A 144,179-nucleotide genomic window follows, 5' to 3' on the forward strand; every position below is an offset into this window, starting at 1 on the left:
GCACGAGGTCCATCCCCCGCATGGCGTCCTGCTGCGCCTCGTCGAACGCCAGGACCCGTGCAGAGTGATGTCTGACCTCGTGAGGGAGGACCGCTTTGGCTCCGTAGACCAGGAAGAACGGGGTCTCTCCAGTCGGCTTGGTCGCGGTTGTGCGGATGGACCACAACACGGGCTGAAGCTCATCGTACCAACCTCTGCCGCAGGCCTCCAGCTTCTTCTTGAACGTCCTGGTCTTGAGGCCCCTCAGGACCTCTACGTTGGCTCGCTCGGCCTGGCCGTTGCTTCGGGGGTGCGCCACCGAAGCGTAGCATATCTGCGTTCCAAGGTTAGCACAGTATGTTTTGAAAAGGTTACTGGTGAACTGCGAACCATTGTCCGTGATGATGCGGTTCGGCACCCCGAACCGGCTCACGATGCCCCTGATGAACTTGACCGCGGAACCCGCGGGGATGGTGCGGACGGCCTCTACTTCAGCCCACTTGGTGAACTTGTCCACAGCGACCTAGAGGTAGCGGTAGCCCCCTGGCGCTCGAGGAAACGGGCCCAGGATGTCCAGCCCCCAGACTGCGAATGGCCATGAAAGGGGTATAGTCTGCAGGCCTCCTGCTGGCTGATGGATCTGCTTGGCGCGGAACTGGCAGGCATCACAAGCTTTCACTAGTTCGACGGTGTCATTGAGCGCGGTGGGCCAATAAAACCCACTGCGGAACGCCTTGCCGACGAGGGTCCGTGATGATGAATGATGTCCACAGTCTCCGCCGTGTATATCTTCCAGCAGTTCCTTTCCTTGCTCCCTGGAGATGCAGCACAGGGATACACCGTTTGGTCGCTTCCGGTAGAGCTCTCCATCCTTGATGCAGTATGCCGTGGCCTGCCGTGCCACACGCTCCGCTTCCTCCTCCTTCTCTGGCAGGGTCCCTTGTGTTAAGTAACTCCGGAGCTCCATGATCCAGCACCCCTCCTGAGGTTCCATCGTCAGGAGCAGGCGTGCTCCTGAGGCCAGGCCACAGGCCGGGGCTCCTGAGGCAGGTGGCTGGGGGAGCTCCTCCCGAGGCTGAGCCGTGTTTGACAATGACGGCAGGGCTGAGGGCTTGAAGAGCCGCTCCTCGAAAACACCAGGCTCCTGAGGTAAACCTGGATGCCCGTTTGGCGATGTCGTCGGCCTCCTGATTGGTGCCACGGGGCACATGCTGCAACTCCATCCCCCAGAACTGCTTCTCCATCCCGCGGACCTCCGCAAGGTAGGCTTCCATGTGCTCATCTTTCGGCTCGTACACCTTGTTGGAGAAATTGACAAGGAGCTGCGAATCGCCCTTGATGGTGAGGTGTTTCACCCCCAGGGCAGCTGCGGCCTTCAAACCCGCTATTAAACCTTCATACTCCGCTATGTTTTTGGAGACCTTTTCACCTTGCTGGAAACAGAGCTGCACAACATAGTAGAGCTTGTCCTGAGTGGGTGATATAAGCACCGCCCCAGCCCCAGCGCCATGCCAGGAGAACGCCCCATCGAAGTACATGACCCAGCCTTCTGGCGCCTTGTTTCCCGGGGAGAGAGACCGATCCTCGTCGGCCTTGAGGCCTGGTGCCTCCGTCCATTCTGCCACAAAATCCGCCAATGCTGCTCCCTTGATGACTCCGGTCGTGCTGAATTCGAGCTGAAACGCTTGCAGTTCTATGTTCCACTCAGCGACCCTTCCAGCTGAGTTAGGACTCCTGAGCACTCTCTCTAGGGGGTATGACGAGACGACCTTGATGGGGTGACCCTGAAAATAGTGCCGCAGCTTGCGCGAGGCCACCAGTAGCGCGAGGAGGAGCTTTTGAGGCATGGGGTACCGTGCCCTCGTGTCCTGCAACACCGTGCTGACGAAGTACACTGGGTGCTCAACGAGGTTGGGTGCGTTAGTGCTGGTGGCTCCCTTCGGAGACCATGGCGCCTCCTAAGGCGATGAGGCCTCGTGAGGCTGGCCATCTGGGAGAGGGGCCTCTCCCGCCTCCGGTGCACTCCTCTGCGGCGGCTGATCCTCCTCAGCTACGGTGGCGGTTTCTGTGGGCCTTCCTTGTTCCTGTTTTGCCTTGTCCCGGGCTGCTGCAGTGGTTTTGATGCGACGCTCCTCTCTAACCGCCACCAGGGCTGCGCTGGCGGAATAGGGAGTGGCGGCGAGGTAAAGCACCAGGGGCTCTTGAGAGCGCGGAGCCACCATGACCGGTGGGGCGTCTGGTATCTCTTGAGATCCTGGAACGCCTTGTCGGCCTCTTCAGTCCACTCAAAGGGCCCCTTTTTCTTCATTAGCTAAAAGAAAGGCAGCGCTCACTCCCCCAACTTGGAGATGAAGCGCCCTAGTGCGGTCACGTGCCAGTGAGCTTCTGCATTTTGGAAGCACCTTCCTCACCAACAGCCGCCTCGCAGATGTTGCCCAAGGCTGTGTTGGCTCTCTCCCGGAGCGTGGAGAGCATGGGGCCGTGCTCATGCTCCAGGATCCGCCGCTGACGTATCTCGTCCGCATTCTGGCACGCAATGACCTCAGCCTCCTCCACCCGTTGGCGAAGAAGGAGCACCTCGGCCTAGGAGGTGGTTGACTCCCCTTGCGCCACCTCAAGGGCAGCCTGAAAAGCATCGGCCAGCCGCATCGCTTCCTCCAGCTTGGCCCTCAAGGCAGCGGTCCTACCTTCAGCCTCGGCTCAGATCAACTCCAGCCTCTCCTCGAGCTCGTGCTCGAGGTTCAAGCGTGCCATCGCCACCTGACGTCCGACCTCCTCCAGGACACAGGCTTCCCGCGCAGCGACATCATCCTCCGCCTGCGTCACCAAGTGCTCCCTCGTCTCCAGACGCTCATACTCGCGGGTACGTTCGGCGGCTTCCAGCGTCAGCGCCTCCTCACGCTTCTGGAGCTTTGCTGGGTCGCCAGAGGCCACCTTCATCGACGCGAGGGCTGCCTCGTGCAGCTCCACTTGCTCCTCCAGTGAGTGGCACCAGGCCAGGAGGTCCCGAGCCCGCTCCTCCGCCGCCTTTCGCCGCCGGTCAGTTTCCCGGGCCTCCTCAGCGGCCCAAGATCGGGCCTCCCGAGAGGCCACCAGCGACGCCTTGGCCCATGCGTCGTCAAGATCGCGCTGACGGCGCGCAAGGGCGATGGCGCCCTCCAGCTCGCGCCTCTCTGCAGCCAGGCGCAGGCCCTCGGCCTCAAGGCGCGCGTCTTCATCAGCAAGCTCCTCACCAAGCAGGCTCACCGCGTCAGCCGCCCTTCGAAGGAATCCTTGGCGGAGAGCGCGACGCTCCCGGGCGTGCTCGAGCACGTCTTCCACACCATCATCTGCCCCAAGCAAGCGCCGGGGGCCACGAATCAGCACTCCTTCTCCGGGCAGGGGGCTGGGGGCTGGCACCCTCGCAACGGCCGGGCACGTCACGCCAGAAGCCCGGCCTGGAGCCAGCCCATCCCCAGATGAAGAGCACAGGGAGCGCCTCAGCCAATCGCAGTCCACGACCAGGCGAGAAGCCCACGGCAGGCTGGCTATGCCACGAGAAGGCCCGCGAAGGAGGATCGCGAGGTGCGCAGGGCCACGATGCGCCTCGGGATGGTTCACCTCTCCGATCGCCCTCACCACAAGGGCTCTGCTGCTCGGAGCGCTTGAGGACGGTGGAGGGGGCGAAGCCAAGGGGGATGACACCTTAGTCGTCTCCGCGAGCTCGGCTGGAAGGGGCCTGCGGAGCAAGGGTCAGTAAAAGCAACAGAAGGTTCGGGAGCTGGGGAAGGAGAAGGCTTACTCATCAGTGGCGAAGTACTTCCTACGCTTCAGTAGGCGACAAGGGTAATCGTCGCCCAGGGCCTCCCTTCTCTTCCGGAGGGCCTCAAAGTCCAAGCGGAAGCGGCCCAAGAGTTGGGCGCAGGGATCAATCTGCGACGAAGACGGAGCATCAAGGCGATCTGTGTCAGGGGCGCCTGCCTGATGCGCGCTGCCAATCGCCTCGCCAAGAGAAGCAGCTGGAGCCTCAGGGGCCTCAGTCGCAGGCGCTGAGGGCAGCTGCTTGTCACCCTCAGCCTCAGTGGCATGGGCCCCAAGAGCTGCTCCCTCATGAGCATCGCCCGGCGCTGTCACCCCGCCGGGATCCCCCTCGGCCTCAGGCGCCTCATGCCTCCCTGCTCCGCCGCTTGAGGAAGAGTCGCCTTGGCCGACTGGAAGGGCAGTCACCATCACTGGGTTCTCGCGAGGCCCCTGGAGGCCGGTGGGGCACGACCCCCACTCATCAAAGATAGGCATCTGCTTCACAAAATCGCGCCTGCTTTGGCAGAGGTACAGCAAGGCCCCTCCCTGCTGGATGCTGCCAGGGTTGGGGTCATCTGTCAGGGTCAAGAGCGCTGTCCTCCGCACTTCAGGCGTTAGGTCCTCTTCCTGGAGCCTCATACGATCATCGCGCCCGCTGAAGGCCCACATCCGGCGGGAGTGGCGTTGGAGAGGAGCAACGCGGCGTAGCAGGAACTCCTTCACCACCTTGGGCGCAGTCACGCCAAGCGACCTCAAGAACGCGAAGCGGTGCCAGACGAAGATGAGCCGGGGGCTCTCAAGCGTCTCCTGGCCCTAGCCCGAATTGGGGACAGCAGGCAAAGTTGGCTCCGATAGCAGGGGGCTGGGCACCCCTGCATCCACATACAGCCACCGCTCGCGGAACCCAGCCGCGGGCAGAGGGAGCCTGAAGTCAATCCCTGAGGCCGTTGTCTCAGACGCGGCAATGAAGCTCACGCACGGCCAACATTGGGTAGGGTCGACAAGGCGCAGAGAGAAGAAGTGGCGCAGAAAGGCAACCGAAGGAAGGATGCCCATCATTGCCTCGCAAACAAAGGCGAAGACCGAAAGGAGGGTGATGGATTCATGACCCAGATGCATCATGTGGATCTGATAGTGGGAAAGCACGGCATTGAAGAAATCAGAAAAGGGGGGAAGGTTCGAGATTGGATTGAAAACAGAAGCTGGAGTTCGAGCGGAGGAAGGACAGAGGGCGCTCGAGCAACAGAAAGGGGAGCAGTTGTGTACAACTACGAGTACGCCTAGCATGGCGTAAAATAAGGGGGGCGTGGGGGAACAGTGCCGCCCACGTCCAATCAACCGCCAAGCGGCGCCCAAGGCCGCAGGCTGTTAGGGCCCGCGACGCTTCGCTCTTGCCCTTCCGCCTCCCTGCATGGCCAAGTCCGGGCGCGCCTTGGGCCCGGGGGCTACTGTCGGTGTTCTGGGAACGGTGGTCCCCAGATTTGCCTGCCTGCGGCCTGCGGCGTGGCTCAAAGGGGGACCCGGCGTGGCCCATCTTCATCAACACAGACTCAAGACCCTCGAGAGGGGCCAAGCCTCGCGGGGCGGACGACACGGAGCTTCCTCACGCACGGCCTCATCAGGCTGGCTCGCGAGGAGGCGGAGAGATCAAGGCGGGGTACCTCATGTGGTGCCCGTGACGCAAGCCATGACGACCAAAGGCGCCAGGCGGGAGCCAGCCGCGTAGTGTCCTCCTTTCCTCTTTGGTGCAAAGGGAGCAAGCGCAGCCGCGGAGTACCGAGGCATCAGGCAAAGGTTTCCATTTCGGTGCAACGAGACCAAGACCAGGAGGACTGCAAGACGGAGGTCATCGTGGAGCCCAAGACGGCGTCACCACCAGAGCTTTGTGAAGGGCGAAGACTACTTTTGTCAGGATAGCTGGTACTAGCTGTCCCCCTTCAAATTAGCCCGCCATTGTTGGCTCCCTTCCCGCTCGATATTTGGGAAGAGGACCAGGGCCTCTATAAATAGGACTAGCCACCCCCAAGGTAGGGGGATGGAAGGAGGAGTATCGAGGATAGAGAAGAGGGAGGATCGGACCCAGAGATACACACAAGTCCGGGAGCAAAAGAACACCTCAACCTCAGGAGGTTGTTCTTCCCTTGTACTGTCCATCATCAGCCCCAGAGGCAATCAACCACACCACACACTGGAGTAGGGTATTACACCACAACGGTGGCCCGAACCAGTATAAACCCTGTGTCTCTCATGTTGTTCTTTCCATAGCTTAGATCTTAGCGAGGCGGAGGGGTGCAGGTAGGTAGAAGGCAAAATCTCCACGCGCACCCTAGTATTTGAACCTCAAGGGTCTGCGGGAATCCGAAATCCGACATTTGGCGCGCCAGGTAGGGGTGCGCCTGAATCCACCTTCTACCGCTTCGTGCCCCCCCGCGTCGTCATCACCATGTCCGGCGACCAGGCGGGCAACCCAGATCCATGGGAGGCGTGGCCCACCCGCGCAGAGCCGCTCGCCTTGGGCGACCCCGTGCCCCAAATAGCTCGCGGTCCGCAGGGCGCTGCGGGCCACGGGCGACGCGAACAGGCTTCGACGGCTCTCACACCGCGACAGGCGCGGTCGGCAGCGAGGGCCTCCAATCATGCCGCGACGACGACACCATACACCTGCCGGGAGCAGGCGAACTCGAGGGCCGCGCTCACTGTGGCCCGAGAGCTGCTGCAGTGCAGGCTACTGGAGGGCGGCCACGATGTGCTGCTGGAGCGGGTGGCAGAGCTCCTGGGCTTTGCCGCCTCGGGGGCTCACCCCTTCTGCACCCAGCTCTCATCTCAAGCCCAGGGCGGCCCGCGCGGGGGCTCCATGCGCGCCCGCGGGCTCCAAGGCTACTCCAACGCCAGCGAAGCTGTCGGCACCGGACCGGCGGCGGCGCCGCCCCCGCTCCCGGTCCGCGAAGAAGAAGGACTCGACGCGAACCGCGTCCCCAGTGGACAGCCGCGCTACCACCCCATGGTGGGCGCGTCAAGCAGAGCTGCATGGCACGCGAAGCACTACGGCATGGCCTTCGGGATGACGACGCTAGAAGAAAACGTGCCCCTCATGATGGACCAAGGACAGCCTCACGAGGGCGAACAAGGCTCGCTCCTCAGCCCAAGCTGGGGGGACGAGGCGCCAGAAGCTGAGCCCTTCCAGGAGTCCCGGGACGGTCCCACTCGCCACGCTGGAGGCAACGAATATCGGGTACCGCTAATTCCTAGGGAGCAGGCATACGCTAATCATGGATCGCAGGAGGTGCAGGTCGCCACAGCAAGCAGCTGCCCCGCTCCCACAGTCTCCTACCCCTCGGGAGGAGGGCACAGGGGGCTGCAGGAGAGGGGACGAGATCCGATATCACCACCGCGGCGTTCGGAGCAAGGCGTTCTCAAGAGGTAGGTCCTCTGCTGGGGAGGTGCCTCAGGGCCTGCCCCTGGCGGAGGACCCGTGGTCGTCAGGGGAACCGCTGGCGATCGCTCTACCCCATCGGCGGCGTCCTTGTTTCCGGTCGTCGTTGATGGCACTAGAGTGTGGCGCAAGGCGGGGCCCTCGTCTAGCAATATGAAGCAAGGCCAGTACCTGTGAAGAAGGCCCAGTCCCTATGAAGCTCGCTGCCCCATGACACTCTCACGTAATAATGAGTGGGGCTGTACACGCCCCGGAGTCTCAGGGGTGCCGGCCTCAGGCCCTGGGGCTCCCTCCCACGCCCAGTGGCAGCACTTAGCTCCGCGCTGGTGAGAAGACGTCCAAGACTATATTAGGTGCCGGACGCGGCCTTTTGTCTGCTTTCGTTGCTTTTCCCTTTGGTTGTCGTTTTCCCTCGCTGGATTCAAGTTGGATTCGAATTTGAGATTTGCGTGTGTTCGGGGAAGGGGTGCTTAGTCTCGTTCGAGCAATTTCTCGCGTTTTGCTTACCACTTCACCTCAGCTGCCTCCCCTCATGAGCCCCTCGCGAGCCGGGTCAGGCCTAGCTTGCGCGCAGCCTAGACTGCCGCCACCGCGTCCTCTCAGGAGGGTTTTTTTACTACATATCCTACAGATTCGATCAGGGAACACTCGGGACACCACAGCCTCCCACAGGCTACCTCAGGGCCCGCACGGGACAAAAGTAAACTAGCCGACCAGCGCGTCGCTTAAGCCAACCACTTGGCGCGGGTGCATGGGCAATGTAGCGTCTACTAATGCGATGAACTCAAGTTTTACATGAGGGGCTCCCCCTCCAAAATGCTCTCACAGCCATCAGGCCAAAACCTGAGTTCTATTCATGCAGGGTAAGGAAGTAGGAACGACGCACAATCAGTCGGATAAATCCCCCAATGCGTCCTCAGGAGCACCACCCGAACCGCTGCTGGCGTCGCTAAACTCGCCATCACTGTCCGCGTCGCCGCCAGCGGCGTCAGGGCCATTCACCACACTGCCCTCGTCGGCATCCACGATCATGCCGTTGTTGTCTAAAGCGAAGGCCCTGATAAGAGCATCCACATTGTCTTCCACCCAGTGCGCCAGGTCATCTCGGATGGCCTGGGGGACTGGGGCGATGGCGGCGTCGAAATCGAAGTGGGGATCCATGTTCTGGAGATGGCTGAAGACGCGAGAAAAGGCACGCCCGAGCAGGGCGCGGCTCCTCTCCTCCACCAACCTGTCAGCCCTGACCGACCGCGCCTCCAGCTGCGTCACCACGTCAGTGAAGAACTGAAGATTGCCGGCGTAGTTGACTGCGTGCGGCTCGCCAACAGCCGCCTCGCAGATGTTGCCCAAGGCTGCGTTGGCTCTCTCCCGGAGCGTGGTGAGCATGGGGCCGTGCTCATGCTCCAGGATCCGCCGCTGACGTATCTCGTCCGCATTCTGGCACGCAATGACCTCAGGCTCCTCCACCCGCTGGCGAAGAAGGAGCAGCTCGGCCTAGGAGGTGGTTGACTCCCCTTGCGCCACCTCAAGGGCAGCCTGAAAAGCATCGGCCCGCCGCGTCGCTTCCTCCAGCTTGGCCCTCAAGGCAGCGGTCCTACCTTCAGCCTCGGCTCGGATCAACTACAGCCTCTCCTCGAGCTCGTGCTCGAGGTTCAAGCGCGCCATCGCCACCCGACGTCCGACCTCCTCCAGGACACAGGCTTCCCGCACAGCGACATCATCCTCCACCTGCGTCACCAAGCGCTCCCTCGTCTCCAGACGCTCGTATTCGCGGGTACGTTCGGCGGCTTCCAGCGTCAGTGCCTCCTCACGCTTCTGGAGCTCTGCTGGGTCGCCAGAGGCCAACTTCATCAACGCGAGGACTGCCTCGCGCAGCTCCACTTGCTCCTCCAGTGAGTGGCACCAGGCCAGGAGCTCCCGAGCCGGCTCCTCCGCCGCCTTTCGCCGCCGGTCAGCTTCCCGGGCCTCCTCAGCGGCCCAAGATCGGGCCTCCCGAAAGGCCACCAGCGACGCCTTGGCCCATGCGTCGTCAAGATCGTGCTGACGACGCGCAAGGGCGATGGCGCCCTCCAGCTCGTGCCTCTCTACAGTCAGGCGCAAGCCCTTGGCCTCAAGGTGCGCGTCTTCATCAGCAAGCTCCTCACCAAGCAGGCTCACCGCGTCAACCGCCCTTTGAAGGAATCCTTGGAGGAGAGCGCGACGCTCCCGGGCGCGCTCGAGCACGTCTTCCACACCATCACCTGCCCCAAGCAAGCGTTGGGGGCCACGAATCAGCACTCCCTCTCCGGGCAGGGAGCTGGGGGCTGGCATCCTTGCGACGGCCGGGCACGCCACGCCAGAAGCCCGGCCTGGAGCCAGCCCATCCCCAGATGAAGAGCACAGGGAGCGCCTCAGCCAATCGCAGTCCACGACCAGGCGAGAAGCCCACGGCAGGCTGGCTATGCCACGAGAAGGCCCGCGAAGGAGGATCGCGAGGTGCGCAGGGCCACGATGCGCCTCGGGACGGTTCGGCTCTCCTATCGCCCTCACCACAAGGGCTCTGCTGCTCGGAGCGCTTGAGGACGGTGGAGGGGGCGAAGCCAAGGGGGACGGCACCTTAGCCGTCTCCGCGAGCTCGGCTGGAAGGGGCCTGCGGAGCAAGGGTCAGTAAAAGCAACAGAAGGATCGGGAGCTGGGAAAGGAGAAGGCTTACTCATCAATGGCGAAGTACTTCCTACACTTCAGCAGGCGACAAGGGTAATCGTCGTCCAGGGCCTCCCTTCTCTTCCGGAGGGCCTCAAAGTCCACGCGGAAGCGGCCTAAGAGTTGAGCACAGGGAGCAACCTGCGACAAAGACGGAGCGTCAAGGCAATCTACGTCAGGGGCGCCTGCCTGATGCGCGCTGCCAATCACCTCGCCAAGAGAAGCAGCGGGAGCCTCAGGGGCCTCAATCGCAGGCGTTGAGGGCAGCTGCTTGTCACCCTTAGCCTCAGCGGCACGGGCCCCAAGAGCTGCCTGTCACCCCGCCGGGAGCCCCCTCGGCCTCTGGCGCCTCATGCCTCCCTGCTTCACCGCTTGAGGAAGAGTCGCCTTGGCCGAATGGAAGGGAAATCACCATCACTGGGTTCTCGCGAGGCCCCTGGAGGCCGGCGGGGCGTGACCCCCACTCATCAAAGATAGGCATCTGCTTCACAAAATCGCCCCTGCTCTGGCAGAGGTACAGCAAGGTCCCCCCCTGCTGGATGCTGCCAGGGTGGGGTCCCTAGTCAGGGTCAAGAGCGCTGTCCTCAGCACTTCAGGCGTCAGGTCCTCTTCCTGGAGCCTCATACGACCATCGCGCCCCCTGAAGGCCCACATCCGGCGGGAGTGGCGTTGGAGAGGCGCAACGCGGCGTAGCAGGAACTCCTTCACCACCTTGGGCGCTGTCACGCCAAGCGACCTCAAGAACGCGAAGCGGTGCCAGACGAAGACGAGCCGGGGCTGTCAGCGTTCTGGGAACGGGGGTCCCCAGACTTGCCTGCCTGCGGCCTGCGGCGTGGCTCAAAGGGGGGGCCCAGCACGGCCCATCTTCGTCAACACAGACCCAAGACCCTCGCGAGGGGCCAAGCCTCGCGGGGCGGATGACACGGAGCTTCCTCAGGCACGGCCTCATCAGGCTGGCTCGCGAGGAGGCGGAGAGACCAAGGCGGGGTACCTCACGAGGTGCCCGTGACGCAAGCCATGACGACCATGGGCGCCATGCGGGTGCCAGCCCGCGCAGTGTCCTCCTTTCCTCTTTGGTGCAAAGGGGGCAAGCGCAGCCGCGGAGTGCCGAGGAATCAGGCAAAGGTTGCCATTTCAGTGCAACAAGACCAAGACCAGGAAGACTGCAAGACGGAGGTCATCGTGGAGCCCAAGACAGCGTCATCACCAGAGCTTTGCGTAGGTGAAGACTACTTTTGTCCGGGTAGCTAGGACTAGCTGTCCCCCTTCAAATTAGCCCGCCATTGTTGGCTCCCTTCCTGCTCGATATTTGGGAAGAGGACCAGGGCCTCTATAAATAGGACCAGCCACTCGTAGAGAAAGAAGGAGGACCCAGAGAGAAAAAGATCAAGCTCAGTGAGAAGTTAGAGGTTGGAGATCGAAGGATCAAGAGAGAGAGAAGGGTGACTGAACTCCTCCAAGCAGTTCATCCCCCCAACCAAGAACAGACCCTTGCGAGGCTGTTCTTCCTTGTATTGTTCATCATCATCAGCCCAAGAGGCAGTCCACCACACCACACACTGGAGTAGTGTATTACACCACAACGGTGGCCCGAACCAGTATAAACCCTGTGTCTCTTGTGTTGTTCTTTCCATAGCTCAGATCTTAGCGAGGCGGAGGGGCGCAAGTAGGTAGTAGGCGAAATCTCCGCGCGCACCCTAGTGTTCGAACCTCAAGGGTCTGCCGGAACCTGAAATCCGACATTTGGCGCGCCAGGTAGGGGTGCGCCGGGATTCGTCTTCCACCACCACGTTCTCCTTCGACCATCACGCCCATGTCTGATGCTCGTCGAGCCCGCGCCGAGCGCCGGGCTGCTCTCGCTTCCCGCGTCACCTAGACGGCCCCTGTCGGCGGGCGTCCACGCCGTTCCCCGTCACCTGCCGTCAATGCCACCACCGGCCCGGCGGGGGACGAGCAGCAAGCATCATCTCAGCATCCGTCCGTGCGGCAAGACGGCCGCACCGCAACTCCCTCGCTCACCCCAGCTGGTTCTTCGTCACGCGCGCTCCACGCGCCCATGGAGGCTCAGGCTGCACTCATCGCGGCAAACAAGCTCCTGCGCTACCGTCCCGTCGACGACGTCTACAAAGAATGGCTTGACCGCGTCGCCGAGCTCGTCCGCGCCGCAGGGGGCTCTCCTGCGATGTCCGTTCCGCTGCACCGCACTCCGCCCCGCGCGGGCGATGAAGCTCCGGTGGCGCCCCGGCCGCCTCCTCCTCAGGAAGGCGCCATGGCTCCAAAGCGCGTGGCCCCTGGGCAGAACCCGCTCCGTCAGGTGGCAGCGCGGAAAGAGCAGAGTTGTCAAGAAGTCCCTCGCCCGCAAGAAGCTGCCCGAGCGCTCCCTGCTCCAGCACGTCGCGACCATGCTCCTGCTCCCGCGCGTCAAGACCCCGCGCTGCTCCCAGCTGCAGCACGTGGGGACATGCAAGACCAAGCTCCCCGTCACCCAAGGCCTCTCGTGGCCACAGCAGGCTGCCGCGCCTTCACTGCGGAGCTACGCAGCGTCGTGTGGCCCGGCAAGTTCAAGCCAGACCTGCCTCCTCGCTACGACGGCACGGCTGACGCTGCGGAGTTCCTCCAGCTCTACGAGCTGGGCATTGAAGCTGCCAATGGAGAGGAGAAGGTCATGGCGAACTGTTTCCCCATGGCGCTCAAGGACGGGGCCCGCACCTGGCTCCTAAACCTGGCTCCAGGCACAATCTCCTCCTGGGACGAGATGCGCACCCGCTTCATCGCCAACTTCTAAGCCACTCGCGACCGGCCACCCGCCGTGAGCGACATGCGCCGCATCAAGCAACAGCCCGGGAAGATCCTACAGAAGTACATCCAGCGCTTCAACAACGCACGCCTCAAGATTCCCAAGGTGACTCAGGAGGCCACCATCTCAGCCTTCTCCGACGGCGTGCGCGACGTCAAGATGAAGGAGGAGCTGGCGATGCATGAAGACATGTGCACTTCCTTGGAGCTGTTCAACCTGGCAACCAAGTGTGCCAGGGCCGAGGAAGGGCGTCTCTCCCTCCTCGAGCTGCCTGCCGCAGACCCAGAAGAGAAGAAGCCCAAGGCCAAGGATGTGAAGCGCAAGGGGGCTGCCATGCTCGCGGCAGAACCAGACACCAAGCGGCGCAGAGATCAGCCCGAACCTTCCAAGGGCAGCCGGTACTGTGTTCCCCAATCGGAGTCCTCCCGATGCTTTGTTCCCCAATCGTCAACAACGTGGTGGTCACCAAGACTCTCATCGATGGCGGGGTAGGGCTCAACGTCCTGTCCGTGGAAACATTCAACAATCTCCAAGTGCCCTACAGCCAGCTTGAGCCAACCTAGCCTTTCTCCGGTATCACTGACGGCTCCACGATCCCGATTGGGCAGGTCCGCCTCCCTGTCACCTTCGGGGCACGCGACAACTACCGCACCGAGCTCATCGACTTCGACGTCGCTCACATTCGCCTGCCGTACAACGCCATCCTTGGGTACCCAGTGCTGGCCAAGTTCATGGCCGTAACTCACCACGGCTACAACATCCTCAAGATGCTAGGAAGCGGCGGAGTCATCACGTTGCCCTGTGAAGAGAAGGACGCGGTGTGTTCCCTGGAATGAGCCTTTCAGGCCGCGTCACTAGAAGACCCGGATCGCGGAAGCAGAAGGCCTCCCGAGACCGCCCCTAAGAAGAAGAAGACATCGTCTGGCCCGACCACTCAGGAGGCAGGCCCCTCTGGGCCCGCGCCTGCCCAAGGGGAACCTCCTTCCATCGCATAGGAAAGCGCGCCCGGCGCCCTCCTCAGGCAGGGCTCGGAGGCTCTCCCCTGGAGGGCCACCGACCTGGCTAAGGTCACGAGGGAGGCGCTTGGGCACCACATGGAGGCGTGTTTCGAAGCACGTTTCCCTCAAGAAGGAGTAAGGCAAGGAGAGCCAGACCCTCAGGAGTTTGTCAGCAAGGCCATTCAGGAGCTATAGGAGTCAAGAGTCATGAAAGGCGGCCGCCGCCTACCAGTAGTGGCTCCCCATCCAGGCGAGGATGGTGGGCTGCGCGTCTGCATCGACGTACCAAGGCTCAACCGAGTCGCCTCTCTGGAGCGCCTTTGGCCCTCCCGAGTGGGGCGCTGCGAAGGTCCACCCAACAGCTACGTTCGCATGCCTTACGGCTTGCCGAACGCGGCTGCCACGTACCAACGCCCCATGAGGGACATCATGGAGGCTCAAGAGGCCAGGCGTTCCGCAGCCCTGGCGGAGATGGAGATGGTCCGCGAGGAGCCACCAGCGCCTCCGGAGCCTCCCGAGGCCCCTAGGCCTGGGGGCTCGTGAGGATCGGTTTCCGCAGCCCACCGAGTCTGCTACACCAACACTCCTTCATCCTCAACATCATCAGGTGACATCTTTCAAGTTTCATTTCCAGCTGGGAGCGCCCCCCCAGGGCTGCATTATTCCCAGGCCGCGTGGGTCTGTCCCTGCGGCATGTATCCCTTTTATTTCATGTTGTTAGCTTACCTTGTTGGGGGCGCCCCTCGGGCTGCATCATCCCCAAGTCGCTCGGGCCTGACCCAGTGATGTCCGCCTTCCCAGCATGTATTTGAATGAATCCACCCCTTCGCAGCTAATGTGTTTGACCTAGTTGCCCGCTCAACTGACGCCAACTGACGGAACTGCTCCCAAACGGCACGACGCTTGCGCATGGGTCCATCCCTGCAACGCCGACAAACCTGAATGGCTGAGCTCTGGCCGCGGCAGCCCCGCATGGTGCCACCTCGTCAAGCCTTCAGTGCCTCATCGCCCCTCGGAAGCAACCAACGGCTGACTGTCAATTGTCATGGCAACCCCTCGTTCTTTCTATGATGGGTTTACAGGATCTCCTAAAGGAGCCGCGTCAGGCGAGGCCCTTGCGGTGTCTCCTTCACTCTCATCCGCGTGAACCGCTTGCACGTTAAAGGGGGGGTGCCTGAGCATCGCGACTCAGGGCTCCTACTGGCTCTCCAGCCCTCACCCTCTGGCCTTGTCCACGGCATCACGACCTGGCATACCAGCGACGACTGAGACTCGCTCGAGGGCCGGGACCCGAGGATGTAGAGCAGAAAGGGGAGCAAAGGCGAGAGGGGAGGGACACGCGAGGACCTCGCCGAGCAACCTCGCGCCTGCCGATGCACGGACCTGGCGACACACCAGAGAGCAGCCACTGATTCTCGAGATAAGTCACCACCCGGAAGCACCAGCTACCGTGGCACCATCCCCGCACCTAATGCAATCCCGTGTTAGCGACGCCGCTCTCCTTTCTCACCGAACGACGGCTGCTTGAGCGCCAAAGGGGACCTCCTGAGCATCACGACTCAGGGGCTCTTACCAGACCCCGGGTCGCTCACCTCCTGGCCTTGACCACGGCATCGCGACCTAGCATACCAGCGACGGCTGAAGCCGCCTTGGGACTGGGACCTGTCGGTGCAGAGCACCAAGCCCTCGTGAGGTTCGAAAGGGAGAACTGAGCTAAGACGGAATGAGCAACTCGCACAATTGTACGACAAGGGTTATATTAACAAAACAGGATCACAGGCACCTTACAAGCCCCCACAGGACGCATCTTTGATTCCTCGCAGGGAACAGATCCTAAAAGGACGCTAACTGCATGCGCCCCTGCAAAAGACGCCATCATCAACAGTGGGCCGTCAAGCACCGGCGCCAACCCCATCCAGATCAGAGTCGGTGACGGCCTGACGTGCCCGCCCTGCTCCAGGAGTGGCGCCGGCTCGGGGGCTCGTAGCTGTCATCGCTCATCTCCGGAGTCGCGAAGAGCTCGCCGGAGTCGCTGGAACCTCCGACGCCTCCGCCGCCTGAGGAGCCACCAAGCGAGCGGTCGGCGGGCCCAGTCCTCGTCGTAGCAGGGTCCCGACCACCTCTCCCGGGGCAGCACTCCAGCCGGCGCCCGTTCGCGTCGAAGACCTTGAAGAACATCACCGAAGCACCGTCGTACTCCAAGTGGATCGCGAAGGAGCCTCTTGTCCTACAAACCCGGGCGACTTCGCTCCAGCCTCGGGTCATGAAGACCTCGCCCGGGGAAATGACCGCGACCTTTGCCTCGGTCGCGAGGGTGCTGCAGCCGGCGTGCTGCAGCCAAAGCTCCAGGAGTTCTCCCCGCGGGATGATGGAGGCGAAGAAGGGAGGAAGGCGAATCCAAGACTAAGGAGGCATGGCGGCGTGGAAGGCGAACTCTCGGGAGGAGCCCTCGGTGTGGACCCCAGGAGGGACGGCCCACACCTTCGTGACCCATCGGCGCCGACGGCGGCGCCGCCCGTGGCGATCAGCATCAAGTCCTTCATGGCCCTCGATGTGGGCATAAAAGGGAAGCGGGAACCCCGGCGGTGCCCGCTCGCACTAGGGCCTCGACACCACCTGATGGGCCCCCTCGTCCGGGCCGCGGAGGACGAGCTGTTTCTTCGGCGGGAGTGGGTCTGGTCCCTCTCGGGGAGCCTTTCCCTTCTCTGCCGTCAAGAACCGGCGGATCGGAGCCATCGCAGCAAGACGGAGCAAGGTCCGGGAAGAAGGAGAAGCAAGAAGGGATCGACTGGAAGGGCGCGCGCCGTTCTGTACTTATGGCCGGCGAAGGACAACCGCCGAACTCCACGATCGCAGGTAATCATGACCCGCTTTGCATGCAGGGACTTGTCCAATCCATGCAGTTGCCGAGGCGCCATGGGGAAATGGAGACGCCCATGTCCAAACAACCGCCACGCGGCGCCCAATGCCGCAGGCTGTTAGGGCCCGCGGCGCTTCGCTCTTGCCCTTCCGCCTCCCTGCACGGCCAAGTCCGGGCGCGCCTTGGGCCCGGGGGCTACTGTCGGTGTTCTGGGAATGGGGGTCCCCAGACTTGCCTGCCTGCGGCCTGCGGCGTGGCTCAAAGGGGGGCCCGGCGCGGCCCATCTTCATCAACACAGACTCAAGACCCTCGCGCGGGGCCAAGCCTCGCGGGGAGGACGACGTGGAGCTTCCTCAGGCACGGCCTCACCAGGCTGGCTCGCGAGGAGGCGGAGAGATCAAGGCGGGGTACCTCACGAGGTGCCCGTGACGCAAGCCATGAGGACCAAGGGCGCCAGGCGGGCGCCAGCCCGCGCAGTGTCCTCCTTTCCTCTTTGGTGCAAAGGGAGCAAGCGCAGCCGCGGAGTACCGAGGCATCAGGCAAAGGTTGCTATTTCGGTGCAACGAGACCAAGACCAGGAGGACTGCAAGACGGAGGTCATCCTGGAGCCCAAGACGGCGTCACCACCAGAGCTTTGTGCAGGCGAAGACTACTTTTGTTAGGATAGCTGGTACTGGTTGTCCCCCTTCGAATTAGCCCGCCATTGTTGGCTCCCTTCCCACTTGATATTTGGGAAGAGGACTAGGGCCTCTATAAATAGGACTAGACACCCCCAGGGTAGGGGGATGGAAGGAGAGTATCGAGGATAGAGAAGAGAGAGGATCGGATCAAAATCAGAGGATCGGATCGAAATCAGAGAGAGAGAAGGGTGACTGAACTCCTCCTAGAACTTCGTCCCCCCTAGCAAAGAACAGACCCTCGCGAGGCTGTTCTTCCTTGTATTGTTCATCATCACCAGCTCAAGACACAATCCACCACACCACACACTGGAGTAGGGTATTACACCACAACGGTGGCCCGAACCAGTATAAACCCTGTGTCTCTTGTGTTGTTCTTTCCATAGCTTAGATCTTAGGGAGGCGGAGGGGTGCAGGTAGGTAGAAGGCGAAATCTCCACGCGCACCCCAGTGTTCGAACCTCAAGGGTCTGCCGGAACCCGAAATCCGACATTTACTGTCGGCGTTCTGGGAACGGGGGTCCCCAGACTTGCCTGCCTGCGACGTGGCTCAAAGGGGGGCTCAGCACGGCCCATCTTCATCAACACAGACTCAAGACCCTCGTGAGAGGCCAAGCCTCGCGGAGCGGACGATGCGGGGCTTCCTCAAGCACGGCCTCATCAGGCTGGCTCGCGAGGAGGCGGAGAGATCAAGGTGGGGTACCTCACGAGGTGCCTGTGACGCAAGCCATGATGACCCAAGGCGCCAGGCGGGGGCCAGCCGTGAAGTGTCCTCCTTTCCTCTTTGGTGCAAAGGGAGCAAGCGCAGCCGCGGAGTACCGAGGCATCAGGCAAAGGTTTCCATTTCAGTGCAACGAGACCAAGACCAGGAGGACTGCAAGATGGAGGTCATCGTGGAGCCCAAGACGGCATCTCCACCAGAGCTTTGTGCAGGCGAGGACCAACTTTAGTCAGGATAAGTGTACCAGATGTTCCCCTTCAAATTAGCCCGCCATTGTTGGCTCCCTTCCCGCTCGATATTTGGGAAGAGGACCAGGGCCTCTCTAAATAGGACTAGCCACCCCCAGGGTAGGGGGGGAAGGAGAGTATCGGAGAGACAGCAGTCGGTGGAGTAGAAGGAGAAGGCGGCAGCGCGGCCACACCATCCCGAGGCGGAGCCTGCTGCGCCCCAACGGCTGTAGTGGCGGCAGCAGGCAAAGGCACCTCGGGAGTCACTCAGGCCATGGGGGCTGAGCTCGCCCCAGCCGGCTTAGCCGGGCCTCACGAGGACGACCGGGCAGGAGAAGCCCGCGTGCCGTGGTCACCTTCCTTCGCAGGCAGAGGCGCTGCCACAGATGGAACCTCAGGAGTTCCCTTTGGCTTCTTTGCTGCGGGCGCCAGCCTATCCAAGAGATGCGGATGTCAAGCCTCAGAAGCAAAACAAGAAATAAAGACAAGAATCAATCGCTTACGGGTCGTCGCCAGTGAGCTCAAGCGGCCTCCGGCCAAATTTGAAGCCTGAAAGCCGGCTGGAAGGGTCAACCTCGGGAAGCTTGGAAGCGGAAGGCGCGTGTGCGGCCCGCCTCGGGACCGGGGCAGGCCCGCGGGAGATCAGCCCGGTCCTGTCTTTCTTCGGGATCAGGGGCAAGCTCCCGCCATCCTGCTCATCATCATCCTCGTCATCATCGCTCGGAGAGAGGCGGAGAACGCGGGACCTGCGCCGGGGGAGGGGAGCCCTCGATTCTCCGTCAGTCGCCTCGGAGTCAGGCCCTTTTTCCCGCTCCCCTCCTTCCTCCTCTTCGCTGGAGTCGTCGGAGGGCACGTCCACCGGTTCCTCGGGAGTCTCCATGGGCACGGGCCCGTCCCCGTTGAAGACGGGCATGGACTCCACTACCTGCTCCCAGTCGTCGCGGAGGAACAAGGGCGTAGGAGCGCCCTCCAACCTCGCAACATCGCCCCCGACCAGATATTGGAGGACCGCAGCCAGATCCCCGTCGGCCAAGGCCGCGGGGCTCGGATGGGGCCTCCACATCAGAAGTGAGTACTGCCGAAGCAGAGCCAGCTGGTGCTCCAGAAATTCCCTCAGCAGCGACGCGCCGGTCAGCTTTGCCGCCGCCATGTTGGCCGGCCTCAGATCCGCGTCCATCTTCTCCAACACCAGCTTCGCGCGGGGGTCCGCGAGCTCCGCTCGACCCCAATCGCTGGAGCTCGCGGGTTGCTCCGTGGGCAAGAACAGCCGAGGGTGGATGCGCCCAGCATCTGCCAAGACCCGCTTGCTCCTGAAGCCCTCAATCCTTTTCCCGGGGTTCGAAATGGCAATGGCGCCACCGTACGCGACGAAGCTCGCGCATGCAGAAGCAGGACCGCGAGAGGTTCGGAGGTAGAAGTAGTGGCGCAGCAAGGCCACTGAGGGCTGCACCCCTACTCGAGCCTCGCAGTAATAGGCGAAGATTGCCAGGAGAAGGACGGAGTTGGGGTGGAGATGCAGAGCCTGTAGCTTATAATGGCGGAGGACAGAGAAGAAGAACTCGGAGAAGGGAGGCACCAGGCCAGCAGTAATGGCACTTACGAAGAATGGATAGAAGGTGCTCCCCTGACCCTCAGGGGTGGCAGAGCCGGCCTTGAACACCTTCTCCCCATCGATGCCCCACGCCGCCGCCATCCGGCGCAACCAGGCGAGGCTCGCCTCTGACACGTTCGGCGAGTCCAGGGCAGACGAGTACCAAGCTACGGCCGGGGACTGACGAGGCGCCATGGCTTCCTAGGTCACGCGGTCGGAGTAGATCTGCAAATTTTGGAGGAAGGAAGGAGAGGCGCAAGAAAGGGGATCTGAGGAGCAACCGGAGAAAGCCAAAAAGCAAAGCCTAGGCGGATGCCGCTCCTTTATCAACTCGCACGGTTGCTAAGGCGCTCACGTCCAATCAACCGCCACGCGGTGCCCAAGGCCGCAGGCTATTAGGGCCCGCGGCGCTTCGCTCTTGCCCTTCCGCCTCCCTGCACGGCCAAGTCCGGGCGCGCCTTGGGCCCCGGGGCTACTGTCGATGTTCTAGGAACGGGGGTCCCCAGACTTGCCTGTCTGCGGCCTGCGGCATGGCTCAAAGGGGGGCCCAACACGGCCCATCTTCATCAACACAGACCCAAGACCCTCGCGAGGGGCCAAGCCTCGCGGGGCGGACGACGCGGAGCTTCCTCAGGCACGGCCTCACCAGGCTGGCTCGTGAGGAGGCGGAGAGATCAAGGCGGGTTACCTCATGAGGTGCCCGTGATGCAAGCCATGACGACCAAGGGCGCCAGGCGGGCGCCAGCCCGCGCAGTGTCCTCCTTTCCCCTTTGGTGCAAAGGGAGCAAGCGCAGCCGTGGAGTACCGAGGCATCAGGCAAAGGTTGCCATTTCGGTGCAATGAGACCAAGACGAGGAGGACTGCACGACGGAGGTCATCGTGGAGCCCAAGACGGCATCACCACCACAGCTTTGTGCAGGCGAGGACCAAGATAAGTGTACTAGATGTTCCCCTTCAAATTAGCCTGCCATTGTTGGCGCCCTTCCCGCTCAATATTTGGGAAGAGGACCAGGGCCTCTATAAATAGGACTAGCCACCCCCAGGGTAGGGGGATGGAAGGAGGAGTATCGAGGATAGAGAATAGGGGGGATCGGACCCAGAGATACACACAAGTCCGGGAGCACAAGAACACCTCAACCTCAGGAGGTTGTTCTTCCCTTGTATTGTCCATCATCAGCCCCAGAGGCAATCAACCACACCACACACTGGAGTAGGGTATTACACCACAACGGTGGCCCAAACCAGTATAAACCCTGTGTCTCTCGTGTTGTTCTTTCCATAGCTTAGATCTTAGCAAGGCGGAGGGGTGCGGGTAGGTAGAAGGCGAAATCTCCGTGCGCACCCCAGTGTTCAAACCTCAAGGGTCTGCCGGAACCCGAAATCCGACAGCGGTCGATGGCGGGATAGTGGAGGTCGAACTTCAGGCGGCAGCCGCACTAAGCTTTGCTCATCGACCCTGCTTGTCAGCGTTCGGGGAAAGGGGGTCCCCAGACTTGCCTGCCTGTGGCCCGCGGCGTGGTGGAGCTAGCAGGCCGTACGGCCCGTCTTCACCAAAAGAGCATCCAAGACCCTCGTGAGGCGGACGATGCAAGACCTCCTCTGGAGTGGCCTAGCTAGGCAGGCTCACGAGGAGCGGAGATATCAAGGCAAGGCAAACCTCACGAGGCTCTCGTGACATGAGCCATGACGATCGGCACCAGGTGGGCCCCAGCGCGCGCAGCGTCCTTGTTTCCTCTTTGGTGCAAAGGGGGCAAGCACAGCCACGGAGTACCGATGCATCAGGCAAAGGTTGCCATTCCGGTGCAACAAGACCAAGACCACGGACTGCAAGATGGAGGTCATCGTGGAGCCCAAAGCAGCGTCACCACCAGAGCTTTGTGCAGGCGAAGACTACTTTTGTCAAGATAGCTTGTACTAGTTGTCCCCCTTCAAATTAGCCTACCATTGCTGGCTCCCTTTCCGCTCGATATTTGGGAAGAGGACCAGGGCATCTATAAATAGGACTAGCCACCATAGTAGGGGCAGGAGATCCCGGGATATCATCAGAGATCGAGAGACACACCATAAGCTCACACGCGCAAGAACACCTCAACCTCAGCAGGTTTTTCTCCCCTTGTATTGTTCACCATCAGCCCAAGAGGCAATCCACCACCACCACACTGGAGTAGGGCATTACACCACAACGGTGGCCCGAACCAGTATAAACCCCGTGTCTTTCTGTGTTGTGAGTTCGTCGAGTTCGTCCACAAGATCTTAGCGAGCTAGGGCATAGATCGGTAGGAGGGGAAGACTTCGCGTGCACCCCAGTGTTCGAACCTTAAGGGTTTGCCGGAGCCCTACATCCGACATTTGGCGCACCAGGTAGGGGTGCACCGGGGCTTCTCTCCACCAACCAGCACCCCGTATCGCTGCACTGTGCTCCCATGGCAGGTGCCCCACCACTAACCTCCGCGGCCAACACCAGCAGCAGGGAGTCTGGGTACCGAGCCCTGGCCCCCGCCCTGTGGCGATTGCAGTGGCCGGCCAAGTTCAGGCCAGAGATGCCGCCGCATTACGATGGCGCGGCAGACTCAACGCTGTTCCTGCTAGCATACGAGGAGGCCGTCCTCGAAGCCGGAGGCGACGACGAGATCATGGCAAACTTGTTCCCCCTGGCCCTCGCCGGCGAGCCGCGCGCTTGGCTGCTCAACCTCCCGGGATCCACGGTGACGTCCTGGGGGGACTCCGCAGCCTCTTCACTGCGCGCTACGCAGCGCCGGCACATCACACAGTTGCGACACTACTAGGTGGTTCCCAAGCACCACCTTCAGATCGCCACGTCAAGCCTTACTTCCGTTAGATTGGGGCAGCCTGCAAGCGCTCGGGGGCTCTGCCGGGTTGGGCCACGCTGGAGGCCGACCTCACCTTCGACTCGGAGGACCACCCCGGCTCCACCGCCGGCTCAGGGATGCTCCTGATGCTCTGCATGCCCACCATGTGCAACGTGGTCGTCACCAAGACCCTCATCGACGGCAGCGCAGGCCTCAACTTGCTCTCCGCAGAAGCCTTAAGCCTTCTCCATGTGCCGCTCGAACGGCTCGGCCTCAGCAAGCCCTTCACAGGAGTGGGTGGTGGAGCTGCTCACCCTTTGGGGCAGATCCGCCGCCCTGTCACCTTTGGCACGCGAGAGAACTATCGCACCAAGCTGGTGGACTTCGACATCGCCCGCATCGGTCTCCCATACAATGCCATCCTCGGGTACCCGGCTCTCACTCAGTTCATGGCGGCAACTCACCCGACCTACAACCTCATGAAGATTCTAGGAAGCAAGGGAGTCCTCACCATCCAGGGGCACACTAAGGAGGCCGTGACGGCGCTCAGGCTCGCCTTCAAGACCACGGCAGCGGCGCAACCAGTCGGCACCGGTGCGTCAGAGGCCAAGGAGACCGTGCCCACCAAGAAAAATCAACTGTTCACCCAAGACAAGGCAGAGACCAAGCAGGTGCCGGTCAACGAGGACGGTGTAGGATCGAAAGTATGTTTAGAGGGGGGTGATTAGACTACTTGACCAAATAAAAATCTATCCTTTTCCCAATTTTAGTCTTTGGCAGATTTTAGCTCTGTTAGAACTAGTCAAGCAATCTTAACACAATTCAAGCAAGCATGCAAAGAGTCTATGAGCAGTGGAAAATAAAGCATGCAAATTGCAAGAATGTAAAGGGAAGGGTTTGGAGAATTCAAACGCAATTGGAGACACAGACGTTTTTGTCGTGGTTCCGATAGGTGGTGCTATCGTACATCCACGTTGATGGAGACTTCAACCCACGAAGGGTAACGGTTGCGCGAGTCCACGGAGAGCTCCACCCACGAAGGGTCCACGAAGAAGCAACCTTGTCTATCCCATCATGGCCATCACCCACGAAGGACTTTCCTCACTAGCGATAGATCTTCACGAAGTAGGCGATCTCCTTGCCCTTACAAACTCCTTGGTTCAACTCCACAATCTTTGTCGGAGGCTCCCAAGTGACACCTAGCCAATCTAGGAGACACCACTCTCCAAGAAGTAACAAATGGTGTGTTGATGATGAACTCCTTGCTCTTGTGCTTCAAATGATAGTCTCCCCAACACTCAACTCTCTCCCATAGGATATGAATTTGGTGGAAAGAAGATTTGAGTGGAAAGCAACTTGGGGAAGGCTAGAGATCAAGATTCATATGGTAGGAATGGAATATCTTGGCCTCAACACATGAGTAGGTGGTTCTCTCTCAGAAAATGTGTATTGGAAGTGTAGGTATGTTCTGATGGCTCTCTCCACGAATGAGGAGTGGGTGGAGGGGTATATATAGCCTCCACACAAAAACTAACCGTTACACACAATTTACCAATCTCGATGAGATCGAATGGAGAAACTCGGTCAGACCAATTTAGCAAACCTAGTGACCGTTAGGATTTTCGGTGGGACTGAGATGCAACTCGGTAGGACCGATATGGTTAGGGTTAGGGCATAACGTAATCTTGGTGTGACCGATTACACAAACTCGGTGGGACCGATTTTGGTAATAAGCTAACCAGAGAGTTGGTCAGGTAAACTCAGTGGGACCGATCGCTCATTTCGGTGGGACCAAAATGTTACAAAAGGAAAACAGAGAGTTTACATTGCAATCTTGGTGGGACCCATCGCTCATCTCAGTAGGACCGAAACGTTACGAAGGGAAACAAACAGATTACAACCCCATCTCGGTGTGACCGAAATCCCTATCGGTGAGACCGATTTGCCTAGGGTCTGTGGCAGTGGCTATGGCATCTGAACTCGGTGGCGCCGGATAGAAAGAATCAGTGGGGCCGAGTTTGACTTTTAGTTTAGGTCATATGTGGATGTGGGAAGGTAGTTTAGGGTTTTGGAGCATATCACTAAGCACTATGAAGCAAGAACCTCATCAAGCAACACCTCATCCCTCCTTGATAGTATTGGCTTTTCCTATAGACTCAATGTGATCTTGGATCACTAAAATATAAAATGTAGAGTCTTGAGATTTGAGCTTGAGCCAATCTTTTTGTCCTTAGTATTTTGAGGGGTCCACTTTCCTCATCCATGCCATGCCATTCATTGAGCTTTTCCTGAAATATTAATCTTGGAATACCATTAGCTCAATGAGCTATATGTTGTTAGGAATTACCAAAACCACCTAGGGATAGTTGCACTTTCAATCTCCCCCTTTTTGGTAATTGATGACAACATATAGATCAAAGCTTCGACAAATGATAATAAGAGTGAAAAACATTGTCGCTTTGAGAAGTATGTGAAAAGCAAGAGCTCCCCCTAAATTTGTGCATAGTTTATGATTTGCTTTGGACTGCAAATGCACAAAGAGTTAGGCTCATGGGTTACTCTTCCATGTCACATACATCTTGGTGGAGCGCTCAAAATGATAATAATTAAATACATGCACTCATCACCAAGCAAAGTGAATGATCATATAGGGATAAAATGATAATGTCATCCAACAAGCATTAAGGTAGCATATGATCAAACACATGATCATCCAAGTATCACACAGACAAAAAGTATCTCGAACAAGCAAAACAAATAAAGTTCAACCACCAAAGCAAGAGAGAATAAAAAGCAACGCTCTCTCTCGAAGCCTATGATCTATACATTTTTCTCCCCCTTTGGCAACAAGTTACCAAAAAGTTCCTACAAATGCATAGCACTGAATCGTCTCTCGGGCTTGGTATTCAGGTGGTGGTGCCCGGATAACTCCAAGAACGAAGGCTTCAGTCGAAGTAGATGGAGCTGATGGAGTAGGTGCTAGAGCTGGTGGCACTGAAGCTGTAGCTGGTGCAGATGAAGTGGCTCTGGTGTCTGGAACTGGCACTGCAGCTGACCTCTGAGCTCTAGGCACTCTGGCAAATGCATCAGTGGTTGTCTTGCCCTTCCTCTCCTGCATATCATCCTGAAGTTGCTCCACAACAGACTGCATCTCAGTTACCTTCACATCCAAGTCATACAACTTTTGCTCCACGATCCTTTCCAGGCTCTCCTGGTTTTGAGTCAGGGTGGCTAGTCCCTTCTCAATCCTCAGAGTGGATGCAATCAAGTAGCCAAGCTGATCTTGCTTGCTCTTCAGAAGATACTGAGATGCTTCTTCAGTGGTTGGCATCCTTGCAGCCTTTTCAGCCTTTGCCTTCTCCTTCTTGGCTTGTGCGTGCACAGAAGATGGTTCATTTTCATCCATCACCACTTGGTTGTCCTTAAAGTCTGGATATATAGGAATGTGCTCCTTGTCCAGAAGATATGTGCCAGTGCCCATCTTGGAGTTGATCAGCTCCTGGATCTGTGGGGCATACCCACAACTCCTCTTCTGATCTGCAGCTGTCCTCTTGATAGTTTCAACTATAAGACTCATGACCTTGAACTTCTGTGGGACATCAAATATGTGAAGCAAGTTTACTGCATGGCCTCTGATCATCTTGTGATCACCTGACTTGGGCAGAAGAGTGTAACGCCCTCGATGCGGCTATATCTCCTACGTGTCGAAGCATGACTTAGAGGCATAACCGCATTGAAAGCAATGTCACAAGTGAGGTAATCTTCACAACAACCCATGTAAATAAATTAAGGGGAAAAGATACATAGTTGGCTTACACTCGCCACGTCACATAAATACATGAATAACATTACATTCATCCAATACACTCATGGTCCGACTACGGTACCAAAATAAAGATCAACCCCCAAATGTGACAAAATCCCCGATCGCCCCAACTGGGCACCACTACTGATCATCTGGGAAAGACACGTAGTAATGTTGAGAGTCTTCATCGAACTCCCACTTGAGCTCAGTCATGTCATCTGGAACGGTATCATCAGTCCCTGCATCTGGTTTTGGAAGTAAACCGTGAGTCACGGGGACTCAGCAATCTCACACCCTCGCGATCAAGACTATTTAAGCTTATGGGTAAGGTAAAGGTATGATGTGGAGCTGCAGCAAGCGACTAGCATATATGGTGGCTAACATATTCGCAAAAGAGAGCGAGAAGAGAAGGCAAAAGCACGGTCGAACAACTATGATCAAGAAGTGATCCTAGCAACCTATGTCAAGCATTACTCCAACACCGTGTTCACTTCCCGGACTCCGCCGAGAAGAGACCATCACGGTAACACACGCGGTTGGTGCATTTTAATTAAGCTAAGTTTCAAGTTATCTACAACCGGACATTAACAAATTCCCATCTGCCCATAACCGCGGGCACGGCTTTCGAAAGTTCAAATCCCTGCAGGGGAGTCCCAACTTAGCCCATCACAAGCTCTCACGGTCAACGAAGGATATTCCTTCTCCCAAGACCATCCGATCAGACTCGGCATCTCGGTTACAAGACATCCTTGACAATGGTAAAACAAGTCCAGCAACACCGCCCGAATGTGCCGACAAATCCCAATAGGAGTTGCACATATCTCGTTCTCAGGGCACACTCAGATGAGACATCCTACGAGTAAAACCAACCTTCAAGTTGCCCCGAGGTGGCCCCGCAGTCTACTTGGTCGGACCAACACTCAGAGGAGCACTGGCCCAGGGGGGTTTAAATAAGATGACCCTCGGGTTCCGGAAACCCAAGGGAAAAAGAGGCTAGGTGGCAAATGATAAAACCAAGGTTGGGCATTGCTGGAGGAGTTTTATTCAAGGCAAACTATCAAGGGGTTCCCATTATAACCCAACCGTGTAAGGAACGCAAAAATCCAGGAACATAACACCGATATGACGGAAACTAGGGCGGCAAGAGTGGAACAAAACACTAGGCAAAAGGCCGAGCCTTCCACCCTTTACCAAGTATATAGGTGCATTTATATAAACAAGATACTAATGTGATATCCCAACAATAAATATGTTCCAACAAGGAACAATCTCCAATCTTCACCTGCAACTAGCAACGCTATAAGAGGGGCTGAGCAAAGCGGTAACATAGCCAAACAATGGTTTGCTAGGACATGGTGGGTTAGAGGTTTGACATGGCAATTTGGGAGGCATGATAAGCAAGTGGTAGGTATCGTAGCATAGGCATAGCAAAAGAGGGAGCATCTAGCAAGCAAAGATAGAAGTGATTTCGAGGGTATGGTCATCTTGCCTACAAAGTACTCAGAGTTGCCTTGATCCTCGTAAGCAAACTCAACGGGCTCCTTGTTCACGAACTCGTCTCCCGACTCTACCCAAGCAAGAACAATAAGCAAAAGGAACACAATCAACCACGTGCAATGCTCAAGCAACATGATGCAAACATGGTATGATATGCGGGATGCGGTATGTGATGCATATGCATGATTTGCAAAGGAATGATTGACCCTGGCTGTCGGATTTCGGGTTCCGGCAGACCCTTGTGGTTCGAACACTGGGGTGCGCGCGGAGATTTCGCCTTCTACCTACCTGCACCCCTCCGCCTCGCTAAGATCTAAGCTATGGAAAGAACAACACAAGAGACATAGGGTTTACACTGGTTCGGGCCACCGTTGTTGTGTACTACCCTACTCGAGTGTGTGGTGTGGTGGATTGCCTCTTGAGCTGATGATGATGAACAATACAAGGAAGAACAGCCTCGCGAGGGTCTTTTCTTTGCTGGGGGGACGAACTGCTAGGAGGAGTTCAGTCACCCTTCTCTCTCTCTGAGTTCGATCTGATCCCCTCTACCCTGTGGGTGGCTGGTCCTATTTATATGCAAAGGCCCTGGGCCTCTTCCCAAATATTGAGCGGGAAGGGCGCCAACAATTGGCCATTTTGAAGGGGAACATCCGGTACACTTATCCTGACTAAAGTTGGTCCTCGCCTGCACAAAGCTCTGGTGGCGCACCGAAATGGCAACCTTTGCCTGATGCCTCGGTACTCCGCGGCTGCGCTTACCCCTTTTGCACCAAAGGGGAAAGGAGGACACTGCGCGGGCTGGCGCCCGCCTGGCGCCCTTGGTCGTCATGGCTTGCGTCACGGGCACCTCGTAGGGTACTCCGCCTTGATCTCTCCGCCTCCTCGCGAGCCAGCCTGGTGAGGACGTGCTTGAGGAAGCTCCGCGTCGTCCGCCCCGCGAGACTTGGCCCCTCGTGAGGGTCTTGAGTCTGTGTTGATGAAGATGGGCCGTGCTGGGCCCCCCTTTGAGCCACGCCGCAGGCCGCAGGCCGGCAAGTGTGGGGACCCCCATTCCCAGAACACCGACACTGGCCTCAACATGGAAATCCAAGAGTGCCACTGGAAAGGTGAGGTGATTTCGGTTGAAATCGATATAAAGATCACCGGAATCGGATGCACAGGTTGGAAATGGCAAGCAAAACAAATATGGCACCGGTCTGCGACAATCAGCAAGTAGCCAACTAAATGCATCAAGATAAATATTCTACGGCACTCAAACATGAAAACAAAATACATGGAAGGGATCCACGCATGATTCTTGACAAAAGATGAACACTGAGCTACGGCTAATTCATCCAATAACAGGCTCGAACAAGCATGGCAAAAATGCAAATGATAACATGTTTCAGACTTGGTGAAATTAACACAAGTCTGGAATTTATCATCATGAAGCAATCATTAGGGCATGAAAACTACATGCTACAGGAACATATAATGGCAAAGCAAGGCATGGCATGAAGCTACTCAAAGCACTTACAAAAGTCCCTTAGTTACCTTGATCCAAAAGGGATCATAAAATATAATTGCAAGCATGTGAACATAGCAAAAACACAAACAGATTCAGACTTGGTGAAAAACTGGAGCATGCAAAACAGATTAACAAGTAGGCATGTTTACGAGCTCGACGCACTCACTACAGAGCATGGCATGACAAACTAAGAATACACCCATCAAGAAGACATGGCATAGAAGCTAGATATGGCAAGAACAACAATATAGCATGCACGGATCAGTAGCAACATCCTCGGCAAAATCGCTAAACATGTCAACAATCTGCCAGGATCATTTTATAGCAAAAGTAGAGCTCGATTGACTCAAGCTAGGTTGCTCCATAAATGCAAACAAAGACATGGATGGATAGAGCACCACAATGTTAACAAAACATCCTTACTGATCATCCTCAAAAGAGGCACGGATCAATAGGAAACAACATGAACATATGGCATAAAGACAAAACAGGACAATGACTTAGAGAAATTCTAAGTCCCTGAAATCAGCATCAACGATTACGCTACTTTGCATGCTTGTGCTAGTCACCACGAAGATCACAAAAATAGATGGCATACACCCCTGTAAAGATAACATGGCATATAACAAAACACATGTAGAGCTCAAGATCATATCATGCACACATTAATCATGGCAAAAATGACAAAAGGCTATTTGCTGAAACAGATCTGCAACTTTCCTCACATAGCCCTCTTCCAACAGCATTTCGGGCATCAAGATGAGATCAAATGAAAATGATGCAATGAGATGAAATGATGTACGCGTCGAGACGAACATTTTGATGTGCTACACGCACGAATCGGAGCTACGGATGCAGAGTTATGGCATGTCAAAGTATGCAAATTAGCTAGGGTTTCGGGGGAAAAGTCAACCCGTGGGATATTTCCAGATCTGAGATTTGCATGCAAACCGAGGTTCGCCAGAGACCTGTTCGCCGGAGCTGTCGTGGAGCTCGCCGGAGGAAGAAGCCGAGGGGAGGAGAGGCCGGGGCGGCGCCGGCGTTGAGCGGGAGCTCCGGGCGGCGAGGTTGGCGTGGCGGGGCGGTGCGGCGGAGTCCGACGATGGCGCGCGGCGGCGCCGGCCGGCAAAGGGCGGGCGTGCGGCATGGGCGCGAGGGAGAGGCGCCGATCCGCGGCGGTGGAGGGAGTGGGCCGCGGGGGCCGGCTCCGGGCTCCCCGGGCCACGCGGTGAGAGAGGAGGCGGGCGACACGTGGCGCGCGCTGATAGGCTGCGCGTGGCGGCGGGATTCGTCCGGCGGTGGCCAGACGTGTCCGGTGGCGACGGGGTGATTTTTTAGGGTTTTGGAAGGAGGGGATCCAGGAATTTCGGAGGAGGGGCTAGTTTTATAGGTAGAGGGAGCTAGGAAGCTCTAAATGGAGTGCGGTTTTCGGCCACGCGATCGTGATCGAACGCTCTAGACGACGGAGGGGTTTTTGGTGGCTTTTGGGCCAAATTGGAATGGTGTTGGGCTGCAACACACACGAGGCCTTTCCGGTCCCTCGGTTAACCGTTGGAGTATCAAACGAAGTCCAAATGGTACGAAACTTGACAGGCGGTCTACCGGTAGTAAACCAAGGCCGCATGACAAGTGTCGGTCCAATCCGAAAATGTTTAACACCCGCACACGAAAAGAGGTAGAAAGGACCACCGGAGGACATAGGAGCGCCGGCGGACAACGGGGAAAATGCTCGAATGCGTGAGACGAACATGTATGCAAATGCAATGCACATGATGACATGATATGAGATGCACGACAAAGACAACAACACACGGAGACAAAAACCCGACAACGAGGAAATAAAATAACTTAGTGCCGGAAACGGCAAGAGTTGGGATACATATAAGGTAAATTACATCTGGGGTGTTACAAAGAGTGTGCCTGAGGATCCAATTGATAGTGGGCAAGCCTGGCAGAAGGTAATGTACAGATACAAACTTATGTGTCTCAAGAGCAGCATCTGGGATCTCCTTGTACATGTGTGCCATGGAGTTATGATCCTTCTTCTTCTTGGCATAGACATCCAAGTCATCTTCACTCTCTTTTGGAGCATTAATCAACTTCGCCCATTCAGCAATTGTTGACTGGTACCTAGTACCTTCAGACATCCAGACAATCCTTCCATCTGGGTAGAAGTGAGCTGTGGAGTAGAACTACATGATGAGCTCATCATTCCATTTTGTGAGCTTCTGAGCCACAAACTCATCGACTCCACACACCTTAAAACTGTCATACACACCTGGATAATGTTCATCATTCTCCCTGATGTACTCCCAGTCGACGCATCTCATGTCACACACTATGGGCTTCTTGTCAAGCAAGATGGTCTCATAAAAGTCTTGTTGTTCCTTTGTATGGAACCTGTAGTCCACAACAGTCCTTCTCCTGGTGGCATATGGATCAGACTCTCTCCATAGCCTTAGACCTGAGTCCTTCCTGATCTTCATGTTCTCCGCTACTGGATGAGCAACACTGTGATCTGGAATTTTTGTCTTCAACTTCCGCAAGACATGTGACTCATCATCTTCTTCCATTCCAGCTTCAGGCACTGGGGCCTTGTTCTTCTCCTCAGTGGGGATGTTCCTGGTGCTCCTCTTTGGTTTTGGCTTTGGATCTGGAGCAGCAGCCTTAGGAGCAGTCTTAGGCTTAGATGGAACAGCCCCTGCCCTGATGGCATCACCCATAAGCTTCTGAGCTTTGGATGCTGGTGCAGCATCTTCTTCCTCTTCCTCTTCAGAATCTCTCATGATTGAGGATCTCCCAAGCACTCGGGCAGTGGTCTTCTTGACCCTCTCTTTCCTCTTCTTCTCTGCCACAACCTGCTCTTTGGGTGCAGATCCGAAAGTCTCTTGAGTAGATGCTCTGGCCTTAGACATTGGAATTCTCTTGGCAGGAACCTTTTGCTTCATGCCTGGCTTGGTGGCAGCAGTTGTGCCATATTCCTTCTTCAGAACTTTCCTCTTTGAGGTGGTTTCTTCTTCCTCAGCCACATAGTCCTCATCCTCTGACTCTGAGGTTCTTTTCTTGCTGGCCCTGGTAGCAGCTTTGGGTAAGTTGCTTGGGGTGCTCCTGCTACCATCATCTGAGCTGCTAGAGGGACTAGTGCCCTCACTCAAGTGAACCTTCTCCTCTGACTTGTTCTGGCTGTCACTCTAATCAGACATATTGCAAACACTGACAGCTGACCCTGTGAATAGATATAGATGAGATAGAGTGGATGAGCATCACAAAATGCATAGGGTTTTTGCAAAAGAATGAGTTAAAAATTTAGTTTCAGTTTTCCACAGAAAGCATTTCGGATCACCCGATTTGTAAACTCGGTGATACCGAAGCAACTGTTGGAACCTAAACTAGTGAACTCGGTCAGACCGAGTCACAGTTCGGTGGCACCAAGACTGCTAGGGTTTCACAAAGTCCTGAACTCGGTCACACCGATTTGCAATTCTCGGTCAGACCGAGAATCACATGTGCAATGGCCTGAGCCGAATCGGTGGTACCGAGTTCCACAACTCGGTGGGTCCGAGATGGTTTCGACGGAAACCTAACCCTAAATTTTCAATTCACGACTAAACTACGGAGTGTTTTGACTGGATAAGAATGATCTCAATCGTGGCAAGATACATGGCGAACACAATGTTCTAGGAATCAGATAGGGATAGCACAGCGATCGAGTTCATACCCTAGTTCGGTGATGAACTCGCTACGGCGGCAACGGCGGGGTTGATTCCCGTTGACGGCGGCGGAGACCAGCGACAGGAGGCGGCTGGCAACGAGGAGGACAATCCAGAGACCCTGGAGGCAGAGCGGGCTAAGCGCGGGTCAAGGAGGTTCGGAAAGTTTTCCAAAATTTGACCCGTGGATATATATAGCCCGATCCTGTCGGTGTGACCGAGTGGAACAACTCGGTGGCACCAAGATTCATAACTGCAAGCAGTTACTGAAACTCGGTGTGACCGAAAAGTTTGAATCGGTTGCACCGAGGTTGAAAACCTAGATCGACTTAGTGATCTCAGTATGACCGAAATGGGTGAATCGGTCAGACCGAAATGCACAAAGAAGTTTTGGAAGTTTAAGTCTATGACGAATCGGGGACTCCGAGTGCTCCTCACACAGAGTGGTTCGAATCTGACTTGATCAAATTTTGTGATGCAGCATGAATAGAGTTTGAGATGAGAAAAGCATAGATAGCTAGAGAAGGTTCTTAGGCATTCTTGTCCATCCACTTGGCCAAAAGAAAAGGAAACCAATCAATCAAAATAACAAGTGGATGTCCTCGAATGAGTAAATTATGCAACCAACATGCTCACACAATAAAATGGCAAATGAAATATGTCGCAAAGCATGCACAAACAATTCTAGCATATATCAAGCAATTGGCGATGACTAGGTCATCTATATATGAGTATATTGACTTAGGAGTCAAATGAGAACATTTGATCATAGGTCATACTCATCGTTTAAGCACAAGTGGGGTTACCACTTTTACATAAAGCGTTGTTGTGTTCACACCATTAGAGTTGCTTTAACTCAATTGTTAGAGTAAAGCTCCCCCTAGATGTGAGATCCCCCCTAAGAGGGATGAACTAACCTTGGGTTTTGTGGATGATGACTTCATGTAGGTGTTGAAGATGTGGATGCTCTAAGTTGATGTAGATCATTCGGAGCAATCGTTTGGAGTGAGTTGCACTTTCCATACCTACACGGGTTAGTCCCACAAGGAACAAACAAGGATATCCATAGACATAGAGTGATGCACACACAAGATGATGTCTATGAAAGCTTTAGGTTACCTTGTCCCTTGTCTTACCAACAAGAGGGTTTATGACTCCTTGAACTAGTGCAAGATGTGGAAGTTGATTGCACTTGTTCTTGCCAAAATGATAAGAGTGAAGTATGTTGGCGGAGTCACCCTCAAGAACTCTCTAGTTCTTCTTATTCGGGATCCACACCATCTTGATTGGAATCCTCGGAGTTGTAGTTGTACTTGATGAAGTGGAACTTGATGTAGTCTTGGGAACTCACTTGACCAAGGCCTTAGGAGCTTCTTCAAATGCATCAATTTCCTCCTGAAGCTTGTCCTTGCCATTTTGCTTGTGGTCTTGCGGTGGAAGATCAACTTGAGCTTGTGTCCCTTTGGAAGAAGTAGGATCATACTTCTCTTGTTGAGGAACAAACTTCGTCTTGGGTATTGATCTTCTTCCCACTCAACTCCATTGGCATTGAACTTTCGTTCAAAACCAATACCTTGATTCTTCCGGTGCCTTCCTTGCTTGCCTATAATTTCCTCGAATTGCTTACTCCTGGCAAGGCTCTTGTAAACACCTTTCTCTATAATTCCCTTCAATAAGCTATTTTCTTGCTCAAGTGTAACTTGGCTAAGAGAATCATTAGTGGAACCAAGAGAACTACTAGAAGCAACAACATTGGATTTAGCATGATTATTGTTACTACTAGAGGAAGAATCCTTCTTGTTCTTGTTACTAGACTTGACTTGAGGCATGTAAGTGGATAAGAGTAAACACTTGGCAATGTAAGAAGAAATTTCTTGCGAAGATCATCATTGATTGCCTTTAAGAACTCATGCTCTTGCTCAAGATTGAGCTTCTCAAAACGTAATTTCTCATGAGTCCTTAATAGTTCTCGATGATCTCCTAAGATAGTTTCATGAGCTAACTTAAGAGTGTTTCGTTCTTTAGTTAGAGACTCAATCTTCTCCTTATCATTGTCATTCGTTTCATCATAGTATTCATCACTATAGTTGTCAACAAGTAACTCATCATCACCTAACAAGTCATCTTCATCACTATTGAAATCAACATACTCTGGGTGTGATACCTTTGGACCTTTGTCCATGAAGCATCTTCCAATTCCTTCATTTGGTGAATCAAATATGTCGTAGGAGTTGGTTGATACAAGTGCTAGACCGGAAACACCTTCATCTTGAGTATATTCGGAGTCGGAGTGATACCTTCTCTCGGAGTCATTGTCGGAGTCGGAGCCGGATACCCATTCACCAACATGAGCTTGATGTCTTCGTTTTGTGTAGCTCCTTGATGACTTGTCCTTCCTTTCCGAATCCTTGCTTTTCTAAGAGGGTCTTCGTTCATATCGATCATCTCTACTCCTTCTCTCCCTTGATGGTGATTCTTCTCTTCTACTTCATCTTTTGGGAGACTCTTCTCTTCTCTTGTGGGGAGCCGTACACTCATTGGAGTAGTGTCGGGTCTTCCACAATTGTAGCAGTTTCGCTCTCGACTAGAAGATCTTTTGTCATTGTAGGACCTTGATTTGGAACTTCTCTCTTTGCTTCTATTCTTGTAGAATTTGTTGAAGTTCTTCACCATTAGGCTCAATTCTTCATTAAAGGTTTGTTTCTCACTTGATGATGTGGGGGCTTCACATGAGGCTTTGTAAGCACCACTTGGCTTGTTATGGAGCTTCTCCTTATCCTTGAGTGACATCACATGAGCAACAATTCTTCCAATGACTTCCGTTGGCTTGAGATCTTTGTAATTTGGCATCATTTGTATCAATGTGCATATGGTATCGTATTTTCCATCCAAGGCTCTTAGGATCTTCTTGATGATGAATTTGTCGGTCATCTCTTCACTTCCTAAGCCGGCAATCTCATTTGTGATAAGAGCAAGCCTAGAGTACATTTCAGCGACACCTTCACCATCCTTCATTTTGAACTTATCAAGTTGAATTTGAAGCACATCCAACTTGGATTCCTTGATGGAGTCGGTACCTTCGTGCATATCTATCAAAGTATCCCAAATTTCCTCTGCATTCTCAAGACGGCTGATTTTATTGAATTCTTCGGGGCACAATCCGTTGAAGAGGATATCACAAGCTTGAGCATTGTATTGTAGCATCTTCAACTCGTCCGCGGTAGCTTCACAATTTGGTTCTCTCCCATCAAAGAATTCACCTTGCAAGCCAACACACACAATGGCCCAAACGGCGGGGTTATGTCCAAGAATATGCATTTTCATCTTATGCTTCCAACTAGCAAAATTAGTACCATCAAATTAAGGACCTCTATGGTGATAATTTCCCTCGCTAGACGCCATACTCTCCTAGGTTGTGAAACCAAGGCTATGACCACCAAAAGCTATGGAAATCAAAGCAAATGGAGACCAAAGCTCTGATACCACTTGTAGGATCGAAATTATGTTTAGAGGGGGGTGATTAGACTACTTGACCAAATAAAAATCTATCATTTTCCCAATTTTAGTCTTTGGCAGATTTTAGCTATCTTAGCACTAGTCAAGAAATCTTAACACAATTCAAGCAAGCATGCAAAGAGTCTATGAGCAGCAGAAAATAAAGCATGCAACTTGCAAGAATGTAAAGGGAACGGTTTGGAGAATTCAAACGCAATTGGAGACACAGATGTTTTTGTCGTGGTTCCGATAGGTGGTGCTATCGTACATCCACGTTGATGGAGACTTCAACCCACGGAGGGTAACGGTTGCGCGAGTCCACGGAGGGCTCCACCCATGAAGGGTCCACGAAGAAGCAACCTTGTCTATCCCATCATGGCCATCGCCCACGAAGGACTTGCCTCACTAGCGGTAGATCTTCACGAAGTAGGCGATCTCCTTGCCCTTACAAACTCCTTGGTTCAACTCCACAATCTTTGTCGGAGGCTCCCAAGTGACACCTAGCCAATCTTGGAGACACCACTCTCCAAGAAGTAACAAATGGTGTGTTGATGATGAACTCCTTGCTCTTGTGCTTCAAATGATAGTCTCCCCAACACTCAACTCTCTCCCATAGGATATGAATTTGGTGGAAAGAAGATTTGAGTGGAAAGCAACTTGGGGAAGGCTAGAGATCAAGATTCATATGGTAGGAATGGAATATCTTGGCCTCAACACATGAGTAGGTGGTTCTCTCTCAGAAAATGTGTATTGGAAGTGTAGGTATGTTCTGATGGCTCTCTCCATGAATGAAGAGTGGGTGGAGGGGTATATATAGCCTCCACACAAAAACTAACCGTTACACACAATTTACCAATCTCGGTGAGACCCAATGGAGAAACTCGGTCGGACTGATTTAGCAAACCTAGTGACCGTTAGGATTTTTGATGGGACTGAGATGCAACTCGATAGGACCAATATGGTTAGGGTTAGGGCATAACGTAATCTCTGTGTGACCGATTACACAAACTCAGTGGGACCGATTTTGGTAATAAGCTAACCAGAGAGTTGGTCACGTAAACTCGGTGGGACCGATCGCTCATTTTGGTGGGACCGAAATGTGAATCGGTGGGGCCGAGTTTAACTTTTAGTTTAGGCCATATGTGGATGTGGGAAGGTAGTTGAGGGTTTTGGAGCATATCACTAAGCACTATGAAGCAAGAACCTCATCAAGCAACACCTCATCCCTCCTTGATAGTATTGGCTTTTCCTATAGACTCAATGTGATCTTGGATCACTAAAATATAAAATGTAGAGTCTTGAGATTTGAGCTTGAGCCAATCTTTTTGTCCTTAGTATTTTGAGGGGTCAACTTTCCTCATCCATGCCATGCAATTCATTGAGCTTTTCCTGAAATATTAATCTTGGAATAGCATTAGCTCAATGAGCAATATGTTGTTAGGAATTACCAAAACCACCTAGGGATAGTTGCACTTTCAGACGGGTCTTCTGGAGCCACTTTCACCATAGGAACCAGCCTTGACCTGGGGCAAGAAGAAGCTTTGGTGAGGTTTTTGTGCGCGAACAAGGAGATATTCTCATGGGAGCCCAATCAACTGGTAGGGGTCCCGAGAGAGGTAATCCAGCATCATCTAAAGTTGTGCCCCAACGTTCGCCCCGTGAAGCAGCGAGCAAGGCGGCAGTCCACTGAGAAGCAGGCCTTCATCGTCCAAGAGACATGCAAGCTGGAGGCGGCAGGTACCATCCGAGAAGTTCGATACCCCGAATGGCTGGCGAACCCCGTTATAGTACCGAAGAAAGGTGGGAAGGAACGGATGTGCATCGACTTCACCAACCTCAACAAAGTTTGCCCCCAAGATCCGTTCCCCCTTCCGCGCATCAATCAAATCGTCGACTCCACCGCCGAGTGCGATTTGTTGTGTTTCCTGGATGCGTTCTCTGGATACCATCAGATCAAGATGGTGATGGAGGATGTGGAGAAGGCGGCCTTCTTGACACCATGTGGGGTGTACTGCTACACCTGCATGCCTTTCGGCCTTCGCAACGCGAGCGCAACCTTTCAGCGGCTGATGCACATCGCCTTGGGGCGGCAGCTCGGCAGGAACACAAAGGCCTACGTTGATGACATAGTGGTCAAATCTCGCGAGGCGAGGACGTTGATTCAAGACTTGGAGGAGACCTTTGAGAGTTTGCGCCGGGTGGACTTGAGGCTTAACCCAGAGAAGTGTGTGTTTGGCGTTGAGGAGTCCTGGATTAGGGGGTCTCCGGACAGCCGGACTATATCCTTTGGCCGGACTGTTGGACTATGAAGATACGAGATTGAAGACTTCGTCCCGTGTCCGGATGGGACTCTACTTGGCGTGGAAAGCAAGCTAGGCAATACGGATATGCATATCTCCTCCTTTGTAACCGACCTTGTGTAACCCTAGCCCCCTCCGGTGTCTATATAAACCGGAGGGTCTTAGTCCATAGGACAACATACAATCATACCATAGGCTAGCTTCTAGGGTTTAGCCTCTCTGATCTTGTGGTAGATCTACTCTTGTACTACTCATATTATCAAGAATAATCAAGCAGGACGTAGGGTTTTACCTCCATCAAGAGGGCCCGAACCTGGGTAAAACATCGTGTCCCCTGCCTCCTGTTACCATCCGCCTTAGACGCACAGTTCGGGACCCCCTACCCGAGATCCGCCGGTTTTGACACCGACATTGGTGCTTTCATGAAGAGCTCCTCTGTGTTGTCGTCATTAGGCTTGATGGCTCCTTCAATCGTCGATAGCGATGCAGTCCAGGGTGAGACTTCTCTCCCCGGACAGATCTTTGTATTCGGCAGCTTCGCACTGCGGGCCATCTCGCTTGGCCATCTGGAGCAGATCGAGAGTTACGCCCCTGGCCACCAGGTCAGATTTGGAAGCTTAAACTACACGGCCGACATCCGCGGAGACTTGATCTTTGAAGGATTCGAGCCCCTGCCGAGTGCGCCGCATGGTCACGATGAGCATGATTTAGCTCTACCATCGGACAGTGTTCAGGAGACCGCACCAGCAACCGCTTCGACCCTCAATTTGGAGCCAATTGCACCATCCATGGACGGGTGGATAGACCCCGCCACGGAAGCCGTATTCTCAGTGGCGATCGAGCCGAGTATCGACCTTACCCTTCACGGGAGCCGTAACGCCGAACTGCCGGATTCTTCCCCGGCCACGGACTCCAAACCGCCTGTGCCCGTGCCTATCGAATCCGAATGGGCGCCGATCGTGGAGTTCACCTCCGCGGATATCTTTCAGCACTCACCCTTCGACGACATACTGAACTCATTAAGGTCTCTCCCCTTGTTAGGAGAGTTGATACGTCTCCATCGTATCTACTTTTCCAAACACTTTTGCCCTTGTTTTGGACTCTAACTTGTATGATTTGAATGGAACTAACCCGGACTGACGCTGTTTTCAGCAGAATTACCATGGTGTTGTTTTATGTGCAGAAAACAAATATTCTTGGAATGACCTGAAACTCCACGGAACATCTTATAAAAAATAATAAAAAATCCTCGCCAAAGATGAAGACCAGGGGGCCCACACCCTTCTCATGAGGGTGGGGGGAGCCCCCCTACCTCGTGGGCCCCCTGGATGCCCTCTGATGCCAACTCCAACTCTATATATTTGCTTTCGGAGAGAAAAAAGTCAAGGAGAAGAAATCATTGCGTTTTACGATACGGAGCCGCCACCAAGCCCTAAAACCTCTCGGGATGGCTGATCATGAGTCCGTTCGGGGCTCCGGGGAGGGGGATTCATCGCCGTCGTTGTCGGATTTCGGGTTCCGGCAGACCCGGGAAGCGAGTGCGGCCCGGCTCTCGGCGCAGGCCCGACGAGCGTCAGACATGGGCGTGATGGTCGGAGGAGAACGGGGCAGTGGAATACGAATCCCGGCGCACCCCTAGCTGGCGCGTCAAATGTCAGATTTCGGGTTCAGGCAGACCCTTGAGGTTCGAACACTGGGGTGCGCACGGAGATTTCGCCTCCTTCCTACTTGCACCCCTCTGCCTTCCTAGGATCTAAACTATGGCAAGAACAACACAAGAGAAACAGGGTTTATACTGGTTCGGGCCACCGTTGAGGTGTAATACCCTACTCCAGTGTGTGGTGTGGTGGATTGCCTCTTGGGAAGATGATGATGAACAATACAAGGAAGAACAGCCTCGCCAGGGTCTGTTCTTGGCTGGGGTGATGAACTACTGGGAGGATCTCAATCACCTTTCTCTCTCTCTTTATGATCGAAACCCCTCTCTCAAGAGCCTCCTTCTCCGAACTCCTCCGCTCTCTCTCTGTCTCTTTCTATGCCCCCCACTTGCGGGTGGCTGATCCTATTTATAGAGGCCCTGGTCCTCTTCCCAAATATCGAGCGGGAAGGGAGCCAACAATGGCGGGCTAATTTGAAGGGGGACAGCTAGTACTAGCTACCCTGACAAAAGTAGTCTTCGCCTACGCAAAGCTCTGGTGATGACACCGTCTTGGGCTCCATGGTGACCTCCGTCTCGTAGTCCTCCTGGTCTTGGTCTCATTGCACCGAAATGGCAACCTTTGCCTGTTGCCTCGGTACTCCGCGGCTGCGCTTGCCCCCTTTGCACCAAAGTGGAAAGGAGGACACTGCGCGGGCTGGCACCCGCCTGGCGCCCTCGGTCGTCACGGCTTGCGTCAGGGCACCTCGTGAGGTACCCCTCCTTGATCTCTCCGCCTCCTCGTGAGCAAGCCTGATGAGGTCGTGCCTGAGGAAGCTCCGCATCGTCCGCCCCGCGAGGCTTGGCCCCTCGCGAGGGTCTTGGGTTTGTGTTGGTGAAGATGGGACGCGCTGGGCCCCCCTTTTGAGCCACGCCGCAGGCCGCAGGCAGGCAAGTCTGGGGACCCCCGTTCCCAGAACACCGACAGTAGCCCTGGGCCCAAGGCACGCCCGGACTTGGCCGTGCAGGGAGGCGTAAGGGCAAGAGCGAAGTGCCGCGGGCCCTAACAGCCTGCGGCCTTGGGCGCCGCGTGGCGGTTGGCTGGACGTGGGCGTCTCCACTTCCCCATGGCGCCTCGGCAACAGCACGGATTGGACAAGTCCCTGCATGCAAAGTGGGTCGTGATTACCTGCAATCATGGAGGTAGGCGGTTGGCCTTCGCCGGCCATAAGTACGGAACAGCGCGTGCCCTTCCAGTCCATCCCTCCTTGCTTCTCCTTCTTCCCGATCCTTGCTCCGTCTTGCTGCGATGGCTCCGATCCGCCGGTTCTCGACGGCAGAGAAGGGAAAGGCTCCCCGAGAGGAACCAGACCCACTCCCGCCGAAGAAACGGCTCGCCCCACGTGGCCCGGACGAGGGGGCCCTTCAAGTGGTGTCGAGGCCTTGGTGCGAGCGGGCGCCGCCGGGGTTCCCGCTTCCATTGTACGCCCATGTCGAGGGTCCTGAAGGAGCTGATGCTGAGCGCCACGGGCGGCGCCGCCGTCGGCGCCGACGGGTCATGAAGGGGTGGGTCGTCCCCCCTGGGGTCCACACCGAGGGCTCCTCCCGAGAGTTCGTGCTTCACGTCGCCATTCCTCTTCAGTCTTGGATCCGCCTTCCTCCCTTCTTCGCCTCCATCATCCCGCAGGGGGAGCCCCTGGAGCTCTGGCTGCAGCACGCCGGCTGCAGCACCCTCGCGACCGAGGCAGAGGTCACGGTCGTTGCCCCGGGCGAGGTCTTCATGACTCGGGGCTAGAGAGAGATCGCCCGGGTTTGCAGGGTAAGGGCGTCTTCGCGGTCCACTTGGATTACGACGGTGCTTCGGTGATGCTCTTCAAGGTCTTCGATGCGAGAGGGCGCCGGCTAGAGTGCTGCCCCGGGGAAGGTGGCCAGGACCCTGCCGCGACGAGGACAGGGCCCGCCAACCGCTCCCTTGGCGGCTCCTCAGGTGGTGGAGGCGTCGGAGGTTCCAGCGACTCCGGTGAGCTCTTCGCGACTCCGGCGAGCTCTTCACGACTCCGGAGACGAGCGACGATAGCTACGAGCCCCCGAGCCGGCGCCGCTCCTGGAGTAGGGCGGGCTCGTCAGGCCGCCGCCGACTCTGATCTGGATGGGGTCGGTGTCGGTGCTTGACGGCCCACTGTTGATGATGGCATCTTTTGCAGGGACGCGCGTAGTTTGTGTCCCTTTAGGATCTGTTCCCTGCGAGGAATCAAAAACGCGTCCCGTGGGGGCTTGTAAGGTGCCTGTGATCCTATTAATATAACCCTTATCGTAGAATTGTGCGAGTTGCTCATTCCATCTTAGCTCAGTCCTCCCTTTCGAACCTCACGAGGGCTTGGTGCTCTGCGCCAACAGGTCCCAGTCCCAAGGCAGCTTCAGCCGTCGCTGGTATGCCAGGTCGCGATGCCGTGGTCAAGGCCAGGAGGTGAGCGACCCGGAGTCCGGTAAGAGCCCCTGAGTCGCGATGCTCAAGAGGTCCCCTTTGGCGCCCAAGCAGCCGTCGTTTGGTGAGAAAGGAGAGCGGCGTCGCTAACACGGGATAGCATTAGGTGCGGGGATGGTGCCACGATAGCTGGCACTTCCGGGTGATGACTTATCTCGAGGATCAGGGGCCGCTCTCTAGTGTGTCGCTGGGTCCGTGCATCGGCAGGTGCGAGGTTGCTCGGCGAGGTCCTCGTGTGTCTCTCCCCTCTCGCCTTTGTTCCCCTTTCTGCTCTACGTCCTCGGGTCCCGGCCCTCAAGCGAGTCTCAGCCGTCGCTGGTATGCCAGGTCGCGATGCCGTGGTCAAGGCCAGAGGGTGAGGGCTGGAGAACCATTAGGAGCCCTGAGTCGCGATGCTCAGGCACCCCCCCCTTTAACGTGCAAGCGGTTCGCGCGGACGAGAGCGAAGGAGACACCGCAAGGGCCTCACCTGACGCAACTCCTTCGGGAGGTCCTGCAGGTCCATCATAGAAAAAACAAGGGGTTGCCATGACAATTGACAGTCAGCCGTTGGTTGCTTCCGAGGGGTAGTGAGGCACTGAAGGCTTGACGAGGTGACGCTATGCGGGGCTGCCATGGCCAGAGCTCAGCCATCCAGGTTTGTCGGCGTTGCAGGGACGGACCCGTGCGCAAGCGTCGTGCCGTTTGGGAGCAGCTCCGCTAGTCGGCGTCAGCTGAGCAAGCAACTAGGTAAAACACATTAGCCGCGATGGAGTGGATTCGTTCAAATAGATGCTGGGAATGCGGACATTACTGGGTCAGGCCCGAGCGACTTGGGGGGTCATGCAGCCCGAGGGGCGCCCCCAACAAGGTAAGCTAACAACATGGAATAAAAAAGGGATACACGCCGTAGGGACGGACCCATGCGGCCTGGGAATAATGCAGCCCTGGGGGGGCGCTCCCAGCTAGAAATAAAACTCGAAAGATGTCACCTGATGATGTTGAGGACGAAGGAGTGTTGATGTAGCAGGCTCGGTGGGCCGAGGGAGCTGATCCTCACGAGCCCCCAGGTCCAGGGGCCTCGGGAGGCTCCGGAGGCGCTGGCGGCTCCTCGCGGGCCATCTCCATCCCTGCTAGGGCTACGGAACGCCTGGCCTCTCATGCCTCCGTGATGCCCCTCATGAGGCGCTGGTACGTGTCAGTCGCGTTTGGCAAGCCGTAAGGCATGCGAACGTAGCTGTGGGGTGGGCCTCCGCAGCGCCGCACTCGCGAGGGCCAGAGGCGCTCCAGAGAGGTGACTCGGTTGAGCCCTGGTATGTCGATGCAGACGCGCAGCCCACCATCCTCGCCTGGATGGGGAGCCACTGCTGGTAGGCGGCGGCCGCCTTTCATGACTCTTGACTCCTGTAGCTCCTGAATGGCCTTGCTGACGAACTCCTGAGGGTCTGGATCTCCTTGCGTTGCTCCTTCTTGAGGGAAACGTTCTTCGAAACACGCCTCCATGTGGTGCCCAAGCGCCTCCCTCGTGACCCTAGCTAGGTCGGTGGCCCTCCAGGGGAGAGCCCCCAAGCCCTGCCTAAGGAGGGCGCCAGGCGCGCTTTCCTATGCGATGGAAGGAGGTTCCCCCTGGGCAGGCACGGGCCCGGAGGGGCCGGCCTCCTGAGTGGTCGGGCCGGACGATGTCTTCTTCTTCTTAGGGGCGGTCTCGGGAGGCCTCCTGCCTCCACAATCCGGGTCTTCCAATGACGCGGCCTGAAAGGCTCGTTCCAGGGAACACACCGCGTCCTTCTCTTCACAGGGCACCGTGATGACTCCGCCGCTTCCTGGCATCTTGAGGACGTTGTAGCCGTGGAAAGTTACGGCCATGAACTTGGCCAGCGCTGGGTACCCAAGGATGGCGTTGTACGGTAGGCGAATGTGAGCGACGTCGAAGTCGATGAGCTCGGTGCGGTAGTTGTCACGTGCCCCGAAGGTGACAGGGAGGCGGACCTGCCCAATTGGGACCGTGGAGCCGTCGGTGATACCGGAGAAAGGCTTGGTTGGCTGAAGCTGGCTGTAGTGCACTTGGAGGTTGTTGAATGTTTCCACGGATAGGACGTTGAGCCCTACCCCGCCATCGATGAGGGTCTTGGTGACCACCACGTTGTTGATGATTGGGGAACAAAGCATCGGGAGGACTCCGGCTGTAGCCGCACACTTGAGCTGATCTGCTGAGCTGAACGTGATGGCGCACGCCGACCACCTGAGAGGGCGCGTGGCTTCGAGCCTAGGGAGGACTGCGTTCACTTCGCGGGCGAACCGCTTGAAGATGCGCTGAGAGGCTGGGGCTTGTGCCCCGCCTAGGATGCAGGCGATCACGCGCGGCTCCTGGAAGCCCCCAGCCCCCTCGTCCTGGTGGCGGTCCTCGTTTCTCCTTGGCTATGGAGGCAGCGGTGGGAGGCCTGCGTTGCCTTGCGGGCGATCCTCGCGAGGCTGATCCCTCCAGTCTCCCTCGCGAGGCTGATCCCTCCAGCCTCCCTCGCGAGGCGGGTCTTTCCAGCGATCCTCGCGAGGTTGATCGCGCCACCCTTGGCGCGGGCCACGGTCTTCCCAGCGTCCTGCGTTCCTTCCTCCTCCTCGGCCATAGCCCCAGTCACTGCGGTCAGGGCGATGGCCGATCCTTCCTTCTCGCATGGCTCGGAGCTCTTGACATTCGTTGGTGTTGTGGGTGTGGAGGTCGTGGTACACACAGTACCGGCTGCCCTTGGAAGGTTTGGGCTGATCTCTGCCTCGCTTGGTGTCTGGTTCTGCCGCGAGCACGGCAGCCCCCTTGCGCTTCACATCCTTGGCCTTGGGCTTCTTCTCTTCTGGGTCCGCGGTAGGCAGCTCGAGGAGGGAGAGTCACCCTTCCTCGGCCCTGGCGCACTTGGTTGCCATGTTGAACAGCTCCAAGGAAGTGCACAGGTCTTCATGCATCGCCAGCTCCTCCTTCATCTTGATGTCGCGCACGCCGTCGGAGAAGGCCGAGATGATGGCCTCCTCAGTCACCTTGGGAATCTTGAGGCGCGCGTTGTTGAAGCGCTGGATGTACTTCTGCAGGGTTTCCCCGGGCTGTTGCTTGATGCGGCGCATGTCGCTCACGGCGGGTGGCCGGTCGCGAGTGCCTTGGAAGTTGGCGATGAAGCGGGTGCGCATCTCGTCCCAGGAGGAGATTGTGCCTGGAGCCAGGTTCAGGAGCCAGGTGCGGGCCCCATCCTTGAGCGCCATGGGGAACCAGTTCGCCATGACCTTCTCGTCTCCATTGGCAGCTTCGATGCCCAGCTCGTAGAGCTGGAGGAACTCCGCAGGGTCAGCCGTGCCGTCATAGCGAGGAGGCAAGTCTGGCTTGAACTTGCCGGGCCACGCGACGCTGCATAGCTTGGCGGTGAAGGTGCGGCAGCCTGTTGTGGCCACGGGAGGCCTTGGATGGCGGGGAGCTTGGTCTTGCATATCCCCACGCGCTGCAGCTGGGAGCAGCGCGGGGTCTTGACGCGCGGGAGCAGGAGCATGGTCGCGACGTGCTGGAGTAGGGAGCGCCCGGGCAGCTTCTTGCGGGCGAGGGACTTCTTGACAGCTCTGCTCTTGCCGCGCTGGCACCTGACGGAGCGGGTTCCGCCCAGGGGCCACGCGCCTTGGAGCCATGGCGCCTTCCTGAGGACGAGGAGGCCGGGGCGCCGCCGGAGCTTCATCGCCCGCGCGGGGCGGGGTGCGGTGCAGCAGAACGGACGGCGCAGGAGAGCCCCCTGCGGCGCGGACGAGCTCGGCGACGCGGTCGAGCCATTCTTCGTAGACATCATCGACGGGACGGTAGCGCAGGAGCTCGTTTGCCGCGATGAGTGCAGCCCGAGCCTCCATGGGCGCGCGGAGTGCGCGGGACGAAGAACCAGCTGGGGCGAGCGAGGGAGTTGCGGTGCCGTCGTCTTGCCGCACGGACGGATGCTGGGACGATGCTTGCTGCTCGTCCCCCGCCGGGACGGTGGCGGCGTTGACAGCAGGTGACGGGGAACGGAGAGGACGCCCGCCGACAGGGGCCGTCTGGGCGACGCAGGAAGCGAGTGCGGCCCGGCTCTCGGCGCGGGCCCGACGAGCGTCAGACATGGGCGTGATTGTCGGAGGAGAACGGGGCAGTGGAATACGAATCCCGGCGCACCCCTAGCTGGCGCGTCAAATGTCAGATTTCGGGTTCAGGCAGACCCTTGAGGTTCGAACTCTGGGGTGCGCGCGGAGATTTCGCCTCCTACCTACCTGCACCCCTCCGCCTTGCTAGGATCTAAACTATGGCAAGAACAACACAAGAGACACAGGGTTTATACTGGTTCCGGCCATCGTTGAGGTGTAATACCCTACTCCAGTGTGTGGTGTGGTGGATTGCCTCTTGGGCACATGATGATGAACAATGCAAGGAAGAACAGCCTCGCGAGGGTCTGTTCTTGGCTGGGGCGATGAACTACTGGGAGGAGCTCAGTCACCTTTCTCTCCCTCTCTTTCTGATCGAAACCCCTCTCTCAAGAGCCTCCTTCTCCAAACTCCTCCGCTCTCTCTCTGTCTCTTTCTCTGCCCCCCTCTTGCAGGTGGCTGATCCTATTTATAGAGGCCCTGGTCCTCTTCCCATATATCGAGCGGGAAGGGAGCCAACAATGGCGGGCTAATTTGAAGGGGGACAGCTAGTACTAGCTACCCTGACAAAAGTAGTCTTCGCCTGCGCAAAGCTCTGGTGATGACGCCGTCTTGGGCTCCATGGTGACCTCCATCTCGTAGTCCTCCTGGTCTTGGTCTCGTTGCACCGAAATGGCAACCTTTGCCTGATGCCTCGGTACTCCGCGGCTGCGCTTGCCCCCTTTGCACGAAAGAGGAAAGGAGGACACTACGCGGGCTGGCACCCGCCTGGCGCCCTCGGTCGTCACGGCTTGCGTCACGGGCACCTCGTGAGGTACCCCGCCTTGATCTCTCCGCCTCCTCGTGAGCCAGCCTGACGAGGCCGTGCCTGAGGAAGCTCCGCATCGTCCGCCCCGCGAGGCTTGCCCCTCGCGACGGTCTTGGGTTTGTGTTGGTGAAGATGGGCCACGCTGAGCCCCCTTATGAGCCACGCCGCAGGCCGCAGGCAGGCAAGTCTGGGGACCCCCGTTCCCAGAACGCCGACAATCGTCATCATCAACCATCCTCCATCACCAATTTCATGATGCTCACCGCCGTGCATGAGTAATTCCATCATAGGCTTGCTGGAGGGTGATAGGTTGGATGATATTTATCATGTAATCGAGTTGGTTTTGTTAGGGTTTGATCCCTAGTATCCATTATGTTCTGAGATAGATGTTGCTATGACTTTGCTATGCTTAATGCTTGTCACAAGGGCCCGAGTGCCATGATTTCAGATCTGAACCTATTATGTTTTCATGAATATATGTGAGTTCTTGATCCGATCTTGCAAGTCTATAGTCACCTACTATGTGTTATGATCCGGCAACCCCGAAGTGACAATAATCGGGACCACTCCCGGTGATGACCATAGTTTGAGGAGTTCATGTATTCACTATGTGCTAATGCTTTGTTCCGGTTCTCTATTAAAAGGAGGCCTTAATATCCCTTAGTTTCCAATAGGACCCCGCTGCCACGGGAGGGTAGGACAAAAGATGTCATGCAAGTTCTTTTCCATAAGCATGTATGACTATATACGGAATAGATGCCTAGATTACATTGATGAATTGGAGCTAGTTCTGTGTCGCCCTATGTTATGACTGTTACATGATGAACCGCATCCGGCATAATTATCTATCATTGATCCGGTGCCTATGAGTTTTCCATATACTAGTTCTCGCTTATTTACTTTTTCGCTGCTACTGTTACAATCACTACAAAATACCAAAAACATTACTTTTGTTGTCTTACTTTTGTTGCCGCTACCACACCTATCATATTACTGTGCTACTAAACACTTTGCTACAGATACTAAGTTTCCAGGTGTGGTTGAATTGACAACTCAGCTGCTAATACTTGAGAATATTCTTTGGCTCCCCTTGTGTCGAATCAATAAATTTGGGTTGAATACTCTACCCTCGAAAGCTGTTGCGATCCCCTATACTTGTGGGTCATCAAGATTAATTTCTGGCGCCGTTGCCGGGGAGCATAGCTCTATTCTTTGAGTTGCTTGGGATTTATATCTGCTTATCACTATGAAGAACTTGAGAGATCCAAAAACCAAGATCTATCCCTCAACTACGAGGGGAGGTAAGGAACTGCCATCTAGATCTGCACTTGATTCACCTTCTGTTATGAGTAAGTTTGCGACACCTACACCTGCTTCTGCTATTCGTTCTAATATGTCGCACGTTATTGATGATGCCACTTCTGCTATGCATGATACTTATGATGAAACTGCTTCTATGCCTGATACTACTGTGCCCCTTAGTGAATTTCTTGATGAACAAATTGCAAGGGCTAGAGAAAAAGAAATTATTGAATCTGAATACGATGACGATAGTGATGATGAAAATATGCCTGTTGTTCCTGAGGGATATCTTTTTGATATGGAATCTTCTCCCGCTATTTTAGCTTGCAAAGATAGATATGAGCTTAAGAGGTTATTAGTTAAATGGATCAAAGAATCACTTAGAGATAAAATGAAACCCGACCCTGCTTTTGCTACTTCACCTATATGTGTTCCTGATAAGGATTATGAATTCTCTGTTGATCCTGATATAATTACTTTGGTTGAATCTGATCCGTTTTATGGCTATGAATCCGAAACTGTTGTGGCACATCTTACTAAGTTAAATGATATAGTTGCCCTGTTCACTAATGATGAGAGATCGCGTTACTTTTATATACTGAAAATATTTCCGTTCTCATTAAAGGGTGATGCTAAGATATGGTTTAATTCTCTTGATCCTGGTTGTGTGCGTAGTCCCCAGGATATGATTTATTACTTCTCTGCTAAATATTTCCCTGCTCATAAGAAACAAGCTGCTTTGAGGGAAATATACAACTTCGTGCAAATTAAAGAAGAGAGTCTCCCACAAGCTTGGGGGAGGGTTCTCAAGTTGCTTAATGCTTTTCCTGATCATCCTCTTAAGAAACCTGAAATACTTGATATCTTTTATAACGGACTAACCGATGCTTCTAGAGATTACCTGGATAGTTGTGCTGGTTCTCTTTTCAGGGAAAGAACGCCGGATGAAGCTGAAATTCTATTGAATAATATGTTGACAAATGAAAATAATTGGGCACCTCCTGAGCCAGCTCCTGCTCCAATTACTGAGCCTATTCTTAAACCAATTCCGAAGAAGAGAGGTGTTCTATTCCTCAGTCCCGAAGATATGCAAGAGGCAAAGAAATCTATGAAATAAAAAGGTATTAAAGCTGAAGACATTAAGAATTTACCTCCTATTGAAGAAATACATGGTCTTAATATACCGCCTGTTAAAGAAACATATGATTCAATGCTTCTATGGTTACCACTCAAGTAGAACAAGTACTTAAGGCTCAAAAAGAAGTGCTTGATGAAATGAATAGTAAGAAAAATGATTATGCTGTTAGAGTGGCTACTAGAACTAGTAGAATGACTCAGGAACCTTTGTATCCTGAAGGCCACCCTAAGAGAATCGAGCAAGATTCTCAAAGAAATAAAATTGATGTTCCTAGTTCTTCTAAAAATAAGAACAAGAAAAATGATAGAACGGTGCAAACTTCTAGTGAACCTATTGCTGAACCACCTGATAATCCAAATGATATATCTATGTCTGATGCTGAAACACACTCTGGTAATGAACATGAACCTAATGAAAATATTAATGATGATGTTCATGATGATGCTCAACCTAGTAATGATAATGATGTAGAAATTGAACCTGTTGTTGATCTTGATAACCCACAATCAAAGAATCAACGTTATGATAAAAGAGACTTTGTTTCTAGGAAACATTGTAAATAAAGGGAACCTTGGGTTCAGAAACCCATGCCTTTTCCTGCAAAACCATCCAAGAAAAAGGATGATGAGGATTTTGAGAGCTTTGCTGAAATGATTAGGCCTATCTTTTTGCGTATGCGATTAACTGATGTGCTCAAAACAAATCCTTATGCTAAATATATGAAGGATATCATTACTAATAAAAGAAAGATACCGGAAGCTGAGATTTCCACCATGCATGCTAATTATACTTTTAAGGGTGGAATACCAAAGAAACTTGGAGATCCCGGAGTACCTACTATACCTTGATCCATTAAAAGAAATTATATTAAAAATGCTTTATGTCATCTTGGAGCCGGTGTTAGTGTTATGCCTCTCTCTTTATATCGTAGACTTGACTTGAATAAGTTGACACCTACTGAAATATCTTTGCAAATGGCTGATAAATCAACTGCTATACGTGTCGGTATTTTTGAAGATGTGCCTGTTGTGGTTGCAAATGTTACTATTTTAATGGACTTTGTTATACTTGATATTCCCGAGGATGATAGTATGTCTATTATTCTTGGAAGACCTTTTCTTAATACTGCAGGGGCTGTTATTGATTGCAACAAAGGCAATGTCACTTTTCATGTTAATGGTAATGAGCATACGGTAGACTTTCCGAGGAAACAACCTCAAGTTCATAGTATCAATTCTATTGGGAAAATTCCATCAATTATATTTGGAGGTTTTGAATTTCCTCTCCCTACTGTCAAGAAGAAATATGATATACTTATTATAGGGGATGTGCATATCCCCGTTGAGGTAACTTAGTGTTATTCGAAATTTCTCCGGTTTCATGATTATCGGAACGAGTTTGTTAACAAGACTTGATCAACCTTGTTAGTGGATTCTTTTTTATGAGCATGAGATGGATGAAACTAGAAGCACAAACTTCTATACCCCACTTTTACTTTCTGATATTTATATTAAATAAAGTAAAAGTAGTATTTTCTGTCTGTTTCCTGACTTATCCGTGCAATATAAAAATATCCCGAAAATAAAAGTCCTCAGAATGCCATGCCAACTTAATATGATTTTTTAGGGAATATTTGAGGATTTACTGTGCAAAAATTACCGCGGGAGGAGCTGCCACCTGGCCCCGAGGGTGGTGGGCGCCCCCCTCTAGGGCGCGCCCCCTGCCTCGTGGGCCCACGGTGGCCCTCCTCCACTAATCCCAGCACCCATCTTCTTCCTCTGTCTCACACAAACCCGAAAAACCAACTCAAGCACGAGTTCCAGCCACTTTTGCTGTGATTTTCGATCTCCTTGCTCAAAGCACCTCTCGCAAAACTGCTTGGGGAGATTGTTCCTTGGTATGTGACTCCTCCATTGGTCCAATTAGTTTTTGTTCTAGTGCTTTATTCTTTGCAAATTTGTGCTGCATAGGTGACCATGTTCTTGAGCTTGCATGTCAAATTTATATGGTTCCAAGTAGTTCTAATGCTTGATATAGGCTCTAGGCACTTGTAGGCGTAGTTGCTATCAATATTATTGAGTTTGGTTTACTTTTATTTTGAAGTTACTAAAAATTTCAGATTATTTCAGAAAAATAATGAGGAGATTCTTGAGGGGCTCATCGAGCCAAAGCTCGAAGGAAAAGGCACCGAAGCCTAAGTATAATTTGGCGCGCACCGCGGAGATTTGGGCCTGTGAATGGCCTTCTGACGATTTCTTGAGAGCAGCCGGTATCTATGAAGATTTTCATGAATTGGCTCACAATGCAGGCCTCACCGCTTTCCTCCACGACCAATGCGATCAGTATCTCTTACTCACAAATACTTTTGTGCAAAACTTTCATTTTCATTCTAGGAACTCACCACCTACGATGGAGTTTCATTTATATGATGAGCATAAGGAGATGTCACTTTATGATTTCTGTCGGATTTTTTTAGTCCCTTTTGAGGGCAAGACAGAAGAACCACATTATGATGATGTGGCTGGGTTTATTGATACTATCACTATAGGAGAAACTAGGAAGGTTTCCGATGCACGAATCACTAGCATACATTTTCCTGTTTTACGTTACTTTGCATTATTTGCTAGTCGTTGTTTAATTGGACGCGGAAACTGTGGAAACCTTAGTATCCCTGATATAATTATTTTGCACCATGGTTTATATAGTGATAACAGTTTTAGTATGGGCGGCATTATTGCTAGACGGTTAAGTATGAACCGTACTAAGGGTCCCATCTTTGGAGGCATCTATGCTACACGCCTAGCTGCACATTTTAACATACCTATTAGGCATGCTGAGAAGGAAGAAAAGGTGATGCCCCATGTTTATCTAGATCATAAAAGTATGGTGGCACATGATTTTATTGTTAAGAATAGGGCAGGAGAGCTTAAATATCAATTGTTCTTTAACAAACATCACCCTGAGACTATTATACTGCCTGCTCCTTCTTTGTTTGATTTGACTGTAGGCACGTACCTTGTTCCGTTGACGGCTATTCACGCCTACCGAAACCCTGCACCAGCTGAGGAGCCTGAACCGGAACCACAATTTGATCCTGCACGGTAGTCTAACTATCAGTGGGATCCGGAGATGATTGCCAGCCAGTGGCAATCGGAGCCTTCTTCTTCCTCATCACAGTACGACCCCAACAACTATTATTATGGATATCCGCCAGGCCAGCCGTGGCCATAGACCAACTTAGGCCAAAAGCCTAAGCTTGGGGGGGTACGTATTTCTCACCGACATTACATTTATGTTCACACACACTCATTACTAGATGTCGGTGCTCATACTTTTTCACTATAATATCCATGCTAGTTTATGTTCTTTTTCCTCCTTTCTTCTTGTGTGTTTGTTAAACCTTAAGAAAGACCAAAAAAATTAGTAGTAGTTTATTTTTCTGCTATAGTAGTAATAATTAAAAAGAAAACCCAAAAATATTTCCCATTCTTCTTTTGCTTGTTGGGAGCGTTCCCGTGTAAATAGTTTTATTTCTTTTCTTTTCTTTGGGGGTCAATAGGAGAAGACCATAATTAAATTGTTGAAGTGGCTCTTATATGCACTATTGTTGATTTAACCCAGAGCCCATATTGCCTTGTCTTCTCCTGTTTATTGAATGCTCGCAGACTCCAGCTTAGTCCAATGCACGTACACTCTTATTATTATTCACACCTTTTGGTCGTGCAAGTGAAAGGCAATTATAATGATATATGATGGGCTGACTGAGATGAGAAAAGCTGGTATGAACTCGACCTCTTTTGTTTTTGTAAATATGATGAGCCCCTCGTTCTTGATTCAGCTTATTATGAATAAACATGTTTGCAATGACAATTAGAGATCATAGTTGCTTGTGCCATGCTTGATTAGCTATGAGTTATAATGATTTACCTTGTGTGCCAACATGCTATTGAGATGGTTATGATGTGGTATGATGGGGTGGTATCCTCCTTTAAATGATTTAAGTGACTTGACTTGGCACATGTTCACGCATGTAGTTGAAACAAATCAACATAGCCTTCACAATATTTATGTTCATGGTGGATTATATCCTACTCATGCTTGCATCCAATGTTTATTAATTTTAATGCATGTACATGGCTGTTGTCGCTCTCTAGTTGGTCGCTTCCCTGTCTTTTGCTAGCCTTCACCTGTACTAAGTGGGAATACTGCTTGTGCATCCAATCCCTTAAACCCCAAAGTTATTCCAGATGAGTCCACCATACCTTCCTATATGCGGTATCTACCCGCCGTTCCAAGTAAATTTGTATGTGCCAAACTCTAAACCTTCAAATAAACATTATGTTTTGTATGCTCGAATAGCTCATGTATCAACCAAGGCTGTCCTTATCTTCCGTATTAGTCGGGTTATTCTCAAGAGGAGTGGACTCTGCTCCTCATTCACGAGAAAATGGCTGGTGACCGGGATGCCCAGTCCCATGCTTTATGCAAACTAAATCAAAATTAATTGCAAACAAAACTCCCCCTGGGACCTGATGTATGTTGGAGGCACTCGTTGTTTCGAGCAAGCCATGGATTGATGCTTGTTAGTGGAGGGGGAGTATAAACTTTACCATTCTGTTTGGGAACTGCCTATAATGTGTTTAGCATGGAAGATATCGCCATCTCTTAGTTGTTACATTGACAATGAAAGTATACCGCTCAAAATACAATTTATCTCTATTGAAAAACTTAGCTCTGGCACCTCTACAAATCCCTGCTTCCCTCTGCGAAGGGCCTATCCATTTACTTTTATGTTGAGTCATCACCCTCTTATTAAAAAGCACTGGCTGGAGAGCACAACTGTCATTTGCATTCATCACTGTTAATTTATATTGGGTATGACTATGATTGGATCTCTTTTACCATGAATTACAATGTCTAGTCAGTCCTTGATCTTTAAAGGTGCTCTGCATTTATGTTTTGCGGTCTCAGAAAGGGCTAGCGAGATACCATCTTGTTATATCATATTATGATTGTTTTGAGAAAGTGTTGTCATCCGAGATTTATTATTATGACTTGCTAGTTGATTACGCTATTGATATGAGTAATTATGAGACCTGAGAATTATTGCAAATGTGGTTAGTTATGATCTATGCTGAAAACTTGAATACTGGCTTGACATAGTTACAACAACAAGAGCAAACAGAGTTTGTAAAAGTTTTTCTTTCTTTCTTTCAGTTTGTCAACTGAATTGCTTGAGGACAAGCAAGGGTTTAAGCTTGGGGGAGTTGATATGTCTCCGTCGTATCTACTTTTCCAAACACTTTTGCCCTTGTTTTGGACTCTAACTTGTATGATTTGAATGGAACTAACCCAGACTGATGCTGTTTTCAGCAGAATTGCCATGGTGTTGTTTTATGTGCAGAAAACAAATATTCTCGGAATGACCTGAAACTCCACGGAACATCTTAGAAAAAATAATAAAAAATCCTCGCCAAAGATGAAGACCAGGGGGCCCACACCCTTCTCACGAGGGTGGCCCCCCCCCCCCGAGGGCGCGCCCCCTACCTCGTGGGCCCCCTAGATGCCCTCTGATGCCAACTCCAACTCTATATATTTGCTTTCAGAGAGAAAAAATCAAGGAGAAGAAATCATCGCGTTTTACGATACGGAGCCGTTGCCAAGCCCTAAAACCTCTCGGGAGGGCTGATCTGGAGTCCGTTCGGGGCTCCGGAGAGGGGGATTCGTCGCCGTCGTCATCATCAACCATCCTCCATCACCAATTTCATGATGCTCACCGCCGTGCGTGAGTAATTCCATCGTAGGCTTGCTGGACGGTGATGGGTTGGATGAGATTTATCATGTAATCGAGTTAGTTTTGTTAGGGTTTGATCCCTAGTATCCATTATGTTCTGAGATTGATGTTGCTATGACTTTGCTATGCTTAATGCTTGTCACTAGGGCCCGAGTGCCATGATTTCAGATCTGAACCTATTGTGTTTTCATGAATATATGTGAGTTCTTGATCCGATCTTGCAAGTCTATAGTCACCTACTATGTGTTATGATCCGGCAACCCCGAAGTGACAATAATCGGGACCACTCCCGGTGATGACCATAGTTTGAGGAGTTCATGTATTCACTATGTGCTAATGCTTTGTTCCAGTTCTCTATTAAAAGGAGGCCTTAATATCCCTTGGTTTCCAATAGGACCCCGCTGCAACGGGAGGGTAGGACAAAAGATTTCATGCAAGTTCTTTTCCATAAGCACGTATGACTATATACGGATTACATGCCTACATGACATTGATGAATTGGAGCTAGTTCTGTGTCGCCCTATGTTATGACTGTTACATGATGAACCGCATCCGGCATAATTATCCATCATTGATCCGGTGCCTACGAGTTTTCCATATACTGGTTCTCGCTTATTTACTTTTCCGCTGCTACTGTTACAATCACTACAAAATACCAAAAACATTACTTTTGCTGTCTTTACTTTTGTTGCCGCTACCACCACTATCATATTACCGTGCTACTAAACACTTTGCTACAGATACTAAGTTTCCAGGTGTGGTTGAATTGACAACTCAGCTGCTAATACTTGAGAATATTCTTTGGCTCCCCTTGTGTCGAATCAATAAATTTGGGTTGAATACTGTACCCTCGAAAGCTATTACGATCCCTTATATTGTGGGTCATCAAGAGTCCTGGCCGAACTATGTTCGGCAGGATTGGGATGAGGATGACGAAGAAATTCGCCGCCCACCCACCACCCACTCTGTCGAAAATTTAACCAACATGCTCGACTTCGACTCCGAAGACATCGACGGTATGGACGACGATGCGGGAGACGAAGAGGAACCACTGCCCACAGGGCACTGGACAGCCACCTCATCATATGATATATACATGGTGGACACACCCAAAGAAGGCAATCGAGACGAGACAGCGAAGGATGACCCCTCCAAGAAGCAACCCAAGCGCCAACGTCAGCGGCGCCGCTCGAAGTCTCGCCAAAGCAAAAGCGGTGACACCGGCACAGGAGATAATAGCATTTCGGACAGTGCCGAAGACGACAACAATCCCCTCCAGCAAGATTTAGAGCAGGAGGATGGAGAAGCCAGCCCTCCCGAGAGAGCGGCAGATGGAGAGGCGGAGGATGATAATTACATGCCTCCCTCCGAAGACGAGGCAAGCCTCGACGATGACGAATTTGTCGTGCCTAAGGATCCCGTCGAGCAAGAGCGCTTCAAGCGCCGACTTATAGCCACGGGAAATAGCCTTAAGAAAAAGCAACAGCAGCTTCAAGCTGATCAAGATTTGCTAGCTGACAGATGGACTGAAGTCCTCGCGGCTGAGGAATATGAACTCGAATACCCCTCCAAGAGTTACCCAAAGCACAGGTTGCTACCCCGACTGGAGGAGGAAGCATTAAAACCAACATCTCCAGCGTATGAAGCGGCTGATCGGCCACCTCGTGGCCGTGACAGAGAGGCATTTCAGCCAAAAGCTCAGCTCGCACCCCGACGCCACTCAAATAAAAATGTCAAGGCATGGGGAAACACGCTAGACCTGCGAGATGTATTGGAGGACAAAGCAAAACACGCAAGATCGATCTACGGATCATGAGGGAGCGCCACTACGCGGGACGATAACCATCATGCCAGATACAGTAAAAGTAAATCCGGCTGGGCCGAACACAGCGGACAAGACTCATTTGAGCTGCGTGACGACATAGCCCAGTACAAAGGCGCCACACACCCCTTATGCTTCACAGACGAAGTAATGGATCACGAAATCCCAGAGGGTTTCAAACCCGTAAATATCGAATCATACGACGGCACAACAGATCCTGCGGTATGGATCGAGGACTTACTCCTGCACATCCACATGGCCTGCGGTGACGATCTACACACCATCAAATACCTCCCACTTAAACTCAAAGGACCAGCTCGGCATTGGCTCAACAGCCTGCCAGCAGAATCCATTAGCTGTTGGGAAGATCTGGAAGCAGCATTCCTCGACAACTTCCAGGGCACTTATGTGCGACCACCAGATGCCGATGACTTGAGCCACATAATTCAGCAGCCAGAGGAATCGGCCAGGCAATTCTGGACACGTTTCCTGACAAAGAAAAATCAAATCGTTGACTGTCAGGATGCAGAGGCCCTAGCAGCTTTTAAGCACAACATCCGCGATGAGTGGCTCGCTCGGCACCTTGGCCAGGAAAAGCCGAAATCCATGGCAGCCCTCACAACACTCATGACCCGCTTTTGTGTGGGATAAGATAGCTGGCTGGCTCGCAGCAATAACATATCGAACAACCGCGGTACTTCAGATACCAAGGATAGCAATGGCTGGTCACGTCGCAACAAACATAAGTGATGACCCACAAGTATAGGGGATCTATCGTAGTCCTTTCGATAAGTAAGAGTGTCGAACCCAACAAGGAGTAGAAGGAAATGATAAGCGGTTTTCAGCAAGGTATTCTCTGCAAGTATTGAAATAAGTAGTAACAGATAGTTTTGTGATAGGATGAGTTGTAACGAGCAATGAGTAACAAAAGTAAATAAAGTGCAGCAAGGTGGCCCAATCCTTTTGTAGCAAAGGACAAGCCGGAACAAACTCTTATAATAGGAAAAGCGCTCCCGAGGACACATGGGAATATCGTCAAGCTAGTTTTCATCACGTTCATATGATTCGCGTTCGATACTTTGATAATTTGATATGTGGGTGGACCGGTGCTTGGGTGCTGTTCTTACTTGAACAAGCATCCCACTTATGATTAACCTCTATTGCAAGCATCCGCAACTACAATAAAAGTATTAAGATAAACCTAACCATAGCATGAAACATGTGGATCCAAATCAGCCCCTTATGAAGCAACACATAAACTAGGGTTTAAGCTTTTGTCACTCTAGCAACCCATCATCTACTTATTACTTCTCAATGCCTTCCTCTAGGCCCAAATAATGGTGAAGTGTTATGTAGTCGATGTTCACATAACACCACTAGAGGCTAGACAACATACATCTTATCAAAAGATCAAACGAATACCAAATTCACATGACTACTCATAGTAAGACTTCTCCCTTGTCCTCAGGAACGAACGTAATTACTCACAAAGAATATTCATGTTCATAATCAGAGGGGTAATAATATGCATATAGGATCTGAACATATGATCTTCCACCAAATAAACCAACTAGCATCAACTACAAGGAGTAATCAACACTACTAGCAACCTACTAGCACCAATCCCGGACTTTGAGACAAGAATTGGATACAAGAGATGAACTAGGGTTTGGAGATGAGATGGTGCTGGTGAATATGTTGATGGAGATTGCCCTCTCCTGATGAGAGGAGCGTTGGTGATGACGATGGTGATGATTTCCCCCTCCGGGAGGGAAGTATCCCCGGCAGAACAGCTCTGTCAGAGCTCTAGATTGGATCTGGCAAGGTTCCGCCTCGTGGCAGCGGAGTCTCGTCCCGAAAAGTTCCTTCTTATTTTTTTCTCATCTAAAGACTTTATATAGGAGAAGATGGGCGTCTGAGAGCCACCAGGGGGCCCATGAGGTAGGGGGCGCGCCCTAGGGGGGGCGCCCCCACCCTCGTGAGCAGGGTGTGGCCCCCCTGGCCTTCATCTTTGGTGTGGATTTTTCTTTATTTCTTTTAAGACGTTCCGTGGAGTTTCAGGACTTTTGGAGTTGCGCAGAATAGGTCTTTAATATTTTCTCCTTTTCCAGACCAGAATTCCAGCTGCCGGCGTTCTCCCTCCTTATGTAAACCTTGTAAAATAAGAGAGAATAGCCATAAGTATTGTGACATAAAGTGAAATAACAGTCCATAATGCGATAAATATCGATATAAAAGCATGATGCAAAATGGACGTATCAACTCCCCCAAGCTTAGACCTTGCTTGTCCTCAAGCGAAAAGCCGATAACAATAAATATGTCCTCATGTTTAGAGGTAGAGGCGTCGATAAAAATAAAATACGAACATGACGGCATCATGATTATTCTCATAACAGCAACATATATAGATTTTGTCATATGATTACTTATGTTCAAGTGATGATCTATTCACAATGAAAAAGCATAAATCATAAACCTTATTGGGCTCCAACAAACTATAATCTCAGTCATTGAAGTAATTGAAATTTATCATAACATCGGAAAGAGTCTATGTCAGAGCTAAAAAGCAAGTCCACATACTCAACTATCATTTAGTCCTCCATAATTGCTAACACTCACGCGATACTTGTGGTTACGGAGTTTTAATCGGACTCAGAGAAAGATAGGGGCTTATAGTTTTGCCCCACAATGTTTTACCTCAAGGGTAATGTCAACAATAATGGTTCATGCTCCCCTACATCCAATTAGATATATATATCATGTTCTTTCCAACATGTTGAGCTTGCCAAAGGATAGAATGAAAAAGAAAAGGTGAAGATCACCATGACTCTTGCATAAGGTAGAAGATAATAATAAAGGATAGGCCCTTCGCAGAGGGAAGCAGAGGTTGCCATGCGCTTTTATGGTTTGATATATAAAATCTCAATGCGAAAGAACGTCACTTTATATTGCCCCTTGTGATATGAACCTTTATTATGCAGTCCGTCACTTTTATTACTTCCACATCACAAGATCGTATAAAGCTTATTTCTCCCACACCAATCAATCATACATATTTAGAGAAACTTTTATTGCTTTGCACCGATGAAAACTTACTTGAAGGATCTTACTCAATCCATAGGTAGATATGGTGGACTCTCATGGCAAAACTGGTTTAAGGGTATTTGGAAGCACAAGTAGTATTTCTATTTAGTGCTGAGAATTTGGCTAGCATGAGGGGGAAAGGCAAGCTCAACAAATTAGAGGATCCATGACAACATACTTTATCTCAGATATAAGAAATACATAACGCATTACGTTGTCTTCCTTATCCAACATCAACTCTTTAGCATGTCATATTTCAATGAGTGCTCCCAATCATAAAAGATGTCAATGATAATATATCTATATGTGAAAACCTCTCTTTCCTTATTACTTCCTATTAATTGCAACAATGACCAAAGCTATGTCTGCCAACTCCCAACAACTTTTAATCATCATACTCTTTCTATGTGAAGTCATTACTCTCAATAAGATCAATATGAACTTTTTGTTTCTTTTTATTCTTTTTCTTTTCTTTTCTTTTATTCACCCAATATTATGGCAAAATAATCAAGCCCTTGACTCAACACTAATCTTTATTATATATAGCTCACGGACTCGATTACAAAGAGAGATCATAAAGCAAAACTCAAAACTAGATCATGCCATAAACTTTATTCTACTAGATCAAGATACTACTAATAGGATCGAACTAAGAAAAACGGTAAAGATAGGAGTTGTGATTGTGATACGATACCAGGGCACCTCCCCCAAGCTTGGCAGTTGCCAAGGAGAGTGCCCATACCCATGTGATTATGTCTCCTTTGTCAGTGAAGAAGGTGGAGGTGACGGATAATCGCACATCGAGCGTAAGAGGTCCTCCAGCTTGCGAATAATGCCCTTGAGTGCGACAATATGCTCCTTCAACAAAATATTTTCTTGGGTGAGATACTTGTTTTGAACACGAGCTAACTCAATCATCTTGAAAGCTCCGATCTCAGTTGGGGTAAGAAGGTTCTGATCAATTTGAAGGGTGTCTTTTGCTGCTGGAGCTTGATCCTCTGTGGCCTTCTTGATCCTTTCATCCTTGTTGACCCTCGTGGGTTCTTCCCTCTTCAAATCTATCTTCATTAGCCAAGCATCATTGTCACCAGTGTTGGAGGAGGGAGACGACATGATGCCTAGCCTGGAAAACCCTGACAGAAAACAGCTCGAAACAAACACAGGAGATTTTTGCGTGATACGGGAGTCAAAACCTTCGGCAGAATATATAATGAATTTTTACCGACCAAAATATGTAACATGCAAGAAAACGGAGTCCGGAAGGCACACGAGGTGCTCACGAGGTAGGGGGCGCGCCCACCACCCTCATGGGGCCCTCGTGTCCTTTCCGGACTGCTACTTATTTTTCTATTTTTCTAAATATTCCAAAACGGAGAAATACTGCCTTAAAAATTGTTTTGGAGTCGGTTTACTTACCGTACCACATACCTATTCCTTTTCGAAGTCTGAAACGTTCCGGAAAGTGTCTCTTATGTATTCCTTCGGGGTTATGGTTTCAATAATATTGGTTTCAACATTTATGGGATTACCTGAGATATAATGTTTGATTCTTTGACCGTTTACCACCTTCAGATTTGTGCCTTCGAAGTTGTTGATTTTTATGGCACTGGAACGATAGACCTCTTCGATAACATAGAGGCCTTCCCATTTAGAGAGAAGTTTTCCTGCAAAAAATCTTAAACGAGGGTTGTATAGCAATACATAATCACCTACATTAAACTCACGCTTTTGTATCCTTTTGTCATGCCCTCTTTTAACTTTTTCTTTAAACAACTTGGCATTTTCATATTTTGGGTTCTCCATTCATCAAGTGAGCTAATATCAAATAACCTCTTCTCACCAGCAAGTTTAAAATCATAGTTAAGCTCTTTAATAGCCCAATATGCCTTATGTTCTAGTTCGAGAGGTAAGTGACATGCTTTTCCATAAACCATTTTATACGGAGACATACCCATAGGATATTTGTATGCAGTTCTATAAACCCATAATGCATCATCAAGTTTCTTGGACCAATTCTTTCTAGACCTATTAATAGTCTTTCGCAAAATTAATTTGAGCTCTCTATTGCTCAACTCTACTTGACCACTAGACTATGGATGATAAGGAGATGCAATTCTATGATTAACATCATATTTAGCAAGCATTTTACGGAAAGCACCATGAATAAAGTGTGAACCACCATCAATCATTAAATATCTAGGGACTCCAAACCTCGGAAAAAATAACTTCTTTAAGCATTTTAATAGAAGTGTTATGATCAGCACTACTAGTTGGAATAGCTTCTACCCACTTAGTAACGTAATCAACAGCAACTAGAATATGTGTGTATCCATTAGAGGCAGGAAAAGGTCCCATATAATCAAAGCTCCAAACATCAAATGGTTCAATAACAAGAGAATAATTCATAGGTATTTCTTGACGTCTACTAATATTACCAATTCTTTGACATTCATCACAAGACAAGACAAACTTACGGGCATCCTTGAAGAGAGTAGGCCAATAAAAACCAGATTGCAATACCTTATGTGCAGTTCTATCTCCAGCGTGGTGTCCTCCATAAGACTCAGAGTGACACTTGCGTAGGATTTGTTCCTGTTTAAAGAATAATTCATCTATTTCTCTTCTTTCATTCATGAACATATCATTTTCATGGTCTAGCAAATAGTGTTCTAAAGGATCACTAGGAGGTACGGCAATAGAAGCAAGACCAATAATTTCATCCTTACTAGGTAATTCTTCCTCATGATGTTGTTTACTAAATTTAGAGAAATTAAACTCATAAACCATATCATCCAAGCCAACAGTAACAACATTCTTAGTGCAATCTTTGGTAGCATTGAAGATATTTAAGAAGGGTCTACCAAATATAATGGGACAAAAGCTATCTTGTGGGGAAGTAAGAACAAGAAAATCAGTAGGATATTTAGTTTTCCCACACAGGACTTCAACATATCTAACAATTCCAATTGGTGCAATAGTATCTCTATTAGCAAGTTTAATAGTAACATCAATATCTTCTAACTCAACAGGTGCAATTTCATTCTTAATTTCTTTGTACAAGTCATGAGGTATAACACTAGCACTTGCACCCATATCACATAAGCCATGATAACAATGAGGTCTATGTTTATCTTTAGCACAAGGTTTAGCAATTCTAGCAGTTTCACCTTCGAACTGAATAACATGCCCATCAATATTATCAGATAAGAGATCTTTTACAATAGAAATATTAAGTTCTACTTTAACTTGCTCAGGAGGTGTATAAGTTCTAATATTGCTTTTACGAACAACAGTTGAAGCTTTAGCATGATCCTTTATTCTAACAGGGAAAGGTGGTTTCTCAATATAAGAAGTAGGAACAATAGGATCATTATAAGTGACAGTCTTTTCTTCAACTTTAATAGGAGCAGCTACTTTTACTTCTATGGGAGGATGATATTTAAACCACTTCTCCTTAGGGAGATCAACATAAGTAGCAAAAGATTCACAGAAACAAGCTACCATCTCAGAGTCAAGTCCATATTTAGTGCTAAACTTACGGAAAATATCGGTATCCATAAAAGATTTAACACAATCAAACTTAGGTGTCATACCTGACTCCTTACCTTCATCGAGGTCCCAATCTTCAGAGTTGCATTTAATTCTATCCAATAAATTCCATCTGAATTCAATAGTCTTCATCATAAAAGAGCCAGAACAAGAAGTATCGAGCATGGTGCGATTGTTTTCAGAAAGCTGAGCATAAAAAATTTGCATAATTATTTCTCTTGAGAGCTCATGATTGGGGCATGAATATAACATTGATTTAAGCCTCCCCCAAGCTTGAGTGATGCTTTCTCCTTCGCGAGGCCAGAAATTATATATATATATAATTGCGATCACAATGAACAAGATGCTTAGGGTAATACTTTTGATGAAATTCCAACTTCAATCTTTTATAGTCCCATGATCTCATATCATCACATAGCCTATACCATATCAATGCGTCTCCCTTCAAAGATAAAGGGAAGACCTTCTTCTTAGCAACATCATCGGGTATACCTGCAAGCTTAAATAATCCACAAACTTCATCCACATATATTAAGTGCTCATCAGGATGCTTTGTTCCATCTCCTGTAAAAGGGTTATCTAGCAGTTTTTCTATCATACCCGAAGGATGCTCATAAGGAATTTCATTTTCAATAGGTTCAGTAGGTTGAGGAGCAACTCTTTGCTCTACTGGACGGGGTGAAGATACCCCGAACAAGCCCCTCAGAGAATTACTTTCCATAGTAACAAGTGACAGTAAATTTCAGCACACTATATAAATTTTCCCTTAACAAATTTCACCTACCAAAGGTGCTACACTCCCCGGCAACGGTGCTACAAAAGAGTCTTGATGACCCACAAGTATAGGGGATCTATCGTAGTCCTTTCGATAAGTAAGAGTGTCGAACCCAACGAGGAGCAGAAGGAAATGATAAGCGGTTTTCAGCAAGGTATTCTCTGCAAGTACCGAAATAAGTAGTAACAGATAGTTTTGTGATAGGATGAGTTGTAACGAGCAACGAGTAACAAAAGTAAATAAAGTGCAGCAAGGTGGCCTAATCCTTTTGTAGCAAAGGACAAGCCGGAACAAACTCTTATAATAGGAAAAGCGCTCCCGAGGACACATGGGAATATCGTCAAGCTAGTTTTCATCACGTTCATATGATTCGCGTTCGATACTTTGATAATTTGATATGTGGGTGGACCGGTGCTTGGGTGCTATTCTTACTTGAACAAGCATCCCACTTATGATTAACCTCTATTGCAAGCATCCGCAACTACAACAAAAGTATTAAGATAAACCTAACCATAGCATGAAACATGTGGATCCAAATCAGCCCGTTACGAAGCAACGCATAAACTAGGGTTTAAGCTTCTGTCACTCTAGCAACCCATCATCTACTTATTACTTCCCAATGCCTTCCTCTAGGCCCAAATAATGGTGAAGTGTTATGTAGTCGACGTTCACATTACACCACTAGAGGCTCGACAACATACATCTTATCAAAATATCAAACGAATACCAAATTCACATGACTACTCATAGCAAGACTTCTCCCTTGTCCTCAGGAACGAACGTAATTACTCACAAAGCATATTCATGTTCATAATCAGAGCGGTAATAATATGCATATAGGATCTGAACATATGATCTTCCACCAAATAAACCAACTAGCATCAACTACAAGGAGTAATCCACACCACTAGCAACCTACTAGCACCAATCCCGGACTTTGAGACAAGAATTGGATACAAGAGATGAACTAGGGTTTGGAGATGAGATGGTGTTGGTGAAGATGTTGATGGAGATTTCCCTCTCCCGATGAGAGGAAAATTGGTGATGACGATGGTGATGATTTCCCCCTCCGGGAGGGAAGTATCCCCGGCAGAACAGCTCTGTCGGAGCTCTAGATTGGATCCGCCAAGGTTTCGCCTCGTGGCGGCGGAGTCTCGTCCAGAAAAGTTCCTTCTTATTTTTTTCTCATCGAAAGACCTCATATAGGAGAAGATGGGCGTCGGAGAGCCACCAGGGGGCCCACGAGGTAGGGGGCGCACCCTAGGGGGGGGGGGCGCCCCCCACCCTCGTGAGCAGGGTGTGGGCCCCTGGCCTTCATCTTTGGCATGGATTTTTCTTTATTTCTTTTAAGACGTTTCGTAGAGTTTCAGGACTTTTTGAGTTGCGCAGAATAGGTCTCTAATATTTGCTCCTTTTCCAGACCAGAATTCCAGTTGTCGGCGTTCTCCCTCCTTATGTAAACCTTGTAAAATAAGAGAGAATAGCCATAAGTATTGTGACATAAAGTGAAATAACAGTCCATAATGCGATAAATATCAATATAAAAGCATGATGCAAAATGGATGCATCAATAAGCGCCGCGTCAATAGCGACAATAGCGAGGATACGGCAGTCAATGCCGGATTCAGTGGCTCTAAACCCAGTCAGCGGAAAAAGCCATTCAAAAGAAGCACTCCGGGCCCGTCCAGTTCGGACCGTATACTCGGTCACTCGTGCCAAATACATGGCACCCCCGACAAGCCAGCCAACCACACCAACAGGGAATGTTGGGTGTTCAAGCAGGCCGGCAAGTTAAACACCGAAAACAAAGATAAGGGGCTACATAGCAATGACGAGGAAGAGCCCCGACAGCCGAACACTGGAGGGCAGAAGAGGTTCCCCCCACAAGTGCGGACGGTGAACATGATATACACAACCCACATCCCCAAGATGGAGCGGAAGCGTGCGTTAAGGGATGTATACGCATTGGAGCCAGTAGCCCCAAAGTTCAACCCATGGTCCTCCTGTCCGATCACCTTCGATCGCGGGGACCATCCCACTAGTATCTGTCATGGTGGATTCGCCACACTGGTCCTAGACCCAATCATCGATGGATTTCACCTCACTCGAGTCCTTATGGACGGCGGCAGCAGCCTGAACCTGCTTTATCAGGACACAGTGCGCAAAATGGGTATAGACCCCTCAAGGATCAAACCCACAAAACGACCTTCAAAGGCGTCATACCAGGTGTAGAGGCCCATTGCACAGGCTCAGTCACACTGGAAGTGGTCTTCGGATCCCCGGATAACTTCCGAAGCGAGGAGTTAATCTTCGATATAGTCCCGTTCCGCGGCGGCTATCATGCACTGCTCGGGCAAACCGCATTTGCGAGATTCAACGCGGTACCGCACTATGCATATCTCAAGCTCAAGATGCCAGGACCTCGGGGGGTCATCACAGTCAACGGAAATACAGAGCGCTCTCTCCGCACGGAGGAGCACACTGCGGCCCTCGCAGTAGAAGCGCAAAGCAACCTCTTAAGGCAATCCACCAGTTCGGCGATTAAAGACCCGGACACCTCCAAGCGCGCCCGGAGTAATCTGCAACAAGACCGCCTGGCACGTTCCGAGCTCGCATAGCAATGCGCCCCCCACCCCAGTACCAGCCAAACGGCGAAATCCGTGCCACGCGTACAAAATTACGCATTGAAAATACCATGGGCACAGGTGGGGAGGGGGCACAACTACGGCACGCCCCTAGACGCGGCTCAACCGCACTAGGGGCTTCCCGCTTTGTTATTTTTCTCTCTTTCATCACTTTAATCTCTCGAAACCCCGTTCGGCAATACGGTTGCCGGACACACGATGCAACAACCAAGGAGGCAGAAAGCTACGTCGCACCACGGAACTCCCAGGTGGTCTCTGATAACGAGTGAAATTCTTGCTTTAAATACCATTCCTCAGGTTGCCCTTGGAGGGGACATGTCAAATAGTCCTACTGTTTGCTTATCGCACTACTTGTATCATTCTGCTTTGACGCACCTTTTTGAATAAACAATGCATAGCACTAGACTATTACCGCATTCTCTATTCTTTCCTTTATATATATATACATATACATATACACTATTCTGATCACAGGATCAGAATAGTATTCTGATCACAACCTGACCTGCCTCGCTAGTAGTACGTTGAACTTCCCTGTGAGGTAGGTTGAACTTCCGCCAACATTGCCCAAATGGGGCTTGCGATATACCGTTGGAAAGCTATGGACACCAATATCCCAAGTTAAATTTTTTGCAAAATATAAGCAGTTTAAGAGCAGTTTTGAAAACCATTTTTTCTTCGCACAAAAAACGTGAATCGTATTTTCGATCGCATTTCTAAACCGTTTATCGGAATGAGGCATATAATATGGCGTTGGAAAGCTGCTGCAAAACCGCTCCTTCCACATGTTGAAACTTTTCTCTAATTCCCTATGGTTAAAGAGTAATTTGAAAAAACGTAAAATTTCGTAAACCGAACAGCTGAGTTCGTTTTTTCGATGTCATTTCTAAACGGCTAATCCAAAGGAGGCATATGATACGGTGTTGGAAAGCTTGAATAAGTGCGAAACTTTTTGGTATGTATTGCTTCTCCCAATTCTTTACGGTTTTAAGTCAGTTTCAAAAATGGCAAAAAACGTATTTTTGCCATAATTTCTACAAACTTTATTGGAATGGGGCAAATAATATACTGCTGCAAAGCTACGGAAAATGCAAAACTTTTTCATGTTGATGGTTTTCTCTGATTCCTAGTCGTTTCAAGTAATTTTGAAAACGGCGGGATCATGCGTTATGCCTTTTATCGCAAAACAGATTCTTCGAAAATGCACCGCATGAAGAACCTGAACTTCTCGGCGCGTGTACCTGAACTTCACTCTGTTTTTCACGTGATTTTTTTGCTCATAGGTCTCCATCCACTCACCAGAACACTCACCGTAATTGAGCAAGTAATATACCGGTGGAAAGCTGATGTAAACACGCAACTTTCCCGTGTTAATCATTTTTTCATACTCGCGACGATTTTAAAAGTTTTTCATCTCAAATTCATTCACTATAGTAGTCGAACTACCTGCTATTTTCACGTTGAACTTCTGTGACGTATTTTCATTTGTAATTTTCTCATCCATTTCCTCAGTGTTACACAAATGATATTATTTTTGTACAAACCTCTCTCACAATATTTTTTTAACCTTATCTGACTGAGGACTTGAACTTACACAAATGATATTCATGTCGTTTTTAAGTAAATTAGAGAAATGATGAGATCATGATTTCTGCCTTCATTACGAATGGAAACGCGCTACGTGAAGTATTTGAACTTCTCGGGCATGTCTGTTTGGAACTCACTCTGTTTTTGACGTGCTGTTTTTTGCACTGCGTGAAGTAGTTGAACTTCTGGGGCATGTCTGTTTGAACTTCACTATGTTTCACTTTATTATATTTTTCTTATACGAAACACACACCATGTAGTACGTGAACTTCTGGATGTTATCAATTTGAACTTCTCTCTGGTTTGAGTGAATTATTTTAAAACACAACAAACAACATCTTTTTTATGTATTTTGTACATCTAAATACACGGTGAACCTCTCTCACAAGAATTTTTGAACTTTTTCCTCGCCGAGCACTTGAACTTCTAGCAACCATTTTTTTTTTCATTTATGAGTTGTTTTTAAGAGTGCAAAAAAGGGCGTTGTGTTTTTTTTATTTTTTGAACAGGTAAATCCTAGGTTTTAATAAACTCCGAACTTCTGTGCTATTTTCAATTTGAACTTCACCTTTTTATATTTTTTGAGTAAAGAATTGTATTCGATTTTTATACAGAAAAAATCGAATATGGAAATATAAGGTGAACTTCTTAGTTTTATTCTTTAGTAACGAGGAAAATGGAGTTTTTTCAACTTCTCTGTTTTAAAATTTTGAACTTCTTGGTTTTATTTTTTAATAATATAAAAATTCTGAATTTTTTATAGACATCAAACATCACCATTTTTAATGTTTTGAACTTCTTAGATTTATTGGTTATTAACATGGAAAATGCTTTTTTATATAAAGAATGACACCGCACTGTTATTTTAATTTGAACTGCTAGTTTTTATAGAATGGGGAAAATTAGTTTTTATACGATCTTTTTGAAATGCTCCTCTTTTTAATTTGAACTTCGCTGTTTTTTTACAAATGGGGAAAATCCGTTATAAAGATTTTTGAACTACTTTTTTTTTACTTCTTGCTCAAAATTTTTGAACTTCCAAATTTGTCTTTTAGATATTAAAAACTTCATTTTTTTAACGTTGACCTACTTTGGTTTTTAAATTTAAACCTCTTATTGAATTTTGTCGCGACATTTTATGCATTTTTCGCTTTTTCGGTGAAATGGCCTAGGCGGTCACTTTTTTCATTTAATCATTTTTCTTCTGTACGTGATACGCGTGAACTTCGAAATTTCTGAAACATGAACTTCGCATGATATTAATGTTTTTTCATGAAACTCCATAGTTTTTATTCTTTGAATTCCATGATTTTTTTGTTTACATTTTTTTGGTTTGAACTTCGATGTTCGTTACAGCAGAACTTTTGAAATCACACCTTTTTTATACACATTTTCCCTTGAATCCAACATGTGCAAAAACAATAGGAAAATTTGGGTCAATTCTCGTAAGCAATAGGACAAACATTTTAGGGGGTACCCAAATAGTTTTTTTGTTCTATTCAATGTACTACGCACAAGCACATCACAACACATCCGCACAAAAATTTGGCTCACCTAAAATCATACCTTTTTTATTTGAACTTCATTGTGTATTTTTTATAAATATCAAACTTCTTCATTATCTGAAATTGAAATTGTTGGTTTATTATTTAGTAATTAGAAAAATACGATTTTTCAAATAAATATGAAACTGCTCTGCTTTTTCCAATTGAACTCCTTGGTTTATTCTCTAGTAATGTGAAACCTAAGTTTTTTATATACATTGAACTACTCCGTTTTTTAAAATTGAACTTCTTGGTTTTAATATTTTAGCATTGAGGAAAATCTCAGTTTTTCTAAACATTAAACAACTTCACATATTTATTAGTTTTGGACTTCTCGATGTTATTCATTAGTAATGGGAAAAGTTCTAGTTATGTAATAAATATCGAACTCCGCAATTGTTTAAAGTTGAACTTCTAGGTCTTGTTTCTAAAAGAAAGAAAAATCTTTTTTATAATTTTTTTGAACTGCTCGGTTTTTTCAATTTGACCTTGTTGATATTATAATAAGCATTGAACTTCGCCATTATTAAAATTTGAACCTCTAAGTTTTTTTAGAACGGGGAATTACATTTTCTCTATAAATTTTGAGTTGCTCTATTTTTTAATTTGGCCTTCTTGGGTTATTCGTTAGTAACAGGAAAAAAAATCCTGATGCAGTAATAAGCATTGAACCACTCCACTATTTGTATTTGAACTTCTAGTTTTTTTAAAAGAGAAAGTCACCTTTGTATGTTTTATTTTCCTTTTAGTAATGAGAAAAATCTCAATAATTTGTCGCAAACTTCGAACTTCCTTCTCTTCTTTGTTCTTCCTTCTCTTCTCTGTTCTTTATTCGTGAACTAATAGTGTTTTTTATTCTGATTTCCACACTTTGTTATGCTATATTATATATATTATATATACACTTACCTAATTGTTATATATGAACTTCCAAAATTTTGAATTGTGGACTTTGTTAGGTGTGGCTTTTTTTCAAATTGAAATTGTACATGTTAAAAGCAGACTGTGTTTTAAAATTTCTGTTTTTTTCAAGGACAAAGATTCTATTTTAAAATCACACGCGTGGGATCACACACCCAGCAAGGACACAAGGGGTACCACACAGCAAGTAAGCTTGCTATAATACACACACAAATACACACTCAAGCAGTCACACCAAACTAAGAACGCACACACCAAAGCACACTAACGCAAGACCGTGCATGGCATTTGAGTTGGCCCACAATCCTCCATCACGCTGACGCTCGCCATCTCCTCCGGCTCTCCACTCCATAGTTGAACTTCAGTGGCGCACACACATACATGGATCCATTAAGAGTCAACACAATCTTCAGTTAATTTCTTCAAATTTTGTTCTTGGCACATTGCGTCCATCAATCCGCTTAATAATTCGGCATGGAACAACAAAGCCACAACTTTTCTTTTGTTCTGCAGAACGCAAGTGCAAAAACATGCCAACGTTGATGTCTCGAGAGTGTTGGTGTTCCAGAAAATATACTTTAACATACTTTTGACCTTCAGCCGTTTTTCCTTATTCCAAATATAAGTGAGCCAACTTTACAACAACGTATAATGCTCTGCAGCGCCAAGGTTGTGAGCGCCTCCCTCCGTGTCAATGAGGAAGGAGTCCCTAACGCACGATGTTGCATGGACACCAGCTCCAGCAGCAATACGCCGAGATGCAAAAAAAATCAGTTAACATCATGGTTCATAAACTACTATACACTTGTAGTTAACATCATTCTTCACAAACTACTAGACATCATGGTTCACGGGGGAAGACGAGCAGAGAGAAGTACAAGTCTTCTTTTTGAGCAGTGAACAGTATAATCGTTTACAAGTCTTCTTCAGATATTAAACAAATAAACTCTGGACTTGTAACTTGATAGAAACTGAACTTTGGTTCTTTTGGAAATTTTGGAGACTATGTGAGTTGTGTCCGTACAAGCAAACAGCTACACACGCCTGGGAGAAGAGAAATCGAAAGCAGGCTTCTGTATATACCCAATCGATCACAAAAGTAGCAGCTTCATATCACAAGTTCAGAAGAACATTCTAGGGAGACTTCAAAACAGCAAGCTAAAAGGTTGAAAGTATATAACCAGCAGCAGCAAGTCATGCAAACTAGCGTGACAGCCGGCATATAGCCGTCATAGAACTTGGTATACATCCATAGCAGAACTTCAGGCCGGCCGTCGTATAGTTGTACTAGAACTTTCAGAAAACATCTTTGCACTTGGTGTACATGGGCCATAAGCGACAGCGGCCTCGAGCACAACTAGAGCAAACTCTCTGCAAGGGAGCCTGCCTTGGCCGTGGGATCAGAGCCAGCTCGTCGCGGGAGGAGGCCGCCGACAATGTCATAGGGCAGGTTTGAGCTACAACAGCAAGTACCAAAACATCATAACACAAATTGGAATTTGTGGCATTTTTCAAAGGGGAACTCCACAAGTGGGATTCAGAGGAGGTGGAAAAGCACAAGAGGTAGTGGCGCTGCACTCCAGTCCTCGGCAGGGTCAGAGAAGAGGGAGATCATGGGAGTTGAACGACCTTGGGTTGCGGTGTTGAACGCCCTTGACGCTGCAGTTGGGGAGGCACGTGAGCCATCCAGCAAGCTCCCCACGGCGGCCAAGCAGGGAGACCGCACCACCACCCAGGAGTAGCAGCAGGTGACGACCGGTAATTTGACAGCAGCGCGCGGGCGGGAGGGCGCCCCCGTGTTGGAAGCAGAGGAGGCCATGTCTGCTTGGTCGATCAGTGCCTCATTCCCACTGGATCAGGCCGAGAAACAAGGGAGAGGAGAAGCCTTGCTGGCGATGGAGGGGGAGCGAGGTGGCTGGAGGCCGGTTGGAAGAGGGACAGTGGTTGCCGGCGATGTGGTTGGAGGTGGGGTGCAGCCGCGGTGGTGGTAGGGAGGTCGGGGGTCTGGTCGCGATGGCGGGAGGTCCGGGAGGTCGCGCGGCCGCACAGATCAGGGAGGTCGTCACGGCGGCGGGGGGGTCTGGGGAGGTCGCGCCGTGGGAGGGAAGGGGCGGTCGGGGTCGGGTGGGAGCTTGGCGGCGGGCCAGGTGGTGCCGGACCTGGAGGCGGGGGTGGTGTGGCGGCGGTGCGAGATACTGCGGGTAGGCAGCGGCCGCGTCGCCGGCGCTGGCGGAGGCTGGTGGGAAGAGATGGGTGCGGCCATCGACGGGGATCAGAGGAAGTTCTAGCAGTTCGTGGTCTTGGGTTTTTTTTGTCGCTGCTGGGTCAGGGGTTCGGGAACACCTCATCAGGCCCTATATAGGTGTGGTGTGATCCAAATAACTATTCTAATCCTGGGATTAGAATAGTATATATATATATATATATATATATATATATATATTCATTCATGACATTCAGCACCCGTACACTCTGGTACAACCAATACGCTAGGGGCTTAAGCGTACCCCATAACACGGCGTGAGAAGTTCGAACACTTTTGATATTGTGGCACCCCGAACTTATAGCATTATATGCATCAGCTCTGAATCATGTCTTGGGTCAATAGTTGGGTTTGCCCGGCTCCCATGTTTTGGTACCTTATGTTTCGCTATATCGGCTAACGTAGCACTGGGAGAACTACTGCGATTGTGCCCCGGTTCATCTGGGCTAAGCACCTCAGTAGAGAAAACTAAAACTGATTGTCATGATAAGGCGAGAGCTGGTTGCTGTTCGAGAGGTCTCGAGTCCCTAAAGACTTATGCCGCTTAGAGCGAGGAGTCGGCTTTGTCCGGCTTAAGGCGTGTATAACGCCCCGAATTCGGCCTTCCGAATACTAGGGGCTTCGCCAAAATTTAAAATTGTAGACTTCTATGGCTAAGTGAGAGTGATAAAGCATTATAGTCCGATTGCCTTGTTCGTTGTGCTGAGCACCTCCCTCGAAGGACCCAATAATGGGAAAAAGAGTGTTCAGATTTATCCCGAACACCCCAGCACTCGTGGCATGGGGGCAGAAGCCGACGACTGGCCATCTCTCAGATTTAACAAATAGCCGCACAGAAGGTAATATTTTAAATTCAAACAAGCGTTGCATAACGCATATGAACAAGTTTTCATAATACAGGATCACATGAGCAAGTTCATTCAAAAATTACATCCTTTGCACACTCGTTCGCCACAAGACGGGCACCCTTCAGAACACCCTCATAATAAATCTCAGGGTGGCGATGCTCCTTGCCCTGAAGCGGCCCCTCCTTCACCAGCTTCTCGGCGTCCATCTTGGCCCAGTGCACCTTCGCACAGGCAAAGGCCCGACATGCATCTTCGATGCAAACGGATCGCTTTATGGCCTCCAGCCGTGGGCAGGCATCCACAAGCCGCCTCACCAGGCCAAAGTAGCTATTGGGAAGGGAGTCGCCAGGCCACATCCGGACTATAAGGCCCCTCATGGCCTGTTCGGCCGCCTTGTGCAGCTCGACCAGTTGCTTCAGCTGGTCGCTCATAGGCATCGGATGTTCGGTCCCAGTATACTGAGACCAGAACAACTTCTCCGTCGAGCTGCCCTCCTTGGCCTGGTAATATTTCACGGCATCCGACACGCTGCGGGGTAAATCTGCGAATGCTCCTGGAGAGCTCCGGACTCGGGTAAGTAACAAGTAATTTACTTTCACATGCTTGCTTTGCATATTGAATGCCTTACCTGCCGCTATCTTCCTCATCGCCTCAATTTCCTGGAGGGCCTTTTGGGCTTCAGCCTTGGCATGCTTTGTGCTCTCGAGGGCCGCGGCAAGCTCGGACTCTCGCGTCTTCGAGTCAAGCTCCAAAGCCTCGTGCTTCTTCACGAGATCCTGGAGCTCTTGCTGCACCTCGCCCACCCGTGTCTCTTGTTTTTCCCGCTCGGCGCGCTCCTTGGCCACTTTGTTTTCGGCCTCGGACAGTGCTTGCTTAAGGGTCGCCACTTCGGTCGTGGCCCCTGGCACATCCATGATGATCCTATCATTTCACAATCGCATCTTATATATATGGACAAGGCATTACTTACCTTTGTTCTCCTCGAGTTGCCTCTTGGCAAGGCCGATCTCTTTCTCGGACCGCTCGAGGTTCTGCTTCAGTGCGGCAGAGGTCAGCAGCGAAGCCTGCATATGCATACAGACATACTTATATTAGACTCCTGCAGATATTGTTTGATCCTCTATTCGGCTTTTCTTTGTGAACATCAAATAGAGCATCGGGGGCTACTGTCTATGCGGTAATATTTTTCCTATATTTTAAATACTTACCTCAATGCCTGTTAGAAGGCTGGCACAGGCTGCAGTCAGTCCGCTCTTGGCGGACTGAACCTTCTTGATCACCGCACTCATAATAGTGCGGTGCTCTTCATCGATGGAAGCGCTGCGAAGCGCTCCCAGCAGGTCGTCCGGTGCCTCTCGATGGACAGAGGTCACCGGCACGGACGGCTTGCCCCTCTTGGAAGGGGGCCGCCTGCCTGAGTCCGGAACCACTGGAGGTTCCGGCACGGTGTTCGGCTGAGGGCCAAACTTGGAGCCCCTGGGAGCCTTGCTCCCTTTGCTCCTGGAGTCTGGAAGGTCACCTTGAGGCGCCTCCGGGACTATCTCCCCCCGGTTTGGTGCCCCTTGAGACAATACCTCGACATTGTCCGTAGGGCGAGGGGAGGAGGCGGATGGAAGTGGATCGCTATCCATATCCGACGAGTCCAAGGAATCGTCCGATGAAGATACGTCGATATGGGCTCAGGGCGGACTGCATGATCATATTCGACGTTAGGAGAAGCAGTGCAACAAGAGTATGCTATGAGTTACTCTGGTATCCGAATACTTACGACTTCGCCAGGGGCTTGGCCCTGAGTAACCACTCGTCTTCGCCGTCGGCGGCGGCGGTGGAACAGTCCGGAAGGAGAGTCCTTCCCTTCTTGGACCCTTCAGCCTCCCCGGTTGGGGCGGCCTTCCTTTTCTTGTCTCCCCCGACTGGAGGGGGAGAGTCTTCATCTTCCTCCTCCTCGTTTTCAGGGGAGGAGTGCGTTTCGGAGTTCTTGTACAATGAGTCCGATACCACCTGGCGTCGGGAACTCTTTTGGGTTCCCTTGGCCTTCTTCTTGGTCTTCTCCGGCACCTCATAAGGAGCCGGAGTCCGCATCTTTGTCAGGAGAGCGTCTGCAGGGTCTTCGGGCAGAGGGGCCGGACAGTTAATCTGCTCCGATGTCTCCACCCAGTCCTGTCAAAGGCATGGGAGCTCAGACCCCGCACATGGTTAAGCTATGGGAAATAAATACCCTACCAGATGTACAGAACTTACCGGATTCACAGGGCGCTTCGCGCTTAGCCCGCGGTCCTCTGTAAGAGAAGGAGCGACCTCGGTGCCCTTAAACAGCACCTTCCAGACATCCTTATGCGTCGTGTCGAAGAGCTCGCGTAGAGTCTGGTGCTAGGCCGGGTCGAACTCCCATAAGTTGAAAGCCCGTTGTTGACACTGCAGGATCCGGCGGAAGAGCATGACTTGGACTATGTTGACAAGCTTAAGTTTCTTGCTTATCATGTTCCGGATACACTTCTGGAGTCCGTCCAGCTCCACCGATGAATCCCAGGACAAGCCCTTCTCCTTCCAGGAAGTGAGCCGCGTGGAGATTCCCGATCGAAACTCGGGGGCCGCCACCCAGTTGGTGTCGCGCGGTACGGTGATGTAGAACCACCCCGATTGCCACCCCTTTATGGTCTCCACAAAGGAGCCCTCGAGCCATGTAAAGTTGGGCATTTTTCCCACCATGGCTCCGCCGCATTCCGCTTGTTGGCCGCCTAATACCTTCGGCTTGATATTGAAGGTCTTCAGCCATAGGCCGAAGTGTGGCCGGATGCGGAGAAAGGCCTCGCACACGACGATGAACGCCGAGATGTTGAGGATGAAATTCGGGGCCAGATCATGAAAGTCCAGCCCATAATAGAACATAAGGCCGCGGACAAATGGATGGAGGGGAAACCCCAGTCCGTGGATGAAGTGGGGGAAGAAAAATCACCCTTTCGTGAGGTTCCGGGGTAGGGACGATCTGCCCCGCGGCTGGCAGCCGGTGCGCGATATCCGCGGCTAAGTATCCGGCTCCACATAGCTTTTTGATGTGCCCCTCTGTGACGGAGGAGGCCATCCACGTGCCTCCCGCTCCGGACATGTTTGGATAGAGTTGAGGAGGAGGATGTGGACTTGGGCGCTGGAGCTCGAGTGCGCGAGAATGGATGAGCAAGGAGGAAGAAGGCGTGGGTAGAAAAAGGTGAGACCTTATCCCTTTATAAGGGCGGACAAAACTATGCACCCCCACCAGCCTGGTAAAACTCGCTTATCCCCCAAACGCCGTAATTGATTGCGCGGTTGGGTTACCCACGTCCGTATTGATGGGAATCCCATAATAAGGGAACACGATCTCTGCTTCACAAGACGTGCCAAGGAAACCGCCTCGCGAAACACGCCGGGATAGTTTATGATAAACGATTCGAATAAAGACCTGGTTGTGGTGTGATGTCACACTACGGGGTACGTCAGTAGATTAGATTTGTGGAAATATTATTCTCTCTGCGGTGGTATGTGGAACTTATTTTGCAGGGTCGGACACTATCCTTGTATTCAAACTCTTCCGTGGTGTATTCGGAGGAGGAACCCGCCTTGCAATGCCGAAGACAGCACTGCGCGTCGGACTCATCGTCATTGAAGCCTGGTTCAGGGGCTATTGAGGGAGTCCTGGATTAGGGGGTCTCCGGACAGCCGGACTATATCCTTTGGCCGGACTGTTGGACTATTAAGATACAAGATTGAAGACTTCGTCCGTGTCCGGATGGGACTCTACTTGGCGTGGAAAGCAAGCTAGGCAATACGGATATGCATATCTCCTCCTTTGTAACTGACCTTGTGTAACCCTAGCCCCCTCCGGTGTCTATATAAATCGGAGGGTCTTAGTCCGTAGGACAACATACAATCATACCATAGGCTAGCTTCTAGGGTTTAGCCTCTCTGATCTCGTGGTAGATCTACTCTTGTACTACTCATATTATCAAGAATAATCAAGCAGGACGTAGGGTTTTACCTCCATCAAGAGGGCCCGAACCTGGGTAAAACATCGTGTCCCCTGCCTCCTGTTACCATCCGCCTTAGACGCACAATTCGGGACCCCCTACCCGAGATCCGCCGGTTTTGACACCGACAGGTGTCCCATATGGCAAGTTGCTAGGGTTTCTCGTATCCCACTGAGGGATCGAGGCGAACCCGGAGAAGATCAAGGCCATCGAAGACATGAGCCCACCATAGACCCTCAAGAAGATGCAAAAGCTGGCAGGACAGGTGACCGCGTTAGGGCGTTTCATCTCTAAGCTAGGCGAGCGTGCCTTACCCTTCTTTAAGCTCATGAAGAAGAAAGGCCCCTTCGAGTGGATCCCGGAGGTCGACCAGGCCTTCCGAGACCTCAAGAAATACCTCACCAGCCCCCCAGTGATGGTGGCACCACGGCCTCTCGAGCCTCTGGTGCTTTACCTTGCCGCCAGCCCGTACTCTGCCAGTGTGGTGCTGGTGGCGGTTCGGGAGGAGCGTCAAGACAAGGGTGTGCCGCACCAAGCCAGAGCTGATGCAGCTTGGGGCCAGGAAGGTGCAACAGAGCCATCATCGGCGGAAGACCAAGCTCGGCAGGGCAACATCGCAGAAGCTCCTGAGGACAGCCAGGTCTAAGGAGACCCATCACCTCAGGATATGCCACAATCTCCGCGGGACCCAAGCCTCAACAGTGTGCCAGCCCTCGTCGAGCACCTGGTGTACTTTGTCAGCAGTACTGCGGGACGCGAGGGTGCGCTACCCCATGCCGCATAAGCTCCTGCTCGCACTTTTGGTGGCCTCGCGCAAGCTGCGGCACTACTTCCGGGGGCATCCCATCAAGGTCGTCTCGTCTTACCTATTAGAGAGGGTACTCAGGAGCCCAAACTCAGCCGGAAGGGTCATTGAATGGAACATCAAGCTGCAAGCATTTTAGCTGGAGTTTAGCACCACCAAGGTCATCAAGGGAGCCGCGCTCGCCGATTTTGTGGCAGAATGGACAGATGCCCCGGCTCTTGAGGAAGGAGAAGACCGGCCGACCTCCCCAGGAAGCGAGGCACCAGACGGCTGGGTCATGTATTTTGATGGCGCCTTTGCGCACCAGGGCGCGGGGGCTGGAGCAGTGCTCATCTCGCCCACTCAGGACAAGCTTTGCTATGCCGTGCAACTCTGCTTCCAGCACTGCGAGAAGGTCTCCAACAATATCGCAGAATACGAAGGCCTCATAGCTGGCCTAAAGGCTGCGGTGGCTATGGGGGTGAGGTGCCTTGCCGTCAAGGGCGACTCGCAGCTCCTCGTCAACTTCTCCAACAAAGTGTACGAGCCAAAGGACGAGCACATGGAGGCCTACCTTGCGGAGTTGCGCAAAATGGAAAAGCAGTTCGCAGGCCTGGAGCTGCAGCACGTGCCCCGGGGCACCAACAAGGAAGCCGACGACATCGCCAAGAGAGCATCCAAGCGGCAACCGCAAGAGCCCGGCGTCTTTGAAGAGTGGCTCTTCAAGCCGTCAGCTACACCACCTCTTTCAAGCACAACTCAGCCTCAGGAGGAGCTCCCTCAGCCCCCAGCCTCGGGAGCCCCAGCTTGCGGCCCGACCTCAGGAGCTCGGCTGCTCTTGGCGCTCGAGCCCTAGGAGGAGTGCTGGACCAAGGAGTTCAAGGAGTACCTGATGCACGAGACACTGCCGGAGAAGGAAGAAGACACGGAGCACGTGGCCCGACAGGCCACAACATACTGCATTCAAGACGACGAGTTGTACAGGAAACGGTCGAACGTTGTCATGCTGCGCCGCATCTCCAACGATCAAGGGAAGGAGCTGTTGATTGACATACACGGAGGGGACTGTGGACATCACTCATCATCATAGACCCTCGTCGGCAAGGCCTTCCACAGCGGATTCTATTGGCCTACAGCACTCAACGATGCAGCTGAGCTGGTGAAGTCCTGCGAAGCTTGCCAATTCCACGCCAAGTAAATCCATCAGCCTGCTCAGGGCCTCCAAACCATCCCACTCACGTGGCCGTTTGCGGTTTGGGGGCTAGACATCCTAGGCCCGTTCCCACGAGCACCAGGGGCTACCACTATCTCTACGTCGCCATCGACAAGTTCACCAAGTGGGCGGAAGTGGAAGCCGTCCAAACCATTCCAGCCGGCTCTGCTGTCAAGTTCATCAAGGGCCTCGTGAGATGCTTCGGGGTCCCCAACCGCATCATCACAGATAACGGCTCGCAGTTTACTAGTAACCTCTTTAAAATCTACTGTGCTAATCTTGGAACGCAGATCTGCTACGCTTCGGTAGCCCACCCCAGGAGCAATGGTCAGGTTGAGCGCGCCAACGCTGAGGTCCTGAGGGGCCTCAAGACCAGGACCTTCAAGAAGAAGCTGGAGGCCAGCAGTAGGGGCTGGCACGACAAGCTCCAGTCCGTGCTGTGGTCCATCCGCACCACCGCTACCAAGCCAACGGGCGAGACTCCGTTCTTCCTCATCTACGGAGCTGAAGCAGTCCTCCCTCACGAGGTCAAGCATCGCTCCGCGCGGGTCCTGGCGTTCGACGAAACGCAGCAGGATGCCATGCGGGGATGGATCTTGTGCTGGGGGAGGAACATCGTCGCGAAGCTGCATTAAGGGCGGCAAGGTACCAGCAAGCGCTACAGCGCTACCACTGCCGCAACATTTGCTCTAGGACGCTCGAGACGGGTGACCTAGTCCTGAGGCGGGTCCTCTCCAGGGAAGGGTTGCACAAGCTTTCACCCATGTGGGAGGGCCCGTTCAGGGTCATCCACATTTCCAGGCCTGGCGCCGTGCGCTTGGAGATGCAAGAGGGGACACCTATCCAAAACGCGTGGAACATCCAGCACCTCCGGAAGTTCTACCCATGAAGCAAGGCCCAGTGCCTGTGAAGCAAGGCCCAGTGCCTGTGAAGCAAGGCCCAGGGCGTGTGAAGCAAGGCCCAGTGCCTGTGAAGCAAGGCCCAGAGCCTATGAAGCAGCCCAGAGCCTGTGAAGAAAGGCCCAGAGCCTGTGAAGCAAGGCCCGGTGCCTTGAAGAATCGCCGCCCGTGACACTCTCACATAATAATGAGTTGGGGATGTACACGCCCCAGAGTCTCAGGAGTGCCGGCCTCAGGCCCTGGTGCTCCCTCCCATGCCTAGTGGACAGCACTTAGCTCCGCGCTGGTGAGAAGACTTGAAGACTAGATTAGGTGCCGGACGCGGCTTTTCATTTGCTTTCCATAGTTGGCTCGCTTCTCCTTAATCGAGTATGCCTTTGGCGTTCCTTGCTGATTTGGTTCCTTCGCCTTTTACCGCGTTTTTCGGCTCTGGTTTACTCGTGATCTCTCTCGCTCGCATACCTCACGAGGGGGCTAGGCAGGTGCCCTCGCGAGCATTTTTCTTCTCTCTGCCTTCTCGCGAGTCACCCTCGTTCGAGCCTGGAAGCTGGCGCATCTCTCCTAATCCGTGCCCCTCGGGTACCGCGATGCAAAGCGCCAAGTCAAGGTGAACGACAAATCCTCTAGCACTCCCCCTAACAAATTTTTTGCAGTTCCTGAGCAAACGCAGACATCTCATGAAGGAAAGGGCGTCCCAAACGTGCCAGGTTAGGTTATCTTTGCGCAAAATAACAACAGGGCATGGGAATAACACGCACGTTGCATTAACCAAGAACCACAGTTCGATACACGCCCCTCCGGGCCCATACTAGTTTCATTTTCTGATGCAGGAAAGGGAAAAAGCTAAACAAAGCGGCGTTTCAGCAATCCACGGGGGTGGGCCCTTAGCAACGCCCGAGCCTAGCCAGACCCCTCCTCGCGCTTCACGGAGGCGCGGCGACGAGATGACCCGCTACCTCCTTCGAAGCGGGCGCGGCGGCGCTGTGGCTGGTCGTAGCCATTGCCGTTGGAGCTGTCACTGGAGGAAGAGCCGCCATAGCTGGAAGAGATGCGGTCGCCGCCGAGGGCAGGCTCACCCTCACCCTCATCGCGACCGTCACCAAGGCCGAGCACCTCCTCACCGTCGTTCGTCTCGGGGCAGCACCCGGCGCAGCGACCATCTTCCCCGAACACCCTCACATAGAGGGTCGACCCACCATCATACTTGAAGTGGAGCGTGCACCGCCTGCCTAGGCCGCGTGCGCGGGCGAACGTCTACCAGCCGCGGGCCAGGGCTATGTTGCCCGCGACGGAAGTCTCGACCGCAACCCAGGAGGCCTTGCTGCAGCAACCATCCTCCTGCAACCAGAGCCCTCCTGGACCAGGGGTCGACCGTTCATCGACAAGGAAGCGCGGAAGCTGGAGCCAGTTGCCGACCGGGTTCTCCGACTAGACAACCAACTCCGGCAACACCTCCACTGAATGGAAGTGCGGGCGGGGAGGCCTCGCCACCATCGCGCGCCTCCCCTCATCAGCTCGACTACCATGGTCGGGACGGTCCCCGCCGCGTGCCGCGGTGCCGCCTCGGCGGAGGGCCACATCGGGGGTGGCAGCGTGCTTGCGCGGACTGCCACGACCACGCTTGGGCGCCGGGGAACCGAGGACCTCGCGAGGGGCCTTCCCCTTCTCGGCGGCAGAGAACTTCCTTCGTGGCGCCATCGGAGGCGCTGCAAGCAATGAAGCAAAGAAGAAGCGAGGAAGTGAGGAAGAGATGGGCAACGGGGGCCCCGCCCCTCTCCCCATTTATAGCAAGAGAAGGCCAACCGGCGTCTCCCAGGATCACAGGTAATGATGGTTTCCCTTGCATGTCGCAGGGACTTGTCAAGTCGTGCAGTCGTCGGGGCAGCGTGGGGAAGCGAAGACGCCCACGTCCAATCAACCACCACATGTCAACTGATGCAGCAGGCTTTTGGGGCCCGCAACGCTTCGAGCTTGACCCTTGGCTTCGCCGTGAAGCCATGCCCGCGCGCACCTTGGGCCCAGGGGCTATTGTCGGTGTTCTGGGAACGGGGGTCCCTAGACTTGCCTGCCTGCGGCCCGCGGCGTGGCGGAGCCAGCAGGTCGTACGACCCGTCTTCACCAACAAAGCATCCAAGACCCTCGCGAGGGGCCAAGCCTCGCGAGGCGGACGACGCAAGACCTCCTCTGGAGTGGCCTAGCTAGGCAGGCTCACGAGGAGCGGAGATATCAAGGCAAGGCGAACCTCACGAGGCTCTCGTGACGTGAGCCATGATGATCTACACCAGGCGGGCGCCAGCGCGCGCAGCGTCCTTGTTTCCTCTTTGGTGCAAAGGGGGCAAGCGCAGCCGTGGAGTATCGATGCATCAGGCAAAGGTTGCCATTCCGATGTAACAAGACCAAGACCATGGACTGCAAGATGGAGGTCATCGTGGAGCCCAAAGCAGCGTCACCACCAGAGCTCTGTGCAGGCGAAGACTACTTTTGTCAAGATAGATTGTACTAGCTATCCCCCTTCAAATTAGCCCGCCATTGTTGGCTCCCTTCCTGCTCGACATTTGGGAATAGGACCAGGGCCTCTATAAATAGGACTAGCCACCATAGTAGGGGGAGGATATCCCGGGAGATCATCAGAGATCGAGAGACACACCACAAACTCACACGCGCAAGAACACCTCAACCTCAGGAGGCTGTTCTCCCCTTGTATTGTTCACCATCAGCCGAAGAGGCAATCCACCACCACCACACTGGAGTAGGGTATTACACCACAATGGTGGCCCGAACCAGTATACACCCCGTGTCTTTCTGTGTTGTGAGTTCATCGAGTTCGTCTGCAAGATCTTAGCGAGCTAGGGCGTAGATCGGTAGGAGGGGAAGACTTCGCGTGCACCCCAGTGTTCGAACCTTAAGGGTTTGCCAGAGCCCCACATCCGACACTGCTATCTTGGCGTGCCACTGCATCGCGCTTGTCTGTCTGCTAGGTGGAGGTCGTCACGCGGCTAATTAATTAAGGTATTCTTTTCATGAGTGGCTTAATTAAGGTATTCAATTCCTAAGTGTAGTGTTGTACTAGTACTCTGCGTGTAAATTGACTGGCCATTAATTTTTGTCATTGCACGTCTGGATAACAACATGGAGCGCCCTCAGTAATTATTAAAATAAAACCTTGTGATTTATGCACGCATCTCTGGGCAGCAGTTAATCCGTGTATTAATGTTGTTGTTTTGTTTTTAATTACCATTCTTCTGCTGCTGATGGAACAATCTCGATGGATGAAGAATCAAAAAACCGCAGATTTTATCAGTGGCGTGACACAGTTCATGAATATGGTTGAAAGTACAAAGAGGAGAACTGGTGATGCGGATTACATCCTATGTCCATGTACTAATTGTGCCAATACAGAGTCACGTGAAGTTGCAGATGTCCAGATGCACTTAATCTCTATGGGATTCATGGATGGATATACACATTGGACCAGACACGGTGAAGAGGAGGTCATGGATGAATATACCTAGGGCAGCGAGATGCCAAACCCCGATTAGTGTCACATGGATGTTGAATCTAACATTGGGGCAGAGGCGTCAAGCTACCAATGGAACACTGGAAAGCCGAAACGCCCACTGGAAAACCAATACGTCCACGCAGATGGCGATGATCTTGATATGCCAGATTTTGCTGCTATGATTGCAGATTTTGAGGGCCCAGAAAAGGATATGATTGGGTACAAGGATCTGCCAACCATTGATGCAGACTCCAAGAAAGAATAGTATCCAGGTTGCAAAAGGAAATATTCCAGGTTGAGTGCCACCCTGGCACTTCTCAGATTTAAAGCAGCAAACGGTCTATCAAACATGGGTTTCACTGATAATTTAGGTATTTTCAAAGATATTCTTTCGGAAGATAATGTGCTCCTCAGAAGCACGAATGAAGCAAAGAAAATCGTTTGCCCATTGGAACTTGAAATACAGAAGGTACACGCTTGTGTGAATGATTGTATATTGTACTGTGGTGAGTATAAAGATTTCCGTGCATGTCCCACATGCAAGCATGCACAATACAAGCGCGGGAGAGCAAAGGATAAGTACAAATTAGACGACGAGAACAAGGAAGAATTCCCGTTCAAGGTTGTTTGGTACTTGCCTTTAATTCCAAGGTTGAGGTGTTTTTTTGCAAACCCTAGAGAGGCAAAGAGGTTGCGGTGGCATCATGATGAGCGAATTGCGGGTAGGTTTATGAGGCACCCAAAAGATGGGGCTCAGTGGGAATTAATCGACAACAAGTTTGAAAATTTTGCCAAGGATCCTAGAAGTATAAGGCTCGGGGAGTGTACTGACGGGATGAATCCTTTTAGCAATATGAGCACCAATCACAACACATGGCCAGTGCTTCTATGCATATATAACCTAGCTTCTTGGTTGTGTATGAAAAAATAAATTATGATGTCAATGACTATCCAAGGCCTGAAGCAACCTGGAAATGACATCGACATTTAGTTTCAGTTGCTGGTAGAAGAACTGCTGACAGTGTGGATAGATGCGTCTGCTGTAAAATGTTATGATGCTTACAGAAAGGAGAATTTCGATCTACATGCGATGCTGGTGCACACCATTCAAGATATGCCGGCATTAGGCAACATATCGGGGCAAAAAACAAGGGGAGATGTAGGGTGTGTCACATGCATGGATAGGACAGCTTGCAGAAGACTTCCCAACTCGTGCATGTGACGCCCCCGATTCAATCGTACACTAATCATACACGCAAACGTGTACGATCAAGATCAGGGACTCACGGGAAGATATCACAACACAACTCTATAAATAAAATAAGTCATACAAGCATCATATTACAAGCCAGGGGCCTCGAGGGCTCGAATACAAGAGCTCGATCATAGACGAGTCAGCGGAAGCAACAATATCTGAGTACAGACATAAGTTAAACAAGTTTGCCTTAAGAAGGCTAGCACAAACGGGGATACAGATCGAAAGAGGCGCAGGCCTCCTGCCTGGGATCCTCCTAACTACTCCTGGTCGTCGTCAGCGGGCAGCACGTAGTAGTAGGCACCTCCGGGGTAGTAGGAGTCGTCGTCGACGGTGGCGTCTGGCTCCTGGACTCCAGCATCTGGTTGCGACAACCAGAAAGGAAGGAAAAGGGGGAAAAAGGGGGAGAAAGCAACCGTGAGTACTCATCCAAAGTACTCGCAAGCAAGGAGCTACACTACATATGCATGGGTATCAAATGGAGTAAGGGTATCATATGTGGACTGAACTGCAGAATGCCAGAATAAGAGGGGGATAACTAATCCTTTCGAAGACTACGCTTCTGGCAGCCTCCGCCTTGCAGCATGTAGAAGAGAGTAGACTGAAGACCTCCAAGTAGCATCGTATAGCATAATCCTAACCGATGATCCTCCCCTCGTCGCCCTGTGAGAGAGCGACCACCGGTTGTATCTGGCACTTGGAAGGGTGTGTTTTATTAAGTATCCGGTTCTAGTTGTCATAAGGTCAAGGTACAACTCCAAGTCGTCCTGTTACCGAAGATCACGGCTATTCGAATAGATTAACTTCCCTGCAGGGGTGCACCACATACCCCAACACGCTCGATCCCATTTGGCCGGACACACTTTCCTGGGTCATGCCCGGCCTCGGAAGATCAACACGTCGCAGCCCCACCTAGGCACAACAGAGAGGTCAGCACGCCGGTCTAAACCTAAGCGCCCAGGGGTCTGGGCCCATCGCCCTTAGCACACCTGCACGTTGCGTGGGCGGCCGGAAGCAGACCTAGCCTAGTGGCGTTCCAGTCCAATCCAGCGCGCGCCGCTCCGTCGCTGACGTCAAGAAGGCTTCGGCTGATACCACGACGCCGGGATACCCATAACTACTCCCGCGTAGATGGTTAGTGCGTATAGACCAAATGGCCAGACTCAGATCAAATACCCAGATCTCGTTAAGCGTGTTAAGTATCCGCGAACGCCGACCAGGGCCAGGCCCACCTCTCTCCTAGGTGGTCGGAACCTGCCCTGTCGCTCCGCCTCAAAGATCCACACAGAGGGCCGTTGGGACAAAGGTCCTTTCAGCCCCCAATCCGTGAATCACTCGCGGGTGCTCCACAAGCCGACCCGTCTTTAGTCACCACATGTATCCTGTAGAAAGTAAGTAATATACCCGTGATCAACTCCCGAGTGATCACGGCCCGATAGAATAGCATGGCAGACGGACAAGGATGTAGGGCCACTGATGAAAATACTAGCATCCTATACTAAGCATTAGGATTGCAGGTAAAGGTAACAACAGTAATAGCAAGGACAGGCTATGCATCAGTATAGGATTAACGGGAAGCAGTAACATGCTACGCTACTCTAATGCAAGCAGTATAGAGAAGAGTAGGCGATATCTGGTGATCAAAAGGGGGGGCTTGCCTGGTTGCTCTGGCAAGAGAGAGGGGTCGTCAACAGCGTAGTCGGTCGGGGCCCCAGCAGCGACGTCGGTCTCGTGGTCTACCGGAGAGAAGAGGGGGAAGAAACAATAAATATTTAAGCAAACAGATGCATAGCGATGCATGACATGTCAAGTTACGACGTTAGAGGTGCCCCAACGCGGTAGTAGGTGATACCGGTGAAGGGGGATAACATCCGGGAAAGTATCCCCGGTGTTTCGCGTTTTCGGACCGGTGTAATAGAGGGGGAAAGTTGCGTGTTCGCTATGCTAGGGATGCGTGGCGGATAAACGGGCTGTGTATCCGAATTCGTCTCATCGTTCTGAGCAACTTTCATGTACAAAGTTTTTCCATCCGATTTACGGTTTATTTTATATTAATTTTAAAAGATTTAAATCATTTTTTTGGATTTATTTATTTAATTTAACCAACATTATCCAGAATAGTGCCCGCTGACATCAGCATGACGTCAGCAGTCAACTGACGTGTGGGTCCCGATCGTCATTGACTGTTTAGTCTAATTAATGTTTAACTAATCTAATTACTGTTTAATTAAACTAATTAGTTAATTAGGTTAATCTAATTATGATTAATTAACTTAATTAATTCCTTAATTAATTAATTAATTTAATTATTATTTATTTATTTAATTATTTTTATTAATATATATTTTTAAACGTTTCTGGGGCTGGGGCCCCCATGTCAGTGGCCTAGAGGGGCCATAGCGGGCGTGGGTTCACAGGCGTCGGGCGCCGGGTGCGGGCGCACCCAAGCGGGCGCTCGCCCGCAGGGCGGGACGAGGCCGCCGGGGCACTGACGGCGGGGCACGCCGGCGCGGCCAGCCGGGGCCACGGCGGGCGGAGGCGAGGGGTGGCGCTGGTGCGGCCAGTGGCGCGGTGGCGCGGCCGTGGGAGGAGGAGAGGGCGGAGACTAGGCGTGGCGAGGCACGGTGCCATGGGGCGCCGGCCGGAGCAGCAGGGGGGCAGGCGGTGAGGGGAGGCGGCGCAGAGGGGCGAGGCCACCGGCGACGGGGCGCTGCAGTGGTGGTGGCCGCACCGCCGCAGCACAGCAGCTGCTGCTGCACCTCGTGGCGGGGCACGTCCAAGAACGGCAAGGGGCGACGGTGTGGCCGACACGGTGGTGCGCGTGCGCACGGTCGGCCTCGATTAGAGGCAGGGAAGGAGGAGGACGAAGCCGTGGCCTCACCGGGATTCGTAGGGATGGGACAGCGGGGGTTGAGGAGGAGGACGGTGACGAGCGGCGTAAGGGATGCAGGCCGGCGGGGAGGAGGATGCAGTCCGGTGGGGGGGTCCGGCGATGGTGATGAGGTGGCGGGGCTGCGTCGGAATGGCGTCAGGGGCACGGGGCCGGGCCCTTGAGCGAGGGCAGGCGGCGACGGCGGGGGTTGGCGTGGCGGCGACGGAAGGGGGGGGCCCCTTCCGGTCCAGGAAAGGGGGAGGGGGTGAGGACGACGGCGAGCGACGGGCGGGGCGGCGCCGGTGATGTGTCGGGGAGGCGGCGATGGGTTCGGGCCCGATCCCGATTGGATCGGGGGGGGGGGAGTGGGGGCGAGAGGAGAGGTGGGGAGTGGGGGGGTGAGTGGGGCGACGGGGTGGGGTTAGGGTTTCGGGGGTGTGGGTTATGGGGGGGGGTGGCCGGCTGGGCCTTTGCCCAGTTGGGCCGGTGGTGGCCTGGCCGGCTGGGCCGTCTGGCCCAGTGGGGGGGGGGGTCCTTTTATATTTTTTTTGTTTGTTTTTTGTTTTTTTTATCTTTTCTGTTTGATCCATTTTAAGTATTTAGGTCTTTTATAAAGGCATGGATCCCACACCATAAATTCCTAGGCATTTATTTGCACACCCCGAACATTTTTGTTTTAAATTTTGAAAAGTTTTATCCCCTGGTTGATTTTGAATTTGAATTTGAATCAGTTTCGAACTAACACGAGATTAGGAACAGTAACCGAGGTGACGTGGCATCATTAGCAGAGGTTCACTGTAGCTTAATTATCCGGGCGTTACAAATCTCCTCCACTACAAGAAATCTCGTCCCGAGATTTAGGAGGTAGAAGGAAACAACGCGGGGTATTCTTCACGCAGGCGATCCTCGCGTTCCCAAGTGGCTTCGTCTTCAGAGTGATTCGACCACTGGACTTTGAGGAATTTGATCGCCTTCTGACGTGTGCGGCGTTCAGCTTGGTCGAGAATGCGGACCGGATGCTCTTTATAGGAGAGGTCCTGTTGCAATTCGAGCACTTCATGATCCACCGCTCGGATTGGATCCTTGAAGCAACGGCGGAGTTGTGACACATGGAACACATCGTGAACCTGAGAAAGGTTCGGCGGGAGCTCCAGTTGATATGCCACCTTTCCACGCCTTTCGAGAATAGTGAAGGGACCGATATAGCGAGGAGCTAGCTTGCCTTTGATCCCGAAGTGGTGAGCACCCTTCATTGGTGTAACTCGAAGATAAGCCTTTTCGCCAGGTTGATAGACCATGTCTTGGTGATGACGGTCATACTGACTTTTCTGACGTGACTGAGCAGTCTTGAGATTCTCGCGAATAATGCGAACTTGTTCTTCGGCCTGTTGGATAATATCCGGACCGAAGAGTGGGCGTTCCCCAGTTTCTGACCAGTTCAGAGGGGTTCGACACTTTCGTCCATATAGCACTTCGAAGGGGGACATCTTCAGACTAGCTTGATAGCTATTATTATAAGAGAACTCGGCATATGGAAGAGATTCCTCCCATTTCTTGCCGAATGAGATTACACAAGCTCGAAGCATGTCTTCGAGAACTTGGTTGACACGTTCAACTTGTCCTTGCGACTGAGGATGGAACGCAGTACTGAACGACAGATGAGTCCCCATAGCTTCTTGGAAACTCGCCCAAAACCTTGAAGTGAATAAGCTGCCACGGTCTGAACTGATAACCAGTGGAATTCCGTGAAGTGAAACAATTCTGGCCATGTAGAGAGTGGCAAGCTGACTAGCAGTGATTGTCTCTTTGACCGCCAGAAAATGGGCAACTTTGGAAAGCCGGTCAATGACGACAAGAATAGCATCATTACCTTTCTGCGATTTGGGAAATCCAGTGACGAAGTCCATTTCAACATGGTCCCATTTCCATTCAGGAATAGAGATAGGTTGCAGAGTTCCAGCAGGCTTTTGATGCTCTGCTTTGATTCGGCGACAAACGTCACACTCAGCAACATAACGAGCAATGTCCTGCTTCATATTAGACCACCAGAATCTTTGACGAATATCCTGGTACATCTTTGTACTACCAGGATGGATGGACAGAGGCGTATCATGGGCTTCTTGCATAACCCTTTTAGTCTTATCCAGGTTTTTCTTCGAACATGGTACCACTAGGCGGCCTTTGAAATACAAGGCGCCATCGTCGGCGATCGTGAAGAATGAGGGCTTTCCTCTTTTGAGGTCGCGCTTAATCTTGAGGACCTCATCGTCACATTTCTGTATCCATTTGATGGTGTCCACAAGATCTGGTTTCGCAACCAGGGTATTGAGAGAACCCTTGGAAACAACATGTAGGTTCCGTTTGGGGAAATCTTCGGGAGGGGGAGCGAGTGATCCCGGAGGAACAATATGGAGGTTCAGCCTTCTAAATTCTTCGGTAAGCGAGGGCTGAACTTTATGAACCTGGAGGTGGTTGCAGTAAGACTTGCGGCTCAAGGCATCAGCCATCACATTAGCCTTGCCGGGGGTATATGATATATCCACGTCAAAGTCTGCAACAGTCTCCATCCATCTCTGCTGGCGTAGGTTCAAATCTGGCTGAGTAAACAGATACTTCAGACTTTGATGGTCGGTGAAGATCTCGCAACGATTACCGAGAAGGTAATGTCGCCACTGCTTCAGTGCATGAATGACAGCAGCAAGCTCGAGGTCGTGAACCGGGTAGTTTTCTTCGTGAGGGCGCAATTGACGAGAGGCATAAGCAATCACTCTGCGCTCCTGCATTAGGACACAGCCTAATCCTTGGCGGGAAGCGTCGCAGTAAATGACGAAGTCCTTCTTAGTATCAGGTGGAGCAAGTACGGGGGCAGAAGTCAACTTGTCTTTGAGCGCCTGGAAACTTTCCTGACACTTGTCTGTCCAGTCGAACTTGACACCCTTATGCAACAAATTAGTCAGAGGCCTGGCAATCTTGGAGAAGTTCTCGACGAATCGACGGCAATAGCTGGCGAGACCGAGAAAACTTCGGACTTGCTTGACGTTCTTCGGAGGAGTCCAATCGAGAATAGCCTGAACTCGTTCAGGGTTGACGGCAATACCATCCTTGGAGATGACATGCCCAAGATAGGTTACTTCGGGGAGCCAGAATTCACACTTGGAATACTTAGCATACAGTTGATGTTCTCGAAGCTTCTCTAGCACAAGACGCAGATGTCCAGCATGTTCTTCCTCGTTCTTGGAAAATACAAGGATATCGTCCAGATAAACCACGACGAACTTGTCGAGGTAATCCATGAATATATAATTCATCAGACGAGAGAAGGTGGCTGGAGCATTCGTTAAACCGAATGACATGACGGTGTACTCGTATGATCCATACCGAGTCACGAAGGCAGTTTTTGGGATGTCCTCTTCACGAACACGGATCTGGTGGTAACCCAACCTCAAGTCGAGTTTGGAGAACACTGATGAGCCAGCCAGTTGATCATAAAGATCATTGATCCGAGGAAGAGGATATTTATTCTGAATGGTAGCTTGGTTTATAGGACGGTAGTCTTGGACTAATCGGTTTGTTCCATCCTTTTTCTTAACAAAGAGAGAAGGTGCTCCCCAAGGAGAGCAACTAGGACGAATGAAACCTTTGACAAGAGATTTGTCGATTTCCTCCTTAAGCTCAATGAGTTCATGCGGCGGCATCTTATAGGGTCGTTTGGCTATAGGGGTGGTGCCGGGTTTCAAGTCGATGATGAACTCGACAGCTCTAGCAGGGGGAATCCCTGGAAGTTCTTCTGGGAAGACATCTTGGAATTCACGAACGACGGGAATGTTTTCAATGCCCTCGAGTGGTGCAGCGTTCAATGCATTCAAGGCATAAAGTCGTGCCTCGGCGTTCTGAACTAGATGAGCTCGATAAGCTATTATTTCATCAGAAGGGTGTAGCAAATGGACGACCTTAGTGGCGCAAACTATAGAAGCAGTATGCGCTTTTAACCAATTCATTCCCAGAATGAGATCAATGCTACAGGACTTCAGTACGATGGGAGAGACAAGGAATTCCAGCCCTTCGATTTCTACAGGGACGTCGTTGCAAATCATGGAGGTTCGACATTGGCCCGCAGGGGTGTGTACTAATAGTGAAGCATCCATGTTCTCACATTTAATGTCGTGCAAGCATGCAAAACCTTCTGACATGAATGAATGCGATGCACCTGTATCAAATAAAACGGATGCTGGTACTGAATTTACGAGGAGGGTACCCATCACAGTAGCAGGCTGGTCTTGAGCTTCGCTCAGATCAACGTGGTTGGCATGAACACGACCATAAGACTTGGCATTGTTGCTGCGGGGCTGGTTGCTTCCACGGCCAGTTGCTGGAAGGGCCAGTTGATTCGGGTTCTGGTTGCATTCCCTAGCACGATGCCCTGGTTGTCCACACCTGAAGCACAATCCATTATTGGGAGTGGGAACATGAGCTTGAGGTGGTGGAGCTGGGAGTCTTGGCCGCCTAGTCGGAGGAGTAGGCAGACGAGGTGCAGCATAGATCTGCCTTGGGGTAGGTGCATCCGGCTGGTACAAGCTATTGGGAATCCATATCTTGCGCTTCTGCGAGGACGGGCCCGAAGATGAGCCCGTGTCACGGTTGCGCCTGTGAGAGCTCTGGTATTCCTGCAGACCAGTTTCGACATTGATGGCTTTGTTCACCAGAGTGGCGAAATCAGCAAAATCATGCACTAGAAGTGCGAGTTTGATGTCAGCTTGAAGGCCATCCTGGAACTTCTCCTGTCTGCGTGCATCAGTTGCAATGTCCTCTTCAGCATAGCGGGACAAGTCCAGAAACTCCCGCTGATAAGCTTCCACAGTTTTGTTGCCTTGGGTGAGGTTGCGGAACTCACGCTTCTTCCGGTCCATAACTCCCTGAGGAATGAAGCGAGCACGGAAGGCAGCTTGGAAGTCTGGCCAGGTGATGATTGTTCCAGCTGGCAGAGTACGCCTGTGGCTGTCCCACCATTGAGCCGCGGGTCCTTTCAGGAAGAAGGAAGCAAGGGTGACATAGCTGGCAGGGGCTACATCAGCAGACTCCATCTCATAGGTGATGTCACGGAGCCAGTCATCAGCATCCAGAGGCTGAGTTGAGCTGCGGTACACAGTTGGGTTCAGGCGCATGAAATCCTGCAGAGTCACTGGGGCTGGCTGCTGGTTCATATTGGGGCGAGGAAACTGAGCCATCATATTCTCCATGAACTGGCGATTCATCTCAAGCTGTTGGATCATACCAGCCATGTACTCAGGCGGTGGTGGGGCGTTGCCACCACGACCACGACCACCTGGTCTAACCATCCTGCTAATATTTAACAGGGGTAGTTCAGCATTGAGGAATTGCAAAAAACAAGAATCATTCATGACGAAACATGCACAATGAACGTAGCACGATAGATACTACATAGTAGTCGGCATATCTTACAAAAGAGATCAGCATAGAGTTCGTTACACAGAGTTCGGTACATAGGCTAAGACATCATAGGCGGCACACAGGCTCGCGGCGAATGCATCTAACACTAATAAGCAAGTCTACGTCAGTCCCATGCGGTACTGCGGAGGTAGGTGTAGCCCGACAGCTGATAGTGACGCGAAGGGAAGACCTCCACGCGAGTAGCCTGGGGTCCGCGGATACTCTGGTGCGGAACCCGATGCGCAGGTGGCAGGAGAGGGCCCAATGCAGGAGAGTAGCCTCCCACATCTGGCCAGCCGACGCCCTGGGGCATCACGGTCCTGGCTGGGTAGATAGCAGAACGCGACAGCTCCCCAGATCCGACGAAGGGGTGCAACATCGTCAGAGCACGGTAGAGGTGCTGACGAGTGGTGTACAACTCGTGGCGAAGAGCTCGGTTAGCTCGATCCAGCCCATCAGCATGCAGAACCAGGTTCTGATGGTAGAAGGGCTCTCGGGTGACAGTGGAGTAGGCAGCAGTGTAGTAACCCTCCGCACCAACATCGGATGCGATAGCAATGTGCCTGAAGGGGGAGGTGTCCAACTCCTGATACTCGCTACGGAGACGTGTCAGAGCAGCATAAGCAGCATCGTGGACCGCCATATCGATAGTCACTCCAACACCATGAGCAGTGTGCAGCACGGTAGTGGAGTCATACTCTCGAGAGTAGAGGTGGACGATGGCACGGTACTGCTCCTGGTTGAAGTCCTGATACTCCTCATAGACGGTGTACTCAGGGTGCCAGCGATAACCCAGATAGGTCATCATCTCAGCCAACACAGCAGGTGATCCTGAGGCACCAATGGTCGTCGTGTGGCGCACGACCTGCCTCGTGGGTTCCATCTGAAAACATAGATGTTTTCACTGGAGTCAAATGACAATATGGATAATGTTCAAATACATTTCTAAAGAATAACTAGGGCTTATCCAACTTTGGGGTGAATGTCGTAACGGGATCCTAGTGTCAGAGTTAGTAAATTCGTTTAACCCGAGTAGAAGAGAGTTCAGAGTCCCAGAGTAAAGGTCGAGGAGTAAAAGATCCTAGTGCCACCCGATGGCGACGTGGGCCCGTAAGGTACACAGCCAAGTTAGTAAAAGTTTTTGCAATGTCTAGACTCTACTTCGGCCAAGGAGTGTGGAAGGGGGGTTCCTACAGGCAGTCGGCTCTGATACCAACTTGTGACGCCCCCGATTCAATCGTACACTAATCATACACACAAACGTGTACGATCAAGATCAGGGACTCACGGGAAGATATCACAACACAACTCTATAAATAAAATAAGTCATACAAGCATCATATTACAAGCCAGGGGCCTCGAGGGCTCGAATACAAGAGCTCGATCATAGACGAGTCAGCGGAAGCAACAATATCTGAGTACAGACATAAGTTAAACAAGTTTGCCTTAAGAAGGCTAGCACAAACGGGGATACAGATCGAAAGAGGCGCAGGCCTCCTGCCTGGGATCCTCCTAACTACTCCTGGTCGTCGTCAGCGGGCAGCACGTAGTAGTAGGCACCTCCGGGGTAGTAGGAGTCGTCGTCGACGGTGGCGTCTGGCTCCTGGACTCCAGCATCTGGTTGCGACAACCAGAAAGGAAGGAAAAGGGGGAAAAAGGGGGAGAAAGCAACCGTGAGTACTCATCCAAAGTACTCGCAAGCAAGGAGCTACACTACATATGCATGGGTATCAAATGGAGTAAGGGTATCATATGTGGACTGAACTGCAGAATGCCAGAATAAGAGGGGGATAACTAATCCTTTCGAAGACTACGCTTCTGGCAGCCTCCGCCTTGCAGCATGTAGAAGAGAGTAGACTGAAGACCTCCAAGTAGCATCGTATAGCATAATCCTAACCGATGATCCTCCCCTCGTCGCCCTGTGAGAGAGCGACCACCGGTTGTATCTGGCACTTGGAAGGGTGTGTTTTATTAAGTATCCGGTTCTAGTTGTCATAAGGTCAAGGTACAACTCCAAGTCGTCCTGTTACCGAAGATCACGGCTATTCGAATAGATTAACTTCCCTGCAGGGGTGCACCACATACCCCAACACGCTCGATCCCATTTGGCCGGACACACTTTCCTGGGTCATGCCCGGCCTCGGAAGATCAACACGTCGCAGCCCCACCTAGGCACAACAGAGAGGTCAGCACGCCGGTCTAAACCTAAGCGCCCAGGGGTCTGGGCCCATCGCCCTTAGCACACCTGCACGTTGCGTGGGCGGCCGGAAGCAGACCTAGCCTAGTGGCGTTCCAGTCCAATCCAGCGCGCGCCGCTCTGTCGCTGACGTCAAGAAGGCTTCGGCTGATACCACGACGCCGGGATACCCATAACTACTCCCGCGTAGATGGTTAGTGCGTATAGACCAAATGGCCAGACTCAGATCAAATACCCAGATCTCGTTAAGCGTGTTAAGTATCCGCGAACGCCGACCAGGGCCAGGCCCACCTCTCTCCTAGGTGGTCGGAACCTGCCCTGTCGCTCCGCCTCAAAGATCCACACAGAGGGCCGTTGGGACAAAGGTCCTTTCAGCCCCCAATCCGTGAATCACTCGCGGGTGCTCCACAAGCCGACCCGTCTTTAGTCACCACATGTATCCTGTAGAAAGTAAGTAATATACCCGTGATCAACTCCCGAGTGATCACGGCCCGATAGAATAGCATGGCAGACGGACAAGGATGTAGGGCCACTGATGAAAATACTAGCATCCTATACTAAGCATTAGGATTGCAGGTAAAGGTAACAACAGTAATAGCAAGGACAGGCTATGCATCAGTATAGGATTAACGGGAAGCAGTAACATGCTACACTACTCTAATGCAAGCAGTATAGAGAAGAGTAGGCGATATCTGGTGATCAAAAGGGGGGGCTTGCCTGGTTGCTCTGGCAAGAGAGAGGGGTCGTCAACAGCGTAGTCGGTCGGGGCCCCAGCAGCGACGTCGGTCTCGTGGTCTACCGGAGAGAAGAGGGGGAAGAAACAATAAATATTTAAGCAAACAGATGCATAGCGATGCATGACATGTCAAGTTACGACGTTAGAGGTGCCCCAACGCGGTAGTAGGTGATACCGGTGAAGGGGGATAACATCCGGGAAAGTATCCCCGGTGTTTCGCGTTTTCGGACCGGTGTAATAGAGGGGGAAAGTTGCGTGTTCGCTATGCTAGGGATGCGTGGCGGATAAACGGGCTGCGTATCCGAATTCGTCTCATCGTTCTGAGCAACTTTCATGTACAAAGTTTTTCCATCCGATTTACGGTTTATTTTATATTAATTTTAAAAGATTTAAATCATTTTTTTGGATTTATTTATTTAATTTAACCAACATTATCCAGAATAGTGCCCGCTGACATCAGCATGACGTCAGCAGTCAACTGACGTGTGGGTCCCGATCGTCATTGACTGTTTAGTCTAATTAATGTTTAACTAATCTAATTACTGTTTAATTAAACTAATTAGTTAATTAGGTTAATCTAATTATGATTAATTAACTTAATTAATTCCTTAATTAATTAATTAATTTAATTATTATTTATTTATTTAATTATTTTTATTAATATATATTTTTAAACGTTTCTGGGGCTGGGGCCCCCATGTCAGCGGCCTAGAGGGGCCATAGCGGGCGTGGGTTCACAGGCGTCGGGCGCCGGGTGCGGGCGCACCCGAGCGGGCGCTCGCCCGCAGGGCGGGACGAGGCCGCCGGGGCACCGACGGCGGGGCACGCCGGCGCGGCCAGCCGGGGCCACGGCGGGCGGAGGCGAGGGGTGGCGCTGGTGCGGCCAGTGGCGCGGTGGCGCGGCCGTGGGAGGAGGAGAGGGCGGAGACTAGGCGTGGCGAGGCACGATGCCATGGGGCGCCGGCCGGAGCAGCAGGGGGGCAGGCGGTGAGGGGAGGCGGCGCAGAGGGGCGAGGCCACCGGCGACGGGGCGCTGCAGTGGTGGTGGCCGCACCGCCGCAGCACAGCAGCTGCTGCTGCACCTCGTGGCGGGGCACGGCCAAGAACGGCAAGGGGCGATGGTGTGGCCGACGCGGTGGTGCGCGTGCGCACGGTCGGCCTCGAGCAGAGGCAGGGAAGGAGGAGGACGAAGCCGTGGCCTCACCGGGATTCGTAGGGACGGGACAGCGGGGGTTGAGGAGGAGGACGGTGACGAGCGGCATAAGGGATGCAGGCCGGCGGGCAGGAGGATGCAGTCCGGTGGGGGGGTCCGGCGATGGTGATGAGGTGGCGGGGCTGCGCCGGAATGGCGTCAGGGGCACGGGGCCGGGCCCTTGAGCGAGGGCAGGCGGCGACGGCGGGGGTTGGCGTGGCGGCGACGGAAGGGGGGGGGGCCCTTCCGGTCCAGGAAAGGGGGAGGGGGTGAGGACGACGGCGAGCGACGGGCGGGGCGGCGCCGGTGATGCGTCGGGGAGGCGGCGATGGGTTCGGGCCCGATCCCGATTGGATCGGGGGGGGAGTGGGGGCGAGAGGAGAGGTGGGGAGTGGGGGGTGAGTGGGGCGACGGGGTGGGGTTAGGGTTTCGGGGGTGTGGGTTATGGGGTGGGGTGGCCGGCTGGGCCTTTGCCCAGTTGGGCCGGTGGTGGCCTGGCCGGCTGGGCCGTCTGGCCCAGTGGGGGGGGGTCCTTTTATATTTTTTTTGTTTGTTTTCTGTTTTTTTTTATCTTTTCTGTTTGATCCATTTTAAGTATTTAGGTCTTTTATAAAGGCATGGATCCCACACCATAAATTCCTAGGCATTTATTTGCACACCCCGAACATTTTTGTTTTAAATTTTGAAAAGTTTTATCCCCTGGTTGATTTTGAATCAGTTTCGAACTAACACGAGATTAGGAACAGTAACCGAGGTGACGTGGCATCATTAGCAGAGGTTCACTGTAGCTTAATTATCCGGGCATTACAGTGCAAAACAGTGTATTTGCGTCATCGTAGGTTCTTGCGGATGAATCACCCATACCAAAAGATGAAAGCTGAATTTCATGGTACGGCAGAGGCAGGTGTGGCCCCAAGACCCTATGACGGGGAGGTGGTCCACAACATAGCTAGAAAAATTAATGTTGTGCTTGCCAAGAACCACCCTTTGACGGTGAAACTAACACCCAAGGATCAAGTGTTTAAGAAGAAATCGGTATTCTGGAAATTACCTTACTGGGAGATTCTACGTGTATGTCACTGCATCGATGTCATGCACGTAGGAAGAACATATGTGAAAGCATCCTTGGTACTCTGCTCAAGATTAAAGGTAAAAGAAAGGATGGTCACGGTTTTGAAGGAAATATGCCCTAGAGGCAATAATAAAGTTATTATTTATTTCCTTATATCATGATAAATGTTTATTATTCATGCTAGAATTGTATTAACCTCTAGGGCATATAACCAGAAACATGATACATGTGTGAATACATAGACAAACAGAGTGTCACTAGTATGCATCTACTTGACTAGCTCGTTGATCAAAGATGGTTATGTTTCCTAGTCATAGACATGAGTTGTCATTTGATTAATAGGATCACATCATTAGGAGAATGATGTGATTGACTTGACCCATTCCGTTAGCTTAACACTTGATCGTTTAGTATGTTGCTATTGCTTTCTTCATGACTTATACATGTTCCTATGACTATGAGATTATGCAGCTCCCGTTTATCGGAGGAACACTTTGTGTGCTTCAAAACATCACAACATAACTGGGTGATTATAAAGGTGCTCTACAGGTGTCTCCAAAGGTACTTGTTGAGTTGGCGTATTTCGAGATTAGGATTTATCACTCCGATTGTCGGAGAGGTATCTCTGGGCCCACTCTGTAATACACATCACCATAAGCCTTGCAAGCATTGTAAATAATGAGTTAGTTGCGGGATGATGTATTATAGAACGAGTAAAGGGACTTGTCGGTAACGAGATTGAACTAGGTATTGAGATACCGACGATCGAATCTCGGGCAAGTAACATACCGATGACAAAGGGAACAACGTATGTTGTTATGCGGTTTGACCAATAAAGATCTTTGTAGAATATGTAGGAGCCAATATGAGCATCCAGGTTCCGCTATTGGTTATTGACCGGAGACGTGTCTCGGTCATGTCTACATTGTTCTCAAACCCGTAGGGTCCGCACGCTTAAAGTTCGGTGACGATCGATATTATGAGTTTTAGTGTTTTGATGTATCGAAGGTAGTTCGGAGTCCCGGATGTGATCACGGACATGACGAGGAGTCTCAAAATGGTCGAGACGTAAAGATTGATATATTGGACGGCTATATTCGGACACTGGAAGTGTTCCGGATGGTTTCGGAGAAAACCGGAGTGCCGGAGGGGTTACCGGAACCCCCCGTGGAAGTATCGGGCCTTAGTGGGCCTGAGGGGAGACAGAGGGCAGCAGCCGAGGAGGTGGCACGCCCCCTCCCATGAGGAGTCCGAATTGGACTAGGGGAGGGGGGCACGGCCCCTCTTTCCCTCTCCCTCTCTCTCTCTTTACTCCCCCCTTCCCTCTTCCTAGTTGGACTAGGAAAGGATGAACCCTCATCACGCCGTCGTGCTGACGAAAATCTCCCGCGAAGCTCTACTGGATCGGAGCTCGCGGGACGTCATCGAGTTGAACATGTGCTGAACTCGAAAGTGTCGTGCATTCGGTACTTAGACCGGTCGGATCGTGAAGAGTACGACTACATCAACCGTGTTATGCTAACGCTTCCGCTTTCGGTATACGAGGGTACATGGACTCACTCTCCCTCTCGTTGCTATGCATCACCATGATCATGTGTGTGCGTAGGAATTTTTTTGAAATTACTACGTTCCCCAACAGTGGCCTCCGAGCCAGGTTTTATGCATAGATGTTATATGCACGAGTAGAACACAAGTGAGTTGTGGGCGATACAAGTCATACTGCTTACCAGCATGTCATACTTTGGTTCGGCGGTATTGTTGGATGAAGCGGCCCAGACCGACATTACGCGTACGCTTATGCGAGACTGGTTCTACCGACGTGCTTTGCACACAGGTGGCTGGTGGGTGTCAGTTTCTCCAACTTTAGTTGAACCGAGTGTGGCTACGCCCCGTCCTTGAGAAGGTTAAAACAGCACTAACTTGACGAACTATCCTTGTGGTTTTGATGTGTAGGTAAGAACGGTTCTTGCTCAGCCCGTAGCAGCCATGTAAAACTTGCAACAACAAAGTAGAGGACGTCTAACTTGTTTTTGCAGGGCATGTTGTGATGTGATATGGTCAAGACATGATGCTATATTTTATTGTATGAGATGATCATGTTTTGTAACCGAGTTATCGGCAACTGTCATGAGCCATATGGTTGTCGCTTTATTGTATTCAATGCAATCGCCATGTAATGCTTTACTTTATCACTAAGTGGTAGCGATAGTCGTAGAAGCAATAGTTGGCGAGACGACAACGATGCTACGATGGAGATCAAGGTGTCGTGCCGGTGACGATGGTGATCATGACGGTGCTTCGGAGATGGAGATCACAAGCACAAGATGATGATGGCCATATCATATCACTTATATTGATTGCATATGATGTTTATCTTTTATGCATCTTATTTTGCTTAGATCGACGGTAGCATTATAAGATGATCTGTCACTAAATTTCAAGGTATAAGTGTTCTCCCTGAGTATGCACCGTTGCGCAAGTTCTTCGTGCTGAGACACCACGTGATGATCGGGTGTGATAAGCTCTACGTTCAAATACAACGGGTGCAAGACAGTTTTGCACACGCGGAATACTCAGGTTAAACTTGACGAGCCTAACATATGCAGATATGGCTTCGGAACACTGAGACCGAAAGGTCAAGCGTGAATCATATAGTAGATATGATCAACATAGTGATGTTCACCATTGAAAACCACTCCGTCTCACGTGATGATCAGACATGGTTTAGTTGATATGGATCACGTGATCACTTAGATGATTAGAGGGATGTCTATCTAAGTGGGAGTTCTTTAATAATTTGATTAATTGAACTTTAATTTATCATGAACTTAGTACCTGATAGTATTTTGCATGTCTATGTTGTTGTAGATAGATGGCCCGTGTTGTTGTTCCGTTGAATTTTAATGCATTCCTTGAGAAAGCAAAGTTGAAAGATGATGGTAGCAATTACACGGACTGGGTCCGTAACTTGAGGATTATCCTCATTGCTGCACAGAAGAATTATGTCCTGGAAGCACCGCTGAGTGCCAAACCTGCTGCAGGAGCAACACCAGATGTTATGAACGTCTGGCAGAACAAAGCTGATGACTACTCGATAGTTCAATGTGCCATGCTTTATGGCTTAGAACCGGGACTTCAACGACGTTTTGAACGTCATGGAGCATATGAGATGTTCCAAGAGTTGAAGTTAATATTTCAAGCAAATGCCCAGATTGAGAGATATGAAGTCTCCAATAAGTTCTACAGCTGCAAGATGGAGGAGAATAGTTCTGTCGGTGAACATATACTCAAAATGTCTGGGTATCATAATCACTTGACTCAATTGGGAGTTAATCTTCCTATTGATAGTGTCATTGACAGAGTTGTTCAATCACTGCCACCAAGCTACAAAAGCTTTGTGATGAACTATAATATGCAAGGGATGAATAAGACAATTCTCGTTCTCTTCGCAATGCTAAAGGCAGCGGAGGTAGAAATCAAGAAGGAGCATCAAGTGTTGATGGTCAACAAGACCACCAGTTTCAAGAAAAAGGGCAAAGGGAAGAAGAAAGGGAACTTCAAGAAGAACAGCAAACAAGTTGCTGTTCAGGAGAACAAACCCAAGTCTGGACCTAAGCCTGAGACTGAGTGCTTCTACTGCAAGCAAACTGGTCACTGGAATCGGAACTGCCCCAAGTATTTGGCGGATAAGAAGGATGGCAAGGTTAACAAAGGTATATGTGATATACATGTTATTTATGTGTACCTCACTAATGCTCGCAGTAGCACCTGGGTATTTGATATTGGTTCTATTGCTAATATTTGCAACTCGAAATAGGGTCTAGGATTAAGCGAAGATTGGCAAAGGACGAGGTGACGATGCGCGTGGGAAATGGTTCCAAAGTCGATGTGATCACGGTCGACACACTACCTCTACATCTACCTCCGAGATTAGTATTAGACCTGCATAATTGTTATTTGGTGCCAGCATTGAGCATGAACATTATATCTGGATCTTGTTTGATGCGAGACGGTTATTCATTTAAATCAGAGAATAATGGTTGTTCTATTTATATGAGTCATATCTTTTATGGTCAAGCACCCTTCAGGAGTGGTCTATTTATATTAAATCTCGATAGTAGTGATACACATATTCATAATATTGAAGCCAAAAGATGTAGAGTTGATAATGATAGTGCAACTTATTTGTGGCACTACCGTTTAGGTCATATTGTTGTAAAGCGCATGAAGAAACTCCATTCCGATGGACTTTTGGAATCACTTGAGTATGAATCACTTGGTACTTGCGAACCATGCCTCATGGGCAAGATGACTAAAACGCCGTTCTCCGGAACTATGGAGCGAGCAAAAGATTTGTTGGAAATCATACATACTGATGTATGTGGTCCAATGAATGTTGAGGCTCGCGGCGGGTATCGTTATTTTCTCACCTTCATAGATGATTTGAGCAGATATGGGTATATCTACTTAATGAAACATAAGTCTAAATCATTTGAAAAGTTCAAAGAATTTCAGAGTGAAGTAGAAAATCATCGTAACAAGAAAATAAAGTTTCTACGATCTGATCGTGGAGGAGAATATTTGAGTTATGAGTTTGGTCTTCATTTGAAACAATGCGTAATAGTTTCACAACTCACGCCACCCGGAACACCACATCGTAATGGTGTGTCCGAACATCGTAATCGTACTTTACTACATATGGTGCGATCTATGATGTCTCTTACTGATTTACCGCTATCATTTTGGGGTTATGCTTTAGAGATGACTCCATTCACGTTAAATAAGGCACCATCTAAATCCGTTGAGAAGACGCCTTATGAACTATGGTTTGGCAAGAAACCAAAGTTGTCATTTCTTAAAGTTTGGGGCTGCGATGCTTATGTGAAAAAGCTTCAACCTGATAAGCTCGAACCCAAATCGGAGAAATGTGTCTTCATAGGATACCCAAAGAAGACTGTTGGGTACACCTTCTATCACAGATTCGAAGGCAAGACTTTTGTTGCTAAATTTGGATCCTTTCTAGAGAAGGAGTTTCTCTCGAAAGAAGTGAGTGGGAGGAAAGTAGAACTTGATGAGGTAACTGTACCTGGTCCATTATTGGAAAGTAGTTCATCATAGAAACTGGTTCCTGTGACACCTACACCAATTAGTGAGGAAGTTAATGATGATGACCATGAAACTTTAGATCAAGTTACTACTGAACCTCGTAGGTCAACCAGAGTGGTACGGTAATCCTGTTCTGGAGGTCATGTTACTAGACCATGACGAACCTACGAACTATGAGGAAGCGATGATGAGCCCAGATTCGGCAAAATGGCTTGAAGCCATGAAATCTGAGATGGGATCCATGTATGAGAACAAAGTATGGACTTTGATCAGCAAGCCATCGAAAATAAATGGATCTTCAAAAAGAAGACAGATGATTATGGTAATGTTACTGTCTACAAAGCTCGACTTGTTGCAAAAGGTTTTCGACAAGTTCAAGGAGTTGACTACGATGAGACCTTCTCACCCGTAGTGATGCTTAAGTCCGCCTGAATCATGTTAGCAATTGCCGCATTTATGATTATGAAATTTGGCAAATGGATGTAAAGACTGCATTCCTGAATGGATTTCTGGAAGAAGAATTGTATATGATGCAACCTGAAGGTTTTATCAATCCAAAGGGTGCTAACAAAGTGTGCAAGCTCCAACAATCCATTTATGGACTGGTGCAAGCCTCTCGGAGTTGGAATAAACGTTTTGATAGTGTGATCAAAGCATATGGTTTTATACAGACTTTTGGAGAAGCATGTAATTACAAGAAAGTGAGTGGGAGCTCTGTAGCATTTCTAATATTATATGTGGATGACATATTGTTGATTGGAAATGATGTAGAATTTCTGGATAGCATAAAAGGATACTTGAATAAGAGTTTTTCATTGAAAGACCTCGCTGAAGCTGCTTACCTATTAGGCATCAAGATCTATAGAGATAGATCAAGACGCTTAATTGGACTTTCACAAAGCACATACCTTGACAAAGTTTTGAAGAAGTTCAAAATGGATCAGGCAAAGAAAGGGTTCTTGCCTGTGTTACAAGGTGTGAAGTTGAGTAAGACTCAATGCCCGACCACTACAGAAGATAGAGAGAAAATGAAAGATGTTCCCTATGCTTCAGCCATAGACTCTATCATGTATGCAATGTTGTGTACCATACCTGATGTGTGCCTTGCTATTAGTTTAGCAGGGAGGTACCAAAGTAATCCAGGAGTGGATCACTGGACAGCGGTCAAGAACATCCTGAAATACCTAAAAAGGACTAAGGATATGTTTCTCGTTTATGGAGGTGACAAAGAGCTCATCGTAAATGGTTACATTGATGTAAGCTTTGACACTGATTCGGACGATTCTAAATCGCAAACCGGATACGTATTTATATTGAACGGTGGAGCTGTCAGTTGGAGCAGTTCTAAACAAAGTGTCATGGTGGGATATACGTGTGAAGCGGAGTACATTGCTACTTCGGAAGCAGCGAATGAAGGAGTCTGGATGAAGAAGTTCATATCCGATCTAGGTGTCATACCTAGTGCATCGGGTCCAATGAAAATCTTTTGTGACAATACTGGTGCAATTGCCTTGGCAATGGAATCCAGATTTCACAAGAGAACCAAGCACATCAAGAGACGCTTCAACTCCATCCGAGATTAAGTCCAGAAGGGAGACATAGCGATTTGCAAGATACATACGGATCTGAATGCTGCAGACCCGTTGACTAAGCCTCTTCCACGAGCAAAACATGATCAGCACCAAGGCTCCATGGGTGTTAGAATCATTACTGTGTAATCTAGATTATTGACTCTAGTGCAAGTGGGAGACTGAAGGAAATATTCCCTAGAGGCAATAATATAAAGTTATTATTTATTTCCTTATATCATGATAAATGTTTATTATTCATGCTAGAATTGTATTAACCGGAAACATGATACATGTGTGAATACATAGACAAACAAAGTGTCACTAGTATGCCTCTACTTGACTAGCTCGTTGATCAAAGATGGTTATGTTTCCTAGCCATAGACATGAGTTGTCATTTGATTAATGGGATCACATAATTAGGAGAATGATGTGATTGACTTGACCCATTCTGTAAGCATAGCACTTGATCGTTTAGTATGTTGCTATTGCTTTCTTCATGACTTATACATGTTCCTATGACTATGAGATTATGCAACCCCCGTTTATCGGAGGAACACTTTATGTGCTACCAAACGTCACAACGTAACTGGGTGATTATAAAGGTGCTCTACAGGTGTCTCTGAAGGTACTTGTTGAGTTGGCGTATTTCAATATTAGGATTTGTCACTCCGATTGTCGGAGAGGTTTCTCTGGGCCTACTCAGTAATACACATCACTATAAGCCTTGCAAGCATTGTAACTAATGAGTTAGTTGCGGGATGATGTATTACAGAACGAGTAAAGAGGCTTGTCGGTAACGAGATTGAACTAGGTATTGATATACCGACGATTGAATCTCGGGCAAGTAACATACCTATGACAAAGGGAACAATGTATGTTGTTATGCGGTTTGACCGATAAAGATCTTCGTAGAATATGTAGGAGCCGATATGAGCATCCAGGTTCCGCTATTGGTTATTGACCAGAGATGTGTCTCGGTCATGTCTACATTGTTCTCGAACCCGTAGGGTCCGCCCGCTTAAAGTTCGGTGACGATCGGTATTATGAGTTTTAGTGTTTTGATATACCGAAGTTAGTTCGGAGACCCGGATGTGATCGCGGACATGAAGAGGAGTCTCGAAATGGTCGAGAAGTAAAGATTGATATATTGGACGGCTATATTCGGACACCGGAAGTGTTCCGGATGGTTTCGGAGAAAATCGGAGTGCGGGAGGGGTTACCGGAACCCCCCGGGGAAGTATTGGGCCTTAGTGGTCCTGACGGGAGAGAGAGAGGGCAGCAGCCCAGGAGATGGCGCGCCCCCTCCCATGAGGAGTCCGAATTGGACTAGGGGAGGGGGCGCGACCCCTCTTTTCCTCTCCCTCTCCCTGTCTTTCCTCCCCCCTTCCCTCTTCCTAGTTGGACTAGGAAAGGATGAATCATCTTCCTAGTAGGAAGAGGATTCCTCCTCTCCTTGGGGCGCACCAAGGCTGGTCGGCCTCCCCCCTTGCTCCTTTATATACAGGGGCGGGGGGCACCCAAAGACACACAAGTTGATTGTTCCAAGCCGTGTGTGGTGCCCCCCTCCACCATATTCCACCTCGATCATATCGTAGCAGTGCTTAGGCAAAGCCCTGCGTCGGTAGCATCATCATCACCATCATCATGCCATCGTTCTGACGAAACTCTCCAGCGAAGCTCTGCTGGATCGGAGCTCGCGGGACGTCATCGAGTTGAACGTGTGCTGAACTCGGAGGTGTCGTGCGTTGGTACTTGGATCTGTCGGATCGTGAAGACGTACAACTACATCAACCGCGTTGTGCTAACGCTTCCGCTTTCGGTCTTCGAGGGTACGTGGACACACTCTCCCCTCTTGTTTCTATGCATCACCATGATCATGTGTGTGTGCGTAGGATTTTTTTGAAATTACTACGTTCCCCAACAGGTTCACGGCTCGATATGCTTGCTGATCAATCACAATGCAAGAGTGAAGCAGAAGATGATGACAAATTCATCAAAGCTTGCCAGAGTTACAATTTCAGTAGAAAAGAGGCAACACAGTTCTTCACATATTTGTTGTCAGTTAAGACACCCTCTTCCTACTGCGCAAACATCAGAAGTCTCGTGGATGTGAGCTCAGGAAAAATGAAGTTGGGACACATGAAGTCACATGATTGCCACTTAATGTTGACACAAATCCTCCTGGTGGCCATTAGGAATCTGATGGACAAAGATATAAGAAACACACTCATTGACCTCTGTGATTTCTTCAACAAACTATGGCAGAAAGTTGTAGATCCTGAAGAGTTGGATAATATGCAAGATGATATTGCAAGAATATTGTCCAACCTAGAAATGTTTTTCCCACCATCATTCTTTGATGTCATGGTCCATCTCATTGTGCACCTTGTCGACGAGATAAAGTATTGTGGTCCTGTGTTTCTTCGCAACATGTATCCCTTCGAGTGGTTCATGGGAATACTGAAGCGCTTTTGTCGGAACCGAAACCATCCAGAGGCAAGCATCCTACAAGGTTATACCACAGAGGAGGTGGTTGAGTTTTGCACCGAATACATGAAACAAAGACCTATAGGTTTGCCCCTCTCTTGCCACGAGGGAAGGCTGAAAGGTAAGCCGGTCCTTGCTGGCACGCAAATGGCTGCACCCGGAGAATTGGCAGAGAAAGCCCATTTGACGGTACTGCTTAACAGCCCAGTTCTCGTCGCTTATGCCGAAGAACACTTGGCCGAGATACGCCAAAGCTTCTTACCAATGGTGCCTGCATCAGAAGTGGGGATGAAGGAGCACACTAATAAGTATGCGAATGGCCGAAGAATCGTTTGGCACAAGGATCCATCTATGACATTGCTACATGGTTGGCACAAAAGCCATCACCTACGGTGTTGACGTACCAAGCATATGACATAAATGGATACATGTTCTACACTAAGGAACATGATAAGAAGACCTCGTATCAGAATAGCTCTGTTCAAAATGAATGCACGACTGTAAATGAAGTTGATAAAAGGGTATACTATGGAACCATCAAAGAGATTTGGGAGCTTGACTATGTGAAAGTTAAGGTGGCATTATTCGGGTGCGCATGGATCCCTCTTGGTCAGGTAAGGATTGATGAGTACAGGAAGACCTATGTTAACAGGACAACGATGGCATATCATGCGGACTGATAACCCACAGGTATAGGGGATCGCAATAGTATTCAACCCAAATTTATTGATTCGACACAAGGGGAGCCAAAGAATATTCTCAAGTATTAGCAGCTGAGTTGTCAATTCAACCACACCTGGAAACTTAATGTCTGCAGCAAGGTATTTAGTAGCAAAGTAATATGATAGTAGTGGTAACGGTGGTAAAAGGTAACGGTAGCAAAAGTAATATTTTTGGTGTTTTATAGTGAGGATAACAATAGCAACGAAAAAGTAAATAAGCGAAGAACAATATATGGAAAGCTCGTAGGCAATGGATCGGTGATAGAGAATTATGCCGGATGCGGTTCATCATGTAATAGTCATAACCTAGGGTGACATAGAACTAGCTCCAGTTCATCAATGTAATGTAGGCATGTATTCGAATATAGTCATACGTGCTTATGGAAAGAACTTGCATGACATCTTTTGTCCTACCCTCCCGTGGCAGCGGGGTCCTAATGGAAACTAAGGGATATTAAGGCCTCCTTTTAATAGAGTACCAGACCAAAGCATTAACACATAGTTAATACATGAACTCCTCAAACTACGGTCATCACCGGTAAGTATCCCGATTATTGTCACTTCGGGGTTAACGGATCATAACACATAATAGGTGACTATAGACTTTCAAGATAGGATCAAGAACTCTCATATATTGATGAAAACATAATAGGTTCAGATCTGAAATCATGGCACTCGGGCGCTAGTGACAAGCATTAAGCATAGCAAAGTCATAGCAACATCAATCTCAGAACATAGTGGATACCAGGGATCAAACCCTAACAAAACTAACTCGATTACATGATAAATCTCATCCAACCCATCACCGTCGAGCAAGCCTATGATGGAATTACTCACGCACGGCGGTGAGCATCATGAAATTGGTGATGGAGGATGGTTGATGATGACGATGGCGACGAATTCCCCTCTCCTAAGCCCCGAACGGACTCCAGATCAGCCCTCTCGAGAGAGTTTAGGGCTTGGCGGCGGCTCCGTATTGTAAAATGTGATGAATCCTTCTCCCTAGTTTTTTCTCCCCAAAAGTGAATATATGGAGTCAAGGTCGAGGTCGGCGGAGCGTCAGGGGGCCCACGAGGCAGGGGGCGCACCTAGGGGGGCAGGCGCACCCCCCACCCTCATGGACAGGTGGAGGCCCCCTGACGTGGATCTTCCTTCCAATATTTATTATATATTCTAAAATAATTCTCCGTTTATTTTCAGGTCATTCCGAGAACTTCTATTTCTACACAAAAATAATACCATTGCAATTCTGCTGAAAATAGCGTCAGTCCGGGTTAGTTCCATTCAAATCATGCAAGTTAGAGTCCAAAACAAGGGCAAAAGTGTTTGGAAAAGTAGATACGACGGACACGTATCAACTCCCCCAAGCTTAAACCTTTGCTTGTCCTCAAGCAATTCAGTTGATAAACTGAAAGTGATGAAGAAAAACTTTTACAAACTCTGTTTTCTCTTGTTGTTGTAAATATGTCAAGCCAGCATTTAAGTTTTTAGCAAAGATTATGAACTAACCATAGTCACAATAACATTTAGGTCTCATGTTTACTCATATCAATGGCATAATCAACTAGCGAGCAATAATAATAAATCTCGGATGACAACACTTTCTCAAAACAATCATGATATGATATAATAAGATGGTATCTCGCTAGCCCTTTCTGAGACTGCAAAACATAAATGCAGAGCACCTTTAAAGATCAAGGACTGACTAGACATTGTAATTCATGGTAAAAGAGATCCATTCAAGTCATACTCGACGTAAACTAACAGTAATGAATGCAAATGACAGCGGTGCTCTCCAACTGGTGCTTTTTAATAAGAGGATGATGACTCAGCATAAAAGTAAATAGATAGGCCCTTCGCAGAGGGAAGCAGAGATTTGTAGAGGTGCCAGAGCTCGGTTTTGAAATAGATATGAATAATATTTTGAGAGGTATACTTTCATTGTCAACATAACAACCAAGAGATGGTGATATCTTCCATGCTACACACATTATAGGCGGTTCCCAAACAGAATGGTAAAGTTTATACTCCCCCTCCACCAACAAGCATCAATCCATGGCTTTCTCGAAACAACGAGTGCCTCCAACTAACAAGAGTCCCGAGGGAATTTTGTTTGCAGTTATTTTGATTTGATTTGCATAAAGCATGGGACTGGGCATCTCGGTGACCAGCCATTTTCTCGTGAGTGAGGAGCGGAGTCCACTCCTCTTGAGAATAACCCGCCTAACATGGAAGATACGGACAACCCTAGTTGATACATGAGCTATTCGAGCATACAAAACAGAATGTTTATTTGAAGGTTTAGAGTTTGGCACATACAAATTTACTTGGAACGGTAAGTAGATACCGTATATAGGTAGGTATGGTGGACTCATAAGGAATAACTTTGGGGTTTATGGAATTGGATGCACAAGCAGTATTCCCGCTTAGTATAAGTGAAGGCTAGTAGAAGACTGGGAAGCGACCAGCTAGAGAGCGACAACGGTCATGAACATGCAATTAAATTAATCAACACTAAATGCAAGCATGAGTAGGATATAATGCACCATGAACATAAATATCATAGAGGCTATGTTGATTTTGTTTCAACTACATGCGTGAGCATGTGCCAAGTCAAGCCACTCGAATCGTTCAAAAGAGGATACCACCCTATCATACCACATCACAACCATTTTAATAGCATGTTGGCATGCAAGGTAAACCATTATAAGCTCCTAGCTAATTAAGCATGGCATAAGCAACTATAATCTCTAATTGTCATTGCAAACATGTTTATTCATAATAGGCTGAATCAGGAACGATGAACTAATCATATTTACAAAAACAAGAGACGTTGAGTTCATACCATCTTTTCTTATCTCAATAAGTTCATCATATAATCATCATTATTGCCTTTCACTTGAATGACCGAATGATGTGAATATTAATAATAGTGCACGTGCATTGGACTAAGCTGGAATCTGCAAGCATTCAATTCAAGAGAAAAGACAAGGTAATATGGGCTCTTTGTTAGATCAACAATATTGCATATAAGATCCACTTTAATATATTAATTATGGTCTTCTCCTATCGACCCCCAAAGAAAAGGAAATAAATAAAACTATTTACACAGGAAAGCTCCCAACAAGCAAAAGAAGAACGAGAAATCTTTTTGGGTTTTATTTTTAATTACTACTAAGAGAATTGAAAGTAAACTGATTAAAGGTTACAACTAAATTTTTTGTTTGTTTTTTATTAAGGTTTATCAAACACCCAAGAAGAAAGCATAAAAAGGAAAATAAACTAGCATGGATGATACGATGAAAAAGTATGAGCACCGACAACTAGCATGAGTGTGTGAGCAGGAATGTAATGTCGGTGAGAAATACGTACTTCCCCAAGCTTAGGAGTTTGGCCTAAGTTGGTCTATGGCCACGGCTGGCCTGGTGGATATCCAAAGTTATAGCTGGGGTCGTACTGAGATGCAGCGGCTATTGCATCGTGGGCTGCAGCTTGGAGGCGAGCTATCTCCGTCCTCCTCTTATACTCGTCCGCCTCCTCCCTGGTTATAACATATCTCCCTTTTGCCTGAGAGTCAAAGAAAGCAGGAGCAGTGTAACGCTCTCAATGCGGCTATATCTCCCACGTGTCGAAGCACGACTTAGAGGCATAACCGCATTGAAAGCAATGTCGCAAGTGAGGTAATCTTCACACAACCCATGTAATACAAAAGGGAAAGAGATACATAGTTGGCTTACAATCGCCACTTCACACAATTACATGAATAAAGCATTACATCATCCAGATACAATCAAGGTCCGACTATGGAACCAAAATAAAAGAAGACTACCCCAAAAGCTACACAGATCCCCAATCGTCCCGACTGGGCTCCACTACTGATCAACTAGAACGAAAATACACAAAGGGCAAGATCTTCATCGAGCTCCTCCTGAGCTCAGTGGCGTCACCTGCATGGTATCATCGGCACCTGCAAACTAGTTTTGGAAGTATCTGTGAGTCACGGGGACTCAGCAATCTCACACCCTCGCGATCAAGACTATTTAAGCTTATAGGTAAGACAAGGTATGATGTGGAGCTGCAGGAAGCGACTAGCATATATGGTGGCTAACCTATTTGCAAAAGAGAGCGAGAAGAGAAGGCAAAGCATGGTCGAACAACTATGATCAAGAAGTGATCCTAGAACAACCTACATCAAGCATAACTCCAACACCGTGTTCACTTCCCGGACTCCGCCGAGAAGAGACCATCACGGCTACACACGCGGTTGATGTATTTTAATTAAGATCAACTTCAGGTTTTCTACAACCGGACATTAACAAATTCCCATCTGCCCATAACCGCGGGCACGGCTTTCGAAAGTTCAAATCCCTGCAGGGGTGTCCCAACTTAGCCCATCACAAGCTCTCACGGTCAACGAAGGATATTCCTTCTAGCGGGAAGACCCGATCAGGCTCGGAATCCCGGTTACAAGACATTTCGACAATGGTAAAACAAGACCAGCAAAGCCACCCAGATGTGCCGACAAATCCCAATAGGAGCTGCACATATCTCGTTCTTAGGGCACACCGGATGAGCAAGACGTCGGGTAAGCCAGCCCAGAGTTGCCCCTGGTAGCCTCGGACATCGCTCAATTGGACCAACACTTAGAGAAGCACTGGCCCGGGGGGGTTAAATAAAGATGACCCTTGAGCCGACCGACTCAAGGGAAAGGAAAAGGCTAGGTGGCAAATGGTAAAACCAATGTTGGGCCTTGCTGGAGGAGTTTTATTCAAAGCAAACTGTCAAGGGGTTCCCATTATAACCCAACCGCGTAAGGAACGCAAAATACGGGAACATAACACCGATATGATGGAAACTAGGGTGGCAAGAGTGGAACAAAACACCAATCATAAGGCCGAGCCTTCCACCCTTTACCAAGTATATAGATGCATTAATTAAATAAGAGATATTGTGATATCCCAACAAGTAAACACGTTCCAACAAGGAACAACATCTCCATGTTCAAACAAGGAACAAACTTCAGTCTTCACCTACAACTAACAACGCTATAAGAGGGGCTGAGCAAAGCGGTAACATAGCCAGACAACGGTTTGCTAGGACAAGGTGGGTTAGAGGCTTGGCTTAACAATATGGGAGGCATGATAAGCAAGTGGTAGGTATCATAGCATAGGCATAGCAAAAGAGCGAGCAACTAGCAAGCAAAGATAGAAGTGATTTCGAGGGTATGGTCATCTTGCCTGAAATCCCGCAAGGAAGAAGAACGAGTCCATGAAGGAGACAAACGGGCGTAGTCGAACAGATCCTCACAACTCCAGAACAAAACCGAAGCTCACGAGAAAGGCAACCGGGAAAGAAGCAAACAACATAGTAAACAACCACTACAACAACATGGCATGATGCACAATCAAGTATGATGCATGTCCGGTTTAATGAAGCATGGCATGGTAAAGTGCACAAACAACCCTACAAATTAAGTGGGGCTCAATATGCAATGGGTTGCATATTGACGAAACACCACATCAAGTTATTTAGTTCGATCTCGTTTATGTACCCAACCATATTAAATGTTGTTAAGCATGGCAAGAGGGTGAAGCAAAGTAAAACTACCTATCTAGTCAAGTTTAAATGAGGCCGGAAGCAACGAACAACAATTCCGGTAAATCCCCATATGCATATATTAGGTTTGGTACTGTTCTGCCCAAAACCATATTTTATAGTTGTTAAACATGCAAAGCAATGTCACCATGTTAAACTAGGCACAATTCTACCCCATTTACATATAAAGTTTATTAAATTCCGAGTTACGGTTATTTAGATATGAATTAAATCATTTTAGCATGGCATATGAGCAAATTTAAACAAACAACATTTTAAGCATTTTAAACATGGATGAAAATGACATATTATTAAACTAGATGAAAAAACTAAGCAAGTTTCATATTAAGTTTGTTTTAGACTGATGCACGGTTTGTGAGTTATTATATGCATGATCTAGAGGGACTTTTTTGCAAAACTGGTCTCCTCTGGAAAAATAGACAAAATCGCAGCAACAGGAAAAAAATCATATCGGGCCGAATCTGAATCTGGGTGAGGGTTGCTCACTTTGGGCCAAACCCAGGTCAGATCTGGAGGGGAAGCAAGCTGGGCCTGCTCTGTGGGCTGCAGGAAAAAGGTGGCCATGGGCCGGTCGCAGCTGGATCGAACGAGGGCGTGCAGGGCCGCGGTCAACGCGCTCGCTCCTGGACAGGACGAGAAGCCGGGCATGATCGGGCATCCTCTGCAGTCTGCACGACAGGAAGCAGAGCCGCGGTGGCACGGCTGCTCGCCGGAGACGAAGGAAGGGAGGCGGAGACGGCGGGTTTGGACGGAGGGGGCGGATGCAGGTGAAGGAGCTCCAGGCAGAGAAGGTTCCATGGGGCGGCGGCATCCTTGTTCGTCCCTGAGAGAGAGAGAGAGATTGAGAGAGAGGAAGACAGAGGAGGACCGGAGGAGAGAGAGGAAGGGTCGGCGACCTGCGTGGCTCTGGCGAGGTTGGGGAGGTCCAGCGCGCGAGGAACGGCGCGGGAAAGGAAGGCTAGGCACGGGTCCAAGGCGCGGCAACAGGCGATGCAAGGGAGTTGACTCGGGCGCTGGTCGCTGGGCGTCCTCGTCCTCGAAGCAGCGGGTCAAGGTAGGCGGCGGCTCACTCGTTTTCAGCGCGCACAGAGACGAGCGGGAGGATGCAAAAGTAGGGCACGATGACAGGGAACTTGGCGCATGGTGGAACGACGGGAACGGGAGGCGGAGCTCGCCGAGGATGAAGGGATCTGCTTGTTTCTGGGCCGGATCCGGCCAACGGGGCATCGACGGAGCTCCGGCGAGGGTTGACCAAGGCGACGGCGACCTGCAGCTGATGAAAAATAGAGAGAGAGGGAGATCATGAGAGAGATCCGGGGAGCACGAGGAAAAATAGAGGGGAGGAGGCAGAGGAAGGCCACAGCCCTGCTGGTCCGGTGTTGCCCATCGCCGGCGGGGACGGCTGGCTTGATCCACTCGGGGTCGAGGTGAGTGCCTCTGCGAGAGGAGGCAGATCGGGAGGAGGTAGATGCTGGTTGGTTCGGTGGCGAAAACGAGGAAGGGAAGGAGACGGTGCTGGTTGGGCAGGTGGATCGGGGTGGATCCCGATGGGGATTTGGGAGATAAGTGCGGCGGCGGTGGCAGGGACAAGTCCCTATTTTCTAGGGTTGGGTCCGTATATATATAGTAAGTGGGTTTTGGGGTAGGGGTATTCGGTCCCTCCGATCGAAATTGAGTGGATGCGAATAAAATAGCTAGGGAGTCCAATTAACAAAACGGAGATGTTTTATAGATGTTTGAGGATGATCCGGATCCAACGGTGACGACTGCCCGGGTCGGGTCCGGGACAATTTTGGATGCGCACGTGAGGGGTTCGATGCACTGTGCAGAGTGGGTTTCGGACCGTGCGGTCGCATCGGACAACTCCGGAAGCGAAGAGGGGAAGGAGGATGGACTAGGTGGGTTGTGGCAATACTACGAGGGGAAGAAGAGAGAGAGAGGGCCCGGCATCTGTTTCCGGAGACCGAAAACGTCCGACGTTAGACCGGCTATAATGCCGCTATAGTTAATCATTGGGGCGTCATACGAACTCCGAATGCAATGAAACTTTGCAGGCGGCCTACCTACACTATAATAAGACCGCGCGCCAACTTTCATCCCATTTCGAGAACATTCTACGGCCACTTATAAAATAATATTTCGGACATGCCGCGGGCGCGTGCAAGTGTGGTTGGGCTCAGAACGGACAACGGATGGAACGAGGAGGCCGGGACAGATGCAAGTTTTAAAACATGATGATGCAATGCACATGATGACATGACAAGATGCGACACGCAAGCAAATGACAAAACAACAACAGCGAATAACTGGAAGACACCTGGCACAACGGTCTTGGGGCGTCACAACACTCCACCATTACGAGAGGATCTCGTCCCGAGATCTAGAATGGCACCGGAGGGAAAACGGAAGAGAAAGAGAAGAGGTAAAACTAAGTTGCTTCTTTGACAAACGAGTGAAACCAAAGGACCTTGAAAAGGTTGAACAGATTGAAGAAAGAATGCCATGAAGAAGAACAAAGTTGAAAGCACTCCGGTAGGAAAGAGTAACAAGGAAGAACAAATTCGGACAGCACTCCGGTTGAAAAGAGATGCAAGGCTTGATAAGGTGAAAAGAACTTGAGCAAAAGGCACAACACTCCGGTTAAATGGATAAGCATGAAAAGAACAAGGTCCTGACAAGAACAAGAAGGAGGGTTGAAGAGAGCAACAACACAATGCCTCCGGAAGAAAAGAGAGAAAATGAATGGAATGAATGGAGGAGAAAACAACATCTTCTACCTTAAATGAGCTTGCAAAAGCATCTGTAGGAGAAGGTTCGAACGGAGTTGTTGGAAAACCAACAACGAAAAAGGATAAGCTTGATATGGGCTTATAGTAAACATCTCAAAATTATGAGGTGACAACTTGCCACTCACGAAAAAGATTTGATTGGATTGATATTAGAAGGAGACGAGAAACTATATCACCGGGAGGATAAATGAAGAACTTGGGTCATTTATAAGCACCTTAAATAGCAACAATCCTTAGGGAAAACTTTAGGTGAAATATAACTCAATATAACTCCAACGAAGGGATTGATGGATTTAAAATACCTCATTCTTAACAACATGTGAATCATGAAACATGAACTCAAATTATCAAGAATGACATAATACCACCTTCAATGATACGGAAGAAAGAATTGCACTCCGGATTGCAAGATGAAGAATACTTGAGCTCCTTAGAAAAGAATCTCCATGAGAACTTCAAGAAGGAAATAAATCCTTGATGCACCATCATGTAGAACCTTCATGAAGAACTCCGGTAACAAAAGGATAACGAAAAGAAAGAGAAGTTGAAAACACAAGGTGAAACCTTGTAATGATTAGATGGATCTCCATGATAATTAGAGCTTGGTACTCCGAGAAAGAAAAGATGAACAAAAGAAAATCAAGAATTTGATGAGCCTCCGGAATAAAGAATTAAATTCACTCGATGAAACAAGAATAAGAATTACATTATGCTTATCCTTCACCAATTCAAATTTATGACAACCAATGGAATTGGCATACTACTTATTCTCGCAGAAAGGATTAAGATAGATAATGCGCAAACTTGAAGAGGCCTTCGATGATCCACCGGTAGGATTTGAAAGAACGGAAGTATGATAACGTAAGAAGAGGAATCTTGAACAAACCACCGTAAGAATTGAAAATGAACGAAGAAAAGATAAAGAAACACCGGAAAGAATTAGCAAATGAACGAAGAAGCTTGAGGGGATTTAGATACATCAGAATGAAGAGATCAAGAACTGATTAGAGGATATTTGATTGATGCACCGGCAAGATTTGGAGAACCATAGCTGAAAGCTGAGAATGAATAAATTCTGAGATGATGGGCTCCGGAGAAACAAACTGAAAAGAATCTTGAATTGCTCCGAATAGGTGAAAAAATTCTCACAATCCAAAAATAACTATGAGAGGATGGCAACAAGCTAGAATGACGTGTATTGAAGAGACAAGAACAAGATTGGGAGAAAAATCTTCTTCGGTCTTCACATGATGAGAAACACCACTAAATTGTTGAGATACTCCGGGATGAAAAATGGAAGGTTGAGCCAATGATGAAAAGATTTTGACAGATCTTGGAGAAGACATTTGACTGATGATAAATCATACTTACGTCAAACTTCGAAAAGAATTTAGGATAGCTCCGAAAAAATAAGAAGAGTCAGGTAAGATCCTGGGAAAAGACCTGTGGGTTAGCGCCCACTCAAAAGATACACCGTTGAATGATTACTTGAAAAGGAGAATGCAACAGTTGAATTAAATGGCTTGAATGAGATAACATCCTCGCAAAAGCTTGAACGAAAGCAGAGTGGAAACACGAATCTTCGAGATATCTTGAGCACTCCGGAACAAATGGATAGCGAGAAGTGAAAGAATATTAAGTGCACCGGCATGAGAAGGTATTTGAAACGAGGAAAAAGGGATATGAGATCAACACTGAAAGCTTGATTTGAAACCACCAGAGATGAAAAGAATGAAGAATGACAAACTTGAAGCTCAATTAGAATCTTCATGAGAATCACCGGATAAGGATATTGAAGGAAAAGAATGGAGAGACTTCCATCAATAAGATGATACTTGATTAAGAAATCTGAGTCCTTGAAGAAATAGGGTGGGTGGGCGGGAAAACAAGGCAACTTGGGGACGGATGAAACAAACACCGTTGAGAAGGACTGATACTTGATCTTGCGGATGTAGAAATGATCGGATCCACTTGAAGAGAAGCACACCGGTTAAAAAGGATTGACAAGACAATCTCGATGATCAATAAGGATTAGTATCCACATAGAAATATGGGAACACCGATTAGAAAAGAGATGGAATCCACATTTGACTTCGAAGCAACTCGAATACCACAACAAAACCAAAAACAAAGGATTTGCTTGCAGAATAAGCCGGAACAAACATATGATAGAGATTTCGTCCAAAGTTTTCATGGTGGGGCCTACACGGGCTCGATCATACAGCACCATCATGTACAAGGCAGTGCACATGACATACGAAGCGTCCCCGAGTCGGCATAGCCAAGGACTCTTTAAGACACAATGAGACCACTGTAAAACCAACCGTGAATAGGAGGACCACTAGACGTCGAACCCCAATTTCATATCATACATCTGTCGGAAAGATATCCTAAGAGCTACTTGAATTCCCACTTATAAACTCCCGAAATTTTCCAGTTATGCAATCAGGTGTTAGGGATACAGGGGAAGCATAATATCTCACCCAAAACTAACAAATCCTACATCCAGCTGTATCCATCCTTCAACACATAACCAAGAAACCTTCGGAAATCATCTACCTCAACCTTCGAAAAGCATCCGTTATACGAGTTATGGCAATACTCCCGAACTCCCGCCCCAGTACTGGGTGGCGTCGAGGTTATCTCGCCAACAACTGCATAAAAGAGATTTTCGATGTCGGCGAAACTAAACTCAGGTATTCCAGAACTGCAACGATAAAATTGTGATGACAACACCTCGGAGCTCAACTCCCCGGGACACTGCCACAACCCCTAAATGACAGGAGGCACCAAGAACAATGTTCTCGTCAAAAAACTATCGGAACGATTCCAAGATACCCGCATGATCCTAAAAAAATTAGTGAAATTAGAGAAGAGAAGAGTCAAAACTCTATGTCAGGATGCCTCACCAGAGCGATGAAGGGACTGGGGAGTAAAAAGAATTCCTAACTCTCTGATATATATAATTCCTAAATGACTCAAAACATTTTTCTAGACTCAACAACGCCAGCTATTCGATCAAGCAGGGGGCTCCTAAGGTCGGGGAAGGCTCTGATTACCAACTTGTAACGCCCTCGATGCAGCTATATTCCCACGTGTCGAAGCACGACTTAGAGGCATAAGCGCATTGAAAGCAATGTCGCAAGTGAGGTAATCTTCACACAACCCATGTAATACATAAGGGAAAGAGATACATAGTTGGCTTACAATAGCCACTTCACAGAGTTACATGAATAAAGCATTACATCATCCAGATACAATCAAGGTCCGACTACGGAACCAAAATAAAAGAAGACTACCCCAAAAGCTACACAGATCCCCGATCGTCCCAACTGGGCTCCACTACTGATCAACTAGAATGAAACAACACAAAAGGCAAGATCTTCATCGAGCTCCTCCTAAGCTCAGTGGCGTCACCTGCACGGTATCATTGACACCTGCAAACTGGTTTTGGAAGTATCTGTGAGTCACGGAGACTCAGCAATCTCACACCCTCGCGATCAAGACTATTTAAGCTTATAGGTAAGACAAGGTATGATGTGGAGCTGCAGCAAGCGACTAGCATATATGGTGGCTAACCTATTCGCAAAAGAGAGCGAGAAGAGAAGGCAAAGCATGGTCGAACAACTATGATCAAGAAGTGATCCTAGAACAACCTACGTCAAGCATAACTCCAACACCGTGTTCACTTCCCGGACTCCGCCGAGTAGAGACCATCACGGCTACACACGCGGTTGATGTATCTTAATTAAGATCAACTTCAGGTTTTCTACAACTGGACATTAACAAATTCCCATCTGCCCATAACCGCCGGCACGGCTTTCGAAAGTTCAAATCCCTGCAGGGGTGTCCCAACTTAGCCCATCACAAGCTCTCACGGTCAACGAAGGATATTCCTTCTAGTGGGAAGACCCGATCAGGCTCGGAATCCCGGTTACAAGACATTTCGACAATGGTAAAACAAGACCAGCAAAGCCACCCAGGTGTGCCGACAAATCCCGATAGGAGCTGCACATATCTCGTTCTCAGGGCACACTGGATGAGCAAGATGTCGGGTAAGCCAGCCCAGAGTTGCCCCTGGTAGCCTCGGACATCGCTCAGTTGGACCAACACTTAGAGAAGCACTGGCCCGGGCGGGTTAAATAAAGATGACCCTTGAGCCGGCTGACTCAAGGGAAAGAAAAAGGCTAGGTGGCAAATGGTAAAACCAATGTTGGGCCTTGCTGGAGGAGTTTTATTCAAAGCGAACTGTCAAGGGGTTCCCATTATAACCCAACCGCGTAAGGAACGCAAAATCCGGGAACATAACACTGATATAACGGAAACTAGGGCGGCAAGAGTGGAACAAAACACCAGGCATAAGGCCGAGCCTTCCACCCTTTACTAAGTATATAGATGCATTAATTAAATAAGAGATATTGTGATATCCCAACAAGTAAACATGTTCCAACAAGGAACAACATCTCCATGTTCCAACAAGGAACAAACTTCAATCTTCACCTACAACTAACAACGCTATAAGAGGGGCTGAGCAAAGCGGTAACATAGCCAAACAACGGTTTGCTAGGACAAGGTGGGTTAGAGGCTTGGCTTAACAATATGGGAGGCATGATAAGCAAGTGGTAGGTATCATAGCATAGGCATAGCAAAAGAGCGAGCAACTAGCAAGCAAAGATAGAAGTGATTTCGAGGGTATGGTCATCTTGCCTGAAATCCCGCAAGGAAGAAGAACGAGTCCATGAAGGAGACAAACGGGCGTAGTCGAACGGATCCTCACAACTCCGGAACGGAACCGAAGCTCACGAGAGAGGCAATCCGGAAAGAAGCAAACAACATAGTAAACAACCACTACAACAACATGGCATGATGCACAATCAAGTATGATGCATGTCCGGTTTAATGAAGCATGGCATGGTAAAGTGCACAAACAACCCTACAAATTAAGTGGGGCTCAATATGCAACGGGTTGCATATTGACGAAACACCACATCAAGTTATTTAGTTCGATCTCGTTTATGTACCCAACAATATTAAATGTTGTTAAACATGGCAAGAGGGTGAAGCAAAGTAAAACTTCCTATCTAGTCAAGTTTAAATGAGGCCGGAAGCAACGAACAACAATTCCGGTAAATCCCCATATGCATATATTAGGTTTGGTACTGTTCTGCCCTAAACCATATTTTATAGTTGTTAAACATGCAAAGAAATGTCACCATGTTAAACTAGGCACAATTCTACCCCATTTACATATAAAGTTTATTAAATTCCGAGTTACGGTTATTTAGATATGAATTAAATCATTTTAGCATGGATTATGAGCAAATTTAAACAAACAACATTTTAAGCATTTTAAACATGGATGAAAATGACATATTATTAAACTAGATGAAAAACTAAGCAAGTTTCATATTAAGTTTTTTTTAAACCGATGCATGGTTTGTGAGTTATTATATGCATGATCTAGAGGGACTTTTCTGCAAAACTGGTCTCCTCTGGAAAAATAGACAAAATCGCAGCAACAGGAAAAAAAGCATATTGGGCCGAATCTGAATCTGGGTGAGGGTTTCTCACTTTGGGCCAAACCCAGGTCGGATATAGAGGGGAAGCAAGCTGGGCCTGCTCTGTGGGCTGCAGGAAAAAGGTGGCCATGGGCCGGTCGCAGCTGGATCGAACGAGGGCGTGCAAGGGTCGCGGTTAACGCGCTCTCTCCTGGACAGGACGAGAAGCCGGGCACGAGCGGGCATCCTCTACAGTCTGCACGACAAGAAGCAGAGCCGCGGCGGCACGGCTGCTCGCCGGAGACGAAGGAAGGGAGGCGGAGACGGCGGGTCTGGACGAAGGGGGCGGATGCAGGTGAAGGAGCTCCAGGTAGAGAAGGTTCCATGGGGCGGCGGCGTCCTTGTTCGTCCCTGAGAGAGAGAGAGAGATTGAGAGAGAGGAAGACAGAGGAGTTCCGGAGGACAGAGAGGAAGGGTCGGCGACCTGCGTGGCTCCGACGAGGTTGGGGAGGTCCGACGCGCGACGAACGGCGCGGGAAAGGAAGGCTGGGCGCGGGTCCAAGGCACGGCAATGGGCAATGCAAGGGAGTCGACTCGGGCGCTGGTCAATGGGCGTCCTCGTCCTCGAAGCAGCGAGTCAGCGCAGGCGGCGGCTCACTCGTTTTCAGCGCGCACAGAGACGAGCGGGAGGATGCAGAAGCAGGGCACGACGACAGGGAACTTGGCGCACGGTGGAGCAACGGGAACGGGAGGCGGAGCTCGCCGAGGATGAAGGGATCTGCTTGTTTCCGGGCCGGTTCTGGCCAACGGGGCGTCGACGGGGCTCCGGCGAAGGTTGACCAAGGCGACGGCGACCTGCAGCTGATGAAAAACAGAGAGAGAGGGAGATCGTGAGAGAGAGCCGGGGAGCACGAGGAAAAACAGAGGGGATGAGGGAGAGGAAGGCCACAGTCCTGCTGGTCTGGTGTTGCCCATCGCCGGTGGGGATGGATGGCTTGATCCGCTCGGGGTCGAGGTGAGTGCCTCTGCGAGAGGAGGCAGATCGGGAGGAGGTAGATGCTGGTTGGTTCGATGGCGAAAATGAGGAAGGGAGGGAGACGGCGCTGGTTGGGCAGGTGGATCAGGGTGGATCCCGATGGGGATTTGGGAGATAAGTGCGGCAGCGGCGGCACGGACAAGTCCCTAGTTTCTAGGGTTGGGTCCGTATATATATAGTAAGTGGGTTTTTGGGTAGGGGTATTCGGTCCCTCCGATCGAAATTGAGTGGATGCGAATAAAATAGCTAGGGAGTCCAATTAACAAAACGGAGATGTTTTGTAGATGTTTGGGGATGATCCGGATCCAACGGTGACGACTGCCCAGGTCGGGTCCGGGACAATTTCAGACGTGCACGTGAGGGGTTCGATGCACTGTGCAGAGAGGGTTTCGAACCGTGCAGTCGCATCGGACAACTCCGGAAGCGAAGAGGGGAAGGAGGATGGACTAGGTGGGTTGTGGCGAGACTACAAGGGGAAGAAGAGAGAGAGAGGGCCCGGCATCTGTTTCCGGAGACCGAAAACGTCCGACATTAGTCCGGCTATAATGCCGCTATAGTTAATCGTTGGGGCGTCAAACGAACTCCGAATGCGATGAAACTTGGCAGGCGGCCTACCTACACTATAATAAGACCGCGCGCCAACTTTCATCCTACTCCGAGAACATTCTCCGTCCACTTATAAAATAATATTTCGGACATGCCGCGGGCGCGTGCAAGTGTGGTTGGGCTCAGAACGGACAACGAACGGAACGAGGAGGCCGGGACAGATGCAAGTTTTAAAACATGATGATGCAATGCACATGATGACATGACAAGATGCGACATGCAAGCAAATGACAAAACAACAACAGCGAATAAGTGGAAGACACCTGGCACAACGGTCTTGGGGCGTCACAAGTAGGGAGAGCGACGTGATAGGTGCGTCGTCTGTCAAAGATTAGTCGGTACTGGAGGAACAGATCGTTCCTCTCAACAAACTGATGACGAACCATGGCCTCATAATCTAAATAAATAGGAGGCAACTCAATATCATTCCCATGTATGGGTATATCCAGAAAATTGGCTAGACGGGTTGCATAAATTCCACCAAAGAAATCTCCATTAAATCTATTATTATGCAACCTACGTGCAACAATGGCTCCCAAATTCTAATGTTTATCTCCTAATATAGCACTCCTGAGAACACTGAGGTCAGGGACACACATGTGACATGCTTCATCCTTACCATTTATGCACCTACCTATGAAGAGAGCAAAATAATGTATAGCAGGAAAATGAATGCTCCATATGGTAGCTTGTGTTATATCTCTAGATTCCCCCACAGTTATACTAGCAAGAAAACCTCTAAATTCAGATTTGCGATGCTCACTAGTGCTGCCCCATTGTGGAAGTTTACAAGCAGTGGTAAAATCTTCTAAGTCCATAGTATAAGAATTTTCATAAAGATCAAATAGGACAGTTTGAGAATTACGTGATGATGAAAATTCAAACCTTCTCACAAAGGAATCAGTGAGATAGTGGTATTGGTGGCACTTATCTGCCTCGAAGCTCTCAAGATCGGCATTACGCACATACGCGTTAAATTCCTCCTTGATTCCTACTCGATCCATAAATTCCTCTGAAGGCCATTCACAATCCCGCACTTGAGCTTCCCTCGGTGGTTCATCGTCGACATCGTGTATTCCGAGCCTGGGTCCTTGCTTCCTTGAAGGACCACCTTGCTACATTTTCCTAAACATATTTCTTCCTCTAAAAAATTTCTGAAATTTTAGTAACTTCAAAATAAAAGTGAACCAAACTCAACAAAATTGATAGCAACTACTCCCACAAGAACCTAGAGACAATATCATGCATTAAAACTACTATTGACCACATAAATTTGACATGCAAGCTCAAGAACAGGGTCACCTAAGAAGCAAAAATATGCAATGAATAAAGCACTAGAACAAAAACTAATTGGACCATTGGAGGAGTCACATACCAAGGAACAATCCCCCAAAGCAGTTTTGTGAGAGGTGCTTTGAGCAAGGAGATCCAAAATGGCAGCAAAATGAGCTTGGACTCGGGTTTGAGCTGGCTAGTGGTGTTTGTGGGAGTAAGAAGGAGTATGTGGTAGCTAGAATAAGTGGAGGAGAGTCACCATGGGCCCACGAGGCAGGGGGTGCGCCCAGGGGGGTAGGGCGCGCCCTCCACCCTCATGGACAGGTGCTTGCTCCCCTGCTGTGTTTTCAGTGCTAGATATTCTCAAATATTCTAGAAAAAATCATATTTAATTTTTAGGGCATTTGGAGAACTTTTATTTTCGGGGTATTTTTTATTGCATGGATAATTCAGAAAACAGACAAAAATTACTATTTTGCTTTATTCAATATAAATAACAGAAAGTAAAAAGAGGGTACAGAGAGTTGTGTTTTCTAAATTCATCCATCTCAAGCTCATCAAAAGGAATCCACTAACAAGGTTGATCAAGTCTTGTTAACAAACTCATTCCGAATAACATGGAACCGGAGTATTTTCGAATGACACTAGGTTACCTCAATGGGGATATGCACATCCCCAACAATAAGAATATCATATTTCTTCTTGACAGTAGGAAGAGGAAATTCAAAACCTCAAAAAATAATCGATGGAATCTTTCCAATAAAATTGATACTGTCGACTTGAGGTTGTTTCCTCGGAAAGTGTACCGTATGCTCATTACCATTAACATGAAAAGTGGCATTGCCTTTGGTGCAATCAATAACAGCCCCTGCAGTATTCAAAAAGGGTCTTCCAAGAATAATAGACATACTATCGTCCTCGGGAATATCAAGAATAACAAAGTCCGTTAAAATAGTAACATTTGCAACCACAACAGGCACATCCTCACAAATACCGACAGGTATAGCAGTTGATTTATCAGCCATTTGCAAAGATGTTTCAATAGGTGTCAACTTATTCAAATCAAGTCTACGATATAAAGAGAGGGGCATAACACTAATACCGGCTCCAAGATCACATAAAGCAGTTTTAACATAGTTTCTTTTAATGGAGCATGGTATAGTTGGAACTCCGGGACCTCCTAGCTTCTTAGGTATTCCACCCTTAAAAGTATAATTAGCAAGCATGGTAGAAATTTCAGCTGCCGATATCTTTCTTTTATTTGTCACAATTTCTTTCATGTACTTAGCATAAGGATTCATTTTAAGCATATCACTCAAACGCATACGCAAAAAGATAGGTCTAATCATTTCAGCAAAGCGCTCAAAATCTTCATCATCCTTTTTCTTGGATGGTTTAGGAGAAAAAGGCATGGGTTTCTGAACCCATGGCTCTCTTTATTTACCGTGCTTCCTAGCAACAAAGTATCTCTTATCATAACGTTGATTCTTTGATTGTGGGTTATCAAGATCAACAGCAGGTTCCATCTCTACATCATTGTCATTACTAGGTTGAGCATCAACATGAGCATCATTATTAACATTTTCAATAGGTTCATGCTCATTACCAGATTATGTTTCAGCATCAGAAATAGAAATATCATTGGGATTCTCAGGTGTGTCTACAACAGGTTCACCAGAAGCATACAAAGTCCTATCATTTTTCTTTTTCTTCCTTTTAGAAGGACTAGGTGCATCAATATTATTTCTCTGACAATCTTGCTCAATTCTCTTAGGATGGCCCTCAGGATACAAAGGTTCCTGATTCATTTTACCACCTCTAGTCATAACTCTAAAAGCATTATCATTCTTATTATTTAATTCATTGAGCAAATCATTATGAGATTTAAGTACTTGTTCTACTTGAGTGGTAACCATAGAAGCATGTTTATTAATAAGTTTAAGTTCACCTTTAACATTAGCCATATAATCACTCAAGTGTTCAATCATATAAGCATTATGTTTTAATTGTCTACCAACATAAGCACTGAAATCTTCTTGCTTAACCATAAACTTATCAAACTCATCTAAGCATCGGCTAGCAAACTTAGTAAGAGAGATTTCAGCTTTATCATATCTATAGAGAGAACTTACCTTTACTACCTGTGTCGGGTTATCAAGACCATGAGTTTCTTCAATTGGTGATGGATTAAAACCATGTATTTCTTCAACATGCGGTAAATTAAGACCATGTATTTCTTCAATAGGAGGTAAATTCTTAACATCTTCAGCTTTTATACCTTTTTCCTTCATAGATTTCTTTGCCTCTTGCATATCTTCAGGACTGAGAAATAGAATACCCCTTTTCTTCGGAGTCGGCTTAGGAGTTGGTTCAGGAATTGGATCAGGAAGTGTCCAATTATTTTCATTGGTCAACATATTATTCAATAGAATTTCAGCTTCATCTGGTGTTCTTTTCCTGAAAACACAACCAGCACAACTATCCAGGTGGTCTCTGGAAGCATCGGTTAGTCCATTATAAAAGATATCAAGTATTTCATTTTTCTTGAGAGGATGATCAGGCAAAGCATTAAGTAATTGGAGAAGCCTCCCCCAAGCTTGTGGGAGACTTTCTTCTTCAATTTGCACAAAATTATATATTTCCCTTGAAGCAGCTGACGGTGTCCTGGATTAGGGGGTATTCACCACGTCATCTCCCGATCAGTTGGATTGGGCCGAGGACCCCGTGGCCGCATACTCATGGGCTAGTTCGGAAAACCCCTGCCGCATACAAGGAGGACTCCACAAGACTTGGCGCCCAACACAAGGACTCTCCTAAACCCTAGGCCTCCGGTGTCTTATATAAACCGAGGTCAGACTAGTCAATAGACAATCTAATATCTATTACCATCTTGTGGTAGACACATGTACTCTGTACTATCCCCATATGAATACAATCAAAACCAGGACGTAGGGTTTTACCTCCATTAAAAGGGCCCGAACCTGGGTAAAATCCGTGTCCATGTTACCATCGCTCCAAGACGCCTAGCTTAGGACCCCTTTTACGAGATACGCCGGATATTAAACCGACATTGGTGCTTTCATTGAGAGCCTGTTGGGTGATCATCACGGGTCGATGGGATGATCAGGTAATATCTTTCTAATCATATCTGTTTTGTACAATTAGTTTTTGTGAGAATTATCGTTGGTTTGCAAGCTTCATCAGCAGATTAGGTTAAGATCAAGGTCTGATGCTCTACTACAGTCTCCTGGTCGATAGGCGGCGGTGTTTGATTGATTGTCAAACTGGTCTCTGACCTCGCACACAGTGCTTGATTGTAGAGCCGAAGAAAAATCCACTACGGAAAATGATCGTCGAGGGAGATTGCCTCCCTTATTCTCTTTATTTTTTCCTTATTAAATTTAGCAACTAGGCGGCCGTCGGTCATTCACTAGAAGTTTATTTTCGCTAAGGTTTGCTTGGGTTAAAGTACTAACACGGTTATGTACTAGCTTTGCATCCGAGCTCCATGGAGATAAGCCGCCGCCGCGGGCACTAGCTCGAAGTCCCAGGGCAAGTCTTGTTGCCGATTTGTACTACGACTCACCTAAAAGTGAACCCCCTCCACGTGAGGAGATGAGCTAAGTACTACTCCCTATTAATTATTTGCAAAAGGGCAAGCGTAGGTTAGTACATCTAGTACTTGCTACTACAGTTGTTGATTAAAGTTTTAAAGTTGTCCGGTTGGTATTAGTGCTTCTACGACTATCCAGATTAGATTAATTTTCATGGATTCTTTATGTGGGTTGCTACAAGCGTTTGCACTGCAGTTTTTTTCTTCCTCGGACTGCTATGTTTGACATGCACATGCAATCAGCGTATGACTCCTTCACATAAACTAACGCGTCTATGGATGTGAAGCCGATGGATCATCAGTATCGTGCGCGTGGTCTAGTTTGTCGCAAGCTGACCTACTCCATGCACCCAGTCCGGATACTCCGCAGCTCGACCGCTGCAGAAGACCTCGTGGTCGCAACCCTATTGGACGTTCTCCCTCAAACTGGCCTGTGCACCATCATCAGTTTTGCAGTGCCATCAGCTTGTTCGTTTGTTGTCCATTTACTACGGTATGCTATGGTCATCACCGCCGCAAACAGTAATCAACTTCGACTGCATCACGCGGTCAACTCTGTGGGCCGACGTCGTCGTCCTGCCTGCATCGATCAAGTTGCGGCGTCGCCTTAGCGCGCGTCCTTGTGTCAACATGTCCGCGGCCATTCTATCGAGACGACCTCGGGGTTCAGGCCATTTTTTATTTATTTATTATTATCTACTTTAGTTAAGTTAATTAAGTAGAGGATATTTTTTATATAAAAAAACATATATATTATCATCTCTGGCCTTGCACTATTCTATCTGTACGGGCAATTGACTTACACCGCGCATTACCTGGCGCGACGACCCCCATCGAGGCCGAAGAGAGTTCAGCTCGATGCAACCACATGGTTATCGACTTCGACTGTGTCACGTGGTCACTTCGGCAAGCCGGCGTCGTCGTCCCAATCGGCATAAATTGGCTCTCATGATCACCTTCTTGGTTGAATTGCCATACCGACGTGTTCAGTTGCCCCGGGGACTTCGGCATCGTTGAGAGAGCTCTACCTCATCGAGTGTTCGGCACACGGGCCATATTTCTATTATTACTCACTTTGCATAAATTATTAATTATGCAACTAAATTTTTTCTTTTTAATTTATTAACATTACTATTATCTCCGGTTTGCACTATTTTTTGTGCACAGGTAAATGATCCGGGTCGGACAGTGTTGTCACCTCGGCATACGGACATACCACGTCACCTCGGATGGACAGGGGGGCTTCGTCATCACTTCATTAACCCACGCTGGGGACTTTGGCATCACACTGCCGGCCTACTTCGTCGCCTTAGTTGGACTGGGGGTTCCACCTTGCCACATTGGCCGTGCTACATCGCCACTTCAGAGTGCCGAGCTATTCGCTCCGCCACCTCGGGACCGGCTCGGGGGCTGGGACCTTGTCCCGCATCAAGCTTGGACCGCGTCATCAATGCCGAACACATTAACCAGCTAAGTCGCTTTCATGCTCAAAGTTTTAAATTTTGTTCGGCTCGACCAAGCACTATACTTTTTTGACAAAAAGTTGTTTATGAAAAACTTCCTTGTCATAACTTTGTTTGTGGCACACAAATTCAAATACCCCGTTTACTTGGGGGCTTCCTTTATGAAGCCTTTCCTCTTGCAAATGATTACACTTGTACGGCTTCGTTCCTTGTTCGTGTATTACGCCACAATATGCACCATGTTGACTTAAGCGATTTGCAAGCTGGGTTGCCTCGCTCCTGTGTTTACCCCTACGTTCCCGATTGTTCGGCTAGGGAGTAAAGGGAGCACCTCTGTGATTGTCACGATCTGGTCATCCAAGCCGGACCTCAGACTGGGTGAAGCCGAAAGCTAGCACTTTTATTGTTTTCAATTATGGTCGGCACACAACAGAACTCATGAGTACAAGAAATCTATTGCACAAGTCTCATAGTAACAATGAGCACCGAAGAAAGGTATCGGTGGGGGTACTATTTTCTTCAAAGATGCTTCTTACACTTTGTGAGTAATATAGCATAAGTTCCTTGAGCGCGCTTTGTCTGTTACAGCCTTATGGACTGATTGCCTGGTTATCGGAAACACCGTTGATATTCTCGCCAGGTGGAGTACATAACACTTTTCGTTCCTTGACCGAAGAGGGAGAAGCCAATGGTCGGTTAAGATGCGTTTAAAGTTCGGGTGAACACAGATATGATACAAGTACTTCGGTACATACGATCATTATACATAAAAATTCTTTTACCCAAGTCACTTGGGGGCTCTTAAAATTTATATGAGCTGTTTTATAGTAAATGTGTTTTGTTCTTGGTTGTTGCAAAGTCTTTTTCTACCGCTCCTTTTTCGCCCCGCGTGAAGTCTTGAGATCGGATGTGTCATGTTAAAGCACGATAGAAGCACAATTTTTTTTCTTTCCAATTTTCGGGTTGGCACCGGACACTTGATCTTGTTCGGACATCAAGTTTTTACTGACGTTTTTTGGTTTTCCAAGCTTATGGCACTTTCAAACTATTTGTGTGTTTTCAGCACAAGTCTTGCAATGCAACGCCGGACACCTTTAGAGATTTGGCAGAAACATTCTCGGATATTGCTATATATGCATCGGTTTCGAATTATGTCTTCGGTCAATAGTTGGGTTGCCTGGCTCCTGCGCTTGCCTCCTACGTTCCGCTTTGTTCAGCTAGGTGTGCAAAGGGAGAACCACTGCGATTGTGCTTCCAGCTCACATGGTTAAGCACCTCAGTGGAGAAAGCCGAAAACTGACTGTCACAATAAGCGTAAACTGGCCAGTGATCCGATGACTGTGTTAAATGACGGGCCATTCATAACATTGGCCGAAGTGTTTATGGCTTGACCTCGACTGTCGCCGAACACAACCGGGGGCTAGTAACTGGCCTCCCAAACTAAATCCTCAATATTTTGCTCTTACATTAGAGCTGAAGTTTGATGATCATGCTTAGCATGACAACTCAAAGAAAGGAATTGATAGCGGGACTATTTTCTTTGGAAGACAATTCTTATGTAAACAGTAATATAACATATCTCTCTGCGTACCTTTGTTTATAAAACCGCATGGCCAGATTCCCTTGTTTGTCATAAATCTTTGCCCTCATAAAGGCTTTATAAAGTAGGACAAACACTACTCGGCTACTGGCCGAGGGGGTGGAAGACGATGGTCAGTCAACAAAGTTTTGTACAATGCGGAGCCGAGCATTAATGATGTAACTTCCTTGGATACATAGAGTCACTGCACATAATTTGTGATTTTATTATGGATATCGATCCTTAATTCGGCCACCCGTGCCCGCATTAAGGCTCGGAGGCTACTGGGCTTCCTGCTCATTATTTATAAATATTAAAGGGGCACATCGATCCCCTGATCTGGTGTTGCCACCCGACCAGTGTCTCGGGGGCTACTGTGTTGGCAATCCAGTGCAGAAAATTTAAGTGCAATATAGCTTTCGAGGAGATTATGATCCTAAGCATTGGTCGGCCGCACCCAACCTGGGTCTCGAGGACTTTGCACACCGCTTTTTTGTCCCAAAGTATTCTGCCGAGCTAGGAGTTGATCCTCAGGGCAATTTTGCAAATCAACCTGAGTCTCAGCGGTTACTGGGATCAGCAGTCTTATGTCATCCTTCAGGTGCATCTCGGGTTTTAGACCGATACACACCTTGAGGGCTACTTGCTATATATCTCGGCAGAGAACAAATTGCACCAATCAAAAATACTGACAAAAAATCGGCCCGCAGTCGGGGTGGTGCACCACCTCGGAAGCAGTCCGGCATAAAGCTCAGGCGCCGGTGGCTGGCTCCATAGAGGGCATTTCCGGCATTAAGCTCGGCTAAACTCCTTCAACTTTTTCGAACCAAGGTGATCTATGACACCTCGGATATACTCCAGCGTTGGAGCTTGGACATAGTCCGGCGTTGGAGCTCGGATACAGTTCGGTGTTGGAGCTCGGCTGTAACAATACTCTTCGGATATAGTCTGGCGTTGGAGCTCGGATACATTCCGGCGTTGGAGCTCGGAAGCGGTCTGGCGTTGGTGCTCGGCTGCAAAAGATACCTCAAATGTAGTCTAGCGTTGGAGCTTGGACGCAAGAGGACATTGCCGCCTGGGAACAACTTCAAACCCGAGGTATGGCAGAAAAATAACACGGCATTGATAAAGGCCGATGACTTAAAGGAGCTCCTCGGATACCCGACGTGTAAACTCTTCGGATTTACTTCGGTGATCCTCAATATCGAAGATGAGCAGATTTGTTGAACCAGTTTTCAAGACCGACGGCCGAAGATGAATAACAGTTCGAAAGAATCGAGGAGTGTCCCCAACTTGAAGACCGGTTCAGGGGGGCTACTGACGGTGTCCTGGATTAGGGGGTACTCACCACGTCGTCTCCCGATCAGTTGGATTGGGCCGAGGAGCCCGTGGCCGCATACTCATGGGCCAGTTCGGACAACCCCCGCCGCATACAAGGAAGACTTCACAAGACTTGGCGCCCAAGACAAGGACTCTCCTAAACCCTAGGCCTCAGGTGTCTTATATAAACCGAGGCCAGGCTAGTCAATAGACAATCTCATATCTATTACCATCTCGTGGTAGACACATGTACTTTGTACTATCCCCATATGAATACAATCAAAAGAAGGACGTAGGGTTTTACCTCCATCAAGAGGGCCCGAACCTGGGTAAAATCCGTGTCCATGTTACCATCGCTCCAAGACGCCTAGCTTAGGACCCCTAGTACAAGATGCGTCGAATATTAAACCGACAGCAGCTTGTTTCTTATGAGCGGGGACATATTTACCAGAGAAGTAATAAATCATATCTTGGGGACTACGCACACAACCAGGATCAAGAGAATTAAACCATATCTTAGCATCACCCTTTAATGAGAATGGAAATAATTTAAGGATATAATAATAGAGAGTTTTCTCATCATTAGTGAATAGGGTGGATATATCATTTAATTTAGTAAGATGTGCCACAACAGTTTCAGATTCATAGCCATAGAAAGGATCAGATTCAACTAAAGTAATTATCTCAGGATCAACAGAGAAACATAATCCTTATCAGTAACAAAGATGGGTGAAGTAGCATAAGCAGGATCATATTTCATTCTAGCATTCAAAGTTTTTTGTTTCAGCTTAGCTAATAATTTCTTAAGATCACTCCTATCATTGCAAGCAAGATAATCTCTAGTAGTTTCTTCATCCATAACATAGCCCTCAGGCACAACAAGTAATTCATATCTAGGGGGAGAATCTTCATCATCACTTTCATCAATATTATCAGTTTCAATAATTTCATTCGCTCAAGCCCTAGAAAGTTGTTCATCAAGAAATTCACCAAGTGGCACAGTAGTATCAAGCATAGAAGTAGTTACATCATAAGTAGCATGCATAGCAGAAGTGGCATCATCAATAACATGCGACATATCAGAATTAATAGCAGAAGCAGGTTTAGGTGTCGCAAGCTTACTCAAAATAGAAGGTGAATCAAGTGCAGAGCTAGATGGCAGTTCCTTACCTCCCCTTGTAGTTGAGGGATAGATCTTGGTTCTTGGATCTTTTAAGTTCTTCATAATGATAAGCAGATATAAATCCCAAGTGACTCAAAGAATAGAGCTATGCTCCCCGGCAACATCGCCAGAAAATAGTCTTGATAACCCACAAGTATAGGGGATCACAACAGTTTTCGAGGGTAGAGTATTCAACCCAAATTTATTGATTTGACATAAGGGGAGCCAAAGAATATTCTCAAGTATTACTAGCTGAGTTGTCAATTCAACCACACCTGGAAACTTAATATCTGCAGCAAGGTATTTAGTAGCAAAGTAATATGATAGTAGTGGTAACGGTGGTAAAAGGTAATGGTAGCAAAAGTAATATTTTTGGTGTTTTATAGTGAGGATAACAATAGCAACGGAAAAGTAAATAAGCGAAGAACAATATATGGAAAGCTCGTAGGCAATGGATCGGTGATAGAGAATTATGCCGGATGCGGTTCATCATGTAATAGTCATAACCTAGGGTGACATAGAACTAGCTCCAGTTCATCAATGTAATGTAGGCATGTATTCTGAATATAGTCATACGTGCTTATGGAAAGAACTTGCATGACATCTTTTGTCCTACCCTCCCGTGGCAGCGGGGTCCTAATGGAAACTAAGGGATATTAAGGCCTCCTTTTAATAGAGTACCAGACCAAATCATTAACACATAGTGAATACATGAACTCCTCAAACTACGGTCATCACCGGTAAGTATCCCAATTATTGTCACTTCGGGGTTAACGGATTGTAACAGATAATAGGTGAATATAGACTTGCAAGATAGGATCAAGAAATCTCATATATTGATGAAAACATAATAGGTTCAGATCTGAAATCATGGAACTCGGCCCTAGTGACAAGCATTAAGCATAGCAAAGTCATAGCAACATCAATCTCAGAACATAGTGGATACTAGGGATCAAACCCTAACAAAACTAACTCAATTACATGATAAATCTCATCCAACCCATCACCGTCCAGCAAGCCTACGATGGAATTACTCACGCACGGCAGTGAGCATAATGAAATTGGTGATAGAGGATGGTTGATGATGACGATGGCGACGGATTCCCCTCTCCGGAGCCCCGAACGGACTCCAGATCAGCCCTCCCGATAGAGTTTAGGGCTTGCGGCGGCTCCGTATCGTAAAACACGATGAATCCTTCTCCCTGGTTTTTTTCGCCTCGGAAGTGAATATATGGAGTCAAGGTTACGGTTGGTGGAGCGTTAGGGGGCCCACGAGGCAGGGGGCGCACCCAGGGGGCAGGCGCGCCCCCACCCTCGTGGACAGATGGAGGCCCCCCTGACGTGGATCTTCCTTCCAATATTTATTATATATTCCAAAATAATTCTCCATTGATTTTCAGGTCATTCCGAGAACTTTTATTTCTGCACAAAAATAACACCATGGCAATTCTGCTGAAAATAGCGTCAGTCCGGGTTAGTTCCATTCAAATCATGCAAGTTAGAGTCCAAAACAAGGGCAAAAGTGTTTGGAAAAGTAGATACGACGGAGACGTATCACGGACCCATTCATTCTTGCCAGCGATGCTACCCAGATTTTCTTTGTGGAAGACCCCTTGCATAAGAATGGCCATTTAGCGATGCATGGGAAGAGAAGGGTACTGGGTGTCGACGATGTTGCTGATCAGGACGAGTACAATGAATTTGATGAGTTGCCAGCAAAGGGATCGTGCACCAATGCAACAGAGAAGCATAAAATCATCAAAAATCCCAAGTTCATTCGGGGTCAACTTAATGATGCCAGTTCCCCCATGTACATGGGAATTAAGCTGTAAGACTAGTCTTTATGCCTACCCTGCAACTTAATTCGTTCAATTTAGAACTATCGCGTGTACTGAATTTGTGAGTTATGCCTGGTTTTCTGTTGATGTAAGAACCGTTAATAGGTTGACCTTGATATGATGTCATCTCAGGCAATGAATATGAACTGCTTTTTGTTATTATTATTATTATTATTATTATTATTATTATTATTATATCATAGAGGTAGCACACTCAATCGATCTCGCTACAGTATGTGTGAGCAAAATATGCAATCTGGTTTGCGAATAGCACACGGTTCGTTGATGAAAGCCGTGTGCCGACCAGACCCCGCCACCCCGCCCATGATCTGAGTCGTGCTTTCTGATTGGCCAGAACCCAAACCCCACGGATCATACGTCTGGACCGTTGGATTCTCCCAATCGAACGGCGATCCTCATCCCTTTCGATAGCACATGCAGTTCCGGTTGTAATTTTATTTTTATGCACAAAATGCACATTAATCTCAAAAAATGTCTTAAGTATAGCTAAGGATACCTGAAATGCACCAGAAAATCAAACCCGTGGTATAATAGTGATTGCGTACCGTGGAAATTTTTATGAGGCCAAACGATGAAGTCACCGACCACAGGAGTTTGAATTGACACGTCTCCTTTTGGAAAACCATGATCCTTCATGTGAGATGCTCCGGTTTGGAAGGAGTGGTCATCAAAACTTGTGCCAAACTTTACCATTTTTTCCATGGGGTCATGAGAGCATGCCACAGGCACAGATTGATTTTGATGATGTCTGAACTCCATCTGGATTTTCTGTAACTAAAATACCAACTAGGCCTACGCTAGTGGCCACACCTCGCGGCTGAAATGTTTGAAACTTCTCCCCGCTTCTCGAACAAACGGATGAAAACTCACAAAGCGACGCACAAATGATCTGTACACCTTTGCTAGGCTGTTAGTAATGGGGTATCATAGCTAGTATCATGCATGCCAACTAGGCAATTTTGATGAGTTGTCATAGAATTAATTAAATGAAGAAAGAGAGGGTTAAGTATCATATCATGAAACCGTATCATAATAAATGTTATGCTACTATGTGTCATGCATGACAATATAAATAAAGTACTACATAGATACTAGCTACTCTATGATACTATGCATTAGAGCAAGTAAGTACACAATAGAGTGACATAAGACTAGCGACAATGGGTAGTAACATAGAATGTTACTAGTCTATGTTACTACCTCTATAGTGGGGAGTAACATATATGTAGTAACATGCAACACTTCATTTATTAGGCTATAGACTCATCTTGCCTTGAGATGTGTGATGTTACTCAGACTAGCCACAATGGGTAGTAACATAGACTAGTAACATGCCCATGTGTTACTAGTATATGTTACTACCTCTATAGTGGGGAGTAACATATATGTGTGGTAACATGCAACACTTCATTTATTAGGCTATAGACATATCTTGCCTTGATATGTACATGTGATATTGCTCATACCACTAGTAACTAGCTATGTTACTACTTTCCTCTCTTTCTTCATTTATTGCTTGCCACATCATCTACTTAATTTATCTAGATATGTGTGATGTTACTACCTATGTTACTCCCATTGTGGGTAGTATCATACTATAGTAAGACTATACCCATAGTGGGAGTAACATAGGTAGTAACATCACACCTATCCACTTTCCTCCATTTCTTCATTTATTGCTTGCCACATCATCTATTTTATCTAGATATGTGTAATGTTACTACCTATGTTACTCCCACTGTGGGTAGTCTGGCTATAAGGAATAGAATAATATATATGTGCTTATTAGTTGGAGGAAAGAGAAGAGAAGTGGGCTCTTGGTTAGTAGAGCCAGCTGCAACACGAGACCCAAGACACTTTGTGAGGATGTAAGGTGGGCCAACTATTGATAAACTAGTACATATATTAAACTTATTATTGTACATGCCCGCTAAGAGGTTGGCTGTATATGACATGGCAACTTCTTATAGCCGACCATTGGTTGTATTATTAACCATGCATGCTCTTAGTGAGGTAGCTAGTATATCATAGATGACTAACTAGTATCAGACTAGCCACAATGGGAGTAACTTCAGAAGTAACACCGACTCCAACTCAGCAAACTTGCTTATGTGGCAATAAGTTAACGAGGAGAGATATAGTTTCAGTAACTTAGCTAGTTACTGTAGCATCACATGTCCCAATGCAATATGAGTCTGTAAAATAAGAAATGTAAAATAAGAAATGAAGCTTTGCATGACACTGTACTTATGTTACTACCCACTATGAAGGTAGTAACATATATAGTCTAGGGATATGTGTATGTTACTAGTGTACTACTCTCCATTGTGCCTAGTCTCACACTCCCTCCTTTCCGGTTTAGGCTGGTTGTAATGGTATTATCATAAGTAGTATCATGCATGCCAACTAGACTTTCTGGATGATGTGGCACACAAGAGAGGACGTGGTACCGTGTCATATTAAATGTTGTACTACTACTTTGTGTGATGCATGACAATTAGTAAGACAACCTAAGATGTTAACTTATGATACTATGCATTATGGAACTAGTATCCTAGCTACACTCTATCATATATATATATATATGCATCCATGATACTACTAGTGTATATATATAATACTCCCCATTACAACCAGCCTTATAGGGCTCAATTCATAAATACGGTCATCTATGATATATACTCCCTCCGTAAACTAATATAAGAGCATTTAGGTCACTATTTAGTAATCTAAACGCTCTTATATTAGTTTACAGAGGGAGCTAGTACTACTCTATGATACTATATATGCACTATGAAGGTACGTACGTAGTATCATACACTAGTATCATATGCATGATACTATATATATATATATATAGTATATGATACTCCCCACTATATAAGGCTGGCCATAGTGGCCGGCGTTGTCATGGACTCAGAAATAGCAAGTATACTGATGTGGCAAAGAATTAAATATATATAAAGATGGTTAGAGTAACATTTAGTAGGTAGATACCGCATCATATTAAATGCAATGCTAATTTGTGTCATGCATGGCAATAAATATGATCTATATATGATACTATACTCTATGTATTATACTATGCGCTATAATTAATTAAAGGTAGTATCATACACTAGTATCATATGTACTGTATATTCATGATACTAGTATATGACACTCTCCACTATACACATGATTGCTTACCATGGAAAAAAATTGGAGGCGAAATGATGAACTCATGTTTTCATTCGAACAAAAATATGATGTTAGGTAATGTAAATGTTTTCAAAGAGCACACGGTTCACTCACGAAAGCTATGTGTCCACTAAACTGTGGCCGATGCACCCCCCCCCCCACCCCCTGCCACGCGCGCGATCTGAGTCGTGCGTTCTGATTGTCCAGAAACCAAACCCCACGGATCATACGTCTGCACCGTTGGATTCTCCTTGATCGAATGGCGATTCTCATCCCTTTCGACAACACATGTACATGTTTTCAAATAGCCCCTCCCAAAAAATGTTTTCAAATAGCACAGGGTTCACACACGAAAGCCGTGTGCCTACCAAACCGTGGTCGATGCCCCCCCTCACTGCGCGCGCGATCTGAGTCGTGCGTTCTGATTGGCCAGAACCCAAACCCCACGGATCGTACATCTGCACCGTTGGATGCTCCTAGATTGAACGGCAATCCTCATCCCTTTCGACAGGAAATGTAGTCCGGCTAGGAATTGATTTATATGCCAACATGCACGGTAAATGCCAAAAAATGTCTTACATATAGCACACGAGACCTGAAATGCGCTGGCAAATCAAACCCGTGGTAAAATTGTGATTGGTTTGTGTGCGAAAAATTTAGAGGCGAAACAATGAACTCAAGTCTTCATTTCAAAATTAGTACGTCTTCATTTCAAACGAAATTATTCTGTTTGTGCACACGAGCGCTTAGAGGCAACCGTTTGCATAGGCCTCTCCGCGCGCGCGGCGACCGGGGATATTTTTCACCCTTTTCACCTAGGCCGCCAACACCCCCCACCGTCCGCCCGCGTTTCACTCAACTAGTCCACCCAATCTCCTTCACTGGCTCCCCCTCCCCCAGATCCATAGCAGAACCCTCTCCAGCGCCACCGTGCTCACCCCGGTCGTGTGCCCGCTCTTCGGCGTCAAGCCTACCTCCACTGCCGTTCCCAACACGCGGCGGCCCGGGCCTCGCCGTCTTTGTTTGCTCGCCAGCCACCCTCAAGCATATCGATGCAGTGACCCTCGCCTCTCATGTGGTCCGACCGGGTTTGCATTAAGAAGCCTGTTAGTTACTGCTCTCCATCGCGGTGAGGCATATTTCCTCACAATCCCTCTTCCAATTTCGTTCTGTATGTTCCTGATACGTCTCCAACGTATCTATAATTTTTTATTGTTCCATGCTATATTATATTCTATTTTGGACATTATTGGGATTTATTATACACTTTTATATTATTTTTGGGACTAACCTATTAACCAGAGGCCCAGCCCAGAATTGCTGTTTTTTTGCCTATTTTAGGGTTTCGCAGAAAAAGAATATCAAACGGAGTCCAAACGGAATGAAACCTTCGGGAACGTGATTTTCAGAGCAAACGTGATCCAGAGGACTTGGACTCTACGTCAAGACATCAACCAGGAGGCCACGAGGTAGGGGTCGCGCCTACCCCCCCCCTAGGCACGCCCTCCACCCTCGTGGGCCCCCTGTTGCTCCACCGACGTACTCCTTCCTCCTATATGTACCTACGTACCCCTAAACTACCAGATACGGAGCCAAAACCCTAATTTCACCGCCGTAACTTCCTGTATCCACGAGATCCCATCTTGGGGCCTGTTCCGGAGCTCCGCCAAAGGGGGCATCGATCACGGAGGGCTTCTGCATCAACACCATAGCCCTTCCGATGAAGTGTGAGTAGTTTACTTCAGACCTTCGGGTCCATAGTTATTAGCTAGATGGCTTCTTCTCTCTTTTTTGGATCTCAATACAAAGTTCTCCCCCTCTCTTGTGGACATCTATTCGATGTAATCTTCTTTTGCGGTGTGTTTGTTGAGACCGATGAATTGTGGGTTTATGATCAAGTTTATCTATGAACAGTATTTGAATTTTATTTGAATTCTTTTATGTATGATTGGTTATCTTTGCAAGTCTCTTCGAATTATTAGTCTGGTTTGGCCTACTAGATTGATCTTTCTTGCAATGGGAGAAGTGCTTAGCTTTGGGTTCAATCTTGCGGTGTCCTTTCTCAGTGACATTAGGGGCAGCAAGGCACGTATTGTATTGTTGCCATCGAGGATAACAAGATGGGGTTTATATCATATTGCATGAGTTTATCCCTCTACATCATGTCATCTTGCTTAAAGCGTTACTCTGTTCTCTTGAACTTAATACTCTAGATGCATGCTGGATAGCGATCGATGTGTGGAGTAATAGTAGTAGATGCAGGCAGGAGTCGGTCTACTTGTCTCGGACGTTATACCTATAAACATGATCATACCTAGATATTCTCATAACTATGCTCAATTCTGTCAATTGCTCAACAGTAATTTGTTCACCCACCGTAAATACTTATGCTCTTGAGAGAAGCCACTAGTGAAACCTATGGCCCCCGGGTCTATCTTCCATCATATTAATCTTCCAACACTTAGTTAGTTTCCTTTGCCTTTTATTTTACTTTGCATCTTTATCATACAAATACCAAAAATATTATCTTATCATATCTATCAAATCTCACTCTCGTAAGTGACCATGTAGGGATTGACAACCCCTTATCGCGTTGGTTGCGAGGATTTATTTGTTTGTGTAGGTGCGAGGGACTCGTGCATGGCCTCCTACTGGATTGATACCGTGGTTCTCAAAAACTAAGGGAAATACTTACGCTACTTTGCTGCATCACCCTTTCCTCTTCAAGGGAAAACCAACACAAGTGCTCAAGAGGTAGCAAGAAGGATTTCTGGCGCCGTTGCCAGGGAGGTCTACGCAAAAGTCAACACACCAAGTACCCATCACAAACTCTTATCTCCCACATTACATTATTTGCCATTTCCCTCTCGTTTTCCTCTCCCCCACTTCACCTTTGTCGTTTTAATCGCCCTCTCTCTCTCTCCATCCTCCCTCTCTTTCTCTATTT

Source organism: Triticum urartu, chromosome 2A (assembly GCF_056163025.1).
Source record: "Triticum urartu cultivar PI428250 chromosome 2A, HENAU_Tu73, whole genome shotgun sequence".
NCBI classification, from domain to species: domain Eukaryota; kingdom Viridiplantae; phylum Streptophyta; class Magnoliopsida; order Poales; family Poaceae; genus Triticum; species Triticum urartu.